This window comes from Haliotis rufescens, unplaced genomic scaffold (genome assembly GCF_023055435.1).
Source record: "Haliotis rufescens isolate VD_foot unplaced genomic scaffold, xgHalRufe1.0.p SCAF_11, whole genome shotgun sequence".
NCBI classification, from domain to species: Eukaryota; Metazoa; Mollusca; class Gastropoda; order Lepetellida; family Haliotidae; genus Haliotis; species Haliotis rufescens.
This window is the reverse complement of record NW_025963791.1, coordinates 43,281,530-43,425,708: the sequence shown is the minus strand read 5'-3', so window position 1 is coordinate 43,425,708 and position 144,179 is coordinate 43,281,530. Positions and strand designations below refer to the sequence as shown.

General features: G+C 40.8%; 7 protein-coding genes across 10 annotated transcripts; 5 read left to right on the top strand and 2 right to left on the bottom strand.

Moving 5' to 3' along the window:
* The first annotated feature begins 7,471 nt into the window (after window positions 1–7,471).
* On the top strand, window positions 7,472–32,986 carry LOC124126044 (arylsulfatase I-like). 2 transcript variants are annotated; one of them, XM_048392797.1, is made up of 2 exons: window positions 7,472–8,504; window positions 32,283–32,986. In XM_048392797.1, exons 1-2 carry the CDS (start codon window positions 7,497–7,499, stop codon window positions 32,718–32,720), a joined length of 1,446 nt encoding a protein of 481 aa, XP_048248754.1. In that variant the 5' UTR covers window positions 7,472–7,496; the 3' UTR covers window positions 32,721–32,986. The 2 variants fall into 2 exon arrangements, with proteins under 2 accessions (XP_048248754.1, XP_046345427.2); XM_046489471.2 differs by lacking the exon at window positions 7,472–8,504 and having other exon boundaries at window positions 31,269–32,986.
* Window positions 8,513–9,163, top strand: LOC125378041 (arylsulfatase J-like). The gene is made up of 2 exons (XM_048392798.1): window positions 8,513–8,923; window positions 9,007–9,163. The coding sequence occupies exon 1, from the start codon at window positions 8,520–8,522 to the stop codon at window positions 8,895–8,897; it is 378 nt and encodes a 125-aa protein (XP_048248755.1). The 5' UTR covers window positions 8,513–8,519; the 3' UTR covers window positions 8,898–8,923; window positions 9,007–9,163.
* A 15,274-nt stretch (window positions 32,987–48,260) lies between the features above and the next one.
* On the top strand, window positions 48,261–49,972 carry LOC124126043 (arylsulfatase B-like). Its single transcript, XM_046489470.2, has one exon. The coding sequence runs from the start codon at window positions 48,261–48,263 to the stop codon at window positions 49,704–49,706; it is 1,446 nt and encodes a 481-aa protein (XP_046345426.2). The 3' UTR covers window positions 49,707–49,972.
* A 4,779-nt stretch (window positions 49,973–54,751) lies between these two features.
* On the bottom strand, window positions 54,752–56,241 carry LOC125378132. The gene has a single exon (XM_048392997.1). The coding sequence runs from the start codon at window positions 56,207–56,209 to the stop codon at window positions 54,752–54,754; it is 1,458 nt and encodes a 485-aa protein (XP_048248954.1). The 5' UTR covers window positions 56,210–56,241.
* Window positions 56,242–81,155: 24,914 nt separating this feature from the next.
* Window positions 81,156–106,301, top strand: LOC124126041 (arylsulfatase B-like). Of its 2 annotated transcripts, XM_048392796.1 has the most exons (2): window positions 81,156–82,113; window positions 105,758–106,301. In XM_048392796.1, the coding sequence occupies exons 1-2, from the start codon at window positions 81,162–81,164 to the stop codon at window positions 106,249–106,251; spliced, it is 1,446 nt and encodes a 481-aa protein (XP_048248753.1). In that variant the 5' UTR covers window positions 81,156–81,161; the 3' UTR covers window positions 106,252–106,301. The 2 variants fall into 2 exon arrangements, with proteins under 2 accessions (XP_048248753.1, XP_046345424.2); XM_046489468.2 differs by lacking the exon at window positions 105,758–106,301 and having other exon boundaries at window positions 81,162–82,873.
* Window positions 92,956–94,667, top strand: LOC124121090 (arylsulfatase B-like). Its single transcript, XM_046484045.2, has one exon. It carries the CDS (start codon window positions 92,956–92,958, stop codon window positions 94,399–94,401), a length of 1,446 nt encoding a protein of 481 aa, XP_046340001.2. The 3' UTR covers window positions 94,402–94,667.
* Window positions 106,302–106,680: 379 nt separating the features above from the next.
* Window positions 106,681–130,472, bottom strand: LOC124121091 (sodium-dependent multivitamin transporter-like). 2 transcript variants are annotated; one of them, XM_046484046.2, is made up of 14 exons: window positions 130,034–130,472; window positions 126,433–126,498; window positions 124,632–124,683; window positions 122,916–122,983; window positions 122,429–122,583; window positions 121,143–121,283; window positions 120,195–120,327; window positions 115,911–115,999; window positions 114,939–115,054; window positions 113,813–113,967; window positions 113,469–113,680; window positions 111,127–111,227; window positions 109,887–110,005; window positions 106,681–109,629 (listed from the first exon to the last, which is right to left on the bottom strand). In XM_046484046.2, exons 1-14 carry the CDS (start codon window positions 130,397–130,399, stop codon window positions 109,471–109,473), a joined length of 1,932 nt encoding a protein of 643 aa, XP_046340002.1. In that variant the 5' UTR covers window positions 130,400–130,472; the 3' UTR covers window positions 106,681–109,470. The 2 variants fall into 2 exon arrangements, with proteins under 2 accessions (XP_046340002.1, XP_046340003.1); XM_046484047.2 differs by lacking the exons at window positions 106,681–109,629; window positions 109,887–110,005 and having other exon boundaries at window positions 111,126–111,227; window positions 113,458–113,680.
* Window positions 130,473–144,179: the final 13,707 nt, after the last annotated feature.

Here is a 144,179-nt window from a genome sequence, read left to right as displayed (position 1 = left end):
TTCAAGATAAACAACCAATGAAATTCATCTCCGTCGGTTTTTAAAAAAAGAGTGTATGGTATAGCAGGTGATCAAATGCATGAGATCTTGATCAATGTTCTTATCAGCAGGCAAACAAGCTGCTATCAACTGATTCATTGGCTGGACGTTCTGTGTCAGTATCTGTCCATAGGCCCTTTAATTCAAGTAAAGGAATTGTTTATGATCGTGATCATCTTTGAGAGGATATGGCAGAGCTAGACACAGTATGTGAGTTGAGAGATCAAGGTGTCACACATGTGAAACGACTTTGGAGACATCAAAACTCTGAAGCTCCATACCAATACATACCTGTTTTCACTCTCCAACTGCATCCAAATTCATCAAAGTAGGTTATTGCAGTCTTGAAGTTGTAATGTACATCCTAAAACCTTTGAGATGCTGTAATTATCAACTTGCAGCGTCTGTACCTTGTGCTCACTGAAGTGAGCAATCACATGTGACTGAAGATGGTTATATCAGCTTAAAAAACTATGTTGGTCAGCATTTTCCTCATCTAAAGAGTGTCCATTATGGAAAAGGTAAATGGAAAGTAATAAAATGAAACATTAGCCACACAATCGCTAAGAAACTTGTTCCATCCTTTCCCAAAATGAGTCGTATGCATCTGTAACCAAAAGACCATCTGTGACAATGGTTTGAATTTCATGTCAGACAGACCTAACATCAGACAAAATCCACCAACCCTGGACTTTTCCAAACAGAAAATATGTTATCACATGGAGAGTCTGCAACACAAACTATTGAATTGCTACCAGCTACTTCGATGTCATCTCATTCTCACACTACATCTTTTTTCAAATAAGGATTATGCAGAACGCAATCAGGTCCAGGAAACCATACCAAACTCAATACAGATTCTTTTTCCTTGCAGCAATCCCAAATTGAACATGAAACTCGCGTGAAGCAACCTGTGAAAGTAACTCAAAAGAAAAATAGGATCACTGAAAATGATAGATTCACTAAGGGTTCGAGAGATCAAATCGAGCTTTATAACAGATGTGAATCCATCGAAGATATGGATATATCTGAGTACAACTCTCATCACACAGGGAGTTTATCGCCTTCAATGTCAATGAATTGTAGATCCCAAATAAATGCAACCAAATCATGAACCATTACCAAATATAATAGAGTGGAATTGTAGAGATTTTGGGGCTAATTCTAATCAACTTGGGCATCCTCATCAAGCCTTTTAATCGCATAGCATGTTGTCTCTAAAAAACATTCCTGAAGGAAACCGATAAAGAAGATGTTCGTACGCATTACCCTTGTCATAGTTATTCCTGAAACACATAGAAAGCGTCAGGTGGTGTGTCTGTTATGGTAAGACATACTTCAGAGTCCAACGCCACTCAAAACTGATCTTGCAGTTGCCGTGTGAATAACTTCACTTGTTAGCATGACACTATGCTCATGATATGTACAGCCTTCACCTTCTACGGTGCTTCCCAATACTACAGTAGACACAATTCAGAACAATGTGGAGTTTTCTTGCCTACAACCAAGTCTCACTGCTAGCACCAAACCAGAAATTGGACAAGAAGCACACAGTGGCAAGCTTCATGAAAATTAAACCTCTCCACAACCAGTTTGGCAAACTACATTCTGGCAATAAAGATGATCTCACAACATGTTCAGAAACACTCTCTACAAGTAAAAATACTCGCCCACAATTTTAAAACACTTCTATTAGATTGGATGGCAATGGTGATGATGTGTGTCTAGATTTGACATTGTTTGGGATGAGTACAGATTTAAATCAACAGCAAGAAGTAAACAAGAAGAAGGAGACAGACGCTGCATTCAACAAACAGCAAAATTCTTCACACATGAGAGGCATTTCTGAGAATTGACGAGAACAAGACAGAACTGAACAGGTTATTTCATAGGAATATAGGGATAAATAAATTATAAGCACTTACTGCAAACGGGCTCTGTGCAACACCGGGTCTGATGTTGTCAATGACCTCCATACATGCTCAGATGAAGAAACTGACACAAGTCTCTTTTTGCACATGTCAAATGCTGCCAGACAGGGTCATGATGGGATTTTGATTGGTACAGTTGAAGACTGATGCCATTCTTCATGGCCATTGCATTGTTTGACAGAATAGGTGTGTTTCATCTCCGAAAAGCTTTTGGAACTGGCAAACAATTAAGATATTTGGCTGTTCATGTCCTTGCTTTTCCTGCAATTACTGGCTATTACCGGACATCTTTCTGCATTTCTGGTTCAGGTGGGTAATCAGTGGAAGGGAATTGGCTATTTTGATGGTTATTGATGATATAAGATCACCGATATAATTGAAACTTATGTTAAACATCTTGGCCAAGTTACCTGATTCATATACATACAGAAACTAAACAGGAAGAAGCCGACCACAATGGGAACGGAAATTTCTACTTCTTGCCTAAACGTCTTTCCCCAAAGTTTTACATAAATATCATCAATAAGGAAGTCCAGCATTTCATGTATTGTTTTCTCAGTAAATTTCAGATGGCATTTGCTTTCATCTTTCTTTCCACAAAGTGTTCTGAAACTCTGAACTGTATCTATGGTCACCTCCTTTTGTAATAAAAGCCTAGAGTAAAGTTTTTTCTTAAGTTTGTCATGTCGTATGATGATGTAAAAAGTTGAAAAATAAAACGTGTTCACAGAGTTGAACTGGCTTCTAAGCTGAGATTGCAAATAATCAAGCAACTTCTTCAAGGTTTTGAGAATCCACATGGTATTGATTCACACTTTCTCAAAAACTTTCTGAGAATATTTAGAAATTCCCCCCTTTGATTGTATTAAGAATTATGGTATTTGGTGGCACATTTGATGGACCCAGCAATATATCTCTGTGTGTTAGGATTTGTATCGCGCTTTGGGATCAAGTACAAAAGAGATTAGGCGTGTCTTTAGGTTTTAGAGTAAAGCTAAAAGTTGACAGTACTGAAAGTACTGATTTCTTTCTCAGTTAACTTACTGCCGTTATATCTTGCAGTATGTGATATGTCATTTATATCAAGTTCTTGTGTACTGCTTGAGGCCTTGTTAGTGTGAACAACTTTAAACTTTTCATGTTGGGCAGCCAGACTTATATGGCAGCTTTCTTGAACAGAATAGTTTATTCAAATTCTTTTTCCCCTTTTTCAGTTTTTGAATTTCATAAATGATAACATCACAATCTGACTTAACCCACTCTAAAAGACATATTTTAGCCATTTTAGTGTCATAGGTTATTATTTTAAAGTTGTGATCCTAATTGGTGAGAGATTCCTCACAATGATTAGGTCCATATTTGAATAACTGACAAACATTGTTATTGTTAATAAAAGAGAAGTCACTGTTATTATTTGACCTTCAAGCTGGTAGCAGTATTATGAGCCTTGGCAGCCAGATGTAGTGGAACGTACATCATTAGCTTCCAAGTTCACGTTCGGCAACGCCTCCCTTGAAATTGAACAACCTGGATGAAATGTTCGTATATGAAATGAAATTGTTGGTGGTTCCGGAAATTAAAAACATTGTAGCACATTTTGGTATGCTGATTTTAGTCTGTACATTTCAAATGCAACATGCTAGTTTTGTCTGATATTATGAAGTCTGTTTCTGGTTTTGCCAAACGTTTCGAAACAATATATCAAATACTTTACTCTCTCGTCAATTTTGTGGGCTCTTACAGTTTGTAGACCCACCCATCAGCAAAGACCATGAGAATCGTTTAGTTCCTTTCAATGGCATAGTGTATAGTTCTCACTTTGTTGCAGTCCCAATGGTTCCTGAAGGAGAGGCAATAAGTGTTACAAATCAAGGGTATAATTTGGTCTTTTGGCTTTCTTGTCAAGATGGCTGCCTCAACATCTATGGGATGTAGTGTATTTTCTCTTTCATGCAAGGATGGAGGGATTTTGAGAACTGAAAAATGTACGAGCTGCGGTGGTTGTCAAAAATCAAAATGTGTCGACATTTCTCTTCCCACAACATATCTCACTTTTAACTGTATTTACCTCAAATGAAGAGCATGATATGAAGAGTTATTTTGAAACGATCTTCTTGCTGTCATAGGTTGATATCATTTTCCAATACAATATCCACAATACACCCAATAGAATAATATTAAATGTATATCTGCTAAACGTGCCTGCAGGGGAGCACTTCGACAGTTCAGACGACATAGAAATGAACATTCCAGAAAACAATATTGTGCTGTTAGGAATAATTATAAGCAAAGATGTCGGAGGTATAGATTTAAAGTTCGACAACATAAAGTAGATAAAATATGCAAATCTCTCGGTAACCCTACAAAATTTTGGAAAGAGATGCGAAATATTAACTCAAAGACATATACCATTTGCAAAATTAAGCCAACCGAATGGTTAACTCATTTCAAAGATGTCTTCCATACTGCTGATACTTAACCAGTTCTGATACAGACATATATGCCATCATGAGCATTATACTGATATTGATCGATGTATTCTTGATGCCAATATCACTGTTGAGGACATTATTGATGCAATGTATTCTCTGAAGAATGGTTAGTCTCCTGGACTAGATAATCTTCTTGTTGAAATGATTAAAAGTTCTAAGGAAATAATACTGCCGTTTTTGGCGAAATAGTTTAATAAGATATATTCAAGTGGCCGTTTCCCTAATATGTGGTCGAAAGCTATAATTGTACCTCTCCACAAAAAGGGTGATCCTAATAATCAAGCTAACTATAGAGGAATCTCCCTGAGTAGTATACTTAGCAAAGTCTTTACATGTATTTTAAACAAGAGTCTTACGCTTTGGGCAAGTATGAGAGACAAAATCTCGGAAACGCAAGCTGGTTTTCGAAAACATTATTCAACTACTGACCACATGTTTACACTTTATGCCATTGTTCAGAAATATCTATTAAGGCATAAGAAGAAGCTTTATGTAGCATTTGATGACTTTAAGAAAGCGTTTGATTCTGTTGATCGACATAAATTATGGCTTTGTTTGAAAAATTCAGGCATGAATGGTAAAATGCTACATATGTTAAAAAGTATGTATACACATGTGAAAGCATGTGTTCGGTTTGATGGTCAGTCAACAGACTTTTTCGATTGTCTTCTTGGTTTGAAACAAGGCTGCTTATTAAGTCTTATGCTGTTCTCATTTTTTATTAAGGAGTTAACATACGATATTGTCAGACAGGGGAAACACGGCGTTCAGCTGTACCCAGATATTTTAGAGTTATTCATGCTATTGTTTGCTGATGATGTTATACTTGTATCAGATACTGTGGTAGGGCTTCAAAACCAGCTGAATATCTTAGAAAAGTTTACAGATGAATGTGGTTGTGTTTAGGAGAGGTGGTCAACTCGCTCAGTCCGAAAACTGGTTTTACCAAAACACGCGTTAGTCTTGCAGATGAATATAAATACCTGGGCATTTTATTTACTAAGACTTTGAATTTCGGAAAAACTGTCCACAACTTAGCTGTAAGAACCAAGAAAGCAATGGTCATGTTACTTACCACCTAGAGTTTATTTTAAGCTATATGATGCCCAAATACAGTCTATCCTTTTATACGGCTCAGAACTTTGGGGTTTTAAAAATAATGAACCAACAGAGAAAATACATTTATATGCATGTTAGAAGTTTTTGAAGACAGGAATGAACACTCCAAACTGTATGGTTTATGGTGAATGTGGAAGATGTCCGATGTACATTAATGCATGTATCCGTTGTTCAATATATTGGTTTAAAATTTTAGAAATGCACGAAGACCGCCTGCCTAGAAAAGCATACAAAATATTACTTATTCTTGACAATCATGGGTACACAACATTGGCATCAAATATTTGTTATATGCTATTTTATCACGGTTTCGGATATGTGTGGTTGCATCAAGATGTCGATAACAAACATGATTTTTTAAGATTATTCCATAGAAAGTCACTAGATATGTTTCAGCAGGATCGGAGATCGACACTTGAAAAAAGTTCAAGATATGTCATGTATAGATCTTTTAAATCGTTGATTGAACCTGAATTGTATTCAAATGTTATAACACACAAATCTCTGCGCCTAACATATTCAAGATTTCGTCTCGGATTGTCTGAAATAATGGTTAATATTGGACGACATCGTTCTGTCCCAAAGCCAATGAGATTGTGTCCTTTATGTTAAACTTGTATAGAGGATGAACTTCATATACTGCTTGTTTGTACTGTTTATGCTGATTTAAGGGAAGCATATATTCCACAGAAATACCTGCGTTTATCAAATTTGCATTCATGTAAATCTCTGTTGAATTCTAATGATAGAAAAACAATTCTAAGGTTAACACTTTTTGTTCATCATGCACTTTCTCGGTGCAAGAATCTTATAGTATCGTGAAGTCACTTCGTAAAACAATTGTGTACATTCACTTTGTAACATTGTCGCCGCATATGTATTGTATGCAGCAGTTGTACTCATGGTTATTATCTCGTTGTACTCTTGTTTTGTATATGGGCCTGAGGCCTAAAGTGCAATAAAACCTCTTGAACTCTTGACTCTGACACCCTCAGAGTCTGAAACACACTTGTTACCTTAACATTGTAATGAAGACTAATATTACACTGTAATACTGTCCCACAACCATACTTTATATGTTTGGGATGTGAATGATTGAATGAATTGAACAGACAATTGCACAATATAAAACAGGAAATTAATGAATGAAAGAATAATTTAACATTACCTGACAGCCACCACTGACCATCAGTAGAAATTGTTACGTGACCGTCGCATCCAACGAGAGATGGCCCAAATACCAGACACACACACACACACACACACACACACACACACACACACACACACACACACACAGAGTTTCATGGACGTCTACGTGTCACGTTTTCTCTGTTTAACACTCAGTAACAAAGTAATGATAAGAACGTAACCTTGCCCATGTGACGTGACCTGAGTGAGATCGAGATTGACCTTAACGCTGAAGGATAAACTCATCAGGCTATACTAACTCGTTACATGTACAGGTATTACTTCATGGAGCTTTCAGTCGCCCTGGCTGTTATAGTCTAAAAAACGGCACCGCTGATGAAAAACCACACATTGACTTCATTGTGGCAAATGACCTTGGCTGGAATGACGTAGACTGGAACAACCCTGACATCCCCGACACTTGACTGCCTCACCCATAGTGGCGCCATCCTCCTACGTCCAGTCATTGTGTTGCCGCTAGTGATGCTACATCTGTTGTGTTGTTGTGACAAATGCTCTAATGGTATATGTGTTATGTTCTTGTTGTTATATGTGGTACATTTGTGTAAACAGATGCTCAGTAATTATATGATGATAAGAACGTAACCTTCACATGTAGCGTGATCTGATAAGAGGGAGACAGACCTAAAAGTTGAAGGCGAAACAGATCGGGCCATTTCATTAGGTATACCTGCTATCTCATTACAAATACTGGCATTATTTCATGACCATGGCACTTACAGCTGTCATGGCTGTTGTGGTCGCTTTGTGTTTAAAAAGCAGCACTGGTGCAGACAAACCACACATTGTCTTCATCGTCGCAGATGACCTTGGCTGGAATGATGTTGGTTGGATCAACCCTGACATCCAGACACCGACACTTGACCGTCTCGCCCGTAGCGGCGTCATCCTTAACTCCTCTTATGTCCAGCCGCTGTGTTCCCCCTCCAGAAACTGCTTCATGTCAGGCAAGTTTCCCTACCACACAGGGCTCCAGGACAGTGTGGTCTTCATAGAGAAGCCCAAGTACATGCCAGCGGACCTGATCACCATCCCACAGAGGCTGAAGAGCCTCGGCTATGATACCCACATGGTCGGCAAATGGCACCTAGGTTTCTGTAATTGGAAGTACACGCCAACCTACAGAGGCTTTGACACCTTTATGGGCTACTATGCAGGTACAGAGGACTACTTCACACATGTCAGGGACAAGGTGGCTGATTACTATGGATATGACTTCAGGAACATGACAGATGTTTACAAGGGCGCTCAAGGGGATTACTCCACATACGTGTTTGCAAAGAGAGCCATTGATATCATAATGAACCACGACAAGTCAAAGCCGATGTATCTATATCTGCCGTTTCAAGCTGTACATGGGCCACTGCAGGTGCCCGCCAAATATTCAGACCGATACAGCCACATTCATGACTTAAATAGGATGGTTTACAGTGGCATGGTTAGCGCTTTGGACGATGCTGTGTACAACATCACCACTGTCCTTGAGGACCTTGGATTCATGGACAACCTACTTCTTGTGTTTACAACAGACAATGGTGGACCTCCTACAAAAGGTGCCAATAACTGGCCTCTGAGGGGTGGAAAAAACACACTATGGGAGGGAGGTACCAGGGGAGCGGGTTTCGTCTACAGCAAAACTCTGCTGAAAAAGAAAGGTTACACTCACCCTGGTCTGTTCCACGCTGTGGACTGGTACCCCACGTTACTGGACATGAGTCAAGTCGACATGATCCTCAATGGAGACAGCAGCGTTAGGAATCAATTTGTCTACAACATCTATGACGACCACTATGCTGCAGCTCTCAGGTGGGGAGACCTGAAGTTGATGGTTGGTAACCCTGGATACTCGGGATGGTACCCTCCCGCTGGTTTTGACTTCCCAATCATGGATGACACTCCCCTCCCCAGTGTCATGCTGTACAATATCAGCGCCGACCCAACAGAGCACCAGGACATTTCCAAGGACAACCCCGACCTTGTCAACTTCCTGCTGCAGATGCTGGCCCGGAAGAATGGGACTCGGGTGCCTGCAATGGACCCACCCTCTGACCCTCGATCTAACCCAGTCAACTTCAACGGTAGCTGGAGCCCCGGCTGGTGCTAGAAACTACTTCGATATAGTCACGTGACCAGTCGATCCACCGAGAGATGTAATGTGCCTAAAGTCACGTGACCAATCGATCCCCCGAGAGACGTGTTGTGTCTAAAGTTATGTGATTATTTTGTATCTGATTTGCTTGATTATACGTAATTCCTGTCTAAAACCGGATCATGTAGAAACATAATGTCGCATTTAGGAATAAACTGATGCATTCCTCTCTGGAACTGTGATATAAATCTTGTTTGAAAATTAAATTGTCAGTCTACGATGCCCTTTCTGTTGGTTTATTTTTTCATTCGAGGAAGCAATTCTTGTTGTTGTGACATTTCCATGGGTATTAGAGAAGTACTTCCACCTTTATCAGAGCGCTTCAAGACCATTGGTGTCATTGTGACGTTAATGGATTATACAGGATAAATACATCAACGCATCGCGTCCAAAGGGCCATTTTAATTATCTATTTATTTGTGTTTTAATGGAAATTGCATTTATAGAAACTATTTGTTCAACATTATTCCAGATAAGAACAACTCCTCAGGCTACCGTCAGCTTCTAAATGCTTGTCAGAGATGACATTAAGGGACTATATTATCCGGAAATTGAAATAGAATGATGAAATATCGCGATTTATATTGAAGGAAGATTCCGGCATGTGTGCTAATACTTATAAACCAAGAACAAGCCATTCTGGCGATAAGGATTATTACTTACAAAAATTGTGCAGTGCACTTTTTGCAAGTGAAATCAGCATTGATGGTAGATAAGGAGTGGCAGTCTGGCAGTCTGGTGACTGCAAGCGGTTACAACTACATGTTCTTGCTGTTCGTGCTGTTAATACAAGTTCAGCACTATTGATTCTATCTTAAGTGGCGATATCCATACATGATCCGAAAAAATGTAATGGTTATTGCAAGGTTTCTGTGATTCGCCATTTTAGGAAATATTTGTATAACCTCCCTGTTTAGGATAACATGACAATTGTAGACAAAACAGTACCACTCATTCACAAATCAAACACCACATACAAACAGGGCCCTCGGCACACTGCATCTAACAAACAGGAGTCTCTGAATTTGTCACGTCCTTACAAACGAAGGTTTATGATATATGTCCTTTTATCCTGCCACAACGCAAGGTGAAATAATCCTGCCACTGAAAAAAGTTCTTGGTCACTCCAGGTGCCTCAGGACATCATTGAAAATAATGTCCGTGACACAATTTCACTCCTACAAAGTGTTGGATCGTGAGGAGATTTGACACACAATTGAAGCCAGAAGCTGATACACATGTAATGTTGGTCTTGTACGAGTATTTTTGTAACCAGAGTGAGTGAGTGAGTGAGTGAGTTATTATTTAACGTCACATGGGCAATATTTCAGCCATATCGTGACGAGAAAGTACATTTATGATACATTTATGATACATATATTTAAACTGAATAAAAAGCTGTCAACGAAGGACAGTAGAATAACTAGAATATCACAGACTTGATTTAAAACTAGTTGAGAATATTAAAAGGCAGTAAGCATTAATGAACATCACAATTTAAAAATGGGCTAGAAATCGTCAGCAACTGAAGGGAGATCACCATACTGGGGACCATGGGGACTTACAGTACTTTTGCTTCCTGCATGGACCCCGGCAGGATTTATATCATCCCTTCAGTCACTGGCGACAGTGTACCAGTTAAGCCTTAGATTAAAATAACGAAGATACTACGTTTAAAAGCCTAGTGTGCAGAAAAATACTTCGAATGATTTGGGACTTACATACCCTCTTAGGGGGACAATAATTTTACGCTACTTCAACCCCCCTCAAGGGTACAGCCACTAACAATCTAAGTTATGAATTTCGCACTACCAATTTGTAAAACAATACATTGAACACATCAAAATTTATGAAAAAGCTCTATTTCCTTTAAAAAACATAATATTAAACGAGAATTAACATCATTAAAAAGGTCCTTAATTGTTTTTACATTGAAATATTTATCCCTTGTGATGGAAAAATCAACACAGTCAAGCAGGACATGCTTGACCGTGATTCTTTCATCACAAGGGATACAAAACGGAGGATCCTCACCTTGTAATAAATATTCGTGCGTATATCTGCTGTGGCCAATACGACATCGTCGCATAATGACCTCTTCAAATCTGGACTGACAGCCCAAGTAGGTGTAACCGATATTTGGTTTAATTTCATGTAATTTATTGATACCTACTTGGGCGTCCCACTTCTGTTGCATAAGACCGCGGATGTAAGATCGAATCATGGGTTTAAAATCAGTGTATGGGATCAGAAGTGGTGTCACAGATTTGTTGAGGGCTGCTTTTGCAGCAGCATCGGCCATTGTGTTACCTTTGATACCAACATGGCTTGGTAACCAACAAAAGACGATGTCATATTGGCCAGTAGCAAGATCATTAAATAACTCAAGAATTTGGATTAAAAGTGGATGTTTTGAAGACATATTTTTAATTGCCTGAAGACATGAAAGAGAATCTGAAAACAGTATGAATTGTTTATGTTTAGATTGATTACTGATATATTTAAGTGCTGTAAAAATGGCGTTTGCTTCTGCAGTGAATATTGAACTGTTATCAGGTAAACGGGAAGAGATTGTTCTGGATCCAATGACTGTGGCACTAGCAACTGTGCCACCATCCTTGGATCCATCGGTAAATATAGATTTATAAGTGTCATAATTGTTTCTAAGTTGGTGGTATTCTTGTTGGTATATTAATTGGTTAGTATCTGATTTCTTAAGTTTGGTTAATGTCAGGTCTACCTCTGGCTTTACCATTTGCCAAGGAGGAGAGGAGAAAAGTTGAGTAGGAGCTATATCTTGGAGTTTAATATTTGAAGCTGATATTGCAGATTTTATTCTAATTCCGAGTGGTGGATGGAGTGCCGATTTCTTATTGTAAAGATCTTCGTAGAGAGGATGGAATATACATTCAAAAGCTGGATTTGACGGATTAGAATATAATTTAGTGATGTATTGTAGAGATAATTTTAGTCGGCGTTGTTTAAGAGAAGGCTCATCTGCTTCTATATAGAGACTGTGAATGGGAGACGTTCTGAAGGCTCCAAGACAAAGCCTCAGACCCTGATGATGTATCGTATCTAGTTTTTGTAAATTACTTTTGCAGGCTCCACCATAGATGATGGAGCCATAATCAAGTTTGGAACGAATTAGTGACCTGTACAAGTGTAAGAGGGTTGTTTGATCCCCTCCCCACTTTGAATTAGAAACAACTTTTAATAGATCGAGTGCCTTCAGGCATTTAGCTTTGAGGTATTTAATATGCGGGAGAAAAGTTAAGTGATGATCAAAAATAAGTCCCAAGAACTTGGCCTCCTTAACAACTTTGATAGGAGTGTCATTCAGAAATAGTTCAGGGTCCTTATGTGGCTTATATTTTCTGCAGAAATGTATACAATTAGTTTTTGATTTGGAAAATTTAAACCCGTTTTCTAGACACCACTTGTTAATTTTATTAAGACATAATTGTAATTGCCTTTCTATTGTGTGCATATTTTTACCACGACAAGATAGATTAAAATCATCCACAAAAAGTGATCCATCAACTGAATCATTTAAAACTTTTGACAAACTGTTAATTTTTATACTGAATAAAGTGACAGACAAAATACTGCCTTGTGGGACACCCTGATCCTGATTATAATGATCAGACAGGGTTGTACCCACTCGGACTTGAAATTGCCTGTCTGTTAAAAACTGTGATATGAAATGAGGCAAACGGCCTCTTAATCCAAAATCATGAAGATCTTTTAAAATACCATGTTTCCATGTTGTATCGTAAGCTTTTTCTAAGTCGAAAAAGATCGATACAGCATGTTGTCTATTTACAATGGAATTTTTAATGAACGATTCTAAACGCACTAAGTGATCGATAGTACTTCTGTTTTTACGGAAACCGCATTGTATATTGGTAAGAAGATTATTTGTTTCCAAGTACCACACTAATCGATTATTTACCATGCGTTCCATCGTTTTACAAACACAGCTAGTTAAAGAGATAGGTCGGTAATTTGATGGATCAGAATGATCCCGCCCAGGTTTGGGAATGGGGATAACAATGGCTTTATGCCATGAAGCTGGAAACATCCCAGATGTCCAAATATCATCGAATATATTTAACATAGTTTCAAGGCATGATTCGGGCAAGTGTTTCAGCAGCTGATAATGAATATTATCAGCGCCTACTGCTGTATCATGAGCTTGCCCTAAGGCAGTATATAGCTCATGTAGTGAAAATACCTCATTGTAATCTTCACCATTATCAGATGTAAAATTTACTTTTTTCTTCTCCTGTTGGAGCTGATATTTTTGAAATTCAGGAGCGTAATTAGATGAAGAAGAATGATGAGATAAAGTTTCACCAATGCTATTGGCAATGGCAGATTTATCAGTTAACAAAGTATCGCCATCCTTCAGATGGTTAACTGTAGAATTTGATCCCTTGCCTTTGATCTTTTTGATCATGTTCCATACCTTGGACATAGGGGTACGGGAGTTAATTTTGGAGACATAAGTCTGCCAGGATTGACGTTTATTTAGCTTAAATAGACGTCTTGCCTTGGCATTTGAAATTTTAACAGTATTTAAATTATGGACAGTGGGATGTTTACGGAAGTACTTCTCCGCCTTCTTACGACATTTCCTAGCTTGTTTGCAATTAGCATCAAACCATGGTTTACGAACACGTGGGTTGACTGAGGACTTAGGTATGGATTCATTACCAATTTCATTCAGTTGATCTGAAAACAACTGAATTGGGTCAGTAACATTCTGAAAAGAAGTAGGTTGTAATTTATCTTTGCATAAAGATTGAAATAAAAGCCAATCAGCCTTCACAAAATTCCATCGAGGTGAAGGTGGATCAACAGCTGGATTAATGGGCTTAAGCACCGTGGGGAAATGGTCACTCCCACATAGGTCATCATGGACGGACCATGAGAAATCATTTAACAAAACTGAGTCCGTCAAAGACAGATCTAAAGATGAATAGGTACCAGTAGCAGGGTGTAAGTAAGTGTCGGAGTCATCATTAAAAATGCAAAGATCGTTATCGGAAACAAAATCCTCGATCACTTTTCCCTTTTGATTAATGGTTGAACTTCCCCATAGAGGATTATGCCCATTTAGATCACCCATGATGACACAGGGCTTTGGGAGTTGGTCATATAGTTTTTGTAGATCATTTCGCTGAAGACTTGAAGAAGGAGGAATGTATAAGGAGCAAAGTGTGAAGGCAATATGCAGTGTAAGTCTAACTGCAACTGCTTGCAAAGTCGAGTCAAGCGGAACAGGACTGTGAACAACGCCCCGCCGCACTAAAATAGAAGCACCTCCAGTAGCTTTATCTCCTGGAGGAGAGAAGGAATGATATGAACTATATTGCTTTAAATCAAACTTATCTGTATTTTTAAGGTACGTCTCTTGTAAACAAATTGCTGATGTATTTAAATCACTTGTTAATAACTGCAGTTCATGAAAATTATGCCTAAGTCCTCTGCAATTCCATTGCATTATATTAGACAATTGAGTCATGGTGGCTCAATTGGAGATCGCTCGCGTGAATGGGAGGAGGAACTACTCCCCCGCCTGTCCTGTGAGGACAGAGTAACCTCCATGTCCAGAGGCCCAAAGGAGTTCTGTAAAGGAACCTCTGAAGGTGAAGGGACGATTGGCAGTTGTTTTTTCTTCAATTTCTTTTTTTCTTTAGTCGACAAATGAACAACGACTGGTTGTTTGACTGACGTATGTGATGGTTTCTCAGACTGAATCTCAGTCTGAGATCCTGAACTGGATAGACTGATGGTAGGAATAGGCTGAGTGATTGGAATAGTATCAACTGGTTGATCTGACGTGACCCATGTCAAGTCAGTCTGACACGAAATAGTAGATGTTGTAACAGAGCGGGAGACTGCAGCGGAGTAGGACATAGTTGAGGGCGTAGTGGTCTGAATTTTGAATAGTTTTTTGGCATCCAGATAGGATATGTTTTTTTCACATTTGATTTTCATTATTTTGGATTCCATTTGCCACACAGGGCAAGATTTGGATGAAGCAACATGTGGGCCTGAACAATTTGCACACTTCAGATCATGATTACAGTCAATGCTCTCATGGCTGTCACCACAACGATGACAAACCACAGAGTTATGACAGGATTTTGAACCATGACCGAAATGTTGGCACTTGTAGCATCGGAGCGGATTGGGGACATACACATCCACTCCGATGTTCATATAACCTGCTTTTATTGACTGTGGAAGGGAAGTGTGAGCAAACGTCATGAGATAGGTATTGGTGTTCGTGATGACACCGTCTTTCTTAAACGTGAAACGTTTTACAGCGGTTACAGCTTGGTCTTCCAATTCAGTAGCAATTTCATCCTCAGACATGTCGGACAGACAACGAGCCCTGTCACGAACAATGCCTCGACAAGAATTTAAGGTTCTGTGCACAGACACAGCAACCTCAATATTGGCAAATGTAGAAATAGACAACAGATTGAGAGATTGCTGTCTCCGTGCACACTCCACCAGAAGCGAACCACTACGGAGACGGGTGACGTTCTTGACTTCACCACAAATCCCGGACACAGCCTTAGAAATGGCAAAAGGATTTAATTTGATAGGCAGGTTATCAGCAGCCTCAATAACCAGGAATCTAGCCCAGGTATCAATATTTTGAGAAATACTTCCAGACGAAATATCAATGTCTTCTAATCGTCTCTTTTTTTCATTGCGAAAAGAACCAGATTGTTGTTGAGCCATGATGAAAGAATATAATTCAGCACCCCTGTTCCCCACCCGCCATCGAGTGTCAACAAGGACAGTGTTATATTGCACCGGATATCCAGGATGCAAACACCAGGGATACAGGGATGCTATACTCCAGCAAATATGACTTGAATAGCTATATTTATCTACCAGATGTAGTGCCAGGCAGGTTCAGTCCATGACAAGAAACTGGAGACATACAGAATACAGAGGTCAACATCACCAGATTGGCCCATGAGCCACCGCCTTCTGGCGTAAGACTCTAGGCAATTTATTCCATCAAAAATTGGTAATTCATACAAAGTATGCTTGGCCAAGTCCAAAATATACATTATAATACAACACAGGAGTGCATATACAATATTACGCACAGGGCCTGGCATGACCAGCCGATTGATAAGACCGGGCCCATCTTACCACCCGTCTAGGCGAAGTAAGGGTCGAAGTAGTGTGTTGGGCAAAGGAACACAGTTCCAGGAACCAGTGCCCTCAACTACCAGACTCCCGTCCTCCGCCGACACAGGGACGCAACCCACGGCAAACGGGCTGCCCACTTTGGTCGCCTCTTACGACCAGCAATGGGGTGCTGTGGAATTATTCTACCCCGGTTCCACACGGGGGAAGAGCTATTAGCGCTACCCAGCACTCACCACGAGGAGGTTGCTCTTCACGAGTGCCTTTTGTAACCAGACAAACCTAAATGAACTGAAACATTTTGAGCGCATTGCTGTTCGTGGTCGTGGTCGTTAAAGACTGCTCTGTTGACTACAGTTCTCCTTGGTGTTTTGTTTGGAAACACTGACTCATAAAGTAAAATACAAAAAAAAATTTTGATGCTTTTAACACGGCAGCAAACTCTTGGTTTATCAGATTACATGTACAAAAACATAATTCGTCAAATATATTCAACAAACTGTGACCTCCCCCTGTAAACGTCGAAAGGCTAAGATCGGCTGAATGGGAACAGAACATCAGAACATTATCTCAAAGACAATACATTGTTGATTGAAATGTAAATGGAAACAAATTGCAATGAGAAAAGAGTTACACAGACATATTTAGAAGAAAAGAAATCAATATTCATTCACTAGTTCCTTTTTGATATGTTTCTCTCTTGTTTGCGGTTTCCTCCCATACTTACCGAATTCATAAACACCGTCAAGAGGGGGCTGAAGTGTAAAAATTGTATTGTCCCCTTGAGAGGGTATGTGAGGCCATATCATTCAAAGTATGTATTTTTCTACTACCTTTTACTCCTTGAATACTTGTTGCCTTCAATTTTGGCCTTAACTTACTGAAACCATGCAGGAAGCAGAAGTATCCCCGCGATCGCTTGTATGCTGGCCTCACTTTGGTGGCTGGTGATCTCTATTCTGTTTCTATAACATATTATTATTTATCGTAATTTCCTTGTAGTTCCATACAGTTTTAAAAGATATATCTGTTGTTAATGTTACTAACGTGGCTATATCCCCCGCCCCTGTTGCAGAATTTATGACATAATTAAATCTTAACAGACAACCTTTTTCAACCGAGATGGAACTTGTCATGGAAATTGTAAAAAAAGAAGAGTTCATAACCTAAGTCCACCTTGTTGCCATGGAAACGTAAAACAATCTAAAATTTCTAAATAGCAAAAGGCACCAGTTAAGCATGTACCTGACAGACCTGCAAAGTTTCATGAAAATATATGTGACGGTTTATGAGTTATGCTCCAGAAACGAACCCTACCCTCACAGAACCTAAGTCCATCTTGTTGCCAAGGAATGGAGGGAATGACCTCACATATGTGTTGTCCGGGTCGCCATTTTGAGACAGGTAGATAATTATGAGTCAGAGTGTTAGGTATGTATTGACCTTGAAAGTTGTTAATGTTATTTGTTAATGACTGACAACATTTAACACTTACTGTACTCATGCACGAAGCGAGGTTTGTTAAGTTTGCCAGTGAAAAACCATATGGTTTATTTTTTTTATCTGGCAATTGCTTACCATGCAGCTCAAAACCATTATGTTTTACCTGTTTTGTTTATGGTTTGATATATTTTCTTTTGCAAATTGTAATCAGCAGGTGTCAACAGGGATCGCACAATGAGCAGGAAACCACCCTTTATTGGATTGTAAATGAAAGTTTAGTAAATGTACCATTGCAATTTGTCAATTATGAAAGGAAGATTCTTTGAAAGACCAGGAATCGAAATTAACTGTTCATTAAACTGAGATCATGCTGTCCTTTTAGGAGATAAATATTTCGTTTTGTAAAAACAGGCAATGATTTTGAGCCAGTGAAGCGTTTGAGTCTCAAAACTTTGGGAGACATGAACAAGAAGATCAGCATTACAACCACTGCAAACAAAGTAGTCCAGTATAAGCAACAGGGAAACATTGCTTTTCAGTTGTTCATCAAATTCCAAAATCAAGGGATACAAGTAGATCTGAAGGAATTCCTGACATATCCCTTAACTCCAGCATTGGGACGGCTTCCTTGGAAAGACAGACAAGGCAAAGGCTTTCCATCTCCTGACCCCGGAACTGGAGGACGCTGGTGTCCCTCCTGCTAATGAAATTCTTGTAATCCATAATGGCAACGCTTGTTTTTATTACTTGAAAGATATTCCTGGTAACTTCAGCCAAATTTGTCAGAAAGTCTTTGATATCATGTAAAAAAACGGTGATGTTGTGATCAGCACAGACAGCTGTGTGGCAAACTCTGCCAAATCCATGGAGCGACAAAGAAAGGGATGTGGAGAGGAACTCATTGTCAAAGGAGAGAATACGAACAAACCCACGGACTGGAAGCAGTTCCTATCCAATGATATGAACAAGCAACAGTTCATCACTCTCCTTACTCGACTCTGGAGCCAAGATAAATACACAGAAAAACTACAAGGTAGAAAAGTAACAGTCGTATGTCAAGGCTCTGCATACCCATGTACTTCTGATGAGGGTCTGAAACAGTGTACAGAAAAACCAGCCCTCAAGTCTTCCCAAGGAGGAGACAGATTTCAGGATCATCCTTTATTGTGAATATGCCAGGTTCCAAAACTACAAATATGTCAGAGTTAAGAGCCCAGATACTGATATCTTGTTTATCGTTCTCCATTATGTACTCAAGAATATCAAAATTCTCTTTAAAACTGACACTGGTAATAAAAATAGATTGAATGATGTAAGTGAAGTTGCTCTGTCCCATAATCAGCAACGCTACACAGCAATGATGGCACTTTATGCGTACAGTCGTTGTGATACTACAAGTGCCTTTAAGGGACATATGATTTCATGTTCAGAACATACTAAGGCTTCAGTAAAAGTAGGTTTTTTTGGGAGGTGGGGGATGCAGCCCTAAGTAGCCCATGGTCTAATACTGTTTGGCCCCAAGATAGTGTCAACACGCCTGAAACAGGTGATAACAAGAGACGTCAAACGTACAAGATTTTAGACATGCAGCTTAGCTTGGATGACAAAACGTTGTGTACTGTTTTCCGGGGAATTGCATATGTGAAAGAAATCATGGAAAATAGCAGAAAAATTTACTTGGAGGCTATTCATGTAAGCAGTGCACAGTGGCTAGATATATCTATCTTCGACAGGTACTGGCCTCGTGGTGTACCATTCGGTGTCGTCGACGAGGAATCGTCTCTTGGGAGCCTGGAAAAAAACGAATGTGAGGTCTAACTGCACTTTACGAAGTCATGGACAGAAAAAACATTGTTTTTTGTGTGAAATACCCTGTCTCGGATAATATTTATGCTGCGTTCAAATGGCGATGCCCTGATATGCCTGTGTATGGCAGCATACAACCTAACAAAACTCGATTTGGAGTAAAGATTTCCCTGAGTACTTCTGCCTCCGACATAAACAACCTCACTCACTCATTCATTCGAGAAGCAGGGAGCACTTTGGTTCAAAACCTCGGAAACCAAACCATTCTGGAAGTGAAAGGATTGCCGTGTTCACGTTCCAAATGTGACAGTAAGTGGGAGTAATTGTTTTATTATGGTGCGGTGTTGACATTGCCGTACATCCATTCAGAATAACTTAACTCAAATCTAACAAAACCAAATATTTAACTTATGTTTAAGATTTTTGTCATTCTCAGTACATTATTGCAAATTTTTGTGATGACACATTAGTGACGTTTACATTGTTCTTATGGCAATGACGTAGGGGTCTTACTCTCGCTGATGTTCATCGAATCTGCGTTGAAATTTTAGGTATGTGTTCATCTATCTTTTTATGTTTCACTGTCTTATTTCAAAATATTTTAACTCCCCAGGAGGTATTGCAGCCAGAAGATTTCGTAGAGGTTCCCATCCATGATGCCCTGTTCTGTTTTTGCAACAAGCCATGCGAAGTGGTCACTGGAAATTAGGACGTTGGTCTCTCTGGAAACCCTGTCTGTAGTTCCGAGATCAGGGGCCATCTCAGAACGGTTTTCATCTTTAATAGCTGTTGTGAGTAAACATACTAACATAATTATATGGGTGTATGAAAGTCTATTTTTTAAACTTTTTTTGTCCTTTGGTCAAGCCCAAGAAAACTACATCAATTATGATTATGATTGTGAAATTAATGGAAAACGTTTTCATTTACCATCAATGTCTTTATGTATCTCAGAAAATGAATAGACGTCCCATTTGCTCAATATGTCATCGAAATCTCCCGTGTTGAAGTAAGGGAAAAGTTGCATCTAGATCTGTTCCTCCTTGTTGATGATTTCAAAAATAGACTCACTGATTAATGTATACATACATGGTAATGAGACAAAAAAATTCAGTGATGTCATTCTCTCTCGACAGCACTTTTTAACCAGTCAGATCAGAGAAAATACCTAATTATTGTTTGTCACAATGCTTAATGACTAACAGTATTACTACATGAAAAATCAGCTTACTGTGACGGTACCTAGTACAGAACAGTGCTTTGCCGCTATAGGTCCATGAGGCTAATGTTGAATGAATGAATCTCACAAGCAATTAAACACTGAATCTTGATGACTGTTTGTGTTCTGGCTTAGACATAGCCAGCACATGGATTATTGGTCGTACCTTCACCTGACCTGGTTGCCACTAAGTTAAGAGAGATAGTGTCCACTTTTCGTTAAAAACTCAGGCTTTTTTCATCATAACTTACCATTGGTCCGTAACCTTTCCCCCTGAAATAAGTTGTCACAATTTTGAGGTCGCTTTTTACTTCAATTCTCTATTTGGCCTACCCTTTGGTGAATATAAAGATTTCCACGAATAAGAGCTCACTTCCCTGAACTGTATATCCCCACTCAGTCCAAAGGTACCTGCCTACTAATGACCTATTTCTGTCAGTTTTGGTGCTACTCTCATCTAACACTCACTATGCATTGTGATAGTCAGGTGAACATCAGTTCCACTGAGAACTGTGTGTTAACCGTGAGTCATCTGGTCGTGTCCTCAATTCTGAATGTTATCACACCAGTTAGTGGGTCTGGCTTTTCGCCGTATTTTCTATAATCAGTAAAATCTGGATATATGCCTTACAGAAAAAAATACGTGCCTTACACATGATATACATGTTGGGGTAATCAAACTCGGATTTTAGGGTGAACTCTCGGAAACTTTAGCCATTTGCCTCCCATCACAGAAAAACACACACCATGTGATGTATTGAGAAACATTCTTTTTTTCATATGTATTAACTTTTAAGTCCCCCACAAACATTAACTAGGAAAATGAAATAGTTTTACTGACGTCTATATATATTAAGTTTTATACCTTAAAGGTGATAAGAATGCACTTGTAGCGTGACCTGAAAAGAGTGAGAGAGATATTGCTCTTAACCCTGCTTTCCCGTTAGGTATATACATGTATACTGACTCACTACATGTAGTGGTATTACTTCATTAATATGGAGCTTACAGTTGCCATTGCTCTTATAGTTGCTTCGTGTTTAAACATCAGCACTGCTGCAGACAAACCACACATTGTCTTCATCGTAGCAGATGACCTTGGCTGGAACGACATTGGCTGGATCAACCCTGACATCCAGACACCGACACTTGACCGTCTCAACTCCTCCTATGTCCAGCCACTGTGTTCCCCCTCCAAAACCCCGACCTTGTCAACTTCCTGCTGAAGATGCTGGCCCTGAAGAATGGGACCCGGATGCCTCTGCAATTGCTCCATGACTACGGTGCTTCAGTAGTCACGTGGCCATTCGAACACCCGAGAACTATTTTATCACCGAGTCACGTGACAGTATGTGTAATTTACGTGATTATTTGTTCTCATCTGTCTTTGTGCCTGTGTAGTAGTCTGTCATACAGACCCTGAAACAAATATTTCCAATACAGCCCATAATAATGTATGCTTGTAATAATCAGTCAGTCAGGCTGTCATTAGTGTTTAGTATTAGCACATGTTGAGACACCCCCACCACTCCCCATGACCCCACACTGAGCCCAGACCCGATCCTGCTCTTGACCCTGCCACTCTGTCCAGACAACATGGGTGATGACTTTGGAGACCTGGAAACATATAAAATATCTGGGTGTTTTTTTTTCTTTAGTTCGTTGATTGTTAACCTGATGAGGACAGGGGAGGATTTCCAAACGTTTTGCATTTCTGAGTAAAAATGAATAGGGGCATTGAAGAGTTAAATCGCTTTATTGCTGATGAAAGCAAGTATACAGAGCATCAGTCTACAGTTCCGTAGGGTGGCGGGGTAGCCTAGTGGTTAAAGCGTTCGCTCGTCATGCCGAAGACCTTGGTTTGATTCACCACATGGGTACAATGTGTGAAGCTCTTTTCTGGTGTCCGCCGCCGTGATATTGCAGGAATATTGCTAAAAGCAGCATAAAACCATACTCACTCACTCATACAAATATATAAATGTTATTTTAAATGATGTCACAAGTCGTCTGACAATATTGTCCACACAAGCGTCATCAACTAGACTTTTTCGACACACATCATACATTGAACATTCCTGATGTATTAACACTTTTGAAACTTTTTCAATCAGTAGATATGCTCCGTCTTAGTGAATACTTTTCCTCCTGTTCCATGCTATATCATTCAAACTGCCATTTATAGTGCAAACAAAACATTTAGACTTTGGAGGAATATTAAGTCATTTTGAAATCTTTGGATGAGTTTTTGAAAGATCAAGACCAACATCTTGTCCCTGAAAAGAAAAAATAGTTGTTAAATTAAAGTTAAACTTCTCAAATTCATGGATTTCTGGACATTGGACACTTGCAACCCGCTAATAGGCCCGCCCCTTGCAGTGAGAAGGGGTGTTTGGGGAGGAGTAGTAGGGGTAGTAAATACCCTTGTCGCACCCACTTTTAGAAGCATGTCAGTAATGAGTGATAGCAATCTGTACATGTGTTGTGAAATTCTAAGCATTTTTGCTCTGCAGATTTGGTTAGTCTCTGAAAATGAAGAAAATCACTGGGCTCCTTTTTATTATATTTTATAGCTATTATTTAACAATTTTGTTTTCTGTAAAATATGTTCATTTCAGAGACTAGATCTTAGTCTACGTATGTATGTCTGGATCGTGTAAAACGATACCATCCTATTGTAGATAATGTGACGCATTTTGTTAACATTCCTGTCTGCCACATTGATGAAGAGCTGCGATGTATATCTTGGATGAAAATCATCTTGCCAGTATTCGGTCTGGCTTTTGTTTGTTTGAGAAAAATGATTCTGCAGGAAGGAATTGTTGTGGTTGTGACACCCCTCTGTACGTATTGGAGAAGTACTTTCATCTTTATCAGAGCTCTTCGGGACCATTGGCGTTACGTCATTGTGACGTCGATGAATCACAGGGGAAGTATATCAATGCATCGTGTCCTAAGGGATGTTTTTTATCCCATTGGCCTTCATGTATTCATTATTTTATGGAAAGTGCATTGTAAGGATAGTTATGATAAGGCAGGCATTGGTTCATACTAGTACAATTCTTGTTTTTGCTATCAGCGACTGAGTGTTTGTCTGAGAAGATGTTGAGGGTCTCTAGTCCTGGCAACTTGAAATAGAATCGCGAAAAATCGTGATTATTATTCAACGCAGTTCGCTGCATGTCTTTTAATACTCATAAAATAAAAAAAACAAGCCATCACGTTGTGAGTGATACTACTTACAAAAAACTGCCAAGTGAGCTTTTTGAGAAAAAATAATTTGGCTAGCGATAAACATCATAAAGGAGTTTTGATCATGTGGTTACATTCCGGGAAGAAAGGCAGTCAGATAACTGAGAGCGGTTATATCATCACGTTTTTTATAGTTCGTGCTTCTAATGCACGTAAAGCGCTATTGATTGTATTTGATTATCCGCAAAAATGATGTGGTCATTGACAGGATTCTGTGATTTGCCTTTAAAAGAAATGTTTGTGTCACAGACCAGCCACATCTCTGTATAAGATAGCATGACAAATATAAACAAAACAGAAGCATCATTGACAGATCATTCACATACAATACCAACTCACTAAAAACACTTCATACATCGGGTCATTGATCATTGCAACTGAAAAGCAAACACAAACAGCTTCACATAAATGCCAACCCGGAATCCTACCATGATCTCTCTGGACCTGCCACATCCTTGCCAACGCAGGCTTAGGGGCCTGCTTGCCTGCCATACCCATGTTGTTTGGAGTCCCCCACAGTGCAAACTGAAATAGGCCTACCACACATGAGGCGAAATAGTCCTGCCAGTAATGAAAGTTTACAGTCCCTCCAGGTTCTTTCGGAGTCCTGACCAACTATGACGTCCCTCTGACGTCATCAAGAGTGACGTCATCCGTGCCGCATTGCTTCCCACAGCAAGTTAGTACTTGGTTTGTTATAAGTTTAGGGCAGATTATAGTTTAGCCTGTGTAAAGTTTAACATCAGGGAAGAAATAATACAGAAAAAAAGTCTACCATTCACTAAATTAACACCAAAAACGGTAAGGATAATATCATTGTCCGTATGGGCCTTTTTTTTAAAAAAATGAAAAAAACAACAACAAATCTTTAGCTTATATTTTTTATTATTTTGCGTTGCCTCACGCGCACTTGAGTAATCCGTCTTGTGTTGACAACTTCGGGGGAACACGATCAAATTTTACCTGCATATTGGAGGTGAAACTCGAGGCTATGCCTTACACAAAAGATTATGGTTTAAGTTAAGGGGAGTGGTTTACTTTATATGAATAGGGTAGAAACTACCAGAGACCCTATATCAGTATAGAGACCACATTTCAATGTAATGTTACCTTCCATGTTCGGAATATAACATGCCTCAACTCACTACAGTCCGTTTGCTGCAGAAGCGTATCGTTGCAATGCAAAAAAGATATATATATAACCAAAGGCAACAATTCGTCTTAAATGGCATTAGAAGGTTTATTTGTCCCACTCGTCATCATAATTTCAGACATTGTCATGAAGTGTCGAACAAAAGTGTTTAAGAAACAACATTTCATGTAATTGTTTGTGGTTTAATGCTTGTTGTTACAAAGAGGTCTGTGCAATCAACAAAGCAGCTGAATGGCATCGCGAAACACAGGGATAGTCTCAAACGTCTATACCGTAATATTTTCTTTGGCACTCTCACTGTTTCTGTCAACTGAAATAATAATTTGACTGAAACTTGTCTGATCTTAACCATCTCTTTCACTAATATGAAGGTTTCATTCAGGTCTCAGTTTTGTCAGTACATCCCCTCCAGCTTGCAATAATCAGAAACGTGAAATACCAAGGTTTTCAAATCATCTGTGACTTTCATCATGTACCGTAATGTATTGATATATTGAGCTCGTTTTGTTTATTTTATTATTTGAAATTAGCTGAATAGAAATACCAAGCATCATTAACATTGCTTTGAGAATATTTAACAGATTCTCATTATATATTCCATTTAATAACTACTGCAGAAAGATACGCTCCTGATTCAGACTTTTCATTTGACAGGATTTTATTACAGAAAAAAACAGTAGCTCAGCCGAACACATGCGAATTTCACGTGCGAATGTAGGGCTGTTCAGTTTACAGTGCAGACCCCCTTGTTAAAACAGGCATTACACCACCAACAATTACATCGTACACAGCTTTTTCTACCCCTCAAGACAATGTCTGAAATTATTTTGATGAGTCGGTTTGGACAAATAACTTTTATACTATTATACTATTTCAGACCAAGTTTTGCTTTCAAATGTATATCTATTTTGCATTTTATCGGTATGAGTGAGTGAGTGAGTTGGGTTTAACGCTGTTTTTAACATTATTCCAGTTATATCGCGGCGTGTCATCCTAATGTGGGAGGAGGGGGACGCAACTCTGCACAGCGAATCGCGGCGCCTTAGACGACTGGGCCACCCGTGCCCCCTTATCGGTACGATTTTGCAGTAAACAGACTATAGGCGGACGCATCAATCAGATTGAATCTGCATTTTAGTAACGTTACGATGAAATATAAGATACTGAAAAAGTCACACATAAACGTTCACAATGTTTCTGTCGCCAGCGTTTCCAATACCAATGTACAAAATTCACTTTCCTCATGGCAAACATCCTGAAAAAGGTAGACTCTTCTTCCACGATTATTCTTTGAGTGACTGTAATGACACTACAGTGCATCGACATGAACTTAACTTTAAAACAGAATCGTAGTTACGGGGAAACGCTTGTTTTTCCCCACGAAATGTATGTTGACGAAGGAACTATGACCGTCAGTATGGAAAATAAATATAGACTCATTTTAACTTTATTCCCACCATAAGGCCTCGCTACCCTCACGACTCTTTGCTAGTTATCACGAATTGCGTACAACATTGTTATTAAGATACTCGTAGCTAGAGACATAGGGGCTGCTGTTCAAAAGTTATACAGCCATGGGCATGCATTGGGGTATTCGATAACTGGAAGTACTTATTACTTTTGCTTCTAAGGGAGCTAAAGGCATGGGACTTTTCTTACCAGTGTACTGCACTGGGTATATGCGTCCCAAAACCAGAAATAAATTAATGTTGTTTTTTAAACTGAAAGTTTATTTTGTTGAACAGGAATCATCTGGAAGCTGGTAAGACAATTAAGGGGTTTGGTGGCTTGGGGTACTGAAGGGAAGGCAATGCGGAGTTGCGGCGATTAAAAAATTATTACTTGGTTTGTTTAGGTCCGAGAATGCATTTGAGTTTAATACAGATAAATCTGAATTTGTTCTTTTGTTTTTTAACGCCGCAATTATATAATTAAGTCTGGCACAGACAATCCAGTGATTGACATAATGCGCATAGATCGACGCATTTGGGATACGATGACATTCATCAACCAAGTCAGGGAGCCTGACCACCCGGTCCCGATATACGCCTCTTACGACAAGCATTGTCGCCTCTTACCAAATGCATCGGTTCAAAGATGTGTACAGAGGGGGGTGGCCATGGGTTGTTTGGAAGTAAGCTTGGATCCGTGGGGAATGAGAGCAAGGACGCGGACATGTGAGATGACAACATGTGGATTGGGAATAGTTTGAAGTATGAAGCTAGTGTATAATATAAAGTTAGGTTGAAGTTTGGAGTATTGGGAGCGCGGACGTGGGGAAACAGTATTGAGGTTTAGCTGTGTGTGTTGTTAAAACACTATAGCACGGACGTGGAAAGGGATAACTTATGGTAAGTGAGACAGTTACAGGTTTGGAGCTGAGGTAAACATTTAGACGCGCGGACCTTGTAGGTGAAATCTAGACTCAGTCATCTCATTGAGGACAACCAAGTAAAGTGTGGCTTGTAAGAGATGTTGGCGGCGGTGCGGATTTTGTGGTTGTTGCGGGTGTATGGGTGTTGCGTCTTTTTATGAAATCTATTCTTTCATATGGAAAGGGTTCTTTTGCATTAATAGCATATCTGTTCTGTTGTTTGCGATGTGTGAGCATGTAGGGCATATTCCAGTGTGGTGGAGATTTGTAATGTGAAGGTGGTTGTTGTTTTGTTACAGACAGGTAAAACTTGTTTTAGTGTTGATTTCATTTGGGGGATTTTTCAACGTATTGTATTTTGTTTCTGTAAATATCAGTGTGTTTAGGGGAGCAAGAGTTGCCTGTGGGTTTCATGTCTTATTAGTGCTCTATTCATTGATTAACATATTTACTGTACGTTAATGGTAGTCTGTGTGTGCCTTTCTGGTTTCTCGCTTTGTCTGTTGTTACGTTCCGATGTGAAGGCACCAATAGCTTTGCGATTGTCTGATCAGTGAGTGTTAATGTTTCTCGACATTGATGAAGTTGGTAGGGACTTTTGACGAATTGTACAGAACTAAGCAAGTCAGTCATGATGAAGACATAGTTGTGTTTTAAAGTTTCTGCGATTGTTATTCCAGTCTGCTTCGCCGTTTTGTGCTTTGTGTAGAGATAAGTGATTTCTTATGCATGCCAATTTGAATATAAATACAGCGACAAAACCCTCACTAAATCCAATAGAAATCTCTGCATAAGTATGTAGTGTTGTCTGTTGTGCTGTGCTGTGCTAGCTGTGCTGTGCTGTGTGCATGTGCATGTGCGTGTGCTGTGTCCATTCAGGCCAGTGTTATGTGGTTGTCAGTTGAACCGAGTGAGCCATATAATTATGTGTGTGATCATGTGTATGTAGTGAGGCCAGTGTTGTTGAACGTCTCCATTCACTGACAAAAAGGGTTTTCTATTAACTTGATAAGTAACAGCGGCCAGAAGGTTCTTATATAACAGCGAATTTACTACCCTACCTGGTAGATGTCACGTTGCAGCGGTGGAGAGAAGGGGTATCCTATGTAGAGGGCAAAGCCTGAGTAACTCTCCATTCCTTAAAGATAATGTAGCCGAGGCCCACCAAATATTCCTTAAAAGCTAAAAAAATACTATACTTCTTGACACTATAACAAAGTTTATATTTTAAGCAATCAACTCTTGACGAGAAAAGAAGCAGGTAAACATATATATCCTTGTCCGGGCCTTTACATTTCCTATAATCTCCGTCAGCTTATATTAACAACACGCGACTGATAAAATTCTATTTTAGGAACCCAAGAAATTATGAAGAGCTGTGTACCATGCATTGTAAATATCAGCTCGCGAGGGAGCTTGGTGCTCGTGGAACAACAGCAAAGAACATTTTCCTCGTGCAAGGGAGACGCACACAGAATATACTGGCTACAAAGAGCTCTGTTCTATTTTTCAGATATATAAATTCAGTTTCCAGGTTTGCCGAACTAGGCTTGATTTTCCAAGCTCTGTTGCAGCGCCACCATTGGCTATTATGAGTAATGTCCCCCCTGTGTCCCTCCTTTTGACCAAACAGATTCCACCTCTTATATCCCTTGCATTTGCTGGAAATAAAATGGCGGCGCACAGTCAAGACGATCTGATCAATAATCAAGACCTATACTGTAATAAAGCAGGTCTTACTTCGCGCAGTGCATCAAATCATGTGAGCACTTCATTTAAATATTTACTTATTCGTAGTACTGTGTAAATAAATTTATGTCACCTATGTTGTTTATGTCATTCACGTTTTTCCTTTGCAAATTGTATTCAGCAGCTTTCAACAGGGATGCAAAATTAGCAAGAAAGATTGATAGTAATCGCAACTGACTGTTTTATACATTGTACTTGTCTACGATGGGCAACCTATGCTAGTCTTAATATTTACGAACTGGTTTGAAAAAACTCCTGACAAGTAAGGAAAATTCACTTAGGAAGTGAGTAAACTTCACTAAATATTTATGTCAGTGTGTGGTTATTTTGGTGATGTTTGGTAGCTCTGTGTCTATATATTGAGGCGGGAGATGGCATGCATAGTCGTGTATGTTTGTCAACGTGTACACTCGTAGTAGGTTGTTCAGCAGCAATTAACAACCGTCACATACATCCGCAAGCATCTTGTGCTGCCTTTGTAGAAATCAGGATAATTCTGGGATATAGAAGGTGTGTCCAGAAACCTTAAGGTGCGTTCTTCCCTTTTGTACTTTTAAAGATCTCTATCTGACTACAATGCATCCAGATGTTATCGTGTGCATGAAACACAGGTGTGGCGTGTGTTTATCAAAATGTGATCAGGCGGCGATCTCTCTCATGCCACAACCTCTCTCATGCCACAGCATATTTTACTTTTAATCTAATCTCTGACCAATTCAAAACTAGATCATGATGTGAAATGTTATTTTGAAAATATCTCATTGCTTTCGTTGCTTTACAGATCATTGTTGTATCTGACACGCTTAGAGTCGGTAAAATACCTCGAGCATGTTACCTAAATAATGACCTATATTTCAACAAATATTACACTGAGATCATGTTGTCCACTGCTTGATGACTAATGGTATCACTACATGAAAATCCAGATAACAAGGAATTATCTACAGAAGTACAGAACCTTTGCACTATAGGTTCCTGGGGCGAAGGTTGAATGAATGAATACCATAAGCAATTAAACGGAATATTAGGAGAGGAAAATGAATGAAAATAAAAACGAATGAATAAAGACTTGTGTAAGACCTTTTATGCTTATACAGAGGATTTGATCACTTTGATCGCACTGTGTACAAGGGCATCAACTGCATGTTTCATGCAAATGCTAGCATAGATGTTGTATCCAACGTAATTTCGTTTGTTATTTTATGAAATTGTGATCTTTTGTGCTCAGAAATAGCCTGCATCTGGATTAACAGACGTACCTTTACCTGAACTGCTTGCCACTTAGTTAAGAGACATCGTTTGCAGGGCTTCAATCTCAGTCGAAATTCTGGTGCCTAAGATAGTTGGAAAGATAGTTTCAACAAAACGAGAGACGGTGCGTACCACGCTGACTAAAATAAGGTCCATTCTTCGTTACAAACACCGGGTTCCTACATCACAACTATCTACATCATAACGTACCATTGGTAAGTCGACTTACCCACTTGAAATAGGCCATCCTCTCGTCGCTCAATTCCCTTTTTCGCTTTCTGGTTGGTGAATTTCGCAATATCCGGGAATTGGGAGCTCACTTCCCAGAACTGACAATCATTCATTACTGGCCAGTTATGACCTATTTCTGACAGTTCTGGTGCTATTCGAATCTCTCATCGATCAACTGTTTGTTGACTGTGAGTCATCTGGTCATGTCTGTTTCGACTGTTATTACTTGAGTAAGTGGGTCTGTCTTTTCGCATTCTTTTTTCCATAATCCGTGAAGGAGCTGAACAAATGCCTTACAGAAAAACGTGCCTCACACATAGTATACATGTTGGGGGAATCGAACTCTGGTTTTAGGGTGAACTCTCGTAAACTTAAACCATTTGCCTCCCACCACAGAAACAACACACAATCTAACAAATACACCCAATGTTTATAATATTTGAGGAGCGATCTTTCTTCTGTTTGAATTTACTTTTGAATCCGTCTACAGGAAAATAAGTATTTTCACGGACGTCTTTGTACTAAATTTTATAACAATGATTAAACGCTGATAAGAATGTAGCCTTGCACATGTAACTTCACCTGATAAGAGTAAAAAAACAGATATTGACCTAAACGCTGCATGAGACATAGATTACACCTTCTCATTAGGTATATATACCGTCTCGCCATATGTATAGGTGTTACTTCATTAACATGGAGCTTTCAGTTGTCCTCGCTATTATAGTCGCTTTGTGTTTAAAAATCAGCACTGCTGCAGACAAACCACACATTGTCTTCATTGTGGCCGATGACCTTGGCTGGAATGATGTTGGCTGGGTTAACCCCGACATCAAGACCCCGACACTTGACCGCCTCGCCCATGGTGGTGTCATCCTTAACTCCTCCTACGTCCAGCCACTGTGTACCCCCTCAAGAAACTGCTTCATGTCAGGCAAGTTTCCATACCACACAGGGCTCCAGGACGGGCCGATCTTAATAGATCAGCCCAAGTACATGCCAGCTAATCTGACCACCATCCCACAGAGGCTGAAGACCCTTGGCTATGACACCCACATGGTCGGCAAATGGCACCTAGGCTTCTGTGATTGGAAGTACACGCCCACCTACAGAGGCTTTGACACCTTCATGGGCTACTATGGAGGTAAGGAGGACTACTTCACACATGAGGAAAACAATAATTATGACTTCAGGAACATGACAGATGTGTACAAAGGCGCTCAAGGGGAATACTCCACAAACGTGTTTGCAAAGAGAGCCATTGATATCATAATGAACCACGACAAGTCCAAGCCGATGTATCTATATCTGCCGTTTCAAGCTGTACATTTTCCAGTGCAGGTGCCCGCCGAATATTCAGACCGATACAGCCACATTCAAGATTTAAATAGGAAGGTTTACAGTGGAATGGTGAGCGCTATGGACGATGCTGTGTACAACATCACCACTGTCCTTGATGACCTTGGATTAATGGACAACCTACTTCTTGTGTTTACAACAGACAACGGTGGCCCTTCAAGAGTTGCCAGTAACTGGCCTCTGAGGGGTGGAAAAGGCACACTATGGGAGGGAGGTACCAGGGGAGCGGGTTTCGTCTACAGCAAGACTCTGATGAAAAAGAAAGGTTACACTCACCCTGGTCTGTTCCACGCTGTGGACTGGTACCCCACGTTACTGGACATAGCAGGGGGAGACTCCAGCCAACTGGACATCGATGGGTTGAGTCAGGTCGACATGATCCTCAATGGAGACAGCAGCGTTAGGAATCAATTTGTCTACAACATCAACGGCGACCACTATGGTGCAGCTCTCAGGTGGGGAGACCTGAAGTTGATCGTTGGAGACCCTGGAAACTCGGGACGGCACCCTCGCCCTGGTTTTGACTTAGACGTCACAATCATGGATGACACTCCCCTTCCTAGCATCATGCTCTACAATATCAGCACCGACCCAACGGAGCACCAGGACATCTCCAAGGACAACCCCGACCTTGTCAACTTCCTGCTGCAGATGCTGGCCCTGGAGAATGGGACTCGGGTGCCTGCAATGGACCCACCCTCTGACCCTCGATCTAACCCAGTCAACTTTAATGGTAGCTGGAGCCCCGGCTGGTGCTAGAAATTGCTTCGATATAGTCACGTGACCAGTTGACCCACCGAGAGTCGTGTTGTGCCCAAAGTCACGTGACCTTTAGATCCCCCGAGAGACGTGTTGTGCCTAAAGTCATGTGTTATTTTGTATCTGATTTGCTTGACTATACGTAATTCCTCTGTAAAACCGGATCATGTAGGAAAATAATGTCCTATTTAGGAATAAAGTGATGCATTCCTCTCTGGAACTGTGATATAAATTTTGTTTGAAAAAATTAAATTGTCAGTCTACGATGCCCTTTCTGTTGATTTATTGTTTCATTCGAGGATGCAATTCTTGTTGTTGTGACACTTCCATGGGTATTAGAGAAGTACTTCCACCTTTATCAGAGCTCTTCAAGACCATTGATGTCATTGTGACGTCAAAGGATTATACGGGATAAATATATCAATGCATCGCGTCAAAGGGCCGTTTTTATTATCTATTTATTTGTATTTAAATGGAAAGTGCATTTTTAGAAATGATTTGTTCAACATTATTCCAGATACGAACAACTCCTCAGGCTACCGTCAGCTTCTAAATGCTTGTCAGAGATGACATTAAGGGACTATATTACACGGAAATTGAAATAGAATGATGAAATATTGAGATTTGAATTGAAGGAAGATTCCGGCATGTGTGCGAATACTTATAAACCAAGAACAAGCCATTCTGGCGATGAGGAATATTACTTACAAAAATTGTGCAGTGCACTTTTTGCAAGTGAAATCGGCGTTTACATCTACATGTTCTTGCTGTTCGTGCTGTTAATACAAATTCAGCACTATTGATTCTATTTCAAGTGGCGATGTCCACACGTGATCCGAAAAAAATGTAATGTTTTTTGCCAGGTTTCTGTGATTCGCCATTGTAGGAAATATTTGTATAACCTCCCTGTTTAGGATAACATGACAATTGTAGACAAAACAGTAAAACAACGCAAGGTGAAATAATCCTGCCACTGAAGAAAGGTCACTCCAGGTTCTTCAGGACTTCATTGAAAATAATGTCCGTGACACAGTTACACTCAACAAAGTGTTGGATCGTGAGGAGATTTGGCACACAATTGAAATTTTGTTTTACGATTATGATACTCCAAAGCCAGAAGCCGGTACACATGTAAGGTTGGTCTTGTATGAGTATTTTTTCTAACCAGACAAACCTAAATGAACTGAAAGATCGTGGTCGTTAAAGACTGCTCTGTTGACTACAGTTCTCCATGGTGTTTTGTTAGGAAACACTGACTCATAAAGTAAAATACAAGAAATGTTCTGATGCTTTTAACACGGCAGAAACTCTTTGTTTATCAGATTACATATACAAAAACATAATTCGTCAAATATATTCAACAAGCTGTGACCTCCCCCTGTAAACGTCGAAAGGCTAAGAACGGTTGAATTGGAACAGAACATCAGAACATTACCTCGAAGACAATACATTGTTGATTCAAATTTAAATGGAAACAAATTGCAATGAGAAAAAAAGTTACACAGACATATTTAGAAGAAGAGAAATCAATATTCATTCACTAGTTCCTTTTTGATATGTTTCTCTCTTGTTTGCGGTTACCTCCCATACTTACCGAATTCATAAACACCATCAAGAGGGGGCTGAAGTGTAATAATTTCATTGTACCCTTGAGAGGGTATGTGACGCCATATCATTCAAAGGATGTATTTTTCTACTACCTTTTACTCCTTGAATACTTGTTTCCATCAATTTTGGCCTTAACTTACTGAAACCGTGCAGGAAGCAGAAGTATCCCCGCGATCCCTTGTATGGTGGCCTCACTTTGGTGACTGGTGATCTCTATCTCGTTTCTATAACATATCATTATTTATCGTAATTTCCTTGTATAGTTCCATACACCTTTAAAAGATATGTCTGTTATCAATGTTACTAACGTGGCTATATCCCCGGCCCCTGTTGCAGAATTTATGACATAATTAAATCTAAACAAACAATCTTTTTTAACCAAGGTGGAACTTGTCATGGAAATTGTAAAAAAAGAAGTGTTTATAACCTAAGTCCATCTTGTTGCCATGGAAACGTAAAAAAATCTAAAATTTCTAAATAGCAAAAGGCACCAGTTAAGCATGTACCTGACAGACCTGCAAAGTTTCATGAAAATATATGTGACGGTTTATGAGTTATGCTCCAGAAACGAACCCTACCCTCACAGAACCTAAGTCCATCTTGTTGCCAAGGAATGGAGGGAATGACCTCACATATGTGTTGTCCGGGTCGCCATTTTGAGACAGGTAGATAATTATGAGTCAGAGTGTTAGGTATGTATTGACCTTGAAAGTTGTTAATGTTATTTGTTCATGACTGACAACATTTAACACTTAATAGCATGTACTCAATGAAGAAGCGAGGTCTGTTAAGTTTGCCAGTGAAAAACCATATGGTTTATTTTATTTATCTGGCAATTGCTTACCATGCAGCTCAAAATCATTATGTTTTACCTGTTTTGTTTATGGTTTGATATCTTTTCTTTTGCAAATTGTAATCAGGAGGTGTCAACAGGGATCGCACAATGAGCAACAAACCACCCTTTATTGAAATGTAAATGAAAGTTTAGTAAATGTACCATTGCAATTTGTCAATTATGAGATGAAGATTCTTTGAAAGATGACAAGGAATCGCGATTAACTGTTCAGTAAACTGAGATCATGTTGTCCATTTAGGAGACACAGATCAGGCTTTGCCATTAGGTATATATACCGACTCACCACATGTAGTGGTATAACTTCATTAATATGGAGCTTACAGTTGCCATTGCTCTTATAGTTGCTTCGTGTTTAAACATCAGTACCGCTGCAGACAAACAATAGATTGTCTTCATCGTCGCAGATGACCTTGGCTGGAACGACGTTGGCTGGATCAACCCTGACATCCAGACACCGACACTTGACCGTCTCGACCGAAGCGGCGTCATCCTCAACTCCTCCTATGTCCAGCCGCTGTGTTCCCCCTCCAAAACCCCGACCTTGTCAAATTCCTGCTGAAGATGCTGGCCCTGAAGAATGGGACCCGGATGCCTCTGAAATTGCTGCAGGACTACAATGCTTCAGTAGTCACGTGACCATTCGAACCACCGAGAACTGTTTTATCACCGAGTCACGTGACAGTATGTGTAATTTACGTGATTATTTGTTCTCATCTGTCTTTGTGCCTGTGTAGTAGTCTGTCATACAGACCCTGAGACAAATATTTCCAATACAGCCCATAATAATGTATGCTTGTAATAATCAGTCAGTCAGGCTGTCATTAGTGTTTAGTATTAGCACATGTTGAGACACCCCCACCACTCCCCATGACCCCACACTGAGCCCAGACCCGATCCTGCTCTTGACCCTGCCACTCTGTCCAGACAACATGGGTGATTACTTTGGAGACCTGGAAACATATAAAATATCTGGGTTTTTTTCTTTAGTTCGTTCATTGTTAACCTGATGAGGACAGGGGAGGATTTCCAAACGTTTTGCATTTCTGAGTAAAAATGAATAGGGGCATTGAAGAGTTAAATCGCTTTATTGCTGATGAAAGCGAGTATACAGAGCATCAGTCTGCAGTTCCGTAGGTGGCGGGGTAGCCTAGTGGTTAAAGCGTTCGCTCATCACGCCAAAGACCTGGGTTTGATTCACCACATGGGTACAATGTGTGAAGCCCTTTTCTGGTGTCCCCCGCCGTAATATTGCTGGAATATTGCTAAAAGCAGCATAAAACCATACTCACTCACTCAGATCCATAGGATTGTTACAAATATATAAATGTTATTTTAAATGATGGTACAAGTCGTCTTACAATATTGTCCACACAAGTATCATCAACTAGACTTTTTCGACACACATCATACATTGAACATTCCTGATGTATTAACACTTTTAACACTATAGTATTTAAACTGCCATTTATAGTGCAAACAAAACATTTAGACTTTGGAGGAATATTAAGTCACTTTGAAATCTTTGGATGAGTTTTTGAAAGATCAAGACCAACATCTTGTCCCTAAAAAGAAACAAAAGTTGTTAAATTATAGTGAAACTTCTCAAAGTCATGGATTTCTGGACATTTGACACTTGCAACCCTCTAATAGACCCGCCACTGGCAGTGAGAAGGGGTGTTTGGGGAGGAGTAGTAGGGGTAGTAAATACCCTTGTCGCACCCACTTTTAGTAGCATGTCAGTGATTGGTGATAGCAAGGGCTCCTTTTTATTATATTTTATAGCTATTATTTAACAATTTTGTTTTCTGTAAAATATGTTCATTTCAGAGACTAGATGTTAGTCTACGTATGTATGACTGGATCGTGTAAAACGATACCATCCTATTGTAGATAATGTGACGCATTTCGTGAACATTCCTGTCTGCCACATTGATTGAGAGCTGCGATGTATATCTTGGATGAAAATCATCTTGCCAGTATTCGGTCTTCAATCGTTTTCAGATTGCCCCAGCTGTCTTTTGATTGTTTGAGAAAAAGGATTCTGCAGGAAGGAATTGTTGTGGTTGTGACACCCCACTGTACGTATTGGAGAAGTACTTTCATCTTTATCAGGGCTCTTCAGGACCATTAGCGCGTTACGTCATTGTGACGTCGATGAATCACAGGAGAAGTATATCAATGCATCGTGTCCTAAGGGATGTTTTAATAAAATTGGCCTTCATGTATTCATTTTTTTATGGAAAGTGCATTGTAAGGATAGTTATGATAAGTCAGGCATTGGTTCGTACTAGTAGCCACATCTCTGTATAAGATAGCATGACAAATATAAACAAAACAGAACCATCATTGACAGATCACCCAAGGTCATTCACATACAATAACAACTCACTAAAACACTACATACATCGGGTCATTGATCATTGCAACTGAAAAGCAAACACAAACAGCTTCACATAAATGCCAACCCGGAATCCTACCATGATCTCTCTGGACCTGCCCCATTCTGGCCAACGCAGGCTTAGGGGCCTGCTTGCCTGCCATACCCATGTTGTTTGGAGTCCCCCACAGTGCAAACTGAAATAGGCCTACCACACATGAAGCGAAATAGTCCTGCCAGTAATGAAAGTTTACAGTCCCTCCAGGTTCTTTCGGAGTCTTGATGACGTCAGAGGGACGTCACAGTTGGTCAGGAGTGACGTCATCCGTGCCCGCATTGCTTCCCACAGCAAGTTAGTACTTGGTTTGTTATAATAAGTTTTGGGCAGATTACGGTTGTGTAACTTTTCATAAAGTATAACGCCTTGCAAGAAATAATACAGAAAAAAAGTCTTCCATTCACTAAATTAAACACCAAAAACGGTAAGGATAATTTCACTGTCCGGATGGACATGTTTAAAAAAAAATGAAAAAACAACAACAAATCTTTAGTTTATACTTTATATTATTTTGCGTTGCCTCACGAGCACTTGGCGTCATCCGTCTTGTGTTGACAACTTCGGGGGAACACGATCAGATTTTACCTGCATATTGGAGTTGAAACTCGAGGCTATGCCTTTCACAAAAGATTATGGTTTAAGTTAAGGGGAGTGGTTTACTTTATATGAAAAGGGTAGAAACTACCAGCGACCCTATATCAGTATAGAGACCACATTTCAACGTAATGTTACCTTCCATGTCCGGAATAAACAACATGCCTCAAGTCACTACAGTCCGTTTGCTGCAGAAGCGTATCGTTGCAATGCAAAATAGATATATATCCAAAGGCAACAATTCGTCTTAAATGGTATTAGAATAGTTTATTTCTCCAACTCGTCTTCATAATTTCAGACACTGTCATGAAGTGTAGATTTTATTACAGAACAGTAGTAGTTTAGCCGAACACATGCGAATTTCACGCGCGAAAGTAGGGCTGTTCAGTTTACAGTGCAGATCCCCTTGTAAAAACAGGCATTACACCAACAACAATTACATGCATGACAGTTTCTTGCACAGCTTTTTCTACCCCTCAAGACAATGTCTGTAATTATTGTGACGAGTCTGTTTGGACAAATAAAAAACTTTCATACCATTTAAGACCAATTTTTGCTTTCAAATATATATATATTTTGCATTTTATCAGTACGATTTTGCAGTAAACAGACTAGAGGCAGACGCGTCAATCGGATTGATTCTGCATTGTAGTAACGTAATGATTTAATATAAGATCACACATAAACGTTCACAATTGGGAATAGTTTGAAGTGAGTGAGTGAGTGAGTTATGGTTTATAGTCACATCGGCAATATTTCAGCCACATCGTTACTAAATCAAGTCATGAAACACAAAACTGAACTATAAAACCTGTCGACAAAGGACAGTACAATAACTAGAGTATCACAGATTTTAGTTAAAACTAGTTTGAGGGTATATAAAAGAACAATGGTATAATTCAACAACACAATATAAAAACGGGTTATAGATCGCCGGCAACCACAGTTAGGCCACCACACTAGGGACCGAGGGGACTTACGATGCTTATGCTTCCTGCACGGCTCCCCAGCAGGATTTACACCATCCCTTCAGCCGCTGGCGATTGTAGGCAATATTAACCACCAATTAAAATGAACAAATATACTACGATTAAAATTGTGATAGCTATAAATTTACTGTGAAAGAAATGGAACTTATGTATCCTCTCCGGGGGACAATAATTTTACTGTACTTTAACCCCCTTCAAGGATACCGCCACAAACAATCTCAGTTGCAAATTTAATCTACCAATTTTAAAACATTCATATGTTATTACACGTATCAATCAAAATTTTTCAATCAACTCAATTTCCTTTAAAAACCAATAATTAAACGAGAATCAATACTATTAAAAAGATCCTTTATGGATGATGATTTGAAATATTTATCCCTTGTGATGGAAAAATCAATACAGTCAAGCAGGACATGCTTGACTGTGATTCTCTCATCACAAGGGATACAAAATGGAGGATCTTCACCTTTTAACAAAAATTCGTGTGTGTATCTTGTATGGCCAATACGACATCGTCGTAAAATGACCTCTTCAAATCTGGACTGACAGCCCAAGTAGGTGTAACCGATATTTGGTGTAATTTCATGTAATTTATTGATACCTACTTGAGTGTCCCACTTCTGCTGCATTTGATCTCTGATGTAACATCTAATAACAGGTTTGATATCGCTGTATGGGATCAGAAGTGGTGTCACAGATTTGTTGAGTGCTGCTTTTGCAGCAGCATCGGCCATTGTGTTCCCAGTGATTCCAACATGGCTGGGTAACCAACAAAAGACGATGTCATATTGGCCAGTAGCAAGTTCATTATATAATTCAATAATTTGGATTAAAAGTGGATGCTTACATGATATATTTTTAATAGCCTGAAGACACGAGAGAGAGTCTGAAAATAATACAAATTGCGTATGCTTAGATTGTTTACCAATATATTTTAGAGCTGTTAAAATGGCATGGGATTCGGCTGTAAAAATGGAACTATGATCTAGAAGTCGTGGAGACATAGTCCTGGATCCAATGACAGTGGCGCTGGCAACCGCGTCACCATCCTTGGATCCATCAGTGAATATAGTTTTGTAAGTTTCATATTTGGTCCGCAACTGATTAAAATCTTGTTGGTAGATTAGCTGGTTTGTTTCGGATTTCTTAAGTTGAGTCAATGACAGGTCAACCTCTGGCTGTACCAACTGCCATGGTGGAGAAGACAAAAGCTGAGTGGGAGCTATATTTTTAAGATCGATATTAGCAGCAGAAATAGCAGTTGTGATGCGCAGACCGAGTGGAGGACTAAGGGATGGCTTTTTAAGGTATATATCCTCATAGAGAGGATGAAAAACGCAATCAAATGCAGGATTAGTGTGATTTGAATAAAGCTTTGTAAGATATTGTAATGAGAGTTTTATCCGACGTTGATGAAGGGAAGGCTCATCAGCCTCCACATACAGACTTTCGATAGGGGAGGTTCTGAAAGCTCCAAGGCAAAGCCTCAGGCCTTGATGATGAATACTGTCTAATATTTTTAAATTACTTTTACAGGCTCCACCATAGATGATGGAGCCATAGTCCAGTTTAGAGCGGATAAGTGCTCTGTACAGTTGGAGGAGGGTTTTCTGATCCCCTCCCCACTTTGAATTTGAAACGACTTTCAGAAGGTCAAGGGCCTTCAGGCATTTATTTTTCAAATATTTTATGTGTGGTAAAAATGTCAGATGGTGGTCAAAAATAATGCCCAAGAACTTGGCTTCTTTTACAACTTTAATAGGAGTGCTATCCAAAACTAGTTCTGGGTCATTATGTGATTTGTATTTTCTACAAAAGTGTATACAATTCGTTTTTGATTTTGAAAATTTAAAACCATTTTCTAATGACCATTTATGGATTTTGTTTAGACATAACTGTAATTGTCTTTCAATAGTACGCATATTTTTACCACGACATGAAATGTTAAAATCATCCACGAATAGAGATCCATCGATGGAATCAGTTAAAACCTTAGATAGGCTGTTTATTTTAATACTGAACAATGTGACAGACAGAATACTGCCTTGTGGGACACCCTGATCCTGACTGTAATGATCAGACAGGGTGGAACCCACACGAACTTGAAATTGCCTGTCTGATAAAAATTTGGAGATAAATTGAGGCAAACGGCCTCGCAACCCAAAATCATGTAAATCTTTTAAAATTCCTTGTTTCCATGTAGTGTCGTATGCTTTTTCTAAATCGAAAAAGATAGACACTGCATGCTGCTTGTTTATAATAGCATTCTTAACGAATGACTCCAATCTAACCAAATGGTCAACAGTACTTCGATTTTTCCGAAATCCACACTGAATATTAGTAATTAAATTATTAGATTCCAAGTACCATGTTAATCTATTGTTGACCATGCGTTCCATGGTTTTGCAAACGCAGCTGGTCAATGAAATAGGTCTATAATTTGAGGGATCAGTATGATCCCGTCCTGGTTTTGGTATGGGAACAACTATAGCATCACGCCACGAAGACGGAAAGTTGCCAGATGTCCATATTTCATCAAATAATAATAGAAGGGTTACTAAGCATGATTCAGGTAAGTGTTTTAAGAGTTGATAATGTATGTTATCAGCTCCTGTGGCAGTATCATGAGCTTGCCCAAGGGCAGTATGAAGCTCATGAAGAGAAAATATTTCATTATAATCTTCCCCATTATCTGATTTAAAAGTAATAGTTTTCTTCTCTTGCTGTGTTTTATATTTTTGAAATTGAGGTACATAGTTAGATGAGGAAGAATGTTTAGCCAAGGTTTCACCAAGTTTATTCGCAATATCGGAAGTATTTGTCAATAATTCATTCCCATTTTTAAGATGGCGAATGTTAGATTTAGAACCCTTACCTTTGATTCGTTGGATCATGTTCCATACTTTTGACATTGGCGTACGTGAGTTTATTTTTGAAACGTAACTCTGCCAAGACTGGCGTTTATTTTGTTTAAACGTTCGCCAAGCTTTAGCATTTAAAATTTTAAATTGATTCAAATTATGAACCATAGGATGGCGACGGAAAAAATTCTCTGCCTTTTTCCGAGCCTTCCGAGCTTGTTTGCAGGTAGAATTAAACCATGGTTTACGTATGTGTGGAATTGTAGAGGACTTAGGGATACATGTATCAGCTATTTTGTTTAGTTCATCAGAGAACAGTTGTACAGGATCAGGGACATCGGTAAACAGGTCAGGTTTTAACTTGTTGGACGAAAGTATTTCAAACAAAGTCAAGTTGGCTTTGGTGAAGTTCCATCTTGACGATGGAGGAACATCAGATGGAAGAACAGGTTTGAGAATTGTTGGAAAATGGTCACTTCCACACAGGTCGTCATGGACTGACCATTCAAACTCATTCAATAGATCAGAATCCACAATTGACAAATCCAGGGAAGAGTATGTACCTGTACCAGGATGTAAATAAGTGTCAGAATTATCATTAAAAAGACATAAATTGTTGTTTGAAATAAAATCTTCCAGGACTTTACCTTTATTGTTAGAATGTGCACTCCCCCATAGAGGGTTGTGTCCATTCAAATCACCCATAATGATGCAAGGCTTAGGTAGCTGGTCATAGAGGGCCTGGAGATCAACAAGCTGAAGAGATGAATTCGGAGGGACATAGATAGAGCACAATGTAAACACAATGTGCAAGGTCACACGGACAGCAATAGCTTGTAGTGGAGTAATGAGTGGAACAGGGCTGTGGATCACTCCCTGCTTCACTAAGATTGAAGACCCACCAGTGGCTTTTGGCCCTGGAGGAGAAAATAAATGATATGAAGCATATTGTCTGATGTCAAGTTGATCTGTATCCTTAAAATAGGTCTCCTGTAAACAAAATGCTGACGGTTGAAAATCCTGTATCAATAACTGTAAGTCATTAAAATTATTCTTTAGTCCTCTACAATTCCACTGAAAAAGAGTATTTGAGCTGTTCATGGTGGCTCAATGGGAGATCGTGAGCCGGACAGGGGTCCACTCCCCTGGACTGGGAGTGAAGGACTGACCTCCATCTGCAAAGGTTCAAACTGATTATGAACCTCCACAGGTAGAGTAGAAGGCACCTCCAAATGCTGGAGGGCCCTGGCCTTTTTTTTCAATTGCTTCTTTTTTTTTGCAGACAAGTGGGCTTCGCCCTGTACTGATTCACTGACAATATCCGGATCAGATGACTGATCTACTGAAGGCACTGGTGAAATAATGTCTGTCTGTGAGGCTGACGTGGAGATATTGGGCAGAGAAGGAACAAACTCGGTATGGTCATCCAGGATGCGCTGTTTATCTACCCAAGATATCGAAGTTTGGGTGCTGGGGAGGAAACTGCAGCTGAGTAAGTAACAGTTGAAATATTTTGTGCAGGAACCAACTTTTTTGCTTCAAAGTAAGATATGTTGTTTGTGTGTTTTATTTTCTGAATTTTAGTTTCACGTTCATATCTAGGACAGGACTTGGATGAGGCCAAGTGTTCTCCGTTGCAGTTAGCACACTTGATGGTATTGGTGCACTCAGAGCCCTCGTGAGCTCCACCACAACGGGAACACGCCGTGTTGTTACGGCAAAACTTGGCCCCATGACCAAACTGTTGACATTTGAAGCATCGGAGTGGATTTGGTACGTATACCTCCACTCCGATGTTGAAGTATCCAGCTTTTAAACTCTTAGGAATAGAAGAAAGAGCAAATGTAAATAGGTACGTATTCAGTTTTATAATAGTACCATCATCTTTCTTTTTGGTGATAGTGGTTAAAGCGTTTGCCCGTCACGCCGAAGACCCGGGTTCGATTCCCGACATGGGTACAATGTGTGAAGCCCATTTCTGGTGTCCCCCGCCGTGATATTGCTGGAATATTGCTAAAAGCGGCGTAAAACCAAACTCACTCACTCACTCACTCTTTTTGGTGAATCGCTTCACAGCAGTAACACCTTGAGTTTGCAGCTCAGCTGCAATTTCCTCCTCACTCATGTCATGAAGGCAGCGAGCCCTGTCTCTGACAATGCCTCTGCAGGAGTTCAGTGTCTTGTGCACTAAGACAACAACTGGTGTATTCACAAACTGTTTTAATGTCAAGAGATTGTCAGATTGTTGTCTCCGTGCACATTCCACTAACAGTGAACCGCTTCGGAGACGTGTTACGTTGTTTACCTCTCCACAGACACCTTTAATGCCTAAGGAGATAGCAAATGGGTTTAGTTTCAAAGGAGTGTCATCAGAAGATGAAATCACAACGAACCGTGGCCACGAGTCAACAATTTCAGACGAGCCTTCATCGGATGATAAAGACTCAACATGTCTACGCTTATTCTTTGATGAACCAGAGAGAAGGGGAAGAGCCATGGTAAAAGTAAAGGTTTCGACATCTCTGCTCCCTACCCGCCATGGAGTGTCAACAAGGACGATGGTGCAGTGGAAGCCCGCCTGCACCACCAGGGCTACAGGGATGTTATACTCCAGCAAAGAGAAACTTGAATAGCTATGGAATCTGAAAGAAGAAATGCCAGGCTGGTTCGCCCATGACACCTTTCTGGAGAAACACAGAATTCAGAGGTTTATAATGCCAGATTGGCCCATGAGCCACCGCCTTCTGGCATAGGACTCTAGGCAATAAGTATATTGGCATAAGTTGGAAGATCATATTACATCAGAAATCTTGTTGAATATGATATAGATCTAAAGTGGCACTTTTCCACGCACAGGGCATGGCGTGACCAGCCGATTGATAGAATCGGGCCAATTCTACCACCCGTCTAGGTGAAGTAAGGGTCGAAGTGGTGTGTTGGGCAAAAGGAACACCGGTTCCTGGCTCCATTGCCCTCAACCACCAGAATCCCGTCCTCCACCGACACAGGGGCGCAACCCACGGCAAACAGGTTGCCCAATTTGGTCGCCTCGTACGACCAGCAATTGGGTGCTGTGGAATTATTCTGCCCCGGTTCCACACGGGGGAAGAGCGATTAGCGTTACCCAGCACTCACCACGAGGAGGTTGCTCTTCACGAGTGCCGAATAGTTTGAAGTATGAAGCTTGTGTAAAATATGAAGTTAGGTTGAAGTTTGGAGTATTTGGAGCGCTGACGTGGGGAAACAGTATTGAGGTTTAGCTGTGTGTGTTGTTAAAACACTATAGCACGGACGTGGAAAGGGACAACTTATTGTAAGTGATAGAGATAGTTACAGGTTTGGAGCTGAGGTAGACATTTAGACGCGCGGACCTTGTAGGTGAAATCTAGACTCAGTCATCTCATTGAGGACAACCAAGTAAAGTGTGCTGTGTGCATGTGCGTGTGCTGTGTCAAGTCAGGCCAGTGTTATGTGGTTGTCAGTTGAACTGAGTGAGCCATATAATTATGTTTGTGATCATGTGTATGTAGTGAGGCCAGTGTTGTTGAACGTCTCCATTCACTGACAAAAAGGGTTTTCTACTAACTTGATAAGTAACAGCGGCCAGAAGGTTCTTATATAACAGCGAATTTACTACCCTACCTGGTAGATGTCACGTTGCAGCGGTGGAGAGAAGGGGTATCCTATGTAGAGGGCAAAGCCTGAGTAACTCTCCATTCCTTAAAGATAATGTAGCCGAGGCCCACCAAATATTCCTTAAAAGCTAAAAAAAATACTATACTTCTTGACACTATAACAAAGTTTATATTTTAAGCAATCAACTCTTGACGAGAAAAGAAGCAGGTAAACATATATATCCTTGTCCGGGCCTTTACATTTCCTATAATCTCCGTCACCCTGTATTAACAACACGCGACTGATAAAATTCTATTTTAGGAACCCAAGAAATTATGAAGAGCTGTGTACCATGCATTGTAAATATCAGCTCGCGAGGGAGCTTGGTGCTCGTGGAACAACAGCAAAGAACATATTCCTCGTGCAAGGGAGACGCACACAGAATATACTGGCTACAAAGAGCTCTGTTCTATTTTTCAGATATATAAATTCAGTTTCCAGGTTTGCCGAACTAGGCTTGATTTTCCAAGCTCTGTTGCAGTGCCACCATTGGCTATTATGAGTAATGTCCCCCCTGTGTCCCTCCTTTTGACCAAACAGATTCCACCTCTTATATCCCTTGCATTTGCTTGAAATAAAATGGCGGCGCACAGTCAAGACGATCTGATCAATAATCAAGACCTATACTGTAATAAAACAGGTCTTACTTCGCGCAGTGCATCAAATCATGTGAGCACTTCATTTAAATATTTACTTATTCGTAGTACTGTGTAAATAAATTTATGTCACCTATATTGTTTATGTCATTCACGTTTTCCTTTGCAAATTGTATTCAGCAGCTTTCAACAGGGATGCAAAATTAGCAAGAAAGATTGATAGTAATCGCAACTGACTGTTTTATACATTGTACTTGTCTACGATGGGCAACCTATGCTAGTCTTAATATTTACGAACTGGTTTGAAAAAACTCCTGACAAGTAAGGAAAATTCACTTAGGAAGTGAGTAAACTTCACTAAATATTTATGTCAGTGTGTGGTTATTTTGGTGATGTTTGGTAGCTCTGTGTCTATATATTGAGGCGGGAGATGGCATGCATAGCCGTGTATGTTTGTCAACGTGTACACTCGTAGTAGGTTGTTCAGCAGCAATTAACAACCATCACATACATCCGCAAGCATCTTGTGCTGCCTTTGTAGAAATCAGGATAATTCTGGGATATAGAAGGTGTGTCCAGAAACCTTAAGGTGCGTTCTTCCCTTTTGTACTTTTAAAGATCTCTATCTGACTACAATGCATCCAGATGTTATCGTGTGCATGAAACACAGGTGTGGCGTGGTTTATCAAAATGTGATCAGGCGGCGATCTCTCTCATGCCACAACCTCTCTCATGCCACAGCATATTTTACTTTTAATCTAATCTCTGACCAATTCAAAACTAGAGCATGATGTGAAATGTTATTTTGAAAATATCTCATTGCTTTCGTTGCTTTACAGATCATTGTCGTATCTGACACGCTTAGAGTCGGTAAAATACCTCGAGCATGTTACCTAAATAATGACCCATATTTCAACAAATATTACACTGAGATCATGTTGTCCACTGCTTGATGACTAATGGTATCACTACATGAAAATCCAGATAACAAGGAATTATCTACAGAAGTACAGTGCCTTTGCACTATAGGTTCCTGGGGCGAAGGTTGAATGAATGAATACCATAAGCAATTAAACGGAATATAAGGAGAGGAAAATGAATGAAAATAAAAACGAATGAATAAAGACTTGTGTAAGACCTTTTATGCTTATACAGAGGATTTGATCACTTTGATCGCACTGTATACAAGGGCATCAACTGCATGTTTCATGCAAATGCTAGCATAGATGTTGTATCCAACGTAATTTCGTTTGTTATTTTATGAAATTGTGATCTTTTGTGCTCAGAAATAGCCTGCATCTGGATTAACAGACGTACCTTTACCTGAACTGCTTGCCACTTAGTTAAGAGACATCGTTTGCAGGGCTTCAATCTCAGTCGAAATTCTGGTGCCTAAGATAGTTGGAAAGATAGTTTCAACAAAACGAGAGACGGTGCGTACCACGCTGACTAAAATAAGGTCCATTCTTCGTTACAAACACCGGGTTCCTACATCACAACTATCTACATCATAACGTAATCCATGAAGGAACTGAACAAATGCCTTACAGAAAAACGTGCCTCACACATAGTATACATGTTGGGGGAATCGAACTCTGGTTTTAGGGTGAACTCTCGTAAACTTAAACCATTTGCCTCCCACCACAGAAACAACACACAATCTAACAAATACACCCAATGTTTATAATATTTGAGGAGCGATCTTTCTTCTGTTTGAATTTACTTTTGAATCCGTCTACAGGAAAATAAGTATTTTCACGGACGTCTATGTACTAAATTTTATAACAATGATTAAACGCTGATAAGAATGTAGCCTTGCACATGTAACTTCACCTGATAAGAGTAAAAAAACAGATATTGACCTAAACGCTGCATGAGACATAGATTACACCTTCTCATTAGGTATATATACCGTCTCGCCATATGTATAGGTGTTACTTCATTAACATGGAGCTTTCAGTTGTCCTCGCTATTATAGTCGCTTTGTGTTTAAAAATCAGCACTGCTGCAGACAAACCACACATTGTCTTCATTGTGGCCGATGACCTTGGCTGGAATGATGTTGGCTGGGTTAACCCCGACATCAAGACCCCGACACTTGACCGCCTCGCCCATGGTGGTGTCATCCTTAACTCCTCCTACGTCCAGCCACTGTGTACCCCCTCAAGAAACTGCTTCATGTCAGGCAAGTTTCCATACCACACAGGGCTCCAGGACGGGCCGATCTTAACACCTCAGCCCAAGTACATGCCAGCTAATCTGACCACCATCCCACAGAGGCTGAAGACCCTTGGCTATGACACCCACATGGTCGGCAAATGGCACCTTGGCTTCTGTGATTGGAAGTACACGCCCACCTACAGAGGCTTTGACACCTTCATGGGCTACTATGGAGGTAAGGAGGACTACTTCACACATGAGGAAAACAATTATTATGACTTCAGGAACATGACAGATGTGTACAAAGGCGCTCAAGGGGAATACTCCACATACGTGTTTGCAAAGAGAGCCATTGATATCATAATGAACCACGACAAGTCCAAGCCGATGTATCTATATCTGCCGTTTCAAGCTGTACATTTTCCAGTGCAGGTGCCCGCCAAATATTCAGACCGATACAGCCACATTCAAGATTTAAATAGGAAGGTTTACAGTGGCATGGTGAGCGCTATGGACGATGCTGTGTACAACATCACCACTGTCCTTGATGACCTTGGATTCATGGACAATCTACTTCTTGTGTTTACAACAGACAACGGTGGGCCTACAAACATTGCCAGTAACTGGCCTCTGAGGGGCGGAAAAGGCACACTATGGGAGGGAGGTACCAGGGGAGCGGGTTTCGTCTACAGCAAGACTCTGCTGAAAAAGAAAGGTTACACTCACCCTGGTCTGTTCCACGCTGTGGACTGGTACCCCACGTTACTGGACATAGCAGGGGGAGACTCCAGCCAACTGGACATCGATGGGTTGAGTCAAGTCGACATGATCCTCAATGGAGACAGCAGCGTTAGGAATCAATTTGTCTACAACTTCAACGACAACCGCTATGCTGCAGCTCTCAGGTGGGGAGACCTGAAGTTGATCGTTGGAGACCCTGGAAACTCGAGACAGCACTCTCGCCCTGGTTTTGACTTAGACGTCCCAATCATTGATGACACTCCCCTTCCTAGCATCATGCTCTTCAATATCAACACTGACCCAACGGAACACCAGGACATCTCCAAGGACAACCCCGACCTTGTCAACTTCCTGCTGCAGATGCTGGCCCTGGAGAATGGGACTCGGGTGCCTGCAATGGACCCACCCACTGACCCTCGATCTAACCCAGTCAACTTTAATGGTAGCTGGAGCCCCGGCTGGTGCTAGAAATTGCTTCGATATAGTCACGTGACCAGTTGACCCACCGAGAGTCGTGTTGTGCCCAAAGTCACGTGACCATTAGATCCCCCGAGAGACGTGTTGTGCCTAAAGTCATGTGTTATTTTGTATCTGATTTGCTTGACTATACGTAATTCCTCTGTAAAACCGGATCATGTAGGAAAATAATGTCCTATTTAGGAATAAAGTGATGCATTCCTCTCTGGAACTGTGATATAAATCTTGTTTGAAAAAATTAAATTGTCAGTCTACGATGCCCTTTCTGTTGGTTTATTGTTTCATTCGAGGATGCAATTCTTGTTGTTGTGACACTTCCATGGGTATTAGAGAAGTACTTCCACCTTTATCAGAGCTCTTCAAGACCATTGATGTCATTGTGACGTCAAAGTATTATACGGGATAAATATATCAATGCATCGCGTCAAAGGGCCGTTTTTATTATCTATTTATTTGTATTTAAATGGAAAGTGCATTTTTAGAAATGATTTGTTCAACATTATTCCAGATAAGAACAACTCCTCAGGCTACCGTCAGCTTCTAAATGCTTGTCAGAGATGACATTAAGGGACTATATTACTCGGAAATTGAAATAGAATGATGAAATATTGAGATTTGAATTGAAAGAAGATTCCGGCATGTGTGCGAATACTTATAAACCAAGAACAAGCCATTCTGGCGATGAGGAATATTACTTACAAAAATTATGCAGTGCACTTTTTGCAAGTGAAATCGGCGTTTACATCTACATGTTCTTGCTGTTCGTGCTGTTAATACAAATTCAGCACTATTGATTCTATTTCAAGTGGCGATGTCCACACGTGATCCGAAAAAAATGTAATGTTTTTTGCCAGGTTTCTGTGATTGGCCATTTTAGGAAATATTTGTATAACCTCCCTGTTTAGGATAACATGACAATTGTAGACAAAACAGTACCACTCATTCACAAATCAAACACCACATGCATACAGGGCCCTCGACACACTGCAGCTAACAAACAGGAGTCTCTGAATTTGTCACGTCCTTACCAGCGAAGGTTTATGATATACGTCCTTTCGCCCTGCCACAACGCAAGGTGAAATAATCCTGCCACTGAAGAAAGGTCACTCCAGGTTCTTCAGGACATCATTGAAAATAATGTCTGTGACACAGTTACACTCAACAAAGTGTTGGATCGTGAGGAGATTTTTGCACACAAATGAAATTTTGTTTTACGATTTTGATACTCCAAAGCCAGAAGCCGGTACACATGTAAGGTTGGTCTTGTATGAGTATTTTTGTAACCAGACAAACCTAAATGAACTGAAAGATCGTGGTCGTTAAAGACTGCTCTGTTGACTACAGTTCTCCATGGTGTTTTGTTAGGAAACACTGACTCATAAACTAAAATACAAGAAATGTTCTGATGCTTTTAACACGACAGAAACTCTTTGTTTATCAGATTACATAAAACAAAAACATAATTCGTCAAATATATTCAACAAGCTGTGACCTCCCCCTGTAAACGTCGAAAGGCTAAGAACGGTTGAATTGGAACAGAACATCAGAACATTACCTCGAAGACAATACATTGTTGATTAAAATTTAAATGGAAACAAATTGCAATGAGAAAAGAAGTGACACAGACATATTTAGAAGAATAGAAATCAATATTCATTCACTAGTTCCTTTTAGATATGTTTCTCTCTTGTTTGCGGTTACCTCCCATACTTACCGAATTCATAAACACCATCAAGAGGGGGCTGAAGTGTAATAATTTCATTGTACCCTTGAGAGGGTATTTGACGCCATATCATTCAAAGGATGTATTTTTCTACTACCTTTTACTCCTTGAATACTTGTTTCCATCAATTTTGGCCTTACCTTACTGAAACCGTGCAGGAAGCAGAAGTATCCCCGCGATCCCTTGTATGGTGGCCTCACTTTGGTGACTGGTGATCTCTATCTCGTTTCTATAACATATTATTATTTATCGTAATTTCCTTGTAGTTCCATACAGTTTTAAAAGATATATCTGTTGTTAATGTTACTAACGTGGCTATATCCCCCGCCCCTGTTGCAGAATTTATGACATAATTAAATCTAAACAAACAATCTTTTTTAACCGAGGTGGAACTTGTCATTGAAATTGTAAAAAAAGAAGTGTTTATAACCTAAGTCCATCTTGTTGCCATGGAAACGTAAAAAAATCTAAAATTTCTAAATAGCAAAAGGCACCAGTTAAGCATGTACCTGACAGACCTGCAAAGTTTCATGAAAATATATGTGACGGTTTATGAGTTATGCTCCAGAAACGAACCCTACCCTCACAGAACCTAAGTCCATCTTGTTGCCAAGGAATGGAGGGAATGACCTCACATATGTGTTGTCCGGGTCGCCATTTTGAGACAGGTAGATAATTATGAGTCAGAGTGTTAGGTATGTATTGACCTTGAAAGTTGTTAATGTTTTTTGTCTATGACTGACAACATTTAACAATTAATAGCATGTACTCAATGAAGAAGCGAGGTCTGTTAAGTTTGCCAGTGAAAAACCATATGGTTTATTTTATTTATTTGGCAATTGCTTACCCTTGAGCTTCCCCCTCCGAAACCCCGACCTTGTCAAATTCCTGCTGACGATGCTGGCCCTGAAGAATGGGACCCGGATGCCTGCGATGGACCCACCCTCTGAAATTGCTCCATGACTACAATGCTTCAGTAGTCACGTGACCATTCGAACCACCGAGAACTGTTCTATCACCGAGTCACGTGACAGTATGTGTAATTTACGTGATTATTTGTTCCCATCTGTTTTTGTGCCTGTGTAGTAGTCTGTCATACAGACCCTGAGACAAATATTTCCAATACAGCCCATGCAAGCCTATAATGCACGTCTAGATTACGGCAGTAACAGGGTCTGTACAAATCTGCTGAATTCACAAGCGAGCACAGAGCTTGTAATAATCAGTCAGTCAGGCTGTCATGAGTGTTTAGTATTAGCACATGTTGAGACACCCCCACCACTCCCATTGACCCCACACTGAGCCCAGACCCGATCCTGCTCTTGACCCTGCCACTCTGACCAGACAACATGGGTGATTACTTTGGAGACCTGGAAACATATAAAATATCTGGGTTTTTTTCTTTAGTTCGTTCATTGTTAACCTGATGAGGACAGGGGAGGATTTCCAAACGTTTTGCATTTCTGAGTAAAAATTAATAGGGGCATTGAAGAGTTAAATCGCTTTATTGCTGATGAAAGCGAGTATACAGAGCATCAGTCTGCAGTTCCGTAGGGTGGCGGGGTAGCCTAGTGGTTAAAGCGTTCGCTCATCACGCCGAAGACCTGGGTTTGATTCACCACATGGGTACAATGTGTGAAGCCCTTTTCTGGTGTCCCCCGCCGTAATATTGCTGGAATATTGCTAAAAGCAGCATAAAACCATACTCACTCACTCAGATCCATAGGATTGTTACAAATATATAAATGTTATTTTAAATGATGGTACAAGTCGTCTTACAATATTGTCCACACAAGTATCATCAACTAGACTTTTTCGACACACATCATACATTGAACATTCCTGATGTATTAACAGTTTTGAAACTTTTTCAATCAGTAGATATGCTCCTTCGTTAGTGAAAACTTTTCCTCCTGTTCGATGCTATATCATTCAAACTGCCATTTATAGTGTAGCAGAATATGTGTGTGCATCGATAAATGATGTCAAAAACACAGCTACGGGTGTGATTCGTTTATTAGATGACGAGTGGTATACCTTTTCTTTCACACCCTGAAATGCACAATAACACTCAATAAGAATCTTGTAAATTATGACAATTAAAATGAGAACATGATACTTCATTAGTATTACCTTATACATATATAGAGGATATGTATACGTCCTAACATGATACATCATTATAATTACATTACACATACATATAGTATATGCATACATCAAATCAAAATACTTCTTATTGGTGTAAAACGTGATCAATAGATAAACATAATAATAATATATATTTACATGTGGTGACAAGTAAACATACCAGAAGTATGGCCTCTAGGTGTAGGTGACACTTTAGTCTGTCACGACTACATGGTCAGGGCTACAGTGACATCAAAGTACCTATAAATATGGAGGTTATTCTAAATGTACAATAAAACTAGCTTCCTTACACAATGCTCTTGCACGTGTGGACATTATTATCAAATCAGTGCTATTGTTTATACATATTTACAGATCTGAACACAGCAGTACCATAAAACACAATAAATGACTAAACATCCTAAAACTATCATAAATGTCCACACACTTACAATACATTTAACACATATATGATAATAGCCTCATAACATAGTCAAACAACACTCTGTCCAGGAGAATCAGACATTGACTAAATCTCACACACATCATAACAAATACCTTATTTAACGTACACCTATTTATATAATCATATTTATGAAAAGATAGATTTATATATGTTTACGTATTAAATTGGAAACATACCTTGACTTTACAACATCTGTAAAATGTGTCCACTTGCTGTCGCCTGTCAGTGACTTGTCTGTGTAGTGACTGAGGTGCAAGTGAGGGTTAAAAAAGCATGCAAAGCTGACCCTAAGGAAAACAATAGGGAACCACTCAACCAGAACATTTGGCCTGGCTGACACAAAGGAGCTGATAGGGTAGTGACTGACCCAAGCATAACTAAGTTAAAAGGTGTTGTATCAAATCTTCATTAAAATCCCTAAAACCCATACTGCAAACTAATACTTAATACTAAATACTAATACTAAATACTAATACTAAATACTAATATTAAATACTAATATTAATAATAATACCAATGCTAAAACTAACTACAGTATGTATTATTTACACTATATACTAATACTGTCACAAATAACTAATGCTAATATTAATACTAATACTAACTACACTATGTATTATATACACTATATACTACTGGTATATTACTGGTTAGTTGACAGTTAAACAAAACCTGTAACTGCCACACACTTCCCCTCCCTGTTTAATGACGTCCTCGTCATTCTTGCTTACCAGCTACCAAGTTGACCAACGCATCCAGTGCCTTCTCTGATCTGCCTGCAAATACACCCTTAGCCATTAGGGAGCTGAGGTACTCTGCACGACCAAGCCAGTCTGATGATGGTGATGGTGATGATGATGATGGAGATAACGCAGACATTACATAATCTCCTCTGGTCTGCCATGCTGGTCTTGTTCTCTCTCTGGTAGATCTCCTTGGTGCTGGTATAGGTGGGACAGCGACCTTGGGTTGGGTCTGTGTGTCACCAGGACCGTCTTCAGGAGCCTGTGGTTCATTCTGTGAAGAGTCTGCATCCTGCTCCGTTCCTTGGGCGTCAGAGCTGTGGACATCTTCAGCAGCATCTACCACTTCCTCTTCTCCTGTCACGACCTCATCCAGAACAGCACTGTCTTGTGCTTCTCCCTCAGTCGGCCTGTCATCTGGATTATCAGTTGACACTGACGGGTCTGATGGGTCACGAGAAACAACAATGGTGATGTCATCTGTTTCTTCTTCCTGGTCCTGATCTTCGTCAGACAAGGGACTCCTGTCTTCCTTGGGGGATGGTCCAAGCAGTGTCCTGTCTGAGTGTCTTGGCTTAGGAATCGGTGTTTCCAATGGTAAGGAACTGATGGGCAAAAGCAGATTCCTATGGAGTGTACAGGTTTTTCCATCTCCACGCTCTTTCTGTACAACATAAACTGGAATGCTGGGATTTGGCTGTTTAATTACGATATACACATCCTCCTCCCACTTGTCTGACAGTTTATGTTTCCCATCGAATGCCACCTTTTTCACCAATACCCTATCTGCTTTTTCCAGTTGTGTTGCTCTCGCTCGGTAGTCGTAGTTTGACTTGTGCCTTGTCTGAGACCTCTTAGCATTGGCAGATGCCAGTTCATAAGCCTGTTGTAGATTATCTTTGAGGTTCCTGATGTATTTAGACATGGATCTCGACTTCTCTGGCTCAATGTCTAAACCAAATGCCAAGTCTACTGGTAATCTTGGAGCTCTCCCAAACATCAGAAAGAATGGTGAATATTTAGTAGCCTCATGCCTTGTGCTGTTGTATGCATGTACCAAAGGTCCAACGTGGCTCTTCCAGTCCTTCTTGCTCTCTGGGTCAAGTGTCCCAAGCATGTTGAGAAGTGTCCTGTTAAACCGTTCGCACATGCCATTACCCATGGCATGATAGGGCGTAGTGCGAGACTTCTGCATGTTGGTCAATGTGCATAGTTCTTTCATGAGAGCTCCTTCAAAGTTGGCACCTTGATCTGAATGAATACGCACAGGTAATCCATAATGTACCACAAAGTTGTGAAAGAATACATCAGCAGTGGTCTTGGCAGTCATATTTCTGGTTGGATATGCCTGTGCATATCTGGTGAAGTGATCGGTGACTACAAGAATATGTTGTTGTCCGCCCTTGGATGGTTCCAGTGTCAAAAAGTCCATACAGACTAATTCCAGAGGTTGTGATGTTTGTATGTTCACTATTGGGGCTCTTCCTGGGGTAGTCTTGCGTTTAGTACATCGTTCACAATTCTGTACATGTACCTCTATATCCTTTGTCATCCCTGGCCAGTAGAATCTTGCTTTTATCAATGACCAGGGTTCTATCTCGACCAGGGTGACCCACATTGTCATGAAGACTATGCAGCGCTCCTTTACGGCATCTTGTTGGTAGCACTAACTGTTCCTGTACCTCTCCATTGACTTGGATTACTCGGTAGAGCACACCTCTCTTCAGCTTGAAGTGGTCAAAGCTCTTCAGTAAAGTAACCATCTCTGTATTTCCAGTGTAGTCTGTGTAATGTGGTCTTGTCCGATTCCTAAGATGGGTCATAATAATGTCTAGAGCTGGATCTCTTGCTTGGGCTCTCCGCCAGTCTGTAGCATTGATGGAACAGGTTTCTTCAGTGATGTTTAGTTCTTCATCAGGCAAAGCATCTGTTGAAAAACAAACACATTCTAACAAATTTGTAGGTAAAATCGTGCCACAAATAGCATGTACGGAGTCTTGAGAAATCACATCCACTTTCTCGTTTACTTCAATGGACTCTGGCAGCCTAGATAGTATGTCAGCATCGACATTGGCTTTTCCTGCTCTGTATTTGATGTCAAAGTTGTACGAAGCAAGGGCAGCTAACCATCTGTGTCCGGTGGCATCCAGCTTGGCACTAGTGAGGATATAAGTGAGTGGATTGTTATCCGTCAGTACAGTGAAGTTCTGTCCATAAAGATAATCATGGAACTTCTCACAAATGGACCATTTCAAGCACAAAAACTCAAGCTTGTGGGCAGAAAAGTGGCGCTCCGACTTGCTTAGTCCCCTGCTGGCATAAGCAATCACTCTTGGCTGTCCATTCTGTTGCTGGTATAGCACTGCTCCAAGACCATGACTGCTGGCATCTGTGTGCAGTTCAAAGGGGAGGGAATAATCCACATAACCAAGAACCGGAGGTGTAGATAGACACGTCTTGAGTTCTTGAAAGGCACTCTCTTGAGTCGGTCCCCACTGCCACTGAACTTGCTCCTTCTTAGGAATGTGAGATTTCTTTCGATGAATCTTTGGCATTAGTTCTGAAAGAGGCTTAGCAATTGTGGAAAAGTTCCTCACAAACTTTCTATAGTAACCAGCAAATCCAAGGAATTTACTAACGTCTTCTGGTGTGCAAGGTGTTGGCCAGTCCTGAATCTTGTTTATCTTTTCTGGATCTGCCTCAATGCCATCTTCAGATACTATATATCCCACATATTTCACTCGTCTTTTGAAAAATTGGCATTTCTTTGGGGCTAGCTTCAAACCACATTCCCTCAATCTCTGTAGGACACGTTCCAGTCGCTCCAGATGTTCCTCAAATGTTCTTGAAAAGATAATCAGATCGTCAAGATAGATTTAACATATATCAAGATGTAATCCAACGAGACACTGTTCCATTAGACGTTGGTATGTTGCCGGTGCATTGCACAAACCAAATGGCATACGATGGTATTCAAAGAATCCAAGAGGTCCAACTGTGAATGCTGTACGCTGCTTATGGTCCTCCTCCAACTCAACCTGGTGGTAACCACTCTTCATGTCCAGGACACTGTAATATTTCATCCCTCTGAGACAATCCAAGAGTTCTTCAATCCGGGGAAGAGCATAGGAATCCTTGATGGTCTTACGATTCAGCTGTCTGAAGTCAACACACATCCTCAGCTGGCCTGACTTCTTCCGTGCTAATACAACATTCGATGCCCATGGGCTATGAGAATGTCGTATCACTCCAGCAGATAAGAGTTGTTGAAGGTGTGTCCGGACTTCATCATACATGGCAGGTGGTATACGCCGGTGTCGCTGTTTAAAGGGGACATCATCAACCAGATCTATCCTATGCTTGACTGCATCTGAATGGCCTATGTCCTCTTCACCTTTTGAGAATATATCACGGAACTTCATGATGACTTGTATCCCTCTCTCAAACTCTTCCGGTGTTAGGGTACTGTGTTCAATCTCAACTTGCTCTGTCAATGCAACTCCTTCAAATGGCTTGCCAATGGGCGGATGTTGTAAAGTAACTGGTTGGAGTTCACAAAGAATTTCTCTCGGTTGTATCACAACAGTACGTGTGGTAACATTAGCAATATGCACGTCTATGTATCCAGGATAACTGAAGTCATAATCAATAATGGTAGGGGCTATGTCCAAATCCGTAGGAATGGATGAACTGTTTGTTGGCTGTAAAAGGGCACAAACTCTTGGACATCTAACTCCTTTGGTAACTTTGCCTCTAAGTACCGCACGGCTGTTGGCTGGTATGGTAACTCTGGAACCTTCAGCGTTGTATACTAGTCCAAGTCTCCAGTCATTCTTCTCCAAGTTCTTCTCACATAAGGTAATGGTTCTAAAAGCAAGGTACCAAGGCGTTGTTAGGTTGGCATGCTGCAAGTATCTGGCACCATGTCGTACCTTGCAATCCTTCAAGAAGTGCGTAAGCACATTGGTTCCTAATAGCACAGGCACTTTCCCATTGTACTGTGTATCTGGTACCACCAGTAACAAACAAGGAATAGCTTCACTAGTACCAGAACCTATTGCATTGACCTTGACCTCAATGAAACCATCGTAAGGTAATGTTTCGCCATCAGCGCATTCGATATCCAATAGATCTCCTAAGGGCTCAATAGGAATACTTGAGAGATGAGAATTGTAGAAGGACCTAGACATCAAAGATACTGATGCTCCTGTATCCAACAATGATCTGACCTGTGTATCTCCCATATATAAATCAACCTCATTCGTATTACCAACTAATCCCTCAGGAACTCTGTTCCTGGGCTGTCTTGAAGGACCTATGGCTTGCCCCTGCCCATAGGCCTGCATGAGTTTAAAGTCCTCCCACGACGACTGTGTTCGAGTCTCACTCGGCATCCATACTGGTAATGGCCTCTCTGTCCACATCGCCAACACTCTGGATCAGCTGCTTCACTTCCTGCTCGTTGGGATGAATAAAGCGAATATTCAGAATGGCCTTCTGGTCTTGGGTTAGCATAGTTGGAGGGCTGTCGACTCCTCCACTGGTTATCTCCCCTTGGCACTTGTTGATAGTCCTGGGATGTTCTCCAACTCTGTCCTCTTTGGTTTTTCATGTCAGCCATGTCTGTAGTAATTTGGTGTAGGATAGTCTTCATATCAGACATTTCCTTCTTCCATTCTGGTTCAGACTCCATGGCTCTCTTGACGGTACATGCCTGTTTCTGTTGGCGAGCTGATGTGGCGCTATGTTGATCTGCCTCGATTTCACGTAGTGCTTCCAGTAAGTCCACAAAGTTATGGATGCTGTCAAACTTGTGGCCAGATATATTTTTCAAAGAGGGGTTAAGTCCAGTCCACAGCATATTATGGAGCATCTCATCCCGTGTCTCATACATGATGGCGTTATCCCTCATGGCCCTTGAAAGAAGTTCCTCGAGTCTACAACTCCATACAGATACATCCTCTTTCTCTTCCTGCCGAGCGCTGTAGAAGAGTGCCATACTGCACTCTCTCCTCTCCACAACACCAAATACGCTTTTGAACTTCCTAAGTAAGTCAGTGGTGCTGGCGTCTGGTTGCATGTGAACGGCAATCTTGGCCGCCTCCCCCTTTAAAGAATCCCTTATAGCTTGGTCCTTAGCTTCAGAGGAATAAACCTTGTTGTTAATGAGTCTACATGGTATCTCCAGACTTCATGAGATGTGTCTTTGCCAGATTTGTCACCGCTGAAATTTGGAAGTCTGGGGAACTTCTGATACATGTAGGTAGGCATGCCTGATGGTGGCTGTGGAGCTGTAGCTTGGGCTATTCCCTCCTTGGATTCCCCCTCTGATTTGACTGCAGAGTATTCATTCATCCATGTTGCAAATTCCTCTGGGGTGTCTGCTTTGGGTTTAACACCTAACTTCTTGAAAGCCAGGACAATATTCTTCAATTCATCACCGGTGAGTTCCATCCTTATAAATAAATATTCGTCCAAGACTCGGAATGAATTGTTCACAATGACTATCAGAGTCAACAACTAAAACCAACTGAAAACCATGGTAAGTGTAGAACGGATACAACTGTCGTTCTATAAACGTACAGTGAAAAACAGTTACAACTGTCGTTTTGTTGACGCACAGTGTGTATGTGTGTACGGTTTGGGTTTAAATTGGATTAGATGGTTTAAGTTTGGTTTAAATTGGTTTAAGTAAATATAGTTGTCGTCCAACTATACAGCAAAGTACATTGTACAGTGTAAGTATAGAACAGTTTAGGTGAAAGCAGTTTCAAAAGTTACCTTTTCTGACCCGATAATACCACCTCTTAATGAACTATCACAACATTACACTGTCACTTAATAACAGCAATTACTTCACCTCACCACCCTCTTGTGGTTAAGGAAGTGTAATGCAGTTATACCTGTGACAGCAACACATTGTACTTATTGTATGATACCTGAAACGGAAACACAATGTAAGGTAGGTATTAGTAGTACTAAGTAACTGTATAGGAATAAGTAACTTTAATTACTTAATGTGGCTAAGTTACGTCATGGCTAACTACTACAAGGTTAAACATAACACCAATAATACTGAATGAATATGATACTGTACTGTGATATCTATCCTATTGAGTTCAACCCCACTGACTAACTAATAACTAATGTCATAAAACATTAATCCTATTAGAAATACATGACCCAAAACAATACTAAATTACTAAATAGCAAATGTTAGTATGCAGGGTGAGTGATTAATACGTGCTCTATTGTCTGTTCAGTTCAGTGATCTGTCTGTTGTCAATGAGAAAAAAACAATAAGGAAACCTACCAGCCTATATAGGTGAAGGTATAAGTATTTACGTAACTTTAGGGTAAGTTAGGTTTATGTTTCTTTGGAATGAAAGTTAATAATTTATTTAATCTCCCTCACAACACAAGATTCATTCACACTAAACTTGAAACTGAGATTGAATATGCCAGCATGACTATAATAAACCATGGTATACCAAAGCATGAAAACAACAGGAAATATATTTCAAATGGATCAAATTAAACAAACAACACAATTAGTGATCACCGGTATATTTGCAAATCACGACAACACGGCGCGTCAAGGGGATCCCACGATCTGTTAAAGTGGCCAAGCATCTCGTTTCCACGTACTTACAACGAATAGTCCGAACATATATTTCACGAATGTCACCATCAAGAGTCACTAATCATGCCACGATAAACATGATAACGCGTAGGCCTATATGACAATACGTATATTAGATAACGTGAAAGGCTGAATTAATCAACTATTCAAGCACGATGGCATCCCGGGCAAACCATCACTGTTCATTCCCACATGTAGTCGTCAGATCCACACTCAATCATCAAGGTCCTCACTGGGGGCTCCATTTTGTAGCAGAATATGTGTGTGCATCGATAAATGATGTCAAAAACACAGCTACGGGTGTGATTCGTTTATTAGATGACGAGTGGTATACCTTTTCTTTCACACCCTGAAATGCACAATAACACTCAATAAGAATCTTGTAAATTATGACAATTAAAATGAGAACATGATACTTCATTAGTATTACCTTATACATATATAGAGGATATGTATACGTCCTAACATGATACATCATTATAATTACATTATACATACATATAGTATATGCATACATCAAATCAAAATACTTCTTATTGGTGTAAAACGTGATCAATAGATAAACATAATAATAATATATATTTACATGTGGTGACAAGTAAACATACCAGAAGTATGGCCTCTAGGTGTAGGTGACACTTTAGTCTGTCACGACTACATGGTCAGGGCTACAGTGACATCAAAGTACCTATAAATATGGAGGTTATTCTAAATGTACAATAAAACTAGCTTCCTTACACAATGCTCTTGCACGTGTGGACATTATTATCAAATCAGTGCTATTGTTTATACATATTTACAGATCTGAACACAGCAGTACCATAAAACACAATAAATGACTAAACATCCTAAAACTATCATAAATGTCCACACTCTTACAATACATTTAACACATATATGATAATAGCCTCATAACATAGTCAAACAACACTCTGTCCAGGAGAATCAGACATTGACTAAATCTCACACACATCATAACAAATACCTTATTTAACGTACACCTATTTATATAATCATATTTATGAAAAGATAGATTTATATATGTTTACGTATTAAATTGGAAACATACCTTGACTTTACAACATCTGTAAAATGTGTCCACTTGCTGTCGCCTGTCAGTGATCTGTCTGTGTAGTGACTGAGGTGCAAGTGAGGGTTAAAAAAGCATGCAAAGCTGACCCTAAGGAAAACAATAGGGAACCACTCAACCAGAACATTTGCCCTGGCTGACACAAAGGAGCTGATAGGGTAGTGACTGACCCAAGCATAACTAAGTTAAAAGGTGTTGTATCAAATCTTCATTAAAATCCCTAAAACCCATACTGCAAACTAATACTTAATACTAAATACTAATACTAAATACTAATACTAAATACTAATATTAAATACTAATATTAATAATAATACCAATGCTAAAACTAACTACAGTATGTATTATTTACACTATATACTAATACTGTCACAAATAACTAATGCTTATATTAATACTAATACTAACTACACTATGTAGTATATACACTATATACTACTGGTATATTACTGGTTAGTTGACAGTTAAACAAAACCTGAATGAATGAATGAATGAATGAATTTCTTTATTTCCTCCAGAGTTGAATCCGAAGATTTTACATGGGCAAGTACATTATTTACAATACATCAATGAAATCACTTGACTATATACAAAGAAATGATGTTATACACTGCTATGAATAAACAATTTACAATGTACATTTTGATAGCAGTAAGGTATCTAGTAGATATACATAAGGTATTTCTTTAAATTCCATATGAAGTGGCAGAAAGACAGTATGATGCTTTGCCAAGTATCGTAATCAAGTTCGTTTGTCAAGTCATGGACATCTGCACCGAGAAAGAATGAAAGCATATCATCATCGTCAAGCATATCTATTTTCACGTATACATCTACATCAAGTTTATCAATTAGGCATGAGAAGAAATTATTTCTGTCAGGCATAAACATTTCACAGTGCAAAATAATATGGCAATCATAGTCATAGCAATGTCTATTGCAATGGTTACATTCTTTCGACACTTTTGCTCTTGATCCGATTTTAATACAAAGTTGCAGGGGTTGTCTTAAATGTGGATAGAGATACATTACATTATAAAGAACATGCATTTGTAACCGTTTATGAATTTTATGGTATCGTGAAAGATCCGGTCTCTGTGCTAGTCTCTCTCTCCAGATGTACTGTTCATTCTCTGATAGACGTCTGATTACAAGAGCTCGCCAAGCCGATTTTGTTGGGAACGAACCGCTATCAGTATATCCCTTTATATAGTTATCCAAATGGTATTTTTTAGCAGTATATAGAAGGATGTTGCATATGCTTACTGGACGGCTAATATTGACAAAAGCGTTGGTAGCAATGTGAGCACAAAATAGGTCTTTTGTTATTGAGTTACAATCGTTATTGCAGAGCCTTCCTAATAATTGTAGTCTACATTCATCAATGTAGCCATTCATTGACCACATTCCCAAGTTAGAAATAGACGAATCGGTTGGATGTCTTTTACCAAATCCTTGTATATGACGAGCAAAGTAACGTTGTGTACATTCAATCATTTCAAGTTCTTTACCGTAAAAGGCTGGTAACAATTCACATCCATAAAAGCTTGTAGATAAAATCATTCTTTTCCATATATTGACACATGCAACTGTGTGGAGGTCTGAGTCGTTGAGGCCAAGTGATCGTAGTGAATTAACACTTTTTCTTGCTTTTGAGCAACATGTCATGATTCTTTCTTTACAGGATAAATTATTGTTTATGATTATTCCGCCATATTTGACGGAGTCGGAAGTGTCAATTATTGCATCGCCAAATTTGTAGGTTACTTTATTATGACGCTGGCGTGTTTTGCAGAATACAAGTGATTTACTCTTGGAGGCATTATAGGTGAGTCTCCATTTGTTGGCATATAAACGAACTGAATCAAGGGAAGACTGTAAGCCCCGTGGGGTTGTAGACAAGAGCGTTGTGTCATCGGCCAATAACACACAGGGTATATAGATGCCATAAACAGAGAGGCAATCGTTTGCTTTCCTTAGTTCACATATAAGGTCATTTATGAAAACGAGAAAGAACCATGCTGACATAACTCGACCTTGCCCAACACCTTGTTTAATGGGAAACACGTCAGATCTTTCTCGGTTGTAGGATATAAAAGCACAGCTGTCTGTATAGCTATGGAAAAGTAAGTTCCATAATTTACCTTTCACACCAAGGTCATGTAATTTAACAAAAAGACCGTCGTGCCAAATACGATCGAAAGCTTTTTCATTATCTAAAAATGCAGCAAACACTTGTGATTCTCTTTCTAGGTAAAAATTAACACATTCTAAAACGGTGAATACAGACATGATTGCTCCATGTTCCTTTCTGAAACCAAATTGTAAAGCATCGGGGAATGATTGGAGATTACTGGGTGTATATTTTTCTATTCTACTTAGAATGATTTTCTCTAGGAGTTTAGATAGGCACGATGTAAGAGTTATGCCCCTGTAGTTACGTGGATCATGTTTGTCGTTTTTGCCTTTATAAATAGGTATTATCATGCCTTTTCTGAAGGCACATGGATAATACTGGGATGCAAGTATTTGATTGAATAGGTGTTTGAGGGTTACTACAAGCATCTCTCCTCCAAATATCAGGTGTTCATTTGTGATACCATCAGGTCCTGGAGATTTGTTTCTTTTAAGTTTGTGTATATGTGATCTGATTTCTGGGACTTGGATTTCTGTATACAGGATATCATCTAGTGGATCATGATTATGACGATTTTGTTCCATGATATAATGAAGTTTTGATACAATGGTGAGTTTAAAGTTTTCGTCAAAATCATCAGACTGGTGAGGTTTTGCCAAGTCTGAATAATAGTCACCCCACAGTTTACATATATCAGCTGAAGAAACAGCACTACGTCCATTGTAAACTAATTTATCAATAACCGGACTCTTGCGTCTCAACTTACGAACATGTTTATAGAATGTGTTTATATCGGCTTCACATGTCTTTTCTAGTTCTGTACTTATTTCTTTGCGCTGTTTACGTTTTGATTTTCGGTGCAAACGTCTAAATTCCCTTTTTGCATTTTTATAGGATTTGTATAATCTAGAGTTTCCTCCCCGTGGTCTATTATCTGCTATCCATTCTCGTCTGGCCGACCTCATTTCATAGTGGGACTGATTTAACCCATCAGTTTTCCAATAGGGCTTCAAATGTGATCTATATACACTTTGGGGGATATTGTTAGAGCTGGCCTTCATAAGACATTTACTTAGCTCTTCGTTAAAATGCTCTATGACATCAGGTTGAACGTGGTCAGATGCTATACATACAGAGGAGAGAAGTGTGTCAACTTCTTTTGTATACATAATTATGTGTATTTCGTCTGCCTTGGGCCACTTTGGAACATGTGTTGTTTCCATATTGGGTGGGGTTTGATGTGTACATTGTATGCAGACAAGGCAAGGCAAGTGGTCCGAAGTATCGTACTGACATTGATCAAGTATGCTGCACTGGATGATGCAGTTACGCATGTTGGATGGTATGAGGGCATAGTCAATAAGTGATGTATTAGCATTGTCTTTACTTCTGTACGTATACCGGGGACCTGTGTTGCATAGGTTATGCGTTACACTAACTAGGTGCCTATGATCTATTACCTTTTGTAGTAGCTTATCGCGAGGAGACATGTTTATTCTGTGGATATCAGAATTTAAATCACCTAATATGACAGTGTCACCTTTGGCACTTAAAGTATCATACATGTCAATGACTTCATCTAATGCGTTAACATACACTGAATGTAAGACGTTAGTTGAGGGAAGACGGCAACATATGACGGAGACATCATTATACCCCTTAGCATAAATAGTAGCAGCTACAAAGAAATGAGAGTTAGTATGTAGCGACTTGGCACTCCACATGGATGTATCATTACATAGAATAGCCGTGCCACCAGAGCCTCTAGCAGAAAGTAATTGTGAATTGCATGAATAGGTAATAACTGAAAAACCAGACAAGTCATTAAATCTATACTCACAATCCGGCGAAAGCCAGTGTTCCTGAATAGCCAGTATGTCCACTGAGTTTGGAATCACACTATTTATACCACGTGTACCATATAACAGACCACGCACATTCCATGTAAGAAGACTAAGGGTCATAATTGAAGACACAAGAGACATGATTGAGTGGGACACTGGTTTCAGCACTAATGCATGTTTTCTACTGACGTCTTTGGTTGTTATCACTGTAATATTAAGTCACTTTGAAATCTTTGGATGAGTTTTTGAAAGATCAAGACCAACATCTTGTCCCTAAAAAGAAACAAAAGTTGTTAAATTATAGTAAAACTTCTCAAAGTCATGGATTTCTGGACATTTGACACTTGCAACCCTCTAATAGACCCGCCACTGGCAGTGAGAAGGGGTGTTTGGGGAGGAGTAGTAGGGGTAGTAAATACCCTTGTCGCACCCACTTTTAGTAGCATGTCAGTGATTGGTGATAGCAAGGGCTCCTTTTTATTATATTTTATAGCTATTATTTAACAATTTTGTTTTCTGTAAAATATGTTCATTTCAGAGACTAGATGTTAGTCTACGTATGTATGACTGGATCGTGTAAAACGATACCATCCTATTGTAGATAATGTGACGCATTTCGTGAACATTCCTGTCTGCCACATTGATTGAGACCTGCGATGTATATCTTGGATGAAAATCATCTTGCCAGTATTCGGTCTTCAATCGTTTTCAGATTGCCCCAGCTGTCTTTTGATTGTTTGAGAAAAAGGATTCTGCAGGAAGGAATTGTTGTGGTTGTGACACCCCACTGTACGTATTGGAGAAGTACTTTCATCTTTATCAGAGCTCTTCAGGACCATTAGCGCGTTACGTCATTGTGACGTCGATGAATCACAGGGGAAGTATATCAATGCATCGTGTCCTAAGGGATGTTTTAATAAAATTGGCCTTCATGTATTCATTTTTTTATGGAAAGTGCATTGTAAGGATAGTTATGATAAGTCAGGCATTGGTTCGTACTAGTAGCCACATCTCTGTATAAGATAGCATGACAAATATAAACAAAACAGAACCATCATTGACAGATCACCCAAGGTCATTCACATACAATAACAACTCACTAAAACACTACATACATCGGGTCATTGATCATTGCAACTGAAAAGCAAACACAAACAGCTTAACATAAATGCCAACCCGGAATCCTACCATGATCTTTTTGGACCTGCCCCATTCTGGCCAACGCAGGCTTAGGGGCCTGCTTGCCTGCCATACCCATGTTGTTTGGAGTCCCCCACAGTGCAAACTGAAATAGGCCTACCACACATGAAGCGAAATAGTCCTGCCAGTAATGAAAGTTTACAGTCCCTCCAGGTTCTTTCGGAGTCCTGACCAACTGTGACGTCCCTCTGACGTCATCAAGAGTGACGTCATCCGTGCCCGCATTGCTTCCCACAGCAAGTTATTACTTGGTTTGTTATAATAAGTTTTGGGCAGATTACGGTTGTGTAACTTTTCATAAAGTATAACGCCTTGCAAGAAATAATACAGAAAAAATGTCTTCCATTCACTAAATTAAACTCCAAAAACGGTAAGAATAATTTCACTGTCCGGATGGACATGTTTAAAAAAAACTGGAAAAAAAAACAACAAATCTTTAGTTTATACTTTATATTATTTTGCGTTGCCTCACGAGCACTTGACGTCATCCGTCTTGTGTTGACAACTTCGGGGGAACACGATCAGATTTTACCTGCATATTGGAGTTGAAACTCGAGGCTATGCCTTTCACAAAAGATTATGGTTTAAGTTAAGGGGAGTGGTTTACTTTATATGAAAAGGGTAGAAACTACCAGCGACCCTATATCAGTATAGAGACCACATTTCAATGTAATGTTACCTTCCATGTCCGGAATAAACAACATGCCTCAAGTCACTACAGTCCGTTTGCTGCAGAAGCGTATCGTTGCAATGCAAAATAGATATATATCCAAAGGCAACAATTCGTCTTAAATGGTATTAGAATAGTTTATTTCTCCAACTCGTACTCATAATTTCAGACACTGTCATGAAGTGTAGATTTTATTACAGAACAGTAGTAGTTTAGCCGAACACATGCGAATTTCGCGCGCGAAAGTAGGGCTGTTCAGTTTACAGTGCAGATCCCCTTGTAAAAACAGGCATTACATCAACAACAATTACATGCATGACAGTTTCTTGCACAGCTTTTTCTACCCCTCAAGACAATGTCTGTAATTATTGTGACGAGTCTGTTTGGACAAATAAAAAACTTTCATACCATTTAAGACCAATTTTTGCTTTCAAATATATATATATATTTTGCATTTTATCAGTACGATTTTGCAGTAAACAGACTAGAGGCAGACGCGTCAATCGGATTGATTCTGCATTGTAGTAACGTAATGATTTAATATAAGATCACACATAAACGTTCACAATTGGGAATAGTTTGAAGTATGAAGCTTGTGTAAAATATGAAGTTAGGTTGAAGTTTGGAGTATTTGGAGCGCTGACGTGGGGAAACAGTATTGAGGTTTAGCTGTGTGTGTTGTTAAAACACTATAGCACAGACGTGGAAAGGGACAACTTATTGTAAGTGATAGAGATAGTTACAGGTTTGGAGCTGAGGTAGACATTTAGACGCGCGGACCTTGTAGGTGAAATCTAGACTCAGTCATCTCATTGAGGACAACCAAGTAAAGTGTGGCTTGTAAGAGATGTTGGTGGTGTTGAGGATTTAGGAGATTCTTTCATATGGAAAGGGTTCTTATGCATTAATAGCATATCTGTTCTGTTGTTTGCGATGTGTGATCATGTAGGGCATATTCCAGTGTGGTGGAGATTTGTAATGTGAAGGTGGTTGTTGTTTTGTTACTGAAAGGTAAAACTTGTTTTAGTGTTGATTTCATTTGGGAGATTTATCAACGTATTGTATTTTGTTTCTGTAAATATAAGTGTGTTTAGGGGAGCAAGAGTTGCCTGTGGGTCTTATTAGTGCTCTATTCATTGATAAACATATTTACTGTATGTTAATGGTAGTCTTTGTGTGCCTTTCTGGTTTCTCGCTTTGTCTGTTGTTACGTTCCGATGTGAAGGCCAAAATAACTTTGCGATTGTCTGATCAGTGAATGTTAATGTTTGTAGACGTTGATGAAGTTGGTGGGGACTTTTGACGAATTGAACAGAACTAAGCAAGTCAGTCATGATGAAGACATAGTTGTGTTTTAAAGTTTCTGCGATTGTTATTCCAGTGTGCTTCGCCGTTTTGTGCTTTGTGTAGAGATACGTGATCTGTTATGCATGCCAATTTGAATATAAATACAGCGACAAAACCCTCACTATATCTAATAGAAATCTCTGCATATGAATGTAGTGTTGTCTGTTGTGCTGTGCTGTGCTGTGCTGTGATGTGTTGTGTTGTGCTGTGTGCATGTGCGTGTGCTGTGTCAAGTCAGGCCAGTGTTATGTGGTTGTCAGTTGAACTGAGTGAGCCATATAATTATGTTTGTTATCATGTGTATGTAGTGAGGCCAGTGTTGTTGAACGTCTCCATTCACTGACAAAAAGGGTTTTCTACTAACTTGATAAGTAACAGCGGCCAGAAGGTTCTTATATAACAGCGAATTTACTACCCTACCTGGTAGATGTCACGTTGCAGCGGTGGAGAGAAGGGGTATCCTATGTAGAGGGCACAGCCTGAGTAACTCTCCATTCCTTAAAGATAATGTAGCCGAGGCCCACCAAATATTCCTTAAAAACTAAAAAAAATACTATACTTCTTGACACTATAACAAAGTTTATATTTTAAGCAATCAACTCTTGACGAGAAAAGAAGCAGGTAAACATATATATCCTTGTCCGGGCCTTTACATTTCCTATAATCTCCGTCACCCTGTATTAACAACACGCGACTGATAAAATTCTATTTTAGGAACCCAAGAAATTATGAAGAGCTGTGTACCATGCATTGTAAATATCAGCTCGCGAGGGAGCTTGGTGCTCGTGGAACAACAGCAAAGAACATATTCCTCGTGCAAGGGAGACGCACACAGAATATACTGGCTACAAAGAGCTCTGTTCTATTTTTCAGATATATAAATTCAGTTTCCAGGTTTGCCGAACTAGGCTTGATTTTCCAAGCTCTGTTGCAGCGCCACCATTGACTATTATGAGTAATGTCCCCCCTGTGTCCCTCCTTTTGACCAAACAGATTCCACCTCTTATATCCCTTGCATTTGCTTGAAATAATTCAGAAAAAAAGTCTTCCATTCACTAAATTAAACACCAAAAACGGTAAGGATAATTTCACTGTCCGGATGGACATGTTTAAAAAAAACTGGAAAAAAACCCAACAAATCTTTAGTTTATACTTTATATTATTTTGCGTTGCCTCACGAGCACTTGACGTCATCCGCCTTGTGTTGACAACTTCGGGGGAACACGATCAGATTTTACCTGCATATTGGAGTTGAAACTCGTGGCTATGCCTTTCACAAAAGATTATGGTTTAAGTTAAGGGGAGTGGTTTACTTTATATGAAAAGGGTAGAAACTACCAGAGACCCTATATCAGTATAGAGACCACATTTCAATGTAATGTTACCTTCCATGTCCGGAATAAACAACATGCCTCAAGTCACTACAGTCCGTTTGCTGCAGAAGCGTATCGTTGCAATGCAAAATAGATATATATCCAAAGGCAACAATTCGTCTTAAATGGTATTAGAATAGTTTATTTCTCCAACTCGTACTCATAATTTCAGACACTGTCATGAAGTGTAGATTTTATTACAGAACAGTAGTAGTTTAGCCGAACACATGCGAATTTCACGCGCGAAAGTAGGGCTGTTCAGTTTACAGTGCAGATCCCCTTGTAAAAACAGGCATTACACCAACAACAATTACATGCATGACAGTTTCTTGCACAGCTTTTTCTACCCCTCAAGACAATGTCTGTAATTATTGTGACGAGTCTGTTTGGACAAATAAAAAACTTTCATACCATTTAAGACCAATTTTTGCTTTCAAATATATATATATTTTGCATTTTATCAGTACGATTTTGCAGTAAACAGACTAGAGGCAGACGCGTCAATCGGATTGATTCTGCATTGTAGTAACGTAATGATTTAATATAAGATCACACATAAACGTTCACAATTGGGAATAGTTTGAAGTGAGTGAGTGAGTGAGTTATGGTTTATAGTCACATCGGCAATATTTCAGCCATATCGTGACTAAATCAAGTCATGAAACACAAAACTGAACTGTAAAACCTGTCGACAAAGGACAGTACAATAACTAGAGTATCACAGATTTTAGTTAAAACTAGTTTGAGGGTATATAAAAGAACAATGGTATAATTCAACAACACAATATAAAAACGGGTTATAGATCGCCAGCAACCAAAGTTAGGCCACCACACTAGGGACCGAGGGGACTTACGATGCTTATGCTACCTGCACGGCTCCCCAGCAGGATTTACACCATCCCTTCAGCCGCTGGCGATTGTAGGCAATATTAACCACCAATTAAAATGAACAAATATACTACGATTAAAATTGTGATAGCTATAAATTTACTGTGAAAGAAATGGAACTTATGTATCCTCTCCGGGGGACAATAATTTTACTGTACTTTAACCCCCTTCAAGGATACCGCCACAAACAATCTCAGTTGCAAATTTAATCTACCAATTTTAAAACATTCATATGTTATTACACGTATCAATCAAAATTTTTCAATCAACTCAATTTCCTTTAAAAAACCAATAATTAAACGAGAATCAATACTATTAAAAAGATCCTTTATGGATGATGATTTGAAATATTTATCCCGTGTGATGGAAAAATCAATACAGTCAAGCAGGACATGCTTGACTGTGATTCTCTCATCACAAGGGATACAAAATGGAGGATCTTCACCTTTTAACAAAAATTCGTGTGTGTATCTTGTATGGCCAATACGACATCGTCGTAAAATGACCTCTTCAAATCTGGACTGACAGCCCAAGTAGGTGTAACCGATATTTGGTTTTAATTTCATGTAATTTATTGATACCTACTTGAGTGTCCCACTTCTGCTGCATTTGATCTCTGATGTAACATCTAATAACAGGTTTGATATCGCTGTATGGGATCAGAAGTGGTGTCACAGATTTGTTGAGTGCTGCTTTTGCAGCAGCATCGGCCATTGTGTTCCCAGTGATTCCAACATGGCTGGGTAACCAACAAAAGACGATGTCATATTGGCCAGTAGCAAGTTCATTATATAATTCAATAATTTGGATTAAAAGTGGATGCTTACATGATATATTTTTAATAGCCTGAAGACACGAGAGAGAGTCTGAAAATAATACAAATTGCGTATGCTTAGATTGTTTACCAATATATTTTAGAGCTGTTAAAATGGCATGGGATTCGGCTGTAAAAATGGAACTATGATCTAGAAGTCGTGAAGACATAGTCCTGGATCCAATGACAGTGGCGCTGGCAACCGCGTCACCATCCTTGGATCCATCAGTGAATATAGTTTTGTAAGTTTCATATTTGGTCCGCAACTGATTAAATTCTTGTTGGTAGATTAGCTTGTTTGTTTCGGATTTCTTAAGTTGAGTCAATGACAGGTCAACCTCTGGCTGTACCAACTGCCATGGTGGAGAAGACAAAAGCTGAGTGGGAGCTATATTTTTAAGATCGATATTAGCAGCAGAAATAGCAGTTGTGATGCGCAGACCGAGTGGAGGAATAAGGGATGGCTTTTTAAGGTATATATCCTCATAGAGAGGATGAAAAACGCAATCAAATGCAGGATTAGTGTGATTTGAATAAAGCTTTGTAAGATATTGTAATGAGAGTTTTATCCGACGTTGATGAAGGGAAGGCTCATCAGCCTCCACATACAGACTTTCGATAGGGGAGGTTCTGAAAGCTCCAAGGCAAAGCCTCAGGCCTTGATGATGAATACTGTCTAATATTTTTAAATTACTTTTACAGGCTCCACCATAGATGATGGAGCCATAGTCCAGTTTAGAGCGGATAAGTGCTCTGTACAGTTGGAGGAGGGTTTTCTGATCCCCTCCCCACTTTGAATTTGAAACGACTTTCAGAAGGTCAAGGGCCTTCAGGCATTTATTTTTCAAATATTTTATGTGTGGTAAAAAGGTCAGATGGTGGTCAAAAATAATGCCCAAGAACTTGGCTTCTTTTACAACTTTAATAGGAGTGCTATCCAAAACTAGTTCTGGGTCATTATGTGATTTGTATTTTCTACAAAAGTGTATACAATTCGTTTTTGATTTTGAAAATTTAAAACCATTTTCTAATGACCATTTATGGATTTTGTTTAGACATAACTGTAATTGTCTTTCAATAGTACGCATATTTTTACCACGACATGAAATGTTAAAATCATCCACGAATAGAGATCCATCGATGGAATCAGTTAAAACCTTAGATAGGCTGTTTATTTTAATACTGAACAATGTGACAGACAGAATACTGCCTTGTGGGACACCCTGATCCTGACTGTAATGATCGGACAGGGTGGAACCCACACGAACTTGAAATTGCCTGTCTGATAAAAATTTGGAGATAAATTGAGGCAAACGGCCTCGCAACCCAAAATCATGTAAATCTTTTAAAATTCCTTGTTTCCATGTAGTGTCTTATGCTTTTTCTAAATCGAAAAAGATAGACACTGCATGCTGCTTGTTGATAATAGCATTCTTAACGAATGACTCCAATCTAACCAAATGGTCAACAATACTTCGATTTTTCCGAAATCCACACTGAATATTAGTAATTAAATTATTAGATTCCAAGTACCATGTTAATCTATTGTTGACCATGCGTTCCATGGTTTTGCAAACGCAGCTGGTCAATGAAATAGGTCTATAATTTGAGGGATCAGTATGATCCCGTCCTGGTTTTGGTATGGGAACAACTATAGCATCACGCCACGAAGACGGAAAGTTGCCAGATGTCCATATTTCATCAAATAATAATAGAAGGGTTACTAAGCATGATTCAGGTAAGTGTTTTAAGAGTTGATAATGTATGTTATCAGCTCCTGTGGCAGTATCATGAGCTTGCCCAAGGGCAGTATGAAGCTCATGAAGAGAAAATATTTCATTATAATCTTCCCCATTATCTGATTTAAAAGTAATAGTTTTCTTCTCTTGCTGTGTTTTATATTTTTGAAATTGAGGTACATAGTTAGATGAGGAAGAATGTTTAGCCAAGGTTTCACCAAGTTTATTCGCAATATCGGAAGTATTTGTCAATAATTCATTCCCATTTTTAAGATGGCGAATGTTAGATTTAGAACCCTTACCTTTGATTCGTTGGATCATGTTCCATACTTTTGACATTGGCGTACGTGAGTTTATTTTTGAAACGTAACTCTGCCAAGACTGGCGTTTATTTTGTTTAAACGTTCGCCGAGCTTTAGCATTTAAAATTTTAAATTGATTCAAATTATGAACCATAGGATGGCGACGGAAAAAATTCTCTGCCTTTTTCCGAGCCTTCCGAGCTTGTTTGCAGGTAGAATTAAACCATGGTTTACGAATGTGTGGAATTGTAGAGGACTTAGGGATACATGTATCAGCTATTTTGTTTAGTTCATCAGAGAACAGTTGTACAGGATCAGGGACATCGGTAAACAGGTCAGGTTTTAACTTGTTGGACGAAAGTATTTCAAACAAAGTCCAGTTGGCTTTGGTGAAGTTCCATCTTGACGATGGAGGAACATCAGATGGAAGAACAGGTTTGAGAATTGTTGGAAAATGGTCACTTCCACACAGGTCGTCATGGACTGACCATTCAAACTCATTCAATAGATCAGAATCCACAATTGACAAATCCAGGGAAGAGTATGTACCTGTACCAGGATGTAAATAAGTGTCAGAATTATCATTAAAAAGACATAAATTGTTGTTTGAAATAAAATCTTCCAGGACTTTACCTTTATTGTTAGAATGTGCACTCCCCCACAGAGGGTTGTGTCCATTCAAATCACCCATAATGATGCAAGGCTTAGGTAGCTGGTCATAGAGGGCCTGGAGATCAACAAGCTGAAGAGATGAATTCGGAGGGACATAGATAGAGCACAATGTAAACACAATGTGCAAGGTCACACGGACAGCAATAGCTTGTAGTGGAGTAATGAGTGGAACAGGGCTGTGGATCACTCCCTGCTTCACTAAGATTGAAGACCCACCAGTGGCTTTTGGCCCTGGAGGAGAAAATAAATGATATGAAGCATATTGTCTGATGTCAAGTTGATCTGTATCCTTAAAATAGGTCTCCTGTAAACAAAATGCTGACGGTTGAAAATCCTGTATCAATAACTGTAAGTCATTAAAATTATTCTTTAGTCCTCTACAATTCCACTGAAAAAGAGTATTTGAGCTGTTCATGGTGGCTCAATGGGAGATCGTGAGCCGGACAGGGGTCCACTCCCCTGGACTGGGAGTGAAGGACTGACCTCCATCTGCAAAGGTTCAAACTGATTATGAACCTCCACAGGTAGAGTAGAAGGCACCTCCAAATGCTGGAGGGCCCTGGCCTTTTTTTCAATTGCTTCTTTTTTTTTGCAGACAAGTGGGCTTCGCCCTGTACTGATTCACTGACAATATCCGGATCAGATGACTGATCTACTGAAGGCACTGGTGAAATAATGTCTGTCTGTGAGGCTGACGTGGAGATATTGGGCAGAGAAGGAACAAACTGGGTATGGTCATCCAGGATGCGCTGTTCATCTACCCAAGATATCGAAGTTTGACACGATGTCGATGACATGGTAGGTCTGGCAACAAGTGCTGGGGAGGAAACTGCAGCTGAGTAAGTAACAGTTGAAATATTTGGAGCAGGAACCAACTTTTTTGCTTCAAAGTAAGATATGTTGTTTGTGTGTTTTATTTTCTGAATTTTAGTTTCACGTTCATATCTAGGACAGGACTTGATGAGGCCAAGTGTTCTCCGTTGCAGTTAGCACACTTGATGGTATTGGTGCACTCAGAGCCCTCGTGAGCTCCACCACAACGGGAACACGCCGTGTTGTTACGGCAAAACTTGGCCCCATGACCAAACTGTTGACATTTGAAGCATCGGAGTGGATTTGGTACGTATACCTCCACTCCGATGTTGAAGTATCCAGCTTTTAAACTCTTAGGAATAGAAGAAAGAGCAAATGTAAATAGGTACGTATTCAGTTTTATAATAGTACCATCATCTTTCTTTTTGGTGAATCGCTTCACAGCAGTAACACCTTGAGTTTGCAGCTCAGCTGCAATTTCCTCCTCACTCATGTCATGAAGGCAGCGAGCCCTGTCTCTGACAATGCCTCTGCAGGAGTTCAGTGTCTTGTGCACTGAGACAACAACTGGTGTATTCACAAACTGTTTTAATGTCAAGAGATTGTCAGATTGTTGTCTCCGTGCACATTCCACTAACAGTGAACCGCTTCGGAGACGTGTTACGTTGTTTACCTCTCCACAGACACCTTTAATACCTAAGGAGATAGCAAATGGGTTTAGTTTCAAAGGAGTGTCATCAGAAGATGAAATCACAACGAACCGTGGCCACGAGTCAACAATTTCAGACGAGCCTTCATCGGATGATAAAGACACAACATGTCTACGCTTATTCTTGGATGAACCAGAGAGAAGGGGAAGAGCCATGGTAAAAGTAAAGGTTTCGACATCTCTGCTCCCTACCCGCCATGGAGTGTCAACAAGGACGATGGTGCAGTGGAAGCACGCCTGCACCACCAGGGCTACAGGGATGTTATACTCAAGCAAAGAGAAACTTGAATAGCTATGGAATCTGAAAGAAGAAATGCCAGGCTGGTTCGCCCATGACACCTTTCTGGAGAAACACAGAATTCAGAGGTTTATAATGCCAGATCGGCCCATGAGCCACCGCCTTCTGGCATAGGACTCTAGGCAATAAGTATATTGGCATAAGTTGGAAGATCATATTACATCAGAAATCTTGTTGAATATGATATAGATCTAAAGTGGCACTTTTCCACGCACAGGGCATGGCGTGACCAGCCGATTGATAGAATCGGGCCAATTCTACCACCCGTCTAGGTGAAGTAAGGGTCGAAGTGGTGTGTTGGGCAAAAGGAACACCGGTTCCTGGCTCCATTGCCCTCAACCACCAGAATCCCGTCCTCCACCGACACAGGGGCGCAACCCACGGCAAACAGGTTGCCCAATTTGGTCGCCTCGTACGACCAGCAATGGGGTGCTGTGGAATTATTCTGCCCCGGTTCCACACGGGGGAAGAGCGATTAGCGTTACCCAGCACTCACCACGAGGAGGTTGCTCTTCACGAGTGCCGAATAGTTTGAAGTATGAAGCTTGTGTAAAATATGAAGTTAGGTTGAAGTTTGGAGTATTTGGAGCGCTGACGTGGGGAAACAGTATTGAGGTTTAGCTGTGTGTGTTGTTAAAACACTATAGCACGGACGTGGAAAGGGACAACTTATTGTAAGTGATAGAGATAGTTACAGGTTTGGAGCTGAGGTAGACATTTAGACGCGCGGACCTTGTAGGTGAAATCTAGACTCAGTCATCTCATTGAGGACAACCAAGTAAAGTGTGCTGTGTGCATGTGCGTGTGCTGTGTCAAGTCAGGCCAGTGTTATGTGGTTGTCAGTTGAACTGAGTGAGCCATATAATTATGTTTGTGATCATGTGTATGTAGTGAGGCCAGTGTTGTTGAACGTCTCCATTCACTGACAAAAAGGTTTTTCTACTAACTTGATAAGTAACAGCGGCCAGAAGGTTCTTATATAACAGCGAATTTACTACCCTACCTTGTAGATGTCACGTTGCAGCGGTGGAGAGAAGGGGTATCCTATGTAGAGGGCAAAGCCTGAGTAACTCTCCATTCCTTAAAGAGAATGTAGCCGAGGCCCACCAAATATTCCTTAAAAACTAAAAAAAATACTATACTTCTTGACACTATAACAAAGTTTATATTTTAAGCAATCAACTCTTGACGAGAAAAGAAGCAGGTAAACATATATATCCTTGTCCGGGCCTTTACATTTCCTATAATCTCCGTCACCCTGAATTAACAACACGCGACTGATAAAATTCTATTTTAGGAACCCAAGAAATTATGAAGAGCTGTGTACCATGCATTGTAAATATCAGCTCGCGAGGGAGCTTGGTGCCCGTGGAACAACAGCAAAGAACATATTCCTCGTGCAAGGGAGACGCACACAGAATATACTGGCTACAAAGAGCTCTGATCTATTTTTCAGATATATAAATTCAGTTTCCAGGTTTGCCGAACTAGGCTTGATTTTCCAAGCTCTGTTGCAGTGCCACCATTGGCTATTATGAGTAATGTCCCCCCTGTGTCCCTCCTTTTGACCAAACAGATTCCACCTCTTATATCCCTTGCATTTGCTTGAAATAAAATGGCGGCGCACAGTCAAGACGATCTGATCAATAATCAAGACCTATACTGTAATAAAACAGGTCTTACTTCGCGCAGTGCATCAAATCATGTGAGCACTTCATTTAAATATTTACTTATTCGTAGTACTGTGTAAATAAATTGATGTCACCTATATTGTTTATGTCATTCACGTTTTCCTTTGCAAATTGTATTCAGCAGCTTTCAACAGGGATGCAAAATTAGCAAGAAAGATTGATAGTAATCGCAACTGACTGTTTTATACATTGTACTTGTCTACGATGGGCAACCTATGCTAGTCTTAATATTTACGAACTGGTTTGAAAAAACTCCTGACAAGTAAGGAAAATTCACTTAGGAAGTGAGTAAACTTCATTAAATATTTATGTCAGTGTGTGGTTATTTTGGTGATGTTTGGTAGCTCTGTGTCTATATATTGAGGCGGGAGATGGCATGCATAGTCGTGTATGTTTGTCAACGTGTACACTCGTAGTAGGTTGTTCAGCAGCAATTAACAACCATCACATACATCCGCAAGCATCTTGTGCTGCCTTTGTAGAAATCAGGATAATTCTGGGATATAGAAGGTGTGTCCAGAAACCTAAAGGTGCGTTCTTCCCTTTTGTACTTTTAAAGATCTCTATCTGACTACAATGCATCCAGATGTTATCGTGTGCATGAAACACAGGTGTGGCGTGGTTTATCAAAATGTGATCAGGCGGCGATCTCTCTCATGCCACAACCTCTCTCATGCCACAGCATATTTTACTTTTAATCTAATCTCTGACCAATTCAAAACTAGAGCATGATGTGAAATGTTATTTTGAAAATATCTCATTGCTTTCGTTGCTTTACAGATCATTGTTGTATCTGACACGCTTAGAGTCGGTAAAATACCTCGAGCATGTTACCTAAATAATGACCTATATTTCAACAAATATTACACTGAGATCATGTTGTCCACTGCTTGATGACTAATGGTATCACTACATGAAAATCCAGATAACAAGGAATTATCTACAGAAGTACAGTGCCTTTGCACTATAGGTTCCTGGGGCGAAGGTTGAATGAATGAATACCATAAAGCAATTAAACGGAATATTAGGAGAGGAAAATGAATGAAAATAAAAACGAATGAATAAAGACTTGTGTAAGACCTTTTATGCGTATACAGAGGATTTGATCACTTTGATCGCACTGTGTACAAGGGCATCAAATGCATGTTTCATGCAAATGCTAGCATAGATGTTGTATCCAACGTAATTTCGTTTGTTATTTTATGAAATTGTGATCTTTTGTGCTCAGAAATAGCCTGCATCTGGATTAACAGACGTACCTTTACCTGAACTGCTTGCCACTTAGTTAAGAGACATCGTTTGCAGGGCTTCAATCTCAGTCGAAATTCTGGTGCCTAAGATAGTTGGAAAGATAGTTTCAACAAAACGAGAGACGGTGCGTACCACGCTGACTAAAATAAGGTCCATTCTTCGTTACAAACACCGGGTTCCTACATCACAACTATCTACATCATAACGTACCATTGGTCAGTCGACTTACCCACTTGAAATAGGCCATCCTCTCGTCGCTCAATTCCCTTTTTCGCTTTCTGGTTGGTGAATTTCGCAATATCCGGGAATTGGGAGCTCACTTCCCAGAACTGACAATCATTCATTACTGGCCAGTTATGACCTATTTCTGACAGTTCTGGTGCTATTCGAATCTGTCATCGATCAACTGTTTGTTGACTGTGAGTCATCTGGTCATGTCTGTTTCGACTGTTATTACTTGAGTAAGTGGGTCTGTCTTTTCGCATTCTATTTTCCATAATCCATGAAGGAACTGAACAAATGCCTTACAGAAAAACGTGCCTCACACATAGTATACATGTTGGGGGAATCGAACTCTGGTTTTAGGGTGAACTCTCGTAAACTTAAACCATTTGCCTCCCACCACAGAAACAACACACAATCTAACAAATACACCCAATGTTTATAATATTTGAGGAGCGATCTTTCTTCTGTTTGAATTTACTTTTGAATCCGTCTACAGGAAAATAAGAATTTTCACGGACGTCTATGTACTAAATTTTATAACAATGATTAAACGCTGATAAGAATGTAGCCTTGCACATGTAACTTCACCTGATAAGAGTAAAAAAACAGATATTGACCTAAACGCTGCAGGAGACATAGATTACACCTTCTCATTAGGTATATATACCGTCTCGCCATATGTATAGGTGTTACTTCATTAACATGGAGCTTTCAGTTGTCCTCGCTATTATAGTCGCTTTGTGTTTAAAAATCAGCACTGCTGCAGACAAACCACACATTGTCTTCATTGTGGCCGATGACCTTGGCTGGAATGATGTTGGCTGGGTTAACCCCGACATCAAGACCCCGACACTTGACCGCCTCGCCCATGGTGGTGTCATCCTTAACTCCTCCTACGTCCAGCCACTGTGTACCCCCTCAAGAAACTGCTTCATGTCAGGCAAGTTTCCATACCACACAGGGCTCCAGGACAGGGTGATCTTTATAGATCAGCCCAAGTACATGCCAGCTAATCTGACCACCATCCCACAGAGGCTGAAGACCCTTGGCTATGACACCCACATGGTCGGCAAATGGCACCTAGGCTTCTGTGATTGGAAGTACACGCCCACCTACAGAGGCTTTGACACCTTCATGGGCTACTATGGAGGAAAGGAGGACTACTTCACACATGAGGAAAACAATAATTATGACTTCAGGAACATGACAGATGTGTACAAAGGCGCTCAAGGGGAATACTCCACTTATGTGTTTGCAAAGAGAGCCATTGATATCATAATGAACCACGACAAGTCCAAGCCGATGTATCTATATCTGCCGTTTCAAGCTGTACATTTTCCAGTGCAGGTGCCCGCCAAATATTCAGACCGATACAGCCACATTCAAGATTTAAATAGGAAGGTTTACAGTGGCATGGTGAGCGCTATGGACGATGCTGTGTACAACATCACCACTGTCCTTGATGACCTTGGATTCATGGACAACCTACTTCTTGTGTTTACATCAGACAATGGTGGGCCTGAAAACATTGCCAGTAACTGGCCTCTGAGGGGCGGAAAAGGCACACTATGGGAGGGAGGTACCAGGGGAGCGGGTTTCGTCTACAGCAAGACTCTGCTGAAAAAGAAAGGTTACACTCACCCTGGTCTGTTCCACGCTGTGGACTGGTACCCCACGTTACTGGACATAGCAGGGGGAGACTCCAGCCAACTGGACATCGATGGGTTGAGTCAGGTCGACATGATCCTCAATGGAGACAGCAGCGTTAGGAATCAATTTGTCTACAACATCAACGACGACAACTATGGTGCAGCCCTCAGGTGGGGAGACCTGAAGTTGATCGTTGGAGACCCTGGACACTCGGGACGGGGCCCTCACCCTGGTTTTGACTTACACGTCCCAATCATGGATGACACTCCCCTTCCTAGCATCATGCTCTACAATATCAACACCGACCCAACGGAACACCAGGACATCTCCAAGGACAACCCCGACCTTGTCAACTTCCTGCTGCAGATGCTGGCCCTGGAGAATGGGACTCGGGTGCCTGCAATGGACCCACCCTCTGACCCTCGATCTAACCCAGTCAACTTTAATGGTAGCTGGAGCCCCGGCTGGTGCTAGAAATTGCTTCGATATAGTCACGTGACCAGTTGACCCACCGAGAGTCGTGTTGTGCCCAAAGTCACGTGACCATTAGATCCCCCGAGAGACGTGTTGTGCCTAAAGTCATGTGTTATTTTGTATCTGATTTGCTTGACTATACGTAATTCCTCTGTAAAACCGGATCATGTAGGAAAATAATGTCCTATTTAGGAATAAAGTGATGCATTCCTCTCTGGAACTGTGATATAAATCTTGTTTGAAAAAATTAAATTGTCAGTCTACGATGCCCTTTCTGTTGGTTTATTGTTTCATTCGAGGATGCAATTCTTGTTGTTGTGACACTTCCATGGGTATTAGAGAAGTACTTCCACCTTTATCAGAGCTCTTCAAGACCCATTGATGTCATTGTGACGTCAAAGGATTATACGGGATAAATATATCAATGCATCGCGTCAAAGGGCCGTTTTTATTATCTATTTATTTGTATTTAAATGGAAAGTGCATTTTTAGAAATGATTTGTTCTACATTATTCCAGATAAGAACAACTCCTCAGGCTACCGTCAGCTTCTAAATGCTTGTCAGAGATGACATTAAGGGACTATATTACTCGGAAATTGAAATAGAATGATGAAATATTAAGAGGAAGGAAGATTCCGGCATGTGTGCGAATACTTATAAACCAAGAACAAGCCATTCTGGCGATGAGGAATATTACTTACAAAAATTGTGCAGTGCACTTTTTGCAAGTGAAATCGGCGTTTACATCTACATGTTCTTGCTGTTCGTGCTGTTAATACAAATTCAGCACTATTGATTCTATTTCAAGTGGCGATGTCCACACGTGATCCGAAACAAATGTAATGTTTTTGCAAGGTTTCTGTGATTCGCCATTTTAGGAAATATTTGTATAACCTCCCTGTTAAGGATAACATGACAATTGTAGACAAAACAGTACCACTCATTCACAAATCAAACACCACATGCATACAGGGCCCTCGACACACTGCAGCTAACAAACAGGAGTCTCTGAATTTGTCACGTCCTTACCAGCGAAGGTTTATGATATATGTCCTTTCGCCCTGCCACAACGCAAGGTGAAATAATCCTGCCACTGAAGAAAGGTCACTCCAGGTTCTTCAGGACATCATTGAAAATAATGTCCGTGACACAGTTACACTCAACAAAGTGTTGGATCGTGAGGAGATTTTTGCACACAATTGAAATTTTGTTTTACGATTTTGATACTCCAAAGCCAGAAGCCGGTACACATGTAAGGTTGGTCTTGTATGAGTATTTTTGTAACCAGACAAACCTAAATGAACTGAAAGATCGTGGTCGTTAAAGACTGCTCTGTTGACTACAGTTCTCCATGGTGTTTTGTTAGGAAACACTGACTCATAAAGTAAAATACAAGAAATGTTCTGATGCTTTTAACACGGCAGGAACTCTTTGTTTATCAGATTACATATACAAAAACATAATTCGTCAAATATATTCAACAAGCTGTGACCTCCCCCTGTAAACGTCGAAAGGCTAAGAACGGTTGAATTGGAACAGAACATCAGAACATTACCTCGAAGACAATACATTGTTGATTCAAATTTAAATGGAAACAAATTGCAATGAGAAAAAAGTTACACAGACATATTTAGAAGAATAGAAATCAATATTCATTCACTAGTTCCTTTTTGATATGTTTCTCTCTTGTTTGCGGTTACCTCCCATACTTACCGAATTCATAAACACCATCAAGAGGGGGCTGAAGTGTAATAATTTCATTGTACCCTTGAGAGGGTATTTGACGCCATATCATTCAAAGGATGTATTTTTCTACTACCTTTTACTCCTCGAATACTTGTTTCCATCAATTTTGGCCTTACCTTACTGAAACCGTGCAGGAAGCAGAAGTATCCCCGCGATCCCTTGTTTGGTGGCCTCACTTTGGTGACTGGTGATCTCTATCTCGTTTCTATAACATATTATTATTTATCGTAATTTCCTTGTAGTTCCATACAGTTTTAAAAGATATATCTGTTGTTAATGTTACTAACGTGGCTATATCCCCCGCCCCTGTTGCAGAATTTATGACATAATTAAATCTAAACAAACAATCTTTTTTAACCGAGGTGGAACTTGTCATTGAAATTGTAAAAAAAGAAGTGTTTATGACCTAAGTCCATCTTGTTGCCATTGAAACGTAAAAAAATCTAAAATTTCTAAATAGCAAAAGGCACCAGTTAAGCATGTACCTGACAGACCTGCAAAGTTTCATGAAAATATATGTGACGGTTTATGAGTTATGCTCCAGAAACGAACCCTACCCTCACAGAACCTAAGTCCATCTTGTTGCCAAGGAATGGAGGGAATGACCTCACATATGTGTTGTCCGGGTCGCCATTTTGAGACAGGTAGACAATTATGAGTCAGAGTGTTAGGTATGTATTGACCTTGAAAGTTGTTAATGTTTTTTGTCTATGACTGACAACATTTAACACTTAATAGCATGTACTCAATGAAGAAGCCAGGTCTGTTAAGTTTGCCAGTGAAAAACCATATGGTTTATTTTATTTATCTGGCAATTGCTTACCATGCAGCTCAAAATCATTATGTTTTACCTGTTTTGTTTATGGTTTGATATCTTTTCTTTTGCAAATTGTAATCAGGAGGTGTCAACAGGGATCGCACAATGAGCAACAAACCACCCTTTATTGAAATGTAAATGAAAGTTTAGTAAATGTACCATTGCAATATGTCAACTATGAGATGAAGATTCTTTGAAAGATGACAAGGAATCGCGATTAACTGTTCAGTAAACTGAGATCATGCTGTCCATTTAGGAGACACAGATCAGGCTTTGCCATTAGGTATATATACCGACTCACCACATGTAGTGGTATAACTTCATTAATATGGAGCTTACAGTTGCCATTGCTCTTATAGTTGCTTCGTGTTTAAACATCAGTACCGCTGCAGACAAACAATAGATTGTCTTCATCGTCGCAGATGACCTTGGCTGGAACGACGTTGGCTGGATCAACCCTGACATCCAGACACCGACACTTGACCGTCTCGACCGAAGCGGCGTCATCCTCAACTCCTCCTATGTCCAGCCGCTGTGTTCCCCCTCCAAAACCCCGACCTTGTCAAATTCCTGCTGAAGATGCTGGCCCTGAAGAATGGGACCCGGATGCCTGCGATGGACTCACCCTCTGAAATTGCTCCATGACTACAATGCTTCAGTAGTCACGTGACCATTCGAACCACCGAGAACTGTTTTATCACCGAGTCACGTGACAGTATGTGTAATTTACGTGATTATTTGTTCTCATCTGTTTTTGTGCCTGTGTAGTAGTCTGTCATACAGACCCTGAGACAAATATTTCCAATACAGCCCATGCAAGCCTATAATGCACGTCTAGATTACGGCAGTATCAGGGTCTGTACAAATCTGCTGAATTCACAAGCGAGCACAGAGCTTGTAATAATCAGTCAGTCAGGCTGTCATGAGTGTTTAGTATTAGCACATGTTGAGACACCCCCACCACTCCCCATGACCCCACACTGAGCCCAGACCCGATCCTGCTCTTGACCCTGCCACTCTGACCAGACAACATGGGTGATTACTTTGGAGACCTGGAAACATATAAAATATCTGGGGTTTTTTTCTTTAGTTCGTTCATTGTTAACCTGATGAGGACAGGGGAGGATTTCCAAACGTTTTGCATTTCTGAGTAAAAATGAATAGGGGCATTGAAGAGTTAAATCGCTTTATTGCTGATGAAAGCGAGTATACAGAGCATCAGTCTGCAGTTCCGTAGGGTGGCGGGGTAGCCTTGTGGTTAAAGCGTTCGCTCATCACGCCGAAGACCTGGGTTTGATTCACCACATGGGTACAATGTGTGAAGCCCTTTTCTGGTGTCCCCCGCCGTAATATTGCTGGAATATTGCTAAAAGCAGCATAAAACCATACTCACTCAGTCAGATCCATAGGATTGTTACAAATATATAAATGTTATTTTAAATTATGGTACAAGTCGTCTTACAATATTGTCCACACAAGTATCATCAACTAGACTTTTTCGACACACATACATTGAACATTCCTGATGTATTAACAGTTTTGAAACTTTTTCAATCAGTAGATATGCTCCTTCATTAGTGAAAACTGTTCCTCCTGTTCGATGCTATATCATTCAAACTGCCATTTATAGTGCAAACAAAACATTTAGACTTTGGAGGAATATTAAGTCACTTTGAAATCTTTGGATGAGTTTTGAAAGATCAAGACCAACATCTTGTCCCTAAAAAGAAACAAAAGTTGTTAAATTATAGTAAAACTTCTCAAAGTCATGGATTTCTGGACATTTGACACTTGCAACCCTCTAATAGACCCGCCACTGGCAGTGAGAAGGGGTGTTTGGGGAGGAGTAGTAGGGGTAGTAAATACCCTTGTCGCACCCACTTTTAGTAGCATGTCAGTGATTGGTGATAGCAAGGGCTCCTTTTTATTATATTTTATAGCTATTATTTAACAATTTTGTTTTCTGTAAAATATGTTCATTTCAGAGACTAGATGTTAGTCTACGTATGTATGACTGGATCGTGTAAAACGATACCATCCTATTGTAGATAATGTGACGCATTTCGTGAACATTCCTGTCTGCCACATTGATTGAGAGCTGCGATGTATATCTTGGATGAAAATCATCTTGCCAGTATTCGGTCTTCAATCGTTTTCAGATTGCCCCAGCTGTCTTTTGATTGTTTGAGAAAAAGGATTCTGCAGGAAGGAATTGTTGTGGTTGTGACACCCCACTGTACGTATTGGAGAAGTACTTTCATCTTTATCAGAGCTCTTCAGGACCATTAGCGCGTTACGTCATTGTGACGTCGATGAATCACAGGGGAAGTATATCAATGCATCGTGTCCTAAGGGATGTTTTAATAAAATTGGCCTTCATGTATTCATTTTTTTATGGAAAGTGCATTGTAAGGATAGTTATGATAAGTCAGGCATTGGTTCGTACTAGTAGCCACATCTCTGTATAAGATAGCATGACAAATATAAACAAAACAGAACCATCATTGACAGATCACCCAAGGTCATTCACATACAATAACAACTCACTAAAACACTACATACATCGGGTCATTGATCATTGCAACTGAAAAGCAAACACAAACAGCTTAACATAAATGCCAACCCGGAATCCTACCATGATCTTTTTGGACCTGCCCCATTCTGGCCAACGCAGGCTTAGGGGCCTGCTTGCCTGCCATACCCATGTTGTTTGGAGTCCCCCACAGTGCAAACTGAAATAGGCCTACCACACATGAAGCGAAATAGTCCTGCCAGTAATGAAAGTTTACAGTCCCTCCAGGTTCTTTCGGAGTCCTGACCAACTGTGACGTCCCTCTGACGTCATCAAGAGTGACGTCATCCGTGCCCGCATTGCTTCCCACAGCAAGTTATTACTTGGTTTGTTATAATAAGTTTTGGGCAGATTACGGTTGTGTAACTTTTCATAAAGTATAACGCCTTGCAAGAAATAATACAGAAAAAAAGTCTTCCATTCACTAAATTAAACTCCAAAAACGGTAAGGATAATTTCACTGTCCGGATGGACATGTTTAAAAAAAAATGAAAAAAAAACAAAAAATCTTTAGTTTATACTTTATATTATTTTGCGTTGCCTCACGAGCACTTGACGTCATCCGTCTTGTGTTGACAACTTCGGGGGAACACGATCAGATTTTACCTGCATATTGGAGTTGAAACTCGAGGCTATGCCTTTCACAAAAGATTATGGTTTAAGTTAAGGGCAGTGGTTTACTTTATATGAAAAGGGTAGAAACTACCAGCGACCCTATATCAGTATAGAGACCACATTTCAATGTAATGTTACCTTCCATGTCCGGAATAAACAACATGCCTCAAGTCACTACAGTCCGTTTGCTGCAGAAGCGTATCGTTGCAATGCAAAATAGATATATATCCAAAGGCAACAATTCGTCTTAAATGGTATTAGAATAGTTTATTTCTCCAACTCGTCTTCATAATTTCAGACACTGTCATGAAGTGTAGATTTTATTACAGAACAGTAGTAGTTTAGCCGAACACATGCGAATTTCACGCGCGAAAGTAGGGCTGTTCAGTTTACAGTGCAGATCCCCTTGTAAAAACAGGCATTACACCAACAACAATTACATGCATGACAGTTTCTTGCACAGCTTTTTCTACCCCTCAAGACAATGTCTGTAATTATTGTGACGAGTCTGTTTGGACAAATAAAAAACTTTCATACCATTTAAGACCAATTTTTGCTTTCAAATATATATATATTTTGCATTTTATCAGTACGATTTTGCAGTAAACAGACTAGAGGCAGACGCGTCAATCGGACTTTTACACGCACAGGGCATGGCGTGACCAGCCGATTGATAGAATCGGGCCAATTCTACCACCCGTCTAGGTGAAGTAAGGGTCGAAGTGGTGTGTTGGGCAAAAGGAACACCGGTTCCTGGCTCCATTGCCCTCAACCACCAGAATCCCGTCCTCCACCGACACAGGGGCGCAACCCACGGCAAACAGGTTGCCCAATTTGGTCGCCTCGAACGACCAGCAATGGGGTGCTGTGGAATTATTCTGCCCCGGTTCCACACGGGGGAAGAGCGATTAGCGTTACCCAGCACTCACCACGAGGAGGTTGCTCTTCACGAGTGCCGAATAGTTTGAAGTATGAAGCTTGTGTAAAATATGAAGTTAGGTTGAAGTTTGGAGTATTTGGAGCGCTGACGTGGGGAAACAGTATTGAGGTTTAGCTGTGTGTGTTGTTAAAACACTATAGCACGGACGTGGAAAGGGACAACTTATTGTAAGTGATAGAGATAGTTACAGGTTTGGAGCTGAGGTAGACATTTAGTTGCGCGGACCTTGTAGGTGAAATCTAGACTCAGTCATCTCATTGAGGACAACCAAGTAAAGTGTGGCTTGTAAGAGATGTTGGTGGTGTTGAGGATTTAGGAGATTCTTTCATATGGAAAGGGTTCTTTTGCATTAATAGCATATCTGTTCTGTTGTTTGCGATGTGTGATCACGTAGGGCATATTCCAGTGTGGTGGAGATTTGTAATGTGAAGGTGGTTGTTGTTTTGTTACTGACAGGTAAAACTTGTTTTAGTGTTGATTTCATTTGGGAGATTTATCAACGTATTGTATTTTGTTTCTGTAAATATCAGTGTGTTTAGGGGAGCAAGAGTTGCCTGTGGGTCTTATTAGTGCTCTATTCATTGATTAACATATTTACTGTATGTTAATGGTAGTCTGTGTGTGCCTTTCTGGTTTCTCGCTTTGTCTGTTGTTACGTTCCGATGTGAAGGCCAAAATAACTTTGCGATTGTCTGATCAGTGAATGTTAATGTTTGTAGACGTTGATGAAGTTGGTGGGGACTTTTGACGAATTGAACAGAACTAAGTGTGTGTGTTGTTGTTAAAACACTATGGCACGGACGTGGAAAGGGACAACTTATTGTAAGTGATAGAGATAGTTACAGGTTTGGGGCTGAGGTAGACATTTAGACGCGCGGACCTTGTAGGTGAAATCTAGACTCAGTCATCTCATTGAGGACAACCAAGTAAAGTGTGGTGTGTGCATGTGCGTGTGCTGTGTCAAGTCAGGCCAGTGTTATGTGGTTGTCAGTTGAACTGAGTGAGCCATATAATTTTGTTTGTGATCATGTGTATGTAGTGAGGCCAGTGTTGTTGAACGTCTCCATTCACTGACAAAAAGGGTTTTCTACTAACTTGATAAGTAACAGCGGCCAGAAGGTTCTTATATAACAGCGAATTTACTACCCTACCTGGTAGATGTCACGTTGCAGCGGTGGAGAGAAGGGGTATCCTATGTAGAGGGCAAAGCCTGAGTAACTCTCCATTCCTTAAAGAGAATGTAGCCGAGGCCCACCAAATATTCCTTAAAAGCTAAAAAAAATACTATACTTCTTGACACTATAACAAAGTTTATATTTTAAGCAATCAACTCTTGACGAGAAAAGAAGCAGGTAAACATATATATCCTTGTCCGGGCCTTTACATTTCCTATAATCTCCGTCACCCTGTATTAACAACACGCGACTGATAAAATTCTATTTTAGGAACCTAAGAAATTATGAAGAGCTGTGTACCATGCATTGTAAATATCAGCTCGCGAGGGAGCTTGGTGCTCGTGGAACAACAGCAAAGAACATATTCCTCGTGCAAGGGAGACGCACACAGAATATACTGGCTACAAAGAGCTCTGTTCTATTTTTCAGATATATAAATTCAGTTTCCAGGTTTGCCGAACCAGGCTTGATTTTCCAAGCTCTGTTGCAGCGCCACCATTGGCTATTATGAGTAATGTCCCCCCTGTGTCCCTCCTTTTGACCAAACAGATTCCACCTCTTATATCCCTTGCATTTGCTTGAAATAAAATGGCGGCGCACAGTCAAGACGATCTGATCAATAATCAAGACCTATACTGTAATAAAACAGGTCTTACTTCGCGCAGTGCATCAAATCATGTGAGCACTTCATTTAAATATTTACTTATTCGTAGTACTGTGTAAATAAATTGATGTCACCTATATTGTTTATGTCATTCACGTTTTCCTTTGCAAATTGTATTCAGCAGCTTTCAACAGGGATGCAAAATTAGCAAGAAAGATTGATAGTAATCGCAACTGACTGTTTTATACATTGTACTTGTCTACGATGGGCAACCTATGCTAGTCTTAATATTTACGAACTGGTTTGAAAAAACTCCTGACAAGTAAGGAAAATTCACTTAGGAAGTGAGTAAACTTCACTAAATATTTATGTCAGTGTGTGGTTATTTTGGTGATGTTTGGTAGCTCTGTGTCTATATATTGAGGCGGGAGATGGCATGCATAGCCGTGTATGTTTGTCAACGTGTACACTCGTAGTAGGTTGTTCAGCAGCAATTAACAACCGTCACATACATCCATTCGCAAGCATCTTGTGCTGCCTTTGTAGAAATCAGGATAATTCTGGGATATAGAAGGTGTGTCCAGAAACCTAAAGGTGCGTTCTTCCCTTTTGTACTTTTAAATATCTCTATCTGACTACAATGCATCCAGATGTTATCGTGTGCATGAAACACAGGTGTGGCGTGTGTTTATCAAAATGTGATCAGGCGGCGATCTCTCTCATGCCACAACCTCTCTCATGCCACAGCATATTTTACTTTTAATCTAATCTCTGACCAATTCAAAACTAGAGCATGATGTGAAATGTTATTTTGAAAATATCTCATTGCTTTCGTTGCTTTACAGATCATTGTTGTATCTGACACGCTTAGAGTCGGTAAAATACCTCGAGCATGTTACCTAAATAATGACCTATATTTCAACAAATATTACACTGAGATCATGTTGTCCACTGCTTGATGACTAATGGTATCACTACATGAAAATCCAGATAACAAGGAATTATCTACAGAAGTACAGTGCCTTTGCACTATAGGTTCCTGGGGCGAAGGTTGGTGCCTAAGATAGTTGGAAAGATAGTTTCAACAAAACGAGAGACGGTGCGTACCACGCTGACTAAAATAAGGTCCATTCTTCGTTACAAACACCGGGTTCCTACATCACAACTATCTACATCATAACGTACCATTGGTCAGTCGACTTACCCACTTGAAATAGGCCATCCTCTCGTCGCTCAATTCCCTTTTTCGCTTTCTGGTTGGTGAATTTCGCAATATCCGGGAATTGGGAGCTCACTTCCCAGAACTGACAATCATTCATTACTGGCCAGTTATGACCTATTTCTGACAGTTCTGGTGCTATTCGAATCTGTCATCGATCAACTGTTTGTTGACTGTGAGTCATCTGGTCATGTCTGTTTCGACTCTTATTACTTGAGTAAGTGGGTCTGTCTTTTCGCATTCTATTTTCCATAATACATGAAGGAACTGAACAAATGCCTTACAGAAAAACGTGCCTCACACATAGTATACATGTTGGGGGAATCGAACTCTGGTTTTAGGGTGAACTCTCGTAAACTTAAACCATTTGCCTCCCATCACAGAAACAACACACAATCTAACAAATACACCCAATGTTTATAATATTTGAGGAGCGATCTTTCTTCTGTTTGAATTTACTTTTGAATCCGTCTACAGGAAAATAAGTATTTTCACGGACGTCTATTTACTAAATTTTATAACAATGATTAAACGCTGATAAGAATGTAGCCTTGCACATGTAACTTCACCTGATAAGAGTAAAAAAACAGATATTGACCTAAACGCTGCATGAGACATAGATTACACCTTCTCATTAGGTATATATACCGTCTCGCCATATGTATAGGTGTTACTTCATTAACATGGAGCTTTCAGTTGTCCTCGCTATTATAGTCGCTTTGTGTTTAAAAATCAGCACTGCTGCAGACAAACCACACATTGTCTTCATTGTGGCCGATGACCTTGGCTGGAATGATGTTGGCTGGGTTAACCCCGACATCAAGACCCCGACACTTGACCGCCTCGCCCATGGTGGTGTCATCCTTAACTCCTCCTACGTCCAGCCTGGGTGTACCCCCTCAAGAAACTGCTTCATGTCAGGCAAGTTTCCATACCACACAGGGCTCCAGGACGGGGTGATCTTTATAGATCAGCCCAAGTACATGCCAGCTAATCTGACCACCATCCCACAGAGGCTGAAGACCCTCAGCTATGACACCCACATGGTCGGCAAATGGCACCTAGGCTTCTGTGATTGGAAGTACACGCCCACCTACAGAGGCTTTGACACCTTCATGGGCTACTATGGAGGTAAGGAGGACTACTTCACACATGAGGAAAACAATAATTATGACTTCAGGAACATGACAGATGTGTACAAAGGCGCTCAAGGGGAATACTCCACATACGTGTTTGCAAAGAGAGCCATTGATATCATAATGAACCACAACAAGTCCAAGCCGATGTATCTATATCTGCCGTTTCAAGCTGTACATTTTCCAGTGCAGGTGCCCGCCAAATATTCAGACCGATACAGCCACATTCAAGATTTAAATAGGAAGGTTTACAGTGGCATGGTGAGCGCTATGGACGATGCTGTGTACAACATCACCACTGTCCTTGAGGACCTTGGATTCATGGACAACCTACTTCTTGTGTTTACAACAGACAACGGTGGGCCTACAAACATTGCCAGTAACTGGCCTCTGAGGGGTGGAAAAGGCACACTATGGGAGGGAGGCACCAGGGGAGTGGGTTTCGTCTACAGCAAAACTCTGCTGAAAAAGAAAGGTTACACTCACCCTGGTCTGTTCCACGCTGTGGACTGGTACCCCACGTTACTGGACATAGCAGGGGGAGACTCCAGCCAACTGGACATCGATGGGTTGAGTCAGGTCGACATGATCCTCAATGGAGACAGCAGCGTTAGGAATCAATTTGTCTACAGCATCTACGACGACCGCTATGCTGCAGCTCTCAGGTGGGGAGACCTGAAGTTGATCGTTGGAGAGCCTGAAAACTCGGGACGGCACCCTCGCCCTGGTTTTGACTTACACGTCCCAATCATGGATGACACTCCCCTTCCTAGCATCATGCTCTACAATATCAACACCGACCCAACGGAACACCAGGACATCTCCAAGGACAACCCCGACCTTGTCAACTTCCTGCTGCAGATGCTGGCCCTGGAGAATGGGACTCGGGTGCCTGCAATGGACCCACCCTCTGACCCTCGATCTAACCCAGTCAACTTTAATGGTAGCTGGAGCCCCGGCTGGTGCTAGAAATTGCTTCGATATAGTCACGTGACCAGTTGACCCACCGAGAGTCGTGTTTTGCCCAAAGTCACGTGACCATTAGATCCCCCGAGAGACGTGTTGTGCCTAAAGTCATGTGTTATTTTGTATCTGATTTGCTTGACTATACGTAATTCCTCTGTAAAACCGGATCATGTAGGAAAATAATGTCCTATTTAGGAATAAAGTGATGCATTCCTCTCTGGAACTGTGATATAAATCTTGTTTGAAAAAATTAAATTGTCAGTCTACGATGCCCTTTCTGTTGGTTTATTGTTTCATTCGAGGATGCAATTCTTGTTGTTGTGACACTTCCATGGGTATTAGAGAAGAAATTCCACCTTTATCAGAGCTCTTCAAGACCATTGATGTCATTGTGACGTCAAAGGATTATACGGGATAAATATATCAATGCATCGCGTCAAAGGGCCGTTTTTATTATCTATTTATTTGTATTTAAATGGAAAGTGCATTTTTAGAAATGATTTGTTCAACATTATTCCAGATAAGAACAACTCCTCAGGCTACCGTCAGCTTCTAAATGCTTGTCAGAGATGACATTAAGGGACTATATTACTCGGAAATTGAAATAGAATGATGAAATATTGAGATTTGAATTGAAGGAAGATTCCGGCATGTGTGTGAATACTTATAAACCAAGAACAAGCCATTCTGGCGATGAGGAATATTACTTACAAAAATTGTGCAGTGCACTTTTTGCAAGTGAAATCGGCGTTTACATCTACATGTTCTTGCTGTTCGTGCTGTTAATACAAATTCAGCACTATTGATTCTATTTCAAGTGGCGATGTCCACACGTGATCCGAATAAAATGAAATGTTTTTTGCCAGGTTTCTGTGATTCGCCATTTTAGGAAATATTTGTATAACCTCCCTGTTTAGGATAACATGACAATTGTAGACAAAACAGTACCACTCATTCACAAATCAAACACCACATGCATACAGGGCCCTCGACACACTGCAGCTAACAAACAGGAGTCTCTGAATTTGTCACGTCCTTACCAGCGAAGGTTTATGATATACGTCCTTTCGCCCTGCCACAACGCAAGGTGAAATAATCCTGCCACTGAAGAAAGGTTACTCCAGGTTCTTCAGGACATCATTGAAAATAATGTCTGTGACACAGTTACACTCCACAAAGTGTTGGATCGTGAGGAGATTTTTGCACACAAATGAAATTTTGTTTTACGATTTTGATACTCCAAAGCCAGAAGCCGGTACACATGTAAGGTTGGTCTTGTATGAGTATTTTTGTAACCAGACAAACCTAAATGAACTGAAAGATCGTGGTCGTTAAAGACTGCTCTGTTGACTACAGTTCTCCATGGTGTTTTGTTAGGAAACACTGACTCATAAAGTAAAATACAAGAAATGTTCTGATGCTTTTAACACGGCAGAAACTCTTTGTTTATCAGATTACATATACAAAAACATAATTCGTCAAATATATTCAACAAGCTGTGACCTCCCCCTGTAAACGTCGAAAGGCTAAGAACGGTTGAATTGGAACAGAACATCAGAACATTACCACGAAGACAATACATTGTTGATTCAAATTTAAATGGAAACAAATTGCAATGAGAAAAAACTTTACACAGACATATTTAGAAGAAGAGAAATCAATATTCATTCACTAGTTCCTTTTTGATATGTTTCTCTCTTGTTTGCGGTTACCTCCCATACTTACCGAATTCATAAACACCATCAAGAGGGGGCTGAAGTGTAATTATTTCATTGTACCCTTGAGAGGGTATGTGACGCCATATCATTCAAAGGATGTATTTTTCTACTACCTTTTACTCCTTGAATACTTGTTTCCATCAATTTTGGCCTTACCTTACTGAAACCGTGCAGGAAGCAGAAGTATCCCCGCGATCCCTTGTATGGTGGCCTCAATTTCGTGACTGGTGATCTCTATCTCGTTTCTATAACGTATTATTATTTCCTTGTATAGTTCCATACACCTTCAAAAGATATGTCTGTTATCAATGTTACTAATGTGGCTATATCCCCCGCCCCTGTTGCAGAATTTATGACATAATTAAATCTAAACAAACAATCTTTTTTAACCGAGGTGGAACTTGTCATTGAAATTGTAAAAAAAGAAGTGTTTATAACCTAAGTCCATCTTGTTGCCATGGAAACGTAAAAAGATCTAAAATTTCTAAATAGCAAAAGGCACCAGTTAAGCATGTACCTGACAGACCTGCAAAGTTTCATGAAAATATATGTGACGGTTTATGAGTTATGCTCCAGAAACGAACCCTACCCTCACAGAACCTAAGTCCATCTTGTTGCCAAGGAATGGAGGGAATGACCTCACATATGTGTTGTCCGGGTCGCCATTTTGAGACAGGTAGATAATTATGAGTCAGAGTGTTAGGTATGTATTGACCTTGAAAGTTGTTAATGTTATTTGTTTATGACTGACAACATTTAACACTTAATAGCATGTACTCAATGAAGAAGCCAGGTCTGTTAAGTTTGCCAGTGAAAAACCATATGGTTTATTTTATTTATCTGGCAATTGCTTACCATGCAGCTCAAAATCATTATGTTTTACCTGTTTTGTTTATGGTTTGATATCTTTTCTTTTGCAAATTGTAATCAGGAGGTGTCAACAGGGATCGCACAATGAGCAACAAACCACCCTTTATTGAAATGTAAATGAAAGTTTAGTAAATGTACCATTGCAATATGTCAACTATGAGATGAAGATTCTTTGAAAGATGACAAGGAATCGCGATTAACTGTTCAGTAAACTGAGATCATGCTGTCCATTTAGGAGACACAGATCAGGCTTTGCCATTAGGTATATATACCGACTCACCACATGTAGTGGTATAACTTCATTAATATGGAGCTTACAGTTGCCATTGCTCTTATAGTTGCTTCGTGTTTAAACATCAGTACCGCTGCAGACAAACAATAGATTGTCTTCATCGTCGCAGATGACCTTGGCTGGAACGACGTTGGCTGGATCAACCCTGACATCCAGACACCGACACTTGACCGTCTCGACCGAAGCGGCGTCATCCTCAACTCCTCCTATGTCCAGCCGCTGTGTTCCCCCTCCAAAACCCCGATCTTGTCAAATTCCTGCTGAAGATGCTGGCCCTGAAGAATGGGACCCGGATGCCTCTGAAATTGCTGCAGGACTACAATGCTTCAGTAGTCACGTGACCATTCGAACCACCGAGAACTGTTTTATCACCGAGTCACGTGACAGTATGTGTAATTTACGTGATTATTTGTTCTCATCTGTTTTTGTGCCTGTGTAGTAGTCTGTCATACAGACCCTGAGACAAATATTTCCAATACATCCCATGCAAGCCTATAATGCACGTCTAGATTACGGCAGTATCAGGGTCTGTACAAATCTGCTGAATTCACAAGCGAGCACAGAGCTTGTAATAATCAGTCAGTCAGGCTGTCATTAGTGTTTAGTATTAGCACATGTTGAGACACCCCCACCACTCCCCATGACCCCACACTGAGCCCAGACCCGATCCTGCTCTTGACCCTGCCACTCTGACCAGACAACATGGGTGATTACTTTGGAGACCTGGAAACATATAAAATATCTGGGTTTTTTTTCTTTAGTTCGTTCATTGTTAACCTGATGAGGACAGGGGAGGATTTCCAAACGTTTTGCATTTCTGAGTAAAAATTAATAGGGGCATTGAAGAGTTAAATCGCTTTATTGCTGATGAAAGCGAGTATACAGAGCATCAGTCTGCAGTTCCGTAGGGTGGCGGGGTAGCCTAGTGGTTAAAGCGTTCGGTCATCACGCCGAAGACCTGGGTTTGATTCACCACATGGGTACAATGTGTGAAGCCCTTTTCTGGTGTCCCCCGCCGTAATATTGCTGGAATATTGCTAAAAGCAGCATAAAACCATACTCACTCACTCAGATCCATAGGATTGTTACAAATATATAAATGTTATTTTAAATGATGGTACAAGTCGTCTTACAATATTGTCCACACAAGTATCATCAACTAGACTTTTTCGACACACATCATACATTGAACATTCCTGATGTATTAACACTTTTGAAACTTTTTCAATCAGTAGATATGCTCCTTCATTAGTGAAAACTTTTCCTCCTGTTCGATGCTATATCATTCAAACTGCCATTTATAGTGCAAACAAAACATTTAGACTTTGGAGGAATATTAAGTCACTTTGAAATCTTTGGATGAGTTTTTGAAAGATCAAGACCAACATCTTGTCCCTAAAAAGAAACAAAAGTTGTTAAATTATAGTAAAACTTCTCAAAGTCATGGATTTCTGGACATTTGACACTTGCAACCCTCTAATAGACCCGCCACTGGCAGTGAGAAGGGGTGTTTGGGGAGGAGTAGTAGGGGTAGTAAATACCCTTGTCGCACCCACTTTTAGTAGCATGTCAGTGATTGGTGATAGCAAGGGCTCCTTTTTATTATATTTTATAGCTATTATTTAACAATTTTGTTTTCTGTAAAATATGTTCATTTCAGAGACTAGATGTTAGTCTACGTATGTATGACTGGATCGTGTAAAACGATACCATCCTATTGTAGATAATGTGACGCATTTCGTGAACATTCCTGTCTGCCACATTGATTGAGAGCTGCGATGTATATCTTGGATGAAAATCATCTTGCCAGTATTCGGTCTTCAATCGTTTTCAGATTGCCCCAGCTGTCTTTTGATTGTTTGAGAAAAAGGATTCTGCAGGAAGGAATTGTTGTGGTTGTGACACCCCACTGTACGTATTGGAGAAGTACTTTCATCTTTATCAGAGCTCTTCAGGACCATTAGCGCGTTACGTCATTGTGACGTCGATGAATCACAGGGGAAGTATATCAATGCATCGTGTCCTAAGGGATGTTTTAATAAAATTGGCCTTCATGTATTCATTTTTTTATGGAAAGTGCATTGTAAGGATAGTTATGATAAGTCAGGCATTGGTTCGTACTAGTAGCCACATCTCTGTATAAGATAGCATGACAAATATAAACAAAACAGAACCATCATTGACAGATCACCCAAGGTCATTCACATACAATAACAACTCACTAAAACACTACATACATCGGGTCATTGATCATTGCAACTGAAAAGCAAACACAAACAGCTTAACATAAATGCCAACCCGGAATCCTACCATGATCTCTTTGGACTCATTCTGGCCAACGCAGGCTTAGGGGCCTGCTTGCCTGCCATACCCATGTTGTTTGGAGTCCCCCACAGTGCAAACTGAAATAGGCCTACCACACATGAAGCGAAATAGTCCTGCCAGTAATGAAAGTTTACAGTCCCTCCAGGTTCCTTCGGAGTCCTGACCAACTGTGACGTCCCTCTGACGTCATCAAGAGTGACGTCATCCGTGCCCGCATTGCTTCCCACAGCAAGTTAGTACTTGGTTTGTTATAATAAGTTTTGGGCAGATTACGGTTGTGTAACTTTTCATAAAGTATAACGCCTTGCAAGAAATAATACAGAAAAAAAGTCTTCCATTCACTAAATTAAACACCCAAAACGGTAAGGATAATTTCACTGTCCGGATGGACATGTTTAATAAAAAATGAAAAAAACAAAACAAATCTTTAGTTTATACTTTATATTATTTTGCGTTGCCTCACGAGCACTTGACGTCATCCGTCTTGTGTTGACAACTTCGGGGGAACACGATCAGATTTTACCTGCATATTGGAGTTGAAACTCGAGGCTATGCCTTTCACAAAAGATTATGGTTTAAGTTAAGGGGAGTGGTTTACTTTATATGAAAAGGGTAGAAACTACCAGAGACCCTATATCAGTATAGAGACCACATTTCAATGTAATGTTACCTTCCATGTCCGGAATAAACAACATGCCTCAAGTCACTACGGTCCGTTTGCTGCAGAAGCGTATCGTTGCAATGCAAAATAGATATATATCCAAAGGCAACAATTCGTCTTAAATGGTATTAGAATAGTTTATTTCTCCAACTCGTCTTAATAATTTCAGACACTGTCATGAAGTGTAGATTTTATTACAGAACAGTAGTAGTTTAGCCGAACACATGCGAATTTCACGTGCGAAAGTAGGGCTGTTCAGTTTACAGTGCAGATCCCCTTGTAAAAACAGGCATTACATCAACAACAATTACATGCATGACAGTTTCTTGCACAGCTTTTTCTACCCCTCTAGACAATGTCTGTAATTATTGTGACGAGTCTGTTTGGACAAATAAAAAACTTTTATACCATTAAAGACCAATTTTTCCTTTCAAATATATATATATTTTGCATTTTATCAGTACGATTTTGCAGTAAACAGACTAGAGGCAGACGCGTCAATCGGATTGATTCTGCATTGTAGTAACGTAATGATTTAATATAAGATCACACATAAACGTTCACAATTGGGAATAGTTTGAAGTATGAAGCTTGTGTAAAATATGAAGTTAGGTTGAAGTTTGGAGTATTTGGAGCGCTGACGTGGGGAAACAGTATTGAGGTTTAGCTGTGTGTGTTGTTAAAAAACTATAGCACGGACGTGGAAAGGGACAACTTATTGTAAGTGATAGAGATAGTTACAGGTTTGGAACTGAGGTAGACATTTAGATGCGCGGACCTTGTAGGTGGAATCTAGACTCAGTCATCTCATTGAGGACAACCAAGTAAAGTGTGGCTTGTAAGAGATGTTGGTGGTGTTGAGGATTTAGGAGATTCTTTCATATGGAAAGGGTTCTTATGCATTAATAGCATATCTGTTCTGTTGTTTGCGATGTGTGAGCATGTAGGGCATATTCCAGTGTGGTGGAGATTTGTAATGTGAAGGTGGTTGTTGTTTTGTTACAGACAGGTAAAACTTGTTTTAGTGTTGATTTCATTTGGGGGATTTTTCAACGTATTGAAGCAAGAGTTGCCTGTGGGTTTCATGTCTTATTAGTGCTCTATTCATTGATTAACATATTTACTGTACGTTAATGGTAGTCTGTGTGTGCCTTTCTGGTTTCTCGCTTTGTCTGTTGTTACGTTCCGATGTGAAGGCACCAATAGCTTTGCGATTGTCTGATCAGTGAGTGTTAATGTTTCTCGACATTGATGAAGTTGGTGGGGACTTTTGACGAATTGTACAGAACTAAGCAAGTCATTCATGATGAAGACATAGTTGTGTTTTAAAGTTTCTGCAATTGTTATTCCAGTCTGCTTCGCCGTTTTGTGCTTTGTGTAGAGATAAGTGATTTGTTATGCATGCCAATTTGAATATAAATACAGCGACAAAACCCTCACTAAATCCAATAGAAATCTCTGCATAAGTATGTAGTGTCGTCTGTTGTGCTGTGCTGTGCTGTGCTGTGTGCATGTGCGTGTGCTGTGTCCATTCAGGCCAGTGTTATGTGGTTGTCAGTTGAACTGAGTGAGCCATATAATTATGTGTGTGATCATGTGTATGTAGTGAGGTCAGTGTTGTTGAACGTCTCCATTCACTGACAAAAAGGTTTTTCTACTAACTTGATAAGTAACAGCGGCCAGAAGGTTCTTATATAACAGCCAATTTACTACCCTACCTTGTAGATGTCACGTTGCAGCGGTGGAGAGAAGGGGTATCCTATGTAGAGGGCAAAGCCTGAGTAACTCTCCATTCCTTAAAGATAATGTAGCCGAGGCCCACCAAATATTCCTTAAAAGCTAAAAAAAATACTATACTTCTTGACACTATAACAAAGTTTATATTTTAAGCAATCAACTCTTGACGAGAAAAGAAGCAGGTAAACATATATATCCTTGTCCGGGCCTTTACATTTCCTATAATCTCCGTCAGCTTATATTAACAACACACGACTCATAAAATTCTATTTTAGGAACCCAAGAAATTATGAAGAGCTGTGTACCATGCATTGTAAATATCAGCTCGCGGGGGAGCTTGGTGCTCGTGGAACAACAGCAAAGAACATATTCCTCGTGCAAGGGAGACGCACACAGAATATACTGGCTACAAAGAGCTCTGTTCTATTTTTCAGATATATAAATTCAGTTTCCAGGTTTGCCGAACTAGGCTTGATTTTCCAAGCTCTGTTGCAGCGCCACCATTGGCTATTATGAGTAATGCCCCCCCTGTGTCCCTCCTTTTGACCAAACAGATTCCACCTCTTATATCCCTTGCATTTGCTTGAAATAAAATGACGATCTGATCAATAATCAAGACCTATACTGTAATAAAACAGGTCTTACTTCGCGCAGTGCATCAAATCATGTGAGCACTTCATTTAAATATTTACTTATTCGTAGTACTGTGTAAATAAATTTATGTCACCTATATTGTTTATGTCATTCACGTTTTCCTTTGCAAATTGTATTCAGCAGCTTTGAACAGGGATGCAAAATTAGCAAGAAAGATTGGTAGTAATCGCAACTGACTGTTTTATACATTGTACTTGTCTACGATGGGCAACCTATGCTAGTCTTAATATTTACGAACTGGTTTGAAAAAACTCCTGACAAGTAAGGAAAATTCACTTAGGAAGTGAGTAAACTTCACTAAATATTTATGTCAGTGTGTGGTTATTTTGGTGATGTTTGGTAGCTCTGTGTCTATATATTGAGGCGGGAGATGGCATGCATAGTCGTGTATGTTTGTCAACGTGTACACTCGTAGTACGTTTTTCAGCAGCAATTAACAACCGTCACATCCATCCGCAAGCATCTTGTACAGCCTTTGCAGAAATCACGATAATTCTGGGATACAGAAGGTGTGTCCAGAAACCTAAAGGTGCGTTCTTCCCTTTTGTACTTTTAAAGATCTCTATCTGACTACTATGCATCCAGATGTTATCGTGTGCATGAAACACAGGTGTGGCGTGTGTTTATCAAAATGTGATCAGGCGGCGACCTCTCTCATGCCACAACATATTTTACTTTAAATCTAAGCTCTGACCATTTCAAAACTCTGACCAATTCAAAACTAGAGCATGATCTGAAATGTTATTTTGAAAATATATCATTGCTTTCGTTGCTTTACATACCATTGTTGTATCTGACACGCCCAGAGTCTGTGAAATATCTCGTTTATGTTATCAAAATAATGACCTATATTTCAACAAATACTACACTGAGATCATGCTGTACACTGCTTGATGACAAATGGCATCACTACATGAAAAATCAGATAACACGGAATTACATGTATCCAGTGAGGTGCAGTGCCTTTGCATTATAGGTTCCCGAGGCGAAGGTTGAATGAATGAATACCATAAGCAATTAAACAGAATTTTAGGAGAGGAAAATGAATGAAAATAAAAACGAATGAATAAAGACTTGTGTAAGACCTTTTATGCTTATGCAGTGTATTTGATGACTTTGATCGCACTGTGTACAAGGGCATCAAATGCATGTTTCATGCAAATGCTAGCATAGATGTTGTATCCAACGTTATTTCGTTTGTTATTAATTTTTATGAAATTGTGATCTTTTGTGCTCAGAAATAGCCTGCATCTGGATTAACAGACGTACTTTTACCTGAACTGCTTGCCACTTAGTTAAGAGACATCGTATGCAGGGCTTCAATCTCAGTCGAAATTCTGGCGCCTAAGAAAGTGTCAACAAAACGAGAGACAGCGCGCACCACACTGACTAAAATAAGGTCCATTCTTCGTTGCAAACCCCGGGTTCCTACATCACAACTATCTACATCATAACGTACCATTGGTCAGTCGACTTACCCACTTGAAATTGGCCATTCTCTCGTCGCTCAATTCCCTTTATTCGCTTTCCGGTTGGTGAATTTCGCAGTATCCGGGAATTGGGAGCTCACTTCCCAGAACTGACAATCACTCATTACTGGCCAGTTATGGCCTATTTCTGACAGTTCTGGTGCTATTCGCATCTGTCATCGATCAACTGTTTGTTGATTGTGAGTCATCTGGTCATGTCTGTTTCGACTGTTATTACATGAGTAAGTGGGTCTGGCTTTTCGCATTCTATTTTCCATAATCCGTGAAGGAGCCGAACAAATGCCTTACAAAAAAACGTGTCTCAAACATGGTATACATGTTGGGGGAATCAAACTCTGGTTTTAGGATGAACTCTCGAAAACCTAAACCATTTGCCTCCCACCATAGAACAACACACAATCTAACAAATACACCCCATGTATTTGAGGAGCGATCTTGCTTCTGTTTGAATTTACTTTTGAGTCCGTCTACAGGAAAATAAGTATTTTCACGGACGTCTGTGTATTAAATTTTATAACAATAATGAAACGCTGATAACAATGTAGCCTTGCACATGTAACGTGACCTGATAAGAGTGAAACAAATATTGACCTAATCGCTGCAGGAGATATAGATTACACCTTCTCATTGGATATATATACTGTCTCACCATATGTATAGGTGTTACATGTACTTCATTAACATAGAGCTTTCAGTTGTCATCGCTATTATAGTCACTTCGTGTTTAAAAATCAGCACTGCTGCAGACAAACCACACATTGTCTTCATTGTGGCCGATGATCTTGGCTGGAATGATGTTGGCTGGATTAACCCCGACATCAAGACCCTGACACTTGACCACCTCGCCCATAGTGGTGTCATCCTTAACTCCTCCTACGTCCAGCCACTGTGTTCCCCCTCCAGAAACTGTTTCATGTCAGGCAAGTTTCCCTACCACACAGGGCTCCAGGATAAAGTTGTCTTCGTAGAACAGCCCAAGTACATGCCAGCTAATCTGACCACCATCCCACAGAGGCTGAAGACCCTCGGCTATGACACCCACATGGTCGGCAAATGGCACCTAGGCTTCTGTGATTGGAAGTACACGCCCACCAACAGAGGCTTTGACACCTTCATTGGCTACTATGCAGGTATGGAGGACTACTTCACACATGTCAGGGACGAGGTGGCTGATTACTATGGTTATGACTTCAGGAACATGACAGATGTTTACAAGGGCGCTCAAGGAGAGTACTCTACACAACTGTTTGCAAAGAGAGCCATTGATATCATAATGAACCATGACAAATCCAAGCCGATGTATCTATATCTGCCGTTCCAAGCTGTACATGGACCACTGCAGGTGCCCGCCAAATATTCAGACCAGTACAGTCATATACATGATTTGAATACGATGGTTTGCAGTGGCATGGTAAGTGCTTTGGGTGAAGCTGTGCTCAACATGACCACTGTTCTCGAGAACTATGGATTCATGGACAACCTACTTCTTGTGTTTACAACAGACAATGGGGGGCCTCCCAGACATGGAGCAAATAACTGGCCTCTGATGGGCGGGAAGGCCACACTATGGGAGGGAGGCACCAGAGGAGTGGGACTCTTCTGAAAAAGAAAGGTTACACTCACCCTGGTCTGTTCCACGCTGTGGACTGGTACCCCACGTTACTGGACATAGCAGGGGGAGACTCCAGCCAGCTGGACATAGACGGGTTGAGTCAGGTCAACATGATCATCAACGGAGGTGGCAGCGTCAGGAAGGAATTTGTCTACAACATCTACGACGACCACTATGCTGCAGCTCTCAGGTCGGGAGACCTGAAGTTGATGGTTTGTGAAATCTCACATGCAGGTTGGTACCCACCTGCTGGGTCTGACTTAGACGTCCTAATCATGGACGACTCTCCCCTCCCTAGCGTCATGCTGTTCAATATCAGCGCCGACCCCACTGAGCACCAGGACATATCCAAGGACAACCCCGACCTTGTCAACTTCCTGCTGCAGATGCTGGCCCAGAAGAATGGGACTCGGATGCCAGCAATGGACCCACCCTCTGACCCTCGATCTAACCCAGTCAACTTCAATGGCGTCTGGAGCCCCGGCTGGTGCTAGAGATTGCTTGAGTACATTACTTCAGTGCAGATTGTGACCATTCGAACCACCGAGAAATGTGTTATCACCAAGTCACGTAACAGTATTTCATGTTTACGTAATTAAATTCACATCTGTGTCTATACCTGTGTAAAACTGGATCGTGTAGGAAAATACCAAATGCTGTACATAAAGTGACACATTGCGAACATTTGTGTTTGGCAAACTGGCTGAGTGCTGCGATATATATCTTGGTTGAAAATTAAATTGTCTGTAAACCGTCTTCAGATATCGATTGTCGATATTCTGTTGGTTGTATGATAAACATGATTATTGCAGGAAGCAATTCTTGTGGTTGTGACACCTCTGTACGTACACAAACAGTATACAAACAACTAAATTGCACATAATAACATCGACTTTTACCTTTTGACCACGAAATTTATTCAGTTTCATAACATTGCAATCATAATCACAAAGTAAACTGATAATTGACAAAAATACAGTTATAGCACGAACAATAACATACTCACAACTGAACAGTATACTTGAATTCCACATGAACTACTGGTTGAGTTCAAGAGAGGTGTTCCCACAAATAGTCCAGTGGGTGACGTGGTGGCTTGCTTTGACTTCAACAAAACTGATTAGATTAGCTTGTGAAATGTTTCTGGCAAGAAATAACAGGTCTTCCGTTCTCTAAATTAAACACCAAAAACGGTAAGGGCACTGACCTATACAAATGAGAAACAAACAATCATCAGTTTATAATTTATATTATTTTGCGTTGTCTCACGCGCACTGACATGGTGGACCTGTGCTGACAAGTTCGGGGGAACGAACACGATCAGATTTTACCTGCATATTGAAGGTGAAACTCGAAGCTATTCCTTTCACAAATGATTATGGTTTTGGTTAAGGGGAGTGGTTTACGTTTGATTCCCCCCCCCCCCCCCCTCAACCTCTGAACACATTTAATATCTTTGTTGTTAAAATTACAAATGGCCTGATTGAAGTTTTAAGATTCATATTGCGAGTGTTGCCAGAAACTGTTTCTCGGGCGCCGAGATCAACAATATGAAGTCCGGGTTTACAGCGTCTGTGCTGGGTGACTTGCTGTTTGACGACTTTTTGACCACCCGAATCCAAGCAACAAATTGAGCATTAATTTAGTTCCCAAATATATTTTCTAAATTGTATTCCCTAAAAGACACAAGAAAGGCTGAGAAATTGGCCCCACTAACTCAACTAAACAAGATTCTGTGTAGATATTTTATTTTGGCGGAAATCAGATGGTTCAGACTACGTTGTCTACGGGATCAAGCGTAGCACAGAGTGTTACCTTAAGTGACATGATTACCGACATCTACTCGCCAGGTGGATACACTTTGCTGAACCGAAGGGGTGTTGAAATCATTACAAAAGTCACTTAAAAAACAAGGTAAGGAAAACTTCACCACCTGGGTGATCCTGTATCCGATATTGAACTGAATATTAAATATCGAGCTCCGTGAATGTTATGTAATGGTATGGGGATGTGTTTCTTTCAATTGGAAATTAACGTGATCGCTGTGCATGGTAATCAGAACGTATCTTGATATCAGCATGACATCAGATATGCCCCAGATTTGCAATCACTGGACCTGTCTTCAGGGATGATAATACTGGACCTCACGGACTGTTTTGGAATGCGAAAGTCAGAATGGGATCGAGACACTTCCTTGTCCAGATCTTAATCCAATTAACATATGTGGGACATTTTAAGCTGTCAATTTGGACAGACACCACCTGTCCAAATTTAGGTGAAGCTGCTGCTGATATGCAAAGGGGTGAGCTGGAATATCGCACCGTCAAGTGATTGATGACTCAAGTAAGCATTAATCATCATTGGTTATCTCACACGCACTATGCACAGGGGTAGTTTTCTTTGAATAATTAATAATGATACTACAGTTTGATACTTCTTGGAAATATGTTAGCTCCCATTGCCAGAATTCACCAGTCGGTAGGTACTGACATCTGGTAATCCTAAGATAGCTGGCACTGGTGTAGTTAAAATCAACTAATGGTGAGATACGTTAGAGAAATTGCACAATATCTGATAACTGCCTCTGAATGACTGTTATGTTGGCATTCCTGTGTCGTCACTTTCGCTTCTGATGACGTCATTTCAGTTTCTGTCGATGATCTCCAATGACGCCACCTCCGGATCATGACGCAATCTATGGCATCCAACTTCCTCTGAACTCTGTCTAGGAGTGATATTGTGGAAATGCGTATACAGAAATCCCCTCCCATTATAGCCTCCTTCATAACATTCTCTGAACTCGTTCCCCCTTGAATATATTCTACCACCGTTATGTTGTATGTAGCTATCACAACTGTCTTAATCACTGTTTCAGTCTACTGAGTGTGTGCAAAAATGCCCTAATCTCTTAACAGTTGATGTTAAGGTCCTTCTCGTGAGCCAGTCGTTCTCCTTGGACTGTTGCCCAGCCCATGAGCGGGATGCGTCTGTGTAAAGATGATGTTCGGGGGAAGGGAGCATCAGAGGAATCCCTGGCACAACATTCGGACGATCCATCACCAATTCAACTATTTGAAAGGAGTTGGACCAATCATCTCTAGATTCCTCCATTATTTGGTGGGACGTAGCTGATGTTTTGCCTTGTATGTTAGATCCTGCAGATACGTTCCCGCCTTACGCATGCACACAGGCATTTGTCAGAGGCAGACAATTTACCTAACAACGAGTTAGAGGATAACTGTCACTAGAGGGGACTTCTGTTGAAGATCTCAAGATTTTATGGTGTGACGACAACCAAAATACTGGATTTATCTTGTCAAGCGCTATTAACATACATGCTGTTTAAGTTACCATATTATTATTATCATTAAAGAAGTTTATTCTGCTGCATACATGACAAATGAGTTGAGGAAAATGAAGTCAGAAAAATAAGTTGACGTCAGCTTCTTGCGGTTAACACTGTATATAAAGCATCCAAATCCTTTAAACCAAAAGCAGACACGGTATTGGAAAACCTTCTCTCGAATTACATTCCCTCGTTACTGAAGGCTTTGAGGTGATCACCAATTACTATGACCTTGCACCATTTATTCTGTCAGAAAGAATAAACAAGGATCCTCATTGGACGTTGCCTGTTTGTCCAAGTTAAGTATGAGTGACTTGGTATTTATTATGCAGGTTGTAAATGTCGGTGATGGACAATTGTGTGTGTGCTACACAGCTGTGTCGCTATGTAGCGAGTGCTGGTCATCCTGGAAGCGCAGGTTGTTATCCGTGCATTCATCTCCTGGAACTGAGAAAACATCTGGTCGATGCCGACCTGGTGGATCTTCAAGAGGACCCTCTGACTTAGGCATTGATAAGTCGTATTTCTGGAACCAAAAAACACAACGCATGACGACTTCATCTGGAAAGGGATATTATGTTCATGCAGTAAGCTGAGGCGCTATATAGGCATTATAATGATGTGGTGAGCATGCACGATGATGTTATATAATGTGATTCACCTTCATCCCAGTAGTAGCGTATTCTGGACTTTACAAAAATGGTATCAATGGTTATAAGGTTACAACAGTTATTAGCATTTCAAACACATTTACACGATTACGTATCAATCTCATTGACTGACCCCTTTGTGGTTGACCCCAAATCTGAGGGGTTTGAGGATCTTCTCCGGCAAACAGGGGAAGAGACAGTCGAACAGCGGACAGATGAGACGAGGGTCAATACTCGAGGGTTCTCGGGGTCCTGCCATGGAACAACCATTACACGTAACATGGAGTTATCAACCTGAGATTCTTGAAACTGATATGCCAGCCAGGCTTCAAGTGAAACATGCTGCAAAACGTAAATGTCAATTTATTATGTCATCTATAGACGGGCCATGTGGTGGCCATGTGGTGAAAAGCGTGTGCTCGTCACGCCGAAGACCCGGGTTCGGTTCCCGACATTGAGACAATGTGTGAAGCCTATTTCTAGTGTCCCCCGCCGTGATATTGCTGAGGTATTTCTAAAAGCGGTGTAAAACTATAATCATTCACTCATCTATAGACTAAAGTACTTGGTTGGCATCGAAACACTTATGGGAAGACAATTCTGCGTACATCGAAGCGACGCTTTTTTCCAGTACTAATACCTTTATCAATAGTAAGAGGAACCAGCCAAAACTTGACTTCATGTCCCCCTCTACTGTGAATCCCTAAATCTACAAGCGGTGTCTTGACTCTCTTGCGCCGGTCCGTCGAACACATGCACACACATTTACAAGGACTTAATAGTTCCTGGCAATAGTTATTCATGATGATGGTCAATATGGCCTGCAACAACGTCGGTAAGAATTAAAGGTCCGGGTCAATGATGAATATGGCTATAATGACGACACTAATTCAAGGAGAGGACCCCTATGTCCTTCTACAATGACGACACTAATTGACGGAGATGGTCCATACGTCCTGGTACAATGGCGACGTTTATTCAAGGAGAGGATCCATATGTTCTGCGACAATGACGATACTACTTCAAGGAGAGGGTCCATACTTCCTGTTACAATGACGACACAAATTTAAGTAGAGGGTCCATATGTACTGCATAAATGACGACACAAATTCAAGGAGAGGCTCCATATGTCCTGCTTAAATGACGACACAAATTCAAGGAGAGGGTCCATATGTCCTGCTTAAATGACGGCACTAATTCAAGGAGACGGTCAATATGTCGTGCAACAATGGCGGCGCTAATTCAAAGAGAGGGTCCTTATGTCCTGTTACAATGACGACACTAACTCACGGAGAGTTTCAATATGGCATGCAGTAGTGGCTGCACCTGTTTATGGAAACAAAAACATGAAGATGAGGTCGTGCTTTACAAACCTGTTATAAGACTAACGATGAGTCCCACGATAACGAGGATGGCCATGGCTGTTGGGGTGTAATACAGATAGCTGAGCGTGTACATTCTGTAGAACGGGTCGCTGAGAATAGAGAAAGTCAAGTTGTAACATCAACCAGTATCACTGATAATATTGACACGAGGCTAACCTGACACTGACATAACCAGGGCCCGTCGTTGAAGTATAATTTGTCTATAACCATTGGTATCGGTTGCAATGGAACAATAATTTGTGTATAAACATTGGAATCCGTTGCTGTGGAAGTGTAGCTATAGCGTATAAACATTGGTATTCTTTGCTGTGGAAGTGTAACTATAGTGTATAAACATTCATATCCGTTGCTGTAGAAGTGTAACTATAGTGTATAAACATTCATATCCGTTGCTGTAGAAGTGTAACTATAGTGTATAAACATTCATATCCGTTGCTGTAGAAGGGTAACTATAGTGTATAAACATTGGCATCCGTTGCTGTGGAAGTGTAACTATAGTGTATAAACATTCATATCCGTTGCTGTAGAAGTGTAACTATAGTGTATAAACATTGGCATCCGTTGCTGTGGAAGTGTGACTAGAGTGTATAAACATTGATATCCTTTGCTGTGGAAGTGTAACTGTAGTGTATAAAGATAGGTATCCGTTTTTGTTGAAGTGTAACAATAGTGTGTAAACATGGCATTGGTATCCGTTGCTGTGGAAGTGTAGCTATAATGCATAAACATTGGTATCTGTTGCTGTGGAGAAGCATCTATAGTGTATAAACATTGGTATCCGTCCTTGCGGAAGTGTAACTATAGTGTATAAACATTTATATTCTGTGCTGTGGAAGTGTAACTTAATGTATACACATTCGTATCCGTTGCTGTGGAAGTGAATCCTCCGTGCATAAACATTGCTATCCGTTGCTGTGGAAGTGTAACTCTTGAGCATAAACAATGGTATTTGTTGCTGTGGAAGTGTAACTTGTGTATAAACATGGTATTTGTTGTTGCTTAGGAAGTGTAACTATAGTGTATAAACATGGTATTTGTTGGTGTTGACTTATTGTATACACATTCATATCAATTGCTGAGGAAGTGTAACTATAGTGTATAAACATTTATATTCGTTGCTGTTGAAGTGAATCTTAAGTGTATAAACATTGGTATTTGTTGCTGTTGAAGTGTAACAATAGTGTATAAACATTTATATTCGTTGCTGTTGAAGTGAATCTTCAGTGTATAAACATTGATAACCGTTGGTATGGAAGTGTAACTGTAGTGCATAAACATTGGTATTTGTTGCTGTGGAAGTGTAACTTGTGTATAAACATTGATAACCATTGCTGTTGAAGTGTACGTTTAGTGTATAATTAAGAATTGACCTTCACTTTGTGTGAGTTCATTGGAGTATGAACCTTCATAGAGTGAGGGCCAAACTGTATGAACGTCGGAGCTTTCTTCAGAAACATCTTACGCAACACATGTGTATCCCCATTAGATGAGAAAGGTCTGTAATGAACTACCTCAGTAAGTCAGTCACAATGACAGCGCGTCGTAATACATTTACATCAGGTACAAGACGTAAAAATGGCCGACACGATAAACGTGACGGGAGGATTTCCGAAGTTGTTCATGAACCTGTGGCGGTTACATGTGTTAGTCATCATTGATCAACTGACCAATTATTGAAAGGTGATTTAAGATGCGTCAAACAGACACCAAGGTAAATTCGTAGATTGCTGGAGACAATCACTATCAGACTAGACACAGATCGAGTCGATACTGACGATAGTTTGGATGTGCATTTTATTCGTTTGTTCATTAGGATGGGCCGTAGCAAGAAATTCGTGAACAATCATGCAGTCAAGCTCTCTTACGTTTCTCAATGTATACTAAAATTCTGAGACCAAGATTAAAGGTTCTTAATGATCAGAAATAATGTTTATGTATGTTTTCGTGCTAGGGAATTCCCAGGGATTTCTCCAGGAATGTGGAAGTAGTCCGTTAGTGTTTACGTCATTTCAAGAACACGGTCTCGTGAAAAACGTATGAACGTCAAATTGTGTCGTCCATACACTTATGAACGTCAATTTCGCGGTAATGTGACCGACCTCTCGTCCAATGGAAAAGCCGTATATCGTGTAAACTTCAAATTAAAAAATTATATATGTATATCCGTTGCTGTGGAAGTGTAACTGTAGTGTATAAACATTCCATTGGTATCTGTTGTTGTGTAAATGTACTTGTTGTTGAAGTCTATCTATATAAACAATGGTATTCGAAATTGTTTAAGTGGTCTTTAATGTTCTCGGAGAAGCAAATGATTGCTACCTTGATATTACCTTGATTCTGAGGATTGGGCAAGACTATGTGTCACGTTGCTGCTTGGCATGGTCGAAAGATCAGCCGCCGTCGTTGTAGTGTTTGTGACGTTCCAGTTGCAACCCTGAGTGAGGACAGGAGACTTAACGCTTGTGGTTGCCTTGGTAACGAAAGCTCCGATGCCCACCCAGAACATGAACAACGTTGAAACGCAGAAACCAACAATGGCACCCTGAAGATGAAGATTTCAAATATGTTAACATCAGTCGACAAATGTACGTAACATTATGTAACATAACAATACAGAAAACAAATAATGTATTTATTGACCTCTCAGATGCACATACATGTATGCAGGACTTACAATGTTGTTCGCCCACGGGAAGATCATGCCGAGAACGAAGACGCCGAAAATGGGGCCGTTGATGATGGCGTAGACACTGTAGGAGGCTTGTAACACCGTGCCCATCTTGGACACCATGAACGCCAGGACAATCATCACTGCTCCAGACAAAAGTACTACATCGAACATACAAATAAAACATGTCAACATCAACATTGGACTTGCACTATAGTATGTATACAACACATACAGTGTACATATCCGTATAAATAGCACACCGCACATCTATACATACGAGTGCACCTTAATTACTCGCACCTATAAATTACACATCGCATTCCTGTACTTGTATGTATAGTGAGTTGGTTGAGTTAATGCCTCTTTGAACTGTACTCCAGTTATATGTTTGTTTATTTGGGTACGGTAATCGGGGCGAAACGTCATTCGAACCAATACGTAAGAATACCACAACACACACTACCACTCACGCGTCTAAATGCCACATGTCTGTAGCAACACATATATACTCTCACGTACAAGTACCGCACTACACACCATATGCCAATATTAATTCGGGTCAGGGGCGGTCGGGTAGTCTAGTGGTTAAAGCATTCGCTCGTCATGCCGAAGACCCGGGTTCGATTCCCGACATGGGTACAATGTGTGAAGCCCATTTCTGGTGTCCCCCGCCGTGATATTGCTGGAATATTGCTAAAAGCGGCGTAAAACCATACTCACTCACTCACTAATTCGAGTCAAACGTGTGTTCTCAAAAGCGGACGGAATAGAATGGCTGGAAACGACACCGAGTGGTAGAGTAGATATATTAGTATGGCTAGAGAGGACACTGTCTGGCATTGAAGATACGCTGGAGAGAACATTGTGACATAAGTGGCAGTGGACAAAAGTTAATAAGGCTAGACAGAACACCGCCTTGTAGTGGAGGTACGCTAGAGAGAACACTGGGACATAAGTGGCAGTGGACAAAAGTTAATAAGGCTAGACTGGACACTGTCTGGTAGTGGATATAAATTGATATGGCTGTAGAGGACACCGTCTGCCAGTGGACATACGCTAAGTAGGTAGGTGTGAAGGAATGCTTATTCATTACGGTTGGGAGATGAGGTAGTCGTTGTATACTACCGACCTATGACCTTTGACATGATGGTGGCCTTCCGGTCTGTGAGGTGAGGAAGGAAGTAGGGTCTAACGATGTCTTGTGGGATGACAGCCGCCATTGCGTTCAGGTTACTGGACAGCGAGCTGGCGGAGAGAGGGCGAACATCACATTAGGAAACTGCAGCCCTGCTAGTTTCTTTACACAGTGTGCGCGGTTGGCCGATTCGTCTAACGGGCCGCAAGTCCTTGTGCAGAGTTGCATCCCTTGGGCGTGCTAAGATCCCCTTTTCGTACTGATTACGATCCATTGTTTCTGTACGTAAGCACCATACCTGTGTTTCTTGCAACCAGGAGTTACCAGATTAATCCCGAGTTCACTGGTATTGATTAAAGATAACTTTGAGCAGTAAATACAACGCACATATTGCAACCTTAGAAAAAACAAAATGGCTACCAGGAGATGGAGCTACACAACAGTATTGCTTAAACACACTTCTATGACAGGCTAACAAGCGTTTCGTTGTTTGACAAAGCTGCCATGGTACCCTTCTATTTCATACACATAAAACGACCTGATTGATATTCAATATAACGCGTAGAACACCAGAGATGCAAAATCATCATCATTATTGGTATAAACTAGGATATAAATATCATCAATGTGTTATGAGAATACATATACACTGTCAATACCTAGTTGATTACATTAATTAAAACGTTGGTTCACCTGAGTCGTCAAGGGTTTAGAATTTGAACGCAAACACTGTTCAAATTGTCATTTAAATGAACCAACAGTCTCACCCTTGTTGTCATATTCCAGGAGCTATAGTAACGGGTAAGATACTTGGAGAATGTAAACAGAAACTCCGGACATAGCTCTGGGCTTCCATTTTGTCAGCATTGATTTTAACTCCAGCTTGCCTTTATGTCTGGTTATGAACCGGGGCAGCGCTGTGTTCAGCTGCTGTAATATGCGCAGCTACAACGGCGGACGTGTTACCTGAGACTGCCACTGAACAGGCTGGACACGAAGATGCCAGGAACTCCAGGTGTACCCGCCAGTATGTCCATCACGTACAGCGGCACCAGCTGTAACATGTGTAACAACAACGCAAAACCTGTAACACGTGTAACAACACAACACGTGAAACACGTGTAACAATACAACACCTGTAACACGCGTAACAACACGTGTAATGACAACACAACACCTGTAACACGTGTAATGACAACACAACACCTGTAACACGTGTAACAACACAACACGTGAAACACGTGTAACAATACAACACCTGTAACACGTGTAATGACAACACAACACCTGTAATACGTATAACAATACAACACCTGTAACATGTGTAACAGCACAGCACCTTTAACCTGTGTAACGACAACATAATACGTGTAACACGTGTAACAACAACTGCAACACGTGTAACGACAGCATAACACGTGTAACAATACAACACCTGTAACACGTGTAACAATACAACACCTGTAACACGTGTAACGACAGCATAACACGTGTAACAATACAACACCTGTAACACGTGTAACAATACAACACCTGTAACACGTGTAACGACAGCATAACACGTGTAACAATACAACACCTGTAACACGTGTAACAATACAACACCTGTAACACGCGTAACAACACGTGTAATGACAACACAACACCTGTAACACGTGTAATGACAACACAACACCTGTAATACGTATAACAATACAACACCTGTAACATGTGTAACAGCACAGCACCTTTAACCTGTGTAACGACAACATAACACATGTAACACGTGTAACAACAACTGCAACACGTGTAACGACAGCATAACACGTGTAACAATACAACACCTGTAACACGTGTAACAATACAACACCTGTAACACGTGTAACGACAGCATAACACGTGTAACAATACAACACCTGTAACACGTGTAACAATACAACACCTGTAACACGTGTAACGACAGCATAACACGTGTAACAATACAACACCTATAACACGTGTAACAATACAACACCTGTAACACGTGTAACGACAGCATAACACGTGTAACAATACAACACCTGTAACACGTGTAACAACACAACAACTGCAACACCTGTAACAATACAACACCTGTAACACGTGTAACAACACAACAACTGCAACACCTGTAACAATACAACACCTGTAACACGTGTAACGACAGCATAACACGTGTAACACTACAACACCTGTAACACGTGTAACAATACAACACCTGTAACACGTGTAACGACAGCATAACACGTGTAACAATACAACACCTGTAACACGTGTAACAACACAACAACTGCAACACCTGTAACAATACAACACCTGTAACACGTGTAACGACAGCATAACACGTGTAACAATACAACACCTGTAACACGTGTAACAATACAACACCTGTAACACGTGTAACGACAGCATAACACGTGTAACAATACAACACCTGTAACACATGTAACAATACAACACCTGTAAGATGTGTCACAACAACACAACAACTGCAACACGTGTAACAATACAACACCTGTAACACGTGTAACAATACAACACATGTAACACGTGTAACGACAACACAATATCTGTAACACGTGTAACATCAAGACAACATCTGTTACACGTGTAACAACACCCCAACACTTGTAACACGTTTAGCAACAGCAAAGAATCTGTAACACGTGCAACCACACCACAGCACTTGTGACACGTTTAACAACAGCACAGAACCTGTAACACGTGCCACAACAGCACAGGACATGTAACACGTATACGACAGCACATTACCGGTAACACGCGTAACAACATCACAGAACATGTAACACATATAACACATGTAACAACAATGTAACACCTGTAGTTTTGCAGCACTTCAGCACATATAACAGTACAACAAACAGTACAACATTATGTAAACTACACAACAAGCCCACGGGAATTGGTTGACAATGTAAACAGACCCACGGACAACGACAGAAACCAAAGGGTAAAAGACCCGAAGAAAGGTGTTTTAAATAGATTTAAAGCCAAGTAAAAACCTGAAAAAACATTTATCAGCACTTTTGAGTTTTTACACACACATTCCAAGAAACGGACGTAAAATACCTCTTCCTGCGTACATGTAGCCTCGAAATGAATTCTGAAAGTCATTGTGTTTATCACCGCCTCAAAGTCGCATGCTCAATCAAACAGCAATAAAATAGATTCCGCAAATTTCCTTAAGTTAGAATTTTAAAGTATGTTACGTAGATTGTGTTCAAACTTAAAATATATCTCCAATAAGGGACAGTCCACATATTACATTCGTCACCACTCGCATGTTTCCGTAACCGACTCGAGCATAGACGAAACAGTTCAATTTCACATTATCACTCGACCTGACTTTCCAAAACGACAATCCGTGCAATATCCCAATGTTTAATATACTAAGGGTTGAACTGTTTGAATATGCATTAACTAGAAGTTGACAGATGACAAAGTAGAGATTATTTATGGATAACAACATGGTATTGGTTTAAATCGTATATACTTGTTTGTCTGTCTGTCTGTATACAGTCGTATGTGTTTTAATCTGTTTATAGAGGTAAAAAAAACCTATCTGTCTGTTTGTCTGCCAAAATTAAAGCTTTAAACTCAGGTTACGTTAAAACTGATATTTAATCCGTTTCTTTGAAATCAAAGTGGTCCACTTCTAGTCAATGAATTTAAGGTATTGTTCTTATCTTAACCATGATTTCTTTTTACTAGAAAATAGATACACATTCACACAATACAGTTCCAACTGTCTGTCAAAGAGATAAACCTGTTTGACAACAGACCAATCTCATTAAAGATAGATGTTAGTTCTCGCTGTGGCTAAACAAAGATTTGAGGACATCACATTATGGGTCAGGTCAGATCGGTGTTGCACAGAACGTGGCCCGTTATTGGATGTCCTCAGATCGTTGTTAAGCGTCAGCGATAACTTAGATCTGATTTTAATGTCATTGAACACAGACAGTCAGAGAGGCCAATATTACAATGACATTTTGTTGTAGAAACAATTATATTGGTCGTGCAGCACCACTTGTATATTGGATCTGAACAGACGTACACATTTGAGTTTTATTAATATTCAATGTATCATCTTTCTTACCAACAGTGCAAGTCTGAGAAGATTGTGGCCATTTTTGGTGTTCAATAACTGTACAATGTTCTTTGTGTTGGATACGTATAGTAATAGTATAGTTGATTCTAACATCTTCATTTACTGGACATATTAATGGTATTCATCATCTTGGTACTATTTGCATTGTGGACACATCGATGTCAAAACATCTCTATCTTTGGAATGACTATATCACTGCATATTGAGGGAAAGTACACCATATCTATTTTAAGGGTATGTACATGCATATCACTCCTGAATTCCGTTAAACATCTGAGTAAACAGATCGAGTAGTTGATAAATATATTTGTGTGTTATATCTATCATAAACATGGAATAAACATGTCGCCATTTCGAACATTTGATGTCAGCTCACCAGCCGTGGCAATACATTTCTTTACACCGTTGTTGAAACATTTCTAAGGGCACACTTTTATTTCCAACATCCTTGGATATCCACACATATGCAGATCCATGCGACAAAATGAATTTCCCTAAAAGCTGAGGATCAGTTTATATCCCTAAGGTAATCATGAACTTGCCTTATTTGCTGACAGGTAGCCGACGCCAAGAACACTTTTACAAAATGTTGTAGGGATCTTTTCATTACTGTGGCGATATCTGGTTCCCCAAAGTTCCGAGCCGTACATCAATATTGGCTGTATTTAACCATCAATTATCCTGAACAGCGATTCAACAGGTATATTTCTAAATGTACTAATAAACTGCTCAGCTGAATACATTGCTGTATCTGCTGTATATTACAACTTCATCCGCTAATAGTAACATCGGTAGTGTCTGTACAACTTCGTCTACACAAATACAACTACAATCAGGGTTCACGATATCATTCACAAGTGCATCAATGTACAAGATAAAGAGGAGTGGTGATAGTATACATCCCTGTCTTACACCTGCACTTGTTTTGAATACATCAGTCATAGTATTTTTGCGACAACTCACAGTTGTTTTTACGTTTCCATACATACTTCTTAGTAGTGTACTTATCTTACCATGTATTCTTTTACCAAGCAACGTAAAAAGAAGGTTATTTTTGCAAATCGAAAGCGCCGTAAAAACAGCAGGAGACGTCCCTATAGGTATATATTATGTTACCTCACCTGGTCGGTCCTGGAGATAAGGTTGTTGAAGCCGATGGGGTGGCAGTCGGAGTAGAAGGCGAACATCACGACTCCGACCATGCAGCAAATGCTGATGAGGAGGAAGAGTCCCGGTATGTTCACCAGCATCGCTCTGGTTGATGATACAGAGGCTGGAGATGTGTTACAGGATCGGGTATATGGCGAAAAATATCGCTTGATTTACATTGAGTCGATGTTTTGCGCTGCTGGACTTAAGTCCCAGAGTTTCATTATAAGCTCAGTAGCGTTTAACATTTATGCTGCGTCAACTACAACAGAGAGGTTGTGGCCTAGACATTAACACTCTTCCCTCCCTCCCCGAGTTGCAAAACGAACGCATTTCCTAATTATATAAACGTTAACCTTACCTAGAAGCAGCAAAATACCTGTACTTAGCAGATCTAATTTATTATGAACATACGGTAAACATAACGCTCCCACGTTACTGGATGTCCTGTCTGGTCCATCATTTGATTGTCTGGTTTGTTTACGGTCCATCGTCGCCTAGCCGTGGTAATGTTTTGTCGCCTCAGGCAATACATACTAACTTTGTGATGCAAATTGTGGGAGTGGCGGGTGCTACAGGTAGGGCAGACTTACACTTTCCGCGAACACCTGGTGCTATCCTAAATATTTTCACTGATCCATTCATATAATGTTCCTTGCTATTTTACCTTACGCACAATGGACTCGGCATATAATCGAGACTGGTTATTCTCTGACGTTGAAGTTTTATATTTACTGTATCATGGATATGGCGAAGATGAACATGATGGTCCATGCCACCCGAAGTATGGCCGGCTACAGTAAGCCGACGCACCGTCAGTATACATTTTTTGCGTGACGTCATTAAACTAATACCAGTCATTCACTCTAGTAATCTGTATTTTCGTGCTGCAGTGTTGAACGTCACATTGGTATACTCACAACTGCGCCTTCTTGACGCTCGGGCAGGAAACAGCTCTCTGAACCTGGGCTTGGTTGGCTCCATACAGCGACATCCACAAGAAACCGCCGCCTACCACCAAGGCCCACCAGGAATGACGCGTGGAAGGGTCAGGGTCGAAGCTATCCAACAAGGATCTTATTGTTGAAGTCGTGTTGGAAATATAAATACATTCTGTTTGGCCCTAACTTGTGATTATTGATAGAAAGACAATGATCAGTGGCATATATACAAAACTAACAATATCTGACTAATTTGACCGATGGCCTTAGTCATCGAATCATCTATGAACAATCATATGTACACGTAATAATGTACAAAGTAAAAGACAAATACGCATTGATATTTTTTCCATATTAGCGCAATGTGTCGTGGGTCCAATTACATTTAAAAAATGATCCAGCTTGTTTTCTTTTATTCCATTATCTCTTAACATAAAGTTACGTAGTGCGTGCGTGCGTTTGTCTGTGTGTGTTTGTTGTTAAAAGCTGTACAATATCCCGGTTAAACGATGGCTATTGTTATATGGGGTTTCAGTGCTGCTCGAGATAAGTAATATATGGGGCCTTAACTTGGCCGTATTGTCTTCTTATAAATTGTCCTTTTCTTCACATTGTTCTCTGTCCTTTTCACACGATAATCAGAAATAAAAGATACATGAAATTTTATCTATGAGAGTTCTTTATTACGGTAGTATAGAATTATTAATGCATGTGTTTGTCGTGAGTCACGTTTTGCGTAATCAGCGAGAACGGGCGTCTCTATGGCCACACCTGTATTTCATTGAGGTATTTTCTTAATAATCTCTGTGTTATCCAGTCGATGCGGGTGTGGAAGTTAGAGTTGCATTACTTCATCATGTAAACGAATTATCAAACCTATACACTAAAAGATTTATGTTCATCAGCGGAAGTCGTTGCTCATTCTATGAGATTATACAACGAAACGTACCCAATGGGGCAGTTGCTTAATAAAAGTCATCACCACATATATATGAATAGCTAAGGTTTTGCTTCGAATGAAATCAGTTATATCCGGAATTTGGTTTCATTTTTTTTAAGCTGTTGCCGTTACAGAACGGCTCCCACATGTGTGAACTGTTTACGTTATTTGCACACGTGCACACTTGAACGAAACTAAACATTCACTGCTTATTTTCAATCTACAAAGCGACATGGCGTTTCAATGTCACGTATCCATGCACCCTGCCGGGGTGATTATTAATAAAACAAATTGCCACCTGTGTTTCTAAATATACTCGACCTACTCGTCAAACACTACTCTGGACCGTTCGTGCGCTATCGACCACGCGTTCCCGAATCCTCCCACGACGCTGGAACCCCGTATGAGCACAGCGATCAGCCCCAGAAACATGACCCCGGCCTGGAAGGTGTCCGTCCACAACACAGCCTTCATTCCGCCCTGGTGTACAAAACAAAGCTACATTGCCTGGCAGGAAAAATATTATGTTTTGAATCTCAAAATCAACTAATTAAGGGAAGCGATCTCTATTTATCCCGTTAGCAGTTTATTATTACATTTTGTGAACTTACCGAGAATCTGCACAATACAATACACGTACTGCTCATGCATGCACGCACACACGCACACACGCTACGCGCACCACGTACCACACACGCAAGAAACAAAATGGTTTAATCAATGTATGGAACATGTGTTTAAAGTAATCCACGACACAATGGATGTATATACACAACACAATGCATGCAAATACAATTTGAAGAAACACACACCAGGGCCGTATACATTGTAGACACCAAGCCCACGGCAGCCACAGAGCCCCACAGGTCCAACCCAGTCACTGTAACATTGCATGAGTCACTGATCAAATACTATACATAGAAGTCAGAAGATCTTAAACTGCCTGTTACGTCAAGAAGGTTTGCATTCACGCTTCCACCTCACCCTACCGGGTACCCAGCCGATGCACGATGAACACAGCAGGCGCTGTCCAGTGACGAGAAGAGGCAACCATCCTGAACAAGTTCACCTACACTCGCCATCACTGCTCCATTTTGCCGGACGTTTGACCCTCATGCCCCAATTTTCGGCTTCGTTGCCATGATTTCCTGTGCTTAAACAATGGGTTTATTGACCGAAACACTGCTGCTTTGTACAGTGAAGGGTACACCTACCCTACCTATCATCACGTACTACGTACTATAAGTCACGAAAACGTACAAGTCAAGAAAACGTGCTACAAGTAAAGAAAACGTACTACAAGTCACGAAAACGTACTACAAGCCAAGAAAACTGTACACTGTACAAGTAGGAACCTTCCGATCTGCCACCGAAGTAAAAGCAATTTGGGAACAATTGTTGGTTTATCCAGGTTACGTGATGTTAGCATTGTAGCAGAAAGCAGGATAAGTGATGATGGCATTGCACCAGAAAGCTGGGTAAGTGATGTAAGCATTGTACCAGGAAGCTGGTTATGTGATGTTAGCACTGTAGCAGGAAGCAGGGTAAGTGATGTTAGCATTGTAGCAGGAAGCAGGGTAAGTGATGTTAGCATTGTAGCAGGAAGCAGGGTAAGTGATGTTAGCATTGTAGCAGGAAGCAGGGTAAGTGATGTTAGCATTGTAGCAGGAAGCAGTGTGAGTGATGTTGGCATTGTACCAGAAAGCACGGTAAGTGACGTTGGCATTGTAGCCGGAAGCAGGGTCAGTGATGTTAGCATTGTAGCAGGAAGCAGTGTGAGTGATGTTAGCATTGTAGCAGAAAGCAGGGTAAGTGATGTTAGCATTGTACCAGAAAGCAGGGTGAGTGATGATAGCATTGTAGCAGAAAGCAGGGTGAGTGATGATAGCATTGTACCAGGAAGCAGGGTAAGTGATGTTAGCATTGTACCAGAAAGCAGGGTGAGTGATGTTAGCATTGTACCAGGAAGCAGGGTAAGTGATGTTAGCATTGTACCAGGAAGCAGGGTAAGTGATGTTAGCATTGTACCAGAAAGTAGGGTGAGTGATGTTAGCACTGTACCAGGAAGCAGGATAAGTGATGTTAGCATTATAGCAGGAAGCAGGGTCAGTGATGTTAGCATTGTAGCAGGAAGCAGGGTAAGTGATGTTAGCATTGTAGCAGAAAGCAGGGTAATTGATGTTAGCATTGTAGCAGAAAGCAGGGTAAGTGATGATAGCATTGTACCAGAAAGCAGGGTGAGTGATGATAGCATTGTACCAGGAAGCAGGGTGAGTGATGTAAGACACGGACAAGGGTGCATTGCGTTTGTTGGTTGGTTTGAAATAGGCTTACGCCGCACTGGGCATTATTCCTGCTTTATTACGACTGTCTGAACATGATCCAATCTGGGCCAGACTGTCCAGTGATTGACATCATGAGCATCGATAATCATGTCAATATGAAACTATGCATTGAAAACGCAGGTTGAAGCAGTGAATACGGTAAAGGACTTTGATCCCGATAACGAGGACTTGGAGTTGCCTCACCTGCATTCAGGGCCAGGGAGGGTGCGTACAGGACGAAGGACATGTAGATCATCTGCAACAAAAGCAATACCTGCTGTCACTGGATCAAATCACATGCAGAATTTTTCTGAATGCGATATACACTTTAACATATGCGCGGGCGGTCGCCTTGGGTTTGCTTAGATGAAAAGAGAAAGGTTAGCCACTGAAAATCCAAGATGGTTGCCATTTATCAAAATAACTGCCGAGTTTTCTTTAAAAAATCCATTTCAACTTAAAAGATGTACATGTTGTTCCACACACTGTTCCCAGTGTACATATGCGTGCTTGCTATCATGCCGAGTGTAATGTCACTGTGCCATGCTCCAAAATATTCCAGAGAACAACCAACAAAAATAGTCTTTCCTTTGTAAGTCAGTATAGTTCTGCTATTGGTAGATCAGTATAGTTCTGCTATTTGTAGATCAGTATAGTTCTGCTATTTGTAGATCAGTATAGTTCTGCTATTGGTAGATCAGTATAGTTCTGCTATTTGTAGATCAGTATAGTTCTGCTATTTGTAGATCAGTATAGTTCTGCTATTGGTAGATCAGTATAGTTCTGCTATTTGTAGATCAGTATAGTTCTGCTATTTGTAGATCAGTATAGTTCTGCTATTTGTAGATCAGTATAGTTCTGCTATTTGTAGATCAGTATAGTTCTGCTATTGGTAGATCAGTATAGTTCTGCTATTTGTAGATCAGTATAGTTCTGCTATTTGTAGATCAGTATAGTTCTGCTATTTGTAGATCAGTATAGTTCTGCTCTTTGTAGATCAGTATAGTTCTGCTATTTGTAGATCGGTATAGCTCTGCTCTTTGTAGATCAGTATAGTTCTGCTCTTTGTAGATCAGTATAGTTCTGCTATTGGTAGATCAGTATAGTTCTGATATTTTTAGATCGGAATAGTTCAATCTGCTTTTTGTAGATCCGTATAGTTCTGGTATTTGTAGAACGGTATGGTTCTGCTATTTGTAGATCGGTATAGTTCTGCTATTTGTAGATCAGTATAGTTTAGCTATTTGAAGGTACGTAGAGCCCTGCTATTCCATAGTAGCCATCCTGGCAACCATCTTGGATTTGCAAGTGACAGTATTTTCAAAGTTTCATGCATGTATCATCGTTTGAACAATTCCCCACCGTCATCAAAGAGACAAAGTTGACAAACACACACACACACACAGACACACACGGACACACACACGTGGACACATACACAGACACAGACACACACACACACACACACACACACACACACACACACACACACACACACACACACACACACACACACACACACACACACACACACACACACACACACACACACGTGGACACATACACAGATACACACACACACGTGGACACATACACAGATACACACACACACGTAGACACATACACAGATACACACACACACGTGGACACATACACAGACACACACACACACGTGGACACATACACAGATACACACACACACGTGGACACATACACAGATACACACACACACGTGGACACATACACAGATACACACACACACGTGGACACATACACAGATACACACACACACACGTGGACACATACACAGATACACACACACACGTGAACACATACACAGATACACACACACACGTGGACACATACACAGATACACACACACGTGGACACATACACAGATACACACACACACGTGGACGCATACACAGATACACACACACACGTGGACACATACACAGACACACACACACACACGTGGACACATACACAGACACACGCACATTACCGTTTGTAGGATAAAGGTGAGGGAACCTGCCAGTCTCATTGCCCGTCCGAACCGCATCTCCAGGTACTGCAACACGACACAGCACACTACATGACACACCATGGAGGTAAATCAGATACCATGGTACAGGAATTATTTTGGTTTTATTCAAAATATAAATCTGGGAGTAAACGCGGGACTCGTCGTCATAATTATGTCATCTGACACATGCATGTAAATTGTAACATAGTCCCAGTGGCATTATTGCTCCGTGGGAAAACATTGTTACGTCAATACACCTTCCTTTTCCATCAAATGCAGCTAAGTGCACTTGACTGAAGCGCCATATACACAGTCGACCTTATTTAGTCGTTACAGAGCCCCGTCCCGCTTTTAACGAATGAAGCGCACTTGAAATCTGATAAACGTATCAAACGAGGTGATCATTAATAATGACGTTTTGAATATCGATCGTTTTTTTGTATGACGTGTTGACATCGATCGGTTTTCCATATGACGTGTTGACACAGATCGGTCTACCATATGACGTGCTGACATCGATCGGTCTACCATATGACGTGTTGACACAGATCGGTCTACCATATGACGTGTTGACACAGATCGGTTTTCCATATGACGTGCTGACACAGATCGGTCTACCATATGACGTGTTGACACAGATCGGTCTACCATATGACGTGTTGACACAGATCGGTCTACCATATGACGTGCTGACATCGATCGGTCTACCATATGACGTGCTGACATCGATCGGTCTACCATATGACGTGCTGACATCGATCGGTCTACCATATGACGTGTTGACACAGATCGGTTTTCCATATGACGTGTTGACACAGATCGGTCTACCATATGACGTGTTGACATCGATCGGTCTACCATATGACGTGCTGACATCGATCGGTCTACCATATGACGTGCTGACACAGATCGGTCTACCATATGACGTGCTGACACAGATCGGTCTACCATATGACGTGTTGACACAGATCGGTCTACCATATGACGTGTTGACATCGATCGGTCTACCATATGACGTGCTGACATCGATCGGTCTACCATATGACGTGCTGACACAGATCGGTCTACCATATGACGTGCTGACATCGATCGGCTTTCCATAAGAAATATTGACATCGATCGATGTTCCGTATAGACGCCTGGTGATATACAACAAAGGCAGCAGAACCTTCTTAAAAGTGTTAAGAAGTATCTGTTAAAAGCCGTGTCCATTTTACGATTCCGATTGATCATAGTCGTGTTTAGGAATCACTAGTGGTGATACCAGGTGTCCAGGAAATGATGAACAATCTCAACTCCGATTATGTTGTAGAAAAACATCAAAGAATTCATTTCATTTCAAATGACCCACCCTGCTCTTGTGGCGCTACTGATGAAAATACCATTCATTACATGATACGTTGTCAGTCGACCTCGAGGTGTGTATATGTGTGTGTGTGTGTGTGTGTGTGTGTGTGTGTGTGTGTGTGTGTGTGTGTGTGTGTGTGTGTGTGTGTGTGTGTGTGTGTGTATATATAATAAAAAAATAAAGTCCACGTTAGTCCATCATCTTCTTTATATCCATATATATATTTTATATATATATATATATATATATATATATATATATATATATATATGCGTTATTATCTGTTGATGTAGTTATATATACATAACAACTGTTCAATAGGGTTGCTTTTTATGCAACTGCGCACAACATCATGACAGGCCCCTAAAACAATTATCAATATTGATAAACAAGTCAAGATGTATCGGCAGACATGCACCAACCCAACCGTCGGTCAGACCCTGAAGGAAAGACATCCACGGTCAATGACCAAATGCATATCTACATTTTTTCAGTTTCTGAAAATATCGAGATTGTCTGAGCTCCATTCCTTTATTAAAAGATCGAGTAGGGACTAGGAAATAGCAAATGTGTATCTATACACCGTATAGCACATTTCATGTGAAGATTATCAGATTTCCACAGTAAGTATGTACGTGTTTAGATTAGTGACGTTCAAGTGGTGGAGTTATCAGGCTGCGTCAGGGAGACAGGAGCCCCGCTGGCTCACTGATAAACCCTTGATTAACGTCTTTCCGCCGCCACAGGAACATCATTCACAGAGAACTTCAACTTTCCCACGAGACACTTGCCACGATCTACGGCCACCGCCTCGTAACAACGATCCACGGCCTCCGTCACCTGATACCTCACGGGATTACGGACCGACACCGACACCGACACCGACACCGACATCGACACCGACTCCGACACCGACACCGACGCGATGTCAACCCCACACACGGGCCCCTTCTGCTTGGAACCATGGCGACGGTGGCAATGTACCCTCATCAGATGACAAGTAAACAATGATGCAGGGCATTAATTTCTACCGTTAAATGATGCCATATGCGGGGAAACGCCATGTCGTAACCATAGCAATGGGAGGAGAATGTGCGTTCTATATAGTTTGATACGGTTGTGTACTGCTCCGTTAAAATCTAGGTTTGTGGTGTGCTTATTTCCGGTTTAGATTTGTAGTATTTTTAGAAGCATGTTTAGAAACTATTTTCAATCAAACATCATCAATATACCATGCAACCGTATTTTGTTAAGGGAAATAGTACACCAATGTTGTGAATGACTTGCACAATACATATACCTGTTGATTATCTATGAATCCGGCGAAAACGAAGTTAATACGAAACAAACCATGTTTGAAATACCGTATGAAACGGTATGATCCTAACATTACACACTAGAACTACTTGATGAGCTGTGCAAGCGTCATACAATGACTACATACATGTATATGAAGACATCTAATGACAAACCTCTCATAGCAAACCATTGTTTGACTGTGGCCCGTTTCTGGTCTTTGTCGACGGATCCTGCTTGTGATCTGGTGGTTAGATTTGTGACCTACACGGGTGTTATTAGTCATGCTCTTGAAGATCGTTACATATGATTTCGCCACTAACCTGCTTGTTTATTACAACTGGGGCGTCGTTAAAGCGTACGCTCGTCACGCGGAAGACCCGGGTTCGATTCCCCATATGGGTACAATGTGGAAGCCCATTTCTGGAATATTGATTAAAGTGGCGAAAATCATACTCACCCACAGCTGGGGAATTGGAATATTTCTGACTGCAGCGAAGAAGAAGCTATAACATTGCCTGTGTACATATGTTACACCGTGACAGTACACCGTGACCGTACACCGTGACCGTACACCGTGACCGCACACCGTGACCGCACACCGTGACCGTACACCGTGTCCGTACACCGTGACCGTACACCGTGACCGTACACCGTGACCGTACACCGTGACTGTACACCGTGACCGCACACCGTGACAGCACACCGTGACCGTACACCGTGTCCGCACACCGTGACCGTACACCGTGACCGTACACCGTGACCGTACACCGTGACCGCACACCGTGACAGTACATCGTGTCCGTACACCGTGACCGCACACCGTGACAGTACATCGTGTCCGTACACCGTGACCGCACACCGTGACCGTACATCGTGTCCGTACCATGCTGCCCTTTATTTTCAAACGAAAAGAAATCAATATGCAGTACAAACCTCAAAAATACTGGTAAGCCCAAGTTTGTAGAAAAAAGGTATGAAAATCCACGTTGCCCCGGCAACTGACACAAGATAACCCAAACATATCCACCAGAACATTGTGTTGTAGTTGTACACTTCGGCTGGCGTTCCTAGCAACGTCAATGCCGAGAGAAACGTCACCAGCAAGGACATAGCCACAGGTATCACATGCATTTTGCGTCCACCGAAAAGAAACTCCCTGGTGGAGACGTTGTTGCGGTCTCTGATGGCCACGTAGACTCCAATTGCGGCAGATAAAATCAGTGTCACCGCAAATACCACGTAGTCAACGACACTGAACGTTTTGATGTAGCCGGTGACGATGCTGTAGTCAGCTGCCATGTTGTATTCCACGTACAATGTCCGGGGATCCTGCAGCTTTCAAGGGCACGAAATTAAAAGCCTCAAGCTCAGTGCTGCCTGGTAGAGGAAATGGTTAGCAATAGAGACAGGGGCTATATACCCACGACTCATGTTTCACACGTCGTACAGATGTATTAAGCTGGTGGCTTATCAACAGATGATAGCAAGGCTGGATAAAGAGTGGGAGCAAGAGAAAGAGCAAGCTCTGCAACTCTCATCAGCAGCCATTAAGATAAGCGGCAAGTTTATGGCAGTTGTGAGACGTGGGTCTGATGGGGTCACAGGGGTCAAGAAAAATGAACTTCTGAACAGATGGGCCTTGACAAATTGTTCCTCACAGTTCTTCAAACCGCTTGGATACAGGAGTATGGAGGTGAGAACACAATAAGAATATTCCACCAACATTCCACCAACATTCTGCCCCCATAAACAGATTTTATAGTGGTCTCTCATGAATTCGTCGGAATCGTACATTCGCCTCTGCATTTCTAATCATGTAATGAATATGGAAAGGGTTTTGCCGCTTTGATCTGCTGCATCGACAAAAAACTCCACAATCTTCACTATACATATGTGACCCGTGAAGATCCGGCTTAGAATTGATCTTCAGCAAACCCATGCTTGCCGTGAGAGGCGACTACTAATTTATTCTGTGTTGAAAAACAGGAATTTTTTCCGCATTTAGCAGCTTTACCGAAACTGTGAGATAGCAAAATACGGGCTAATATCTGAACGACATAGATATATATCAAATGGAGTTATATCCTTATGTATAGCGACATAAAATCAGTGCAAAAAATTGCCTGTCGTAAATGACGAAAACATGCAAAGTTACACACGTACAAAGAATAGGGGGCATAAGTCCGATATGCTCAGCACCAGTTTATTGTAATGAATGAGTATGGTTTTACGCCGCTTTTAGCAATATTCCAGCAATATCACAAGGGCTCCATAGTAGACAACACATCGTACATGAACCAGAACGTCTGTGGGGATAGGTCTACACAGTGCACGGTGAGAGCTCCAACAAAAGTTGATTCCACCTTGTGTGAGTTCCTTGGAGTATGAACATCCACAGACTGAGGGCAGAAAGGCAAGAACGTCGGAGCTTGCGACGATACTGGATTAGTTTGGATATGAATTTCTTCGGGTTTTTTCACAAGGATGGGTCGGAGCGAAGATATTGGTAAACGATCATGCAGTCAAACTCTTTGACGTTTCTCAATGAACACTAAAACGCCGATATCAGGATTATAGGGTCTAAATGATCAGAAACAACGCTTCTGTATGTATTCATTATAGGGAATTCCAAGGAGTGGTGGAAGTAGTCCGTCAGTGTTTACGTCATTTCCAAAACACGGTCTCGTCAAATTGTGTCGTTTATACATGTATGAACATCCATTTCGCCGTCATGTGACCGACCTCTCGTCCAATCGAAAAGCCGTATTTCGTGTAAACTTTGAATTAAAAACTTATATATTCATAAACACAAGTAGACTTGTTGAAGGAGTTTGACGTTGGTCGACGTGATGTTGAATGTAGACAGCTTGATCACACAGCACCAGCACTCTAAGGGAGGAGTAAGGAGTAACACATGCTGAATCTAGGATAACACTGTTTTACTAGATTACAGATTCTAATACTATTTTGGGTTGAGTCCCATCTATTCGAACCCACACTCTTAGAATGAGGCACCTCATTACCAACACTCAATGTCAGCGATCTAATCCACTCAGACACCGAGATTTCCACAAAAGCGAAGTCCGACAACTGATAGTCTAGATCACGTACTTTGTGTACCCCTCTGACAAGTGTAAACTGGCACGGCTCCCATGGCCAAAAGCACATTGCTAGATCTGGTTGTAGATGCGGATGATTTTGTCACGGCTGCAGGCTACAGGCTGCCGCCATGTCGCTGGTGATCAGGTGAGCTGGGCTACTGTCTGCCGTGAAACCTTTTACATATTCAAATCTATTCGAATAAGATTTATTCGGCGGACTGTAAGGAAATGTGAGTGAGTGCGCTTTTACGCCGCTTTTAGCAATATTCCAGCAATAACACGGCGGGGGACACCAGAAATGGGCTTCATACATTGTACCTATGTTGGGAATCGAGCCCGGGTCTTCGGCGTGACGAGCGAACGCTTTAACCACTAGCCTACCCGACCGTCACTCAGGAAATGTGAAAAACTTACAGACGTATAAAACAAATATTATTAGTAGTTGTGGCAAAGCTACATGTACGCTACGCTTCTGTACGAACATCAAACCTGTAAATGTATCTGGTAACCAAACTACAAAAAGTGCCACTGCATACATTCGCTCTGCTCGCCACTCCTTTTGAGTACAGTAAACTACGGTTATAACGAACACAAAGTGACCACTAAGTTTAGTTTGTTATAACCGAAATTCGTTATGAGCATACATACAACATACATACCGCAAACGGACGGGACCCCCTCGTTTTATCCGTCAGTTCGTTATAAGCGTGTTCGTTATAAATGTAGTTTACTGTACTATTTTGTTCCGCGTCACAGCTGGTTCTTGAGACGATGCGGTGTAAACATGGAGTCATACGTACTAAATGAAGATCATTTGAGGGATAAAATAGTGAAATTGTATTGTTCATTATTAATGCCACGAGTCACACTTAGCGGCAGCCACTTCGCAAGCTACGAATTTTATTCAGTTAGGACCTCCCTCTGTGAAAGTTCATGTTCCAATTCTTGAATATACTCACCGCCAATATAAGCGCGACCCACAGGAACAAACAGAAAAGTATGTACATTAAGAAGAGATGTTTCCATTGTGTTCCACTTAGTGACAAAACTCACAATCAGGCGAGTGTGACCACAGAGTCTATATTCTTATCATGATGTGCTGCACATGATTCCTTATCCTGCGAGAGACAAATGGTGCATCTCTGTTTGCCTGTTTGTTGTTCAACTCTGCAATATTCCAGCTATATAACAGCGGTCTGTAAATAATCGAGTCTGGACCAGACAATCCAGTGATTGACACCATGAGCATCGATCCACGCAAGTGGGATACCATGACATGCATCAACCAAGTCAGTCAGTCTGACCACCCGATCCTTTTAGTCGCCTCTTACGACAAGCATATCCGCCTTTCACGGCAAGCATGGGTTCTGAAGGCCGATTCTACCCCGGTCCACACAACATGACAGAATGTTCGTTTCTGCATCGGACAATCTAATATCTCTTGAATATGAATAATTCATATATTAACCAACATGTATGATATTCGCGTTTCTTTTGTCGGTGAGTATATATAAGATTCAGAGTGGCAAAAACCTACACAAGAAGAATGACGTCAGTGTCATGTCGAGCAATATCCCACCCGCTTCAACCTTTGGTAACAACATTCCACAGCTTTTGAGGGACTACTGATCATGTTCTGTTTACAAATATTTACAATACGACTCATGCTCAAACGTTGCATCAGCAAGGTTATCTCATACTATGTCTTAATCATTCTTTCAAAACGTTTAATGACAGGCATTTTTGACGCACCAGAGACAGGAATAACGTCTGATGCAGATGAACAATTGATGTGCCTTCGCATGTGTTTGTGACGAGCATTAACGCATGCGTGATGATCTGTCAGCCGTCGGAACGTGTTAGTCAGTAAATGTCCAATCATCATTGTCGTTTCAGGGTCAACTATCAATCTGCCTGCGGCAACATTTGGTCAGCAGCTGTCCGATTGGTGGCCAACAATTCGTGACCATTTGTGGTCAGCAAACCAATAACTCAAACACAGCCCCCGGGCGTTTCCTGATGCATGGAGCATGTCCCTCCATTACCATCATAGGTCCGTAACTGTCCATTTCACGTCATAAGCCCACGTGCCCAGACAGTGTCTGACCACTGGAACCGAGGGCAAATCGTAGTGTGTGATGCTTTAGATCGCACCAATATGTTAAGCACAACTCTAATGCGCACACAATCTCACTCACACGCAACACACCATCGTGGAATCCCAGTGACGACCACAGGCCCACATATCCACATATCCACACGCCAACATATCCACACGCCCACATATCCGCACGCTCACACTCCCACATATCCACACTCCCACACGCCCAAACATCCACATATCAACACGCCCACGAGCTCACACGCCCACATATCCAAGCGCCCACACGCCCACATATCCACACGCCCACACGCCAACATATCAACATATCCACACGCCCACATATCCACACGCCAACATATTCACATATCCACACGCCCACATATCAACACGCCCACACGCCCACATATCCACACGCCAACACGCCGACATATCCTCATATCCACGCGCCCACGCGCCCACACGCCCACATATCCACACGCCCATATCCACATATCCACACGCCCACATATCCACACGCCCACACGCCCACATATCAACACGCCAACACGCCGACATATCCTCATATCCACGCGCCCACGCGCTCACGCGCCCACGCGCCCACGCGCCCACATATCCACATATCCACACGCCACATATCCACATATCCACACGCCCACATATTCACATATCCACACGCCCACATATCCACACGCCAACATATCCATATTCACACTCCCTCACGCCCAGATATATCCACACGCCCACATATCCACACGCCCATGAGCTCACACGCCCACATATCCACACGCCCACCCGCCAACGTATCCACACTCCCACACGCCCACATATCCACATATCCACACGCCCACACGCCCACATACAACAACAGCTGTCGTACTGCGTGTTTTTGATTTATTATTAAAATTTAGTTTTACAAGCCATCATACACAGCGATTACATAGTGAGTGAGTTGGGTTTAACGCCGCTTTTAACAGTATTACAGTTATATCGCGGCGTGTCAGCTCAATGTGGGAGAAAAGCCTGAAGTGATTCAGATCTCTGATGTAACTGCTAGATCAACTAACATCACCTGTATGGGAGAGGCGAGAGCACTGACTAAATCTGGTGTTCAACTACATTGTTTATTGTGAGCTTTTCGCTTTGCTGACGGAACAAGAACGTGCACGCACTTTGTCTTGCTATCGTTGTGTATTACATAAGGAAGTAGGTGTCTCCTTGGCGGTCTCCAGCTCAAGTCACGGTGGTGAACCCGCGTTAGAAACTCGTACTGCACAGGCGATGTTCATCACAGTCGGCATCGTCGTGTGTACTCTAGGCAGTTGTACTATCGATTACAGTACTGAACTATATGTATATATAACAATTGCTGTGGGTTTTAAAAGGTGAAATGAAATGTAAGCATTTCATATCATTCCACTGCGAAGCACCTACAGCGCTCACTGTAGTTTTCATTTTTCACCCTTGTATTTACTTTACTCTCTCCTTGTTTGCCCGACATTCCGACTCTGTTCCTGGGTTGGACTAAACGAGCGGGCATTGCTGTGTTGCTGATAATGAATAACATGCCATCACCAATGGGATGGGGTCAGAATAGAGGGGACAGTACTTGACCAACCTTCATATCACGGAAACAACAGCCCGACACGGCCGTAGTACCACGGACAGGTATGCATTTTGAACGTGTACGAATTATTGTTAAAAACGAAGTATGTTTATTTCTGTATTAGAGCCTTACTGGGGGGATTGTAATCAGGGATGCTTGCATGTGTCTTGTAGGTGTATGTGAATGTCGACAGTTTACAAGTATTTATTCTTTAAGAATTGGAGACATGGGTGGCAGAGTTGCGTCCCTTGGCAACGCCAGAACCCTATGATTTAGGGATCGAGTCCCATTTTGCCCCGATTCTCTCTAGGTTTGTCAGCACCATAACACTCGCAAGGGTTCCACAGAAGTGGTAAACGCCTGAGACCTGCATCACTTCGAGCTTTAAGCTGACACGCCGTGGCATAAGTGAAATACCGTTCAAACCGGCAGTGAACCTAACTCACTCACTCATGATCACTCTTTAAGCAAAACTCTCAGCCCCAGAATATCAAGTGGAATGGGCTGTCCCTTGAGCTGAATTGATGGACGTATTTCAGTAACATGGATATTAACACATTATATGAGCAATTCCCCTCAATCCTGTTCCAGATTCGTGGCCAACAATTCGTTACCATTTGTGGTCAGCAAACCAATAACTCAAACACAGCCCCCGGGCGTTTCCTGATGCATGGAGCATGTCCCTCCATTACCATCATAGGTCCGTAACTGTCCATTTCACGTCATAAGCCCACGTACCCAGACAGTGTCTGACCACTGGAACCGAGGGCAAATCGTAGTGTGTGATGCTTTAGATCGCACCAATATGTTAAGCACAACTCTAATGCGCACACAATCTCACTCACACGCAACACACCATCGTGGAATCCCAGTGACGACCACAGGCCCACATATCCACATATCCACACGCCAACATATCCACACGCCCACATATCCGCACGCCCACACTCCCACATATCCACACTCCCACACGCCCACATATCCACATATCAACACGCCCACGAGCTCACACGCCCACATATCCAAGCGCCCACACGCCCACATATCCACACGCCCACACGCCAACATATCAACATATCCACACGCCCACATATCCACACGCCAACATATTCACATATCCACACGCCCACATATCAACACGCCCACACGCCCACATATCCACACGCCAACACGCCGACATATCCTCATATCCACGCGCCCACGCGCCCACACGCCCACATATCCACACGGCCATGAGTTCACATATCCACATATCCACACGCCCACATATTCACATATCCACACGCCCACATATCCACACGCCAACATATCCATATTCACACTCCCACACGCCAACATATCCACATATCCACACGCTCACACATCCACACGCCCACATATCCACACGCCCATGAGCTCACACGCCCACATATCCACACGCCCACCCGCCAACGTATCCACACTCCCACACGCCCACATATCCACACATCCACACGCCCACATATCCACATATCCACACGCCCACATACAACAACAGCTGTCGTACTGCGTGTTTTTGATTTATTATTAAAATTTAGTTTTACAAGCCATCATACACAGCGATTACATAGTGAGTGAGTTGGGTTTAACGCCGCTTTTAACAGTATTACAGTTATATCGCGGCGTGTCAGCTCAATGTGGGAGGAAAGCCTGAAGTGATTCAGATCTCTGATGTAACTGCTAGATCAACTAACATCACTTGTCTGGGAGAGGCGAGAGCACTGACTAAATATGTTGTTCAGTTACATTGTTTATTGTGAGCTTTTCGCTTTGCTGACGGAACAAGAACGTGCACGCACTTTGTCTTGCTATCGTGTGTATTACATAGGAAGTAGGTGTCTCCTTGGCGGTCTCCAGCTCAAGTCACGGTGGTGAACCCGCGTGAGAAACTCGTACTGCGCAGGCGATGTTCATCACAGTCGGCATCGTCGTGTGTACTCTAGGCAGTTGTACTATCGATTACAGTACTGAACTATATGTATATATAACAATTGCTGTGGGTTTTAAAAGGTGAAATGAAATGTAAGCATTTCATATCATTCCACTGCGAAGCACCTACAGCGCTCACTGTAGTTTTCATTTTTCACCCTTGTATTTACTTTACTCTCTCCTTGTTTGCCCGACATTCCGACTCTGTTCCTGGGTTGGACTAAACGAGCGGGCATTGCTGTGTTGCTGATAATGAATAACATGCCATCACCAATGGGATGGGGTCAGAATAGAGGGGACAGTACTTGACCAACCTTCATATCACGGAAACAACAGCCCGACACGGCCGTAGTACCACGGACAGGTATGCATTTTGAACGTGTACGAATTATTGTTAAAAACGAAGTATGTTTATTTCTGTATTAGAGCCTTACTCAGGGGTGCTTGCATGTGTCTTGTAGGTGTATGTGAATGTCGACAGTTTACAAGTATTTATTCTTTAAGAATTGGAGACATGGGTGGAAGAGTTGCGTCCCTTGGCAACGCCAGAACCCTATGATTTAGGGATCGAGTCCCATTTTGCCCCGATTCTCTCTAGGTTTGTCAGCACCATAACACTCGCAAGGGTTCCACAGAAGTGGTAAACGCCTGAGACCTGCATCACTTCGAGCTTTAAGCTGACACGCCGTGGTATAAGTGAAATACCGTTCAAACCGGCAGTGAACCTAACTCACTCACTCATGATCACTCTTTAAGCAAAACTCTCAGCCCCAGAATATCAAGTGGAATGGGCTGTCCCTTGAGCTAAATTGATGGACGTATTTCAGTAACATGGATATTAACACATTATATGAGCAATTCCCCTCAATCCTGTTCCAGATTCGTGGCCAACAATTCGTTACCATTTGTGGTCAGCAAACCAATAACTCAAACACAGCCCCCGGGCGTTTCCTGATGCATGGAGCATGTCCCTCCATTACCATCATAGGTCCGTAACTGTCCATTTCACGTCATAAGCCCACGTACCCAGACAGTGTCTGACCACTGGAACCGAGGGCAAATCGTAGTGTGTGATGCTTTAGATCGCACCAATATGTTAAGCACAACTCTAATGCGCACACAATCTCACTCACACGCAACACACCATCGTGGAATCCCAGTGACGACCACAGGCCCACATATCCACATATCCACACGCCAACATATCCACACGCCCACATATCCGCACGCCCACACTCCCACATATCCACACTCCCACACGCCCACATATCCACATATCAACACGCCCACGAGCTCACACGCCCACATATCCAAGCGCCCACACGCCCACATATCCACACGCCCACACGCCAACATATCAACATATCCACACGCCCACATATCCACACGCCAACATATTCACATATCCACACGCCCACATATCCACACGCCCACACGCCCACATATCCACACGCCAACACGCCGACATATCCTCATATCCACGCGCCCACGCGCCCACACGCCCACATATCCACACGGCCATGAGTTCACATATCCACATATCCACACGCCCACATATTCACATATCCACACGCCCACATATCCACACGCCAACATATCCATATTCACACTCCCACACGCCAACATATCCACATATCCACACGCTCACACATCCACACGCCAACATATCCACACGCCCATGAGCTCAAACGCCCACATATCCACACGCCCACCCGCCAACGTATCCACACTCCCACACGCCCACATATCCACACATCCACACGCCCACATATCCACATATCCACACGCCCACATACAACAACAGCTGTCGTACTGCGTGTTTTTGATTTATTATTAAAATTTAGTTTTACAAGCCATCATACACAGCGATTACATAGTGAGTGAGTTGGGTTTAACGCCGTTTTTAACAGTATTACAGTTATATCGCGGCGTGTCAGCTCAATGTGGGAGGAAAGCCTGAAGTGATTCAGATCTCTGATGTAACTGCTAGATCAACTAACATCACTTGTCTGGGAGAGGCGAGAGCACTGACTAAATATGTTGTTCAGTTACATTGTTTATTGTGAGCTTTTCGCTTTGCTGACGGAACAAGAACGTGCACGCACTTTGTCTTGCTATCGTGTGTATTACATAGGAAGTAGGTGTCTCCTTGGCGGTCTCCAGCTCAAGTCACGGTGGTGAACCCGCGTGAGAAACTCGTACTGCGCAGGCGATGTTCATCACAGTCGGCATCGTCGTGTGTACTCTAGGCAGTTGTACTATCGATTACAGTACTGAACTATATGTATATATAACAATTGCTGTGGGTTTTAAAAGGTGAAATGAAATGTAAGCATTTCATATCATTCCACTGCGAAGCACCTACAGCGCTCACTGTAGTTTTCATTTTTCACCCTTGTATTTACTTTACTCTCTCCTTGTTTGCCCGACATTCCGACTCTGTTCCTGGGTTGGACTAAACGAGCGGGCATTGCTGTGTTGCTGATAATGAATAACATGCCATCACCAATGGGATGGGGTCAGAATAGAGGGGACAGTACTTGACCAACCTTCATATCACGGAAACAACAGCCCGACACGGCCGTAGTACCACGGACAGGTATGCATTTTGAACGTGTACGAATTATTGTTAAAAACGAAGTATGTTTATTTCTGTATTAGAGCCTTACTCAGGGGTGCTTGCATGTGTCGTGTAGGTGTATGTGAATGTCGACAGTTTACAAGTATTTATTCTTTAAGAATTGGAGACATGGGTGGAAGAGTTGCGTCCCTTGGCAACGCCAGAACCCTATGATTTAGGGATCGAGTCCCATTTTGCCCCGATTCTCTCTAGGTTTGTCAGCACCATAACACTCGCAAGGGTTCCACAGAAGTGGTAAACGCCTGAGACCTGCATCACTTCGAGCTTTAAGCTGACACGCCGTGGTATAAGTGAAATACCGTTCAAACCGGCAGTGAACCTAACTCACTCACTCATGATCACTCTTTAAGCAAAACTCTCAGCCCCAGAATATCAAGTGGAATGGGCTGTCCCTTGAGCTGAATTGATGGACGTATTTCAGTAACATGGATATTTACACATTATATGAGCAATTCCCCTCAATCCTGTTCCAGATTCAATGAGAACAGTGGGGTAGTGTAGTAGTTAAAGCGTTCGCTCGTCACGCCGAATACCCAGGTTCGAATCCCCACATGGGCAAATTGTGTGAAGCCTATTCCTAGTGTCCCCCGCCGTGGCGTTGCTGGAATATTGCTGAAAGCGGCGTAAAACCATACTCACTCACTCCAGATTCAATGGATATCTGTGTACAGGTGTATTATTCATCACCTTCATTATACAGAGATGGAAATTAGAAATGCACTTTGTTTCTTTCTTAATGATCAGGATTCGCTTTACAAAGGTGGGACGAGAGATTACCCTTCAGTTCAATATCATCAACAACCTTTTTTTGACTCTTGGTGACAAGTACATGAACACTATGATTGGGTTATTTCTTTTTGGACAAAAAGTAACGTTCTGGAGAATATTTTTCGGACAAGCATTGAACGCTACAGATGAAACAATTACTGTTACATTGTTTCAGAAAGAAATGTTATACAGTAAGTAACCTTGTAGGTCATCTTTTCACAGTTTTGAAAATTAATTCTGACCAATGTAATATTTATATTTGCGGACAAATATAACCTAGTAATTGCCAACGCAAGGGATGTATCTTCTCCTCAAATGACTATTCAGGAATACGAGGAATTTCTCGATGACAGATATGTGTTTGGTGTTCAATAATTCACCAAACTTAAAGATGTTTGGCCTATCGTAATAATACTTATCAATCAAAATGGTTCGTTTCTAGTGATTGAAAATGGAACAGAGAGTGGAATTCGTTGATGACACCACTTCTCCATGACTGGACAAGAAATTATTGATGCAAAGTTCCCCGCCATATGTGATGCCTCACAAAAGCATAATTATAATGTTACTGAAGGTATGAAGGAGCATAATTATATTAACCACAAATAACACAACACTGTTGTGGAAAAAATATTATTTCCATAGGGTAGGTCTATTTAAAAATAGTTTCTTGTTTAACGCCGCACTCAACGCCGCCTTTTATGGCAAGCATGGGTTGCTGAAGACCTATTCTAACCTGGGTCTTTATTTAAAAAGTAGATCGAAGGAAATGGAAGCAATTTCTGGCACAAATGTAAACATGTGGAAATAGTATCAAAACTGCCAACAACATTGGCAGATGCACATACTCAACTAATAGATCACATTCTTTTTACACTTGGCATTTGGTTATAATAATGTAAATGAAAATACTAAGGGCTCCATATGGCAATAAAGTCATACTAGATAAGTTTTTTTTGTCACAACCACAGATGCACATACTCAAAATATCACGTAGTTGGAGAACATTTCAATACTGGGACTATTCAATAACGGAGATTCCTAGTCTCTTGGTTTACGTTTTGTGGTCAGTTTCTTTTTTTTATTTCTCTCGTTCAAAGAATAGTAATTGTGATCATGATGAGTTGAGTTACTTGATTTTTTTCTATGTTTTTTTATCCAGTGTCAGTAACTGTTGTGGAATGTGGTTTACTTGTAACAATGACTGGTTTGAGTTCATATGATAATGATTGATTGGTTTGTCGTTTAACGCCGCATTCAGCAGTATTCCAGCTATATGACGGCGTTCTGTAAATAATCGTGTCTGGACCAGACAACCCAGTGCTTAATATCATGAGCATCGAAACACGCAATTGGGATCGATGCCATGCATCAACCAAAGCCTGACCACCCGATCCCGTGTGTCGCCTCTTACGACATAGTAGCCTGATATACTGTTAAGATGTAACATAACAATTCATCCTTACTACTAAACAGAAGTAAACCCGCTTGTCCATTCGGATCAATCTGACCCAAACCATTCCGCTGATGAGAGTCAAATAATGAATACGAATCAAAATCCGTAAAAATGAAGACATCATTAAAAGTTACCAAAAGTGATGGGGAATATTGATTGTTGAAATGATTCTATGAATTTCTTTTCCCTGCTTCAATATTTGGAGCACCTGTGACGGAGCCATAAAACTGATCTGTTATGTAGACAATAACCCTTGAGGCAGTGGCTGCTGGGAGCTGATTAACTCAACTCATCATGATCACAATTACTATTCTTTGAAAGAAAGAAATAAAAAAAAGAAACTGACCAAAAAACGTAAACCAAGAGGCTAGGAATCTCCGTTATTGAATAGTCCCAGTATTGAAATGTTCTCCTACTTTGAGTATGTGCATCTGTGGTTGTGACAAAAAGACCTTATCTAGTATGACTTTTTTGCCATATGGAGCCCCTAGTATTTTCATTTACATTATTATAACCAAATGCCAAGTGTAAAAAGAATGTCAGTCACTGGATGATCTTGTCCAGACTGGATTATTTACAGACCGCCGTCATATGGCTGAAATACTGCTGAGTGCGGTGTTAAACAAGAAACAATTTTTAAATAGACCTTCCCTATGCAAATGTATCAACTGTATTGCCCAATACTCAAAATAAATAATATTCCTTCCACAACAGCGTTGTGTTATTTGTGGTTGATATAATTATGCTCCTTCATGCCTTTCAGTAACATCATAATTATACGTTTGTGAGGCATCACATATGGCGGGGAACTTTGATGCTTTGCATCAATTTTTCTTGTTAAAAAACACGGGGGACTGGGTTAATTCAAAATATGGAATATAACTATTCCAAATATTTCCAGTGAACATGAGCATCCAAACAATCAAAAGTGTGGTATGTCGAATGTGGAATTCAGCCATATTACATTTAAATTGAGTATGTCGTTGTTCATGAATAAGCATATTCAGAACATATTTTATGTTGTGCTGTTATATACGATCTCCGGAGTACAGAAAATTAGTCCTTGAGGAAAAAAGGACATCGGATTACACATGAATGGTTTAATAATGTCAGCTAATGACCAGAAACGGTCAGATGCATCAATTAACTACATAAAGACGATTTTGAAGTATCTCTTATTGCTGGAAAAGAATACCATCAACATTCCACGCACATGATTTGTATGTTTTGTTTCCGTAAATGCGTGGCTTGAAATTTCAAATAAACCAACATGTCGACATACATGCTACAAAATTAACGTTTCCCGTATACTTCCCCGCCTTAAGGGCGGGGAAGAATAACCTGAAGGTAGAGGGTATTCTCAAATTGAAATAAAATGTGGGCTTTGTTATAATCACCAGTGGAATCAAACTTACAGGTAAGAACACAATTAATAAATATATTTTTGATATGATTAAGC

Excerpts from the sequence above, each read along its gene's own strand:
- LOC125378041 (XM_048392798.1), top strand. The coding sequence starts at position 8,520 with ATGATCCTCAATGGAGACAGCAGCGTTAGGAATCAATTTGTCTACAAC.
- LOC124126041 (XM_048392796.1), top strand. The coding sequence starts at position 81,162 with ATGTATAGGTGTTACTTCATTAACATGGAGCTTTCAGTTGTCCTCGCT. Across the intron at positions 82,114-105,757 it reads GACTCTGCTGAAAAAGAAAG|GTTACACTCACCCTGGTCTG; the intron begins GTTACACTCACC and ends TGAAAAAGAAAG.
- LOC125378132 (XM_048392997.1), bottom strand. The coding sequence starts at position 56,209 with ATGGACTTTTTGACACTGGAACCATCCAAGGGCGGACAACAACATATT.
- LOC124126044 (XM_048392797.1), top strand. The coding sequence starts at position 7,497 with ATGACCATGGCACTTACAGCTGTCATGGCTGTTGTGGTCGCTTTGTGT. Across the intron at positions 8,505-32,282 it reads GGTACCCCACGTTACTGGAC|ATAGCAGGGGGAGACTCCAG; the intron begins ATGAGTCAAGTC and ends ACGTTACTGGAC.
- LOC124121090 (XM_046484045.2), top strand. The coding sequence starts at position 92,956 with ATGTATAGGTGTTACTTCATTAACATGGAGCTTTCAGTTGTCCTCGCT.
- LOC124126043 (XM_046489470.2), top strand. The coding sequence starts at position 48,261 with ATGTATAGGTGTTACTTCATTAACATGGAGCTTTCAGTTGTCCTCGCT.
- LOC124121091 (XM_046484046.2), bottom strand. The coding sequence starts at position 130,399 with ATGGCAGCTGACTACAGCATCGTCACCGGCTACATCAAAACGTTCAGT. Across the intron at positions 115,055-115,910 it reads CTGTTCAGTGGCAGTCTCAG|CTCGCTGTCCAGTAACCTGA; the intron begins GTAACACGTCCG and ends TCTCTCCGCCAG. Across the intron at positions 110,006-111,126 it reads CATCGTTAGTCTTATAACAG|GACCCCGAGAACCCTCGAGT; the intron begins GTTTGTAAAGCA and ends GTTCCATGGCAG.